The sequence below is a fragment of the Sinohyriopsis cumingii genome, chromosome 7 (genome assembly GCF_028554795.1).
Source record: "Sinohyriopsis cumingii isolate HCF-2022 chromosome 7, ASM2855479v2, whole genome shotgun sequence".
In the NCBI taxonomy this organism is placed as follows: domain Eukaryota; kingdom Metazoa; phylum Mollusca; class Bivalvia; order Unionida; family Unionidae; genus Sinohyriopsis; species Sinohyriopsis cumingii.
In genome coordinates this window covers 65325759-65469937 of record NC_142967.1, presented here as the reverse complement: position 1 = coordinate 65469937, position 144179 = coordinate 65325759, and the positions used below count along the sequence as shown (strand labels likewise).

General features: G+C 35.2%; 2 protein-coding genes across 3 annotated transcripts; one reads left to right on the top strand and one right to left on the bottom strand.

The window, feature by feature from the left end:
• The first annotated feature begins 40465 nt into the window (after window positions 1-40465).
• On the top strand, window positions 40466-127435 carry LOC149795420 (protein SERAC1-like). Of its 2 annotated transcripts, none has more exons than XM_089965213.1 (17): window positions 40466-40591; window positions 46279-46502; window positions 52494-52527; window positions 52943-53082; window positions 55119-55172; window positions 59460-59585; window positions 62164-62282; window positions 72677-72796; window positions 75981-76100; window positions 84893-85055; window positions 95215-95368; window positions 98047-98194; window positions 99047-99147; window positions 100304-100401; window positions 100933-101115; window positions 108380-108523; window positions 116239-127435. In XM_089965213.1, exons 2-17 carry the CDS (start codon window positions 46349-46351, stop codon window positions 116415-116417), a joined length of 2037 nt encoding a protein of 678 aa, XP_089821339.1. In that variant the 5' UTR covers window positions 40466-40591; window positions 46279-46348; the 3' UTR covers window positions 116418-127435. The 2 variants fall into 2 exon arrangements, with proteins under 2 accessions (XP_089821339.1, XP_089821340.1); XM_089965214.1 differs by lacking the exon at window positions 40466-40591 and adding an exon at window positions 40758-40992.
• A 13582-nt stretch (window positions 127436-141017) lies between these two features.
• LOC149795419 (neuropeptides capa receptor-like) lies at window positions 141018-142987 on the bottom strand. The gene has a single exon (XM_089964093.1). The coding sequence runs from the start codon at window positions 142644-142646 to the stop codon at window positions 141522-141524; it is 1125 nt and encodes a 374-aa protein (XP_089820219.1). The 5' UTR covers window positions 142647-142987; the 3' UTR covers window positions 141018-141521.
• Window positions 142988-144179: the final 1192 nt, after the last annotated feature.

Genomic DNA, 144179 nt, shown 5'->3' with positions numbered 1-144179 from the left:
CTTTACAAAATATTCATAGTACTCATTTAGGGTCGGATCATGATGTATAAAGGGTTAAGTCTTGGCAACCGAATAGCCAGACGGTAATAGCTTGGTAGTCATATAGATACACATATATCTGTGAAATGTAGACCCCTAACTGCAGTGTTCAGAGATTATCAGCACGTTGAATTAATAATTTCAATCATAAAATTAATTTGCTTGCAACCGGATTTAAATATGCAGCTGAAATGGTCTGTTACATCTTGCTTAAAATCGGTTGGAGTGTGCAGTTTAAAAGCACTGATACATCTTCCATGTTGGTTCATGTATATCATCAGGTCCCGAGTTCTCAAACCTGTGTGATAAAGAAATTTAAAGCTCGAACTCAAAATTAGAATATGTTTATATTGTGTAAAACACTATACGAATAAAGTTACAATAACTTTTAGATTATCCTTAAGGGTTATCACTTTTAAAATATTGGAGTAGTTGGTGTTTATAATTAATATTTTATATAGCTATGGGTCCAAGCAATCCAGGATCACTTCAGAATGTATATGATGATTTTCATTTCCGTTACAACTAAAGTCTGATAATACAAACCCGTTTGTTTGTACCCCGCTATCGATTACAAAAACGCCAACGTTTAATGTAATAAAAAGTGCACAGACCTAAGTCAATTGAATCATTGATTTAAATTTCTAACCTGACTGCGACCAGAATGGCACTAATGCTGGCATCCCCAGCACCATTTCATGCTTAACGGACTTTCCATCCTAACACGAAGCCATATTGCGCACACTATAGGCTAGTTTATTTCCATCAGACACCATAATGACGTACTCAGCCTGTTCGGCAACTGCTGAATAATTGCGTAAATTACATAACGTTGAGAGTTTGGAATTATATCCCTCTGCATACATGAACATAGAAATTAAACCGCTTGTTAAATCCACATGAAAAGCAAATTTGTAGTTGTCAATTTTTTTCTTTTGCTTGATTCGACATTGTAAATATCGGAAGCAGACGACTTATGTATGTACATCTGTAGTCATTAAACACCCCTTTGCTGAAAATGGACTTGTCCAGAAACTGGAAATGGATCCGAGCATGTCCGTCTATTACACTGAAAACTTCCGTTAAGCATGAAACGCGCGTAAGATGACGGTGTTAGTGCCGCTCTACTCAGAGTCTATAAAACAATGAATAAATTGACTAAGTTCCTTGCATTTTTTATCACATTAAAGGTTTCCATTATTTAAATCGGTAGTGGGGTACAAACAAACGGGTTTGTATTATCAGACTATAACACCTGAATATCAATCCCTGTGTAAAAGGCATCACATAGACAAGTATGGAACAAAGTACCCTGTCACCAATTGTCTAGCAACTAATAGTTGCGCGAGTTTTCTAAACGTCATCAGTTGAAGATCTAAAACCGTTTAATTAAAACAATGCATAAAGACAAGTATACGTTGGTGAGCGAACCTGTATCATAATGACGTAGTTATTGAGGTCACTTTGGTTTTCCGCAACAGAATGTATGGGGTGCCAACTTCACCATGTCGTAATTGTTAAGTATTTCCCAAAATATTGTATATGTTTATTGACTTTTAACTGTTTGTTTCACATGATATATTCTGTGTTTCCTTTAAACGGTTTTAAAGTTGTTTTTCCTTGCCGTTAATTAATAACAGGCAGAATCCACGTAATGTTACGTACGTTCTCGTCTAGAATTCACAGTGGAACGACACACCTATGTTTAAAGTGACATCATATCGATGACATAAATGTTAATGACATAAATATCATCTAATAATTTATCTAATTTCGCGGTAATTTGTTTGAACTTTAGTTTCTTCACAATACGTTACTAGTATAAGGGGTCAGTGCTGCAAAATATCGCTAATATAAGATGTAAATGCTGTTAAACGTCACTAATATAAGGGGTAAATCCTGCAAAACGGCACTAGTATAAAGGGTAAATGCTGTAAAACGTTACTAGTATAAGGGATCAGAACTGCACAACGTCACTAATACAAGAGGTTAATGGTGCAAAACATCACCAGTATAATGGGTCAATACTTCAAAACGTCACTAATGCAAGGGGTCAATGGTGCAAAATGTCACTAGTATAAGGGATCATTGCTGCAAAACGTCACTAATACAAGGGGTCAGTGGTGCAAAACGTCACTAGTACAAGGGGTCAATGGTGCAAAACGTCACTAGAATAAGGGGTCAAAATAAGCTGTGTGATTAACTAGCCAAGCTCATAGATCGTCCTCCCACCATCAAATGCAAGATGCATAATGAAACTAACAGATTTAATTTCATTTACAAGATGAACATGACACATGTAACATCATTTACATGCATGAAGTTAAGGTGTAAAACCTAAAATTGTTGCAAGGGGAATCAAAGTACAAAAAAATATATCAATCTTTCCCTGTGGCTTTAAGCTTTAAATAATCAGTGATTGTAAGATGTGACTTTCTTTTAGATGACGGACGACTTGTTGAAAATGCATCAAGCGACATCGCAGTCAAAGAGGACGCTTATGTCCGTAACCATGGACAGGGCAGTGACTTTGTTGATGGAGCAGAATGGAAAATAAATGATGGCAAGCGACAACAAAATAAACAAGATGCATATTATCTTTTAGTTTTATTTCATCCCACCTTGTAGTTAAGAATATGATATTTATTTTTCTTACCATGTATGTTGGAACTCTTGACACAACATTAAAACCAGCCCATTGTGAATCTGATTGCTAAATGGTTATTATCCTTCTTTATTCATTTTAAACATTCAGTAAACTTGTAGAGAATATTTAATATCACAAATCAAACAATCGAAATGAAATATATTTATAGTAAAGGTTCCCGCATTCTGCAAATAATTGACTATAAATTCCTTGTCATTATCTTTTATTTGTTTCTATCAGTTTAATATCTATCTGTACTTAAAGTTCTTTCCAAAGCCTTGCTTCAATATAATTTTAATTGTAATATAGACTGATTTAATAAAGTACTCGACGAATGAAAATGATGTAGTAGAAAATAGTTACAACTTATTTTATATTACGAACATCACTACTGTCGGTAGCGTTGGTCACCCACTGTGATTTTATTACAGTTAAATCAAAGCATGGTTGGATGTACATGGTTTCACACAATACTGTAGGTCAAATGTAACCAGAATATGATGACGAGGTCAAAGGTTAGGCTAAATCATGTATGATGTACATTAAAATTTGGATCAGCTTTATGTTCTGACATTACATACGAAAACTATAACTGTTCAACTTAATTAATACGTTAATTTGTATGCTGCTGTTACGTGGGCATGTAAATCAGCATAAATATGGCGAGAAGAATACAAACTTTTTAAAATCTATTAATACATAGGTTTATAACACGTGTTCTTCTGCATGATAATATACGTCACCCTCAAACCATAATCATATTTTGTAGTGTAGACAGTAGTATGTAGCCAATTTCTCACATGTCCCATCATAATATAGTGCAACATAAAATCATTAATCTTGCCTTGGCACTTTGATATTTTTCTATGCCCATAACTACGTAGTATTAATTATTTTCGGGCGAATTACATATACTTCCCTTTGTAATTTAGCTAAGATATTCATTTTAATAAACAACTTAAACACACTATTTTCTTCTCCTTCCGTGTAATATATGCTGCATACATCAACATTCATAGAGTTTAAAGTCAGAGTTCAGAATAAACATGAGTATCTGAAGGAAAGAAAGTTACAAACATGCTGTTAACATGCTAGAAATATAAACGAAATATTGAATCCACAGATTTATAATAATATCAGGCTTTAAAATTTATTAAACACTTAGAAAAAATATACTTCTTTCGTCAACTCTATTATCCATATTCGTTATTTACTTTAGACTATTGTTTTGTTATACCTCTGTAATTACTCAGAAGTGAATATTCTGTCCAATGTGCAAGTAACTCTTTATAAAGTAAAGCTAATTTAGCTAACATTATTAACGTGCTTAACACCGATTTTGGAAATCGGAGCTATGATCAATAATAATAATAATAATAATAATAATTTGTTTGATTGTTTGTTTTTAACGGATCCCTCTGCGGGTCCGGGGTTGTAGAATTGGCCCGACGTGCCTCACTAGAAGGCGGTGGCTTAACGGGTCGATCGGGAGGTAATTTTACCGACCCTAGAAGATGATGACTTCACGGGTCAATCAAAGGTAATTTTATCAACTGAGTATGGCATCTGTGTATCCCTGGCACTTGAAAAATGTCCCCTTGTTGGGCTCCATGGTAGGCGGAGTACTGATTTTTAAATAAAGCAACATGGATATTTCCAAAACAATCAAAACAAACGAACGAAAAATCTATCAGACTCGGATGACGAACCATGTAGTGTGGAGTCATTTCCACGCTTCATGGTCATATTCTAAAGATGCCACAAAACCGCTTACAGCACTATCTCCGTTTGCGATCGATAAAACAATCACAGGATCGATTGGTACACCAAAAAGTGTCAACAAATGAAATCGGGTTGCCTTCTTGTTGAGTATGGAGACAAACAAAAGTGGTCAGATGACCCCATCAAATTCTATAACAGGTTTGGAGACATTGAGAACATGGATGTGGAAGACACTGCTCCATGCGCTCAAGGTAGCTCTAGACATACAAACAAACAATTCACCCCCGTACTTCCTCCAGAGAAATAACCACACAAATTGCCTCCGCGAAAGGTCTAACCTAGCTCCAGAATCCTCAACATAAACTTGTAATGAAGAACACCATAATACAATGGAACTGTCGAGAACTTAAAGCCAACTACCATGATATTCTTCTGCTTTTAAACGAACTCATTCGTGCAGTACTATGCAGGGGCCCCGAGTGGCCGAGTGGTCTAAAGCGCTCTCCGTTACGGATCACTGCCATCTCACCTCTGTCTGCGGCGGTTCGAGTCTAGGATTCAGCCAATGTGGGTATGTGAGAAAGCTTGCCAGTAGCTTCTCGTGGGTCGGTGGTTCTTTCCGGGGTTTTCCCGGGTTCTTCCTCCACCATTAATACTGGCCGCCATGTATAGCCTATCGTGTGCTGAAAAATGGCGTTAAGCCCCAAAACAACAACAACAAAAAAAAAGCAGTAGTATGCCTTCAGGAAATTTTCTTGAAAAATACAGATCACATCGCACTTAAAAACTACTCCCTGTTTAACACCTACTCTCAAAATGTTGACAGGGCCTCAGGAAGAATTTATGTTATTGTAAACAATAGAGCCCATCATAGCGTCATCCCTTTAACCACAAATTTGCAAGCCATTGCTGTAAGCGTCACTCTACATCGAGTGATTACATTTTGCTCTATTTATTTACCACCAAACACTAACATAGTACCAAATGAATTAGACAATCTTGTTAAACAACTTCCATCATCATTTGTTTTACTCGGGGATTGTAATGCCCATAACATTTTATGGGGATCAAATCACACAAGTGACAGAGGACACAAAATAGAAGATTCATTTCCAGACACGATGTGTGTCTACATAACACCAAATCACCGACATATTTACACCCAGGAACGGGTACATACACACGTATCGATCTGACAATTTGTTCTCCTTCGCTGCTTTTGGACTATGAAAGGAAGGTCTCTGATGACCTTCACAGCAGTGTTCACTTTCCAGTATACCTTGAAAATATTAACTCTACAATTGATGACGTCATTCCACAATGGAATATAAAGAAGGCCGACTGGGCTAAGTTTGAAACACTCTGTAAAATAAGGCTGAATGAGGATACAGTTTTCAATGTTAATGACTCTATTCAGCATTTAACATCTATTTTAACCGAGATTGCAGAAGAATATATCCCCAAGTCCTCACCAAACTGTAAAAGAACCCCAAAACCTTGGTTCACTAAGGAATATAAGGAAGCCATTAGACAACGCCGAGAAGCAGAGAAAATCTAACAATCGTCCGAGGCCCGAATTAAGTAAGTACCGTATTATCAGGTCAAAGCTCGCTGCACGATCAAAGAAAGCAAATGAGCATCATGGAAGAAATATGTTTCTTCTTTAAACTCCCGTTCCTCCATTAAGAAAGTTTGGGACACTATCCGCAAATTAAATGGAAAGGGAAAGCAATTATTTCTCACATCTGAAATTGAACAATTAAACCTTTAGTTGAAAACGTGACATAACAACTACTGTTGCCGACTGTTTCTCGAAAAGTTCGTTAGAATATAATTATTCAGAAGCCTTCCGAAGATTAAAAAATCGAAAAGAAAAGTCACTTTTAAAATTCACACCCTACACCCAGGAAAGTTATAACCAACTGTTCTCACTATCGGAGCTTATCGAGGCTTTAAACAAGGCACATGCTACATCCACTGGGCCTAACTAAATATATTACCAGTTTCTGAAGCACTTCCCAGAACAATCATTAATATCTCTTTTGAAAATCTTCAATGATTTATCGATTACTGGTAATGTGCCTGAGATTTGGAAAGAAGCAACAGTAATACCAGTTCCCAAACCGGGAAAAGATAGCACTGATCCTACCAACTATCGCCCCATCGGACTGACGAGTTGTGTGTGCATTACAATGGAACAAATGATCAATCTCGGCTTGTATTGTACTTGGAGACTATTAATTTAATATCTCCTTCTTAAAGTGGCTGTCGCTATTACTGCATCACCAATGAATATCTGATTAGACTGGAAACATGTATGCGCGATGCTTTTATAAAAAAAGGAACATTTAGTAGCGGTTTTCATTGATTTAGAAACGGTTTATGACACGACATGGAAGTAGGAGATACTAAATGACCTAAGCGATCAGGGTCTAAAAGTCTGTCTCCCATTTCTTGTATCAAACTTTCTCTCAAACAGGACCCCCCTGCGGGTCCGGGGTTGTAGAATTGGCCCGACGTGCCTAGCTACGTGTCGTAAAAGGCGATTAAGTAGAGGCAACCTGTTTGCCGTGGGTTGCGTCCCGTGTCGGAGGAGGAAAGGATCCTGGTAGTTGAGCAGAGGCTTCCATGCAATACACTACTTTGGCCTCTACTTCTCTTAGACGGGTGGTCGGGATGGGCCCGGTTCCGACAAATCGGCTGGTCACGCCGAGCCCTTGGAAATCTGCAGCCTTCGTCAGTGGAAATCACACGATACAAGTTCGCTTACGAAATCGCACATCACATTTTTCTGCCGAAATCAGAGCAATAGACCATGCTCTGCAATATATCGAAAAGAAACGTATTTTAAACAGCGTCATCTTCTCCGAATCCCTATCAGTACTTCAGTCACAACACAATAGAAAACGGGAGAACACACCGTTGACCAATGTTCTCGCCAAAAATACTAAACTGAGTACCTCCCACAATATTGTAAACTATTGGTTATCCTGTCATGTTGGTATTAAAGGTAATGAAAAAGCAGATCACTCTGTTAAATTGGATGTATCTCAAGAACCATCTGATTTTAAAATACCTTGTACTGATTTTAAACCTAGTATCAAAGAGTCTTTATGTCAAAAGTGGCAGGCATCGTAGAGTGAAGCAGTGAATACACTTCACCCCATCAAGCAAGCCCTAGGAGAATGGACTCCTTCCTACATAATCAACCGTAGGGAGGAGGTAGTCATTACAAGAATTCGAATTGGTCATATGCATATAACCCACTCCCGCATTCTAAAAGGCGAAGACCCAACAGGGTGCGTTTCTTGCGATGAACCAATCACTGTTAAGCACTTTACGATAGAATGTTTTTACGTGCAACATACGCGCGATCAGTATTACGATGTGTGGTCTAAAGCGCTCTCCGTTACGGATCACTGCCATCTCACCGCTGTCTGCGTGGGTTCGAGTCTCGGATTCGGCTAATGTGGGTATGTGAGAAAGCTTGCCAGTAGCTTCTCGTGGGTCGGTGGTTCTTTCCGGGGTTTTCCCGGGTTCTTCCTCCACCATTAATACTGGCCGCCATGTATAGCCTATCGCGTGCTGAAAAATGGCGTTAAACCCTACAACAACAACAAGTATTACGATGTGCATGACATGAAAGAACCTTTTGATACAATAAACATCACCCTGAGCAATCAATCAATCAAGCCAGCCATAGAAAAATGGACTCTTTCCTACAGAACCATCCGTAGGGAGGAGGTGGTCATTGCAAGAATTCGAATTGGTCATACGCATATAACCCACTCCCACATACTAAAAGGCGAAGACCCACCAGAGTGCGTTTCTTACATTGAACCATTGAACCATTCACTGTTAAACACTTTAGTATGGATTGTATCGACCTGTAACCTACGCGCGATCAGTATTACAATGATATGAAGGAACCTTTTGATACAATAAACATCACTTGTATTATAGAATTCGTAAAAGCAGTGAACATTTACTCTAAACTATAACTTGTATGCCATCACCTTGAGCATTTTTTGTGTAATGTTTTTACTATCTCTTATTTTCAACACCTTTTCATCTGTCTTTATTAACAAAAACCACTTACATTCCCCGTTGATCGGGAAGCTTTATATATTGCCCTTAACCATCTTGTCGTTTCACTTTCAACTATTTAGTTTTGATATCGCTGGTCGATATAAAACCTATTATCATTTTTAAATGATCATACATATAACCATTTTTATGGCGCTAAATAGCCTAACAGTGCTGGTGCGCCATGAAAATAACAATCAACCAATCAATCATTTTTTGGTATCGCTGGTCGATATAAAACCTTTTATCATTTTTTGATCACGCATATAACTTTTTGTATGGCGCTAAATAGCCTAACAGTGATGGTGCGCTGTAAAAATAACGTTCAATCAATCAATCAATCAACCGTTATCCATTGTATCATACAGTGAGTGCATAACCTTGTCAAGAGAGTCCGTTATATATTGTATGGTACTATAAGTGCATAATTATATCCAGAAAGTCCGTTATAAGTTAAATAATATAATTAGTACACAATTTAATTCGGAGAACATGTCTATTTAATGTATGATATAATCAGTGATTAAACAGCCATTATTAGATGATATGATAAGTGCCTAGTTACTTCACGAGTCCCTTGTTCCATTTTAATCATATAAGGATGCATACGCATGACCGGTGCGTGCTATAATCAGTGCATAAATATGGAGAAATAATCATGTATCTGGTATGCATACTATAAATAAAGTGTTGAAAATTTCATGTCTTTATATTCAGAGTTTATATCCGTTTGTAATAAATATAATGGTCAGAAGTTTTAGTTTTGTCTACTTTCGCTTGAGAATTAGACTATTGCTACTTTCCAAATTTGCCACTAGATTAATTGGGTCGCATATCCCCAAAAATAAAAAATTCATTAGGTGCGACGAAAAATAAGTTTTAAAAGTCTAAAAACATCAGGTGTATAAAAGACGGAAGAATCGGCTAATTTATGTTACAAACATGTCCATCTGTTACTGTAATTAGATTTGAACAACTTTATTTGCGTAGGTTCATATTACAAAACGCAAATTTCAGTAAAGGCGGTGTAATGTGTTCATATTAAAGAGAGTAAAATTACTTTGCAGAAATATCGATCACACGTGGCATATACAACAATACCAAATACAGAGAAAATTGAGATTTATTTAAGTCTTCACAAACATATCACAATGATCTCATCTAAAAACAGTTAAGGCGCTGCGTACAAAGAACAATGATAGGTAAGAATCATGCAGATCTTTCTTACTTTACGTATTTCTTATTTGCATATTATTGTTAGTTTCAGTTTTAGCTCTACTGGCCACATACCAGGCGAGTTTATGCGAGGGCCTTTTCTTCATCCAGTGTCTGTATGGCTTAAAATACTCATCTTAAACCTTTTTAGGGACCACCATCAACCTTTTCACATATTTATCCCAAGGTCTTGTTGGTTCATACTGGAAGCGGTTCTCCTTTGACATAATATAAGGTAACCGTCTTCAAAGTATTGTTATCGCATCTTTCAAACGGATGGTCGTATCAAAATGTGTTACCATTGAAAGATTAAGTATCTAGCTCGTCTCGCATGAAGTATCTCTCGGAAAGCCAGTATGGCCTCCATGTCGACCATGTTGAAATGAACGTCCAGTGAGAATAACATTAGTTTGGAAGACTACAAGTACACTAAGTATTACTGATTTGCTCTTGTCGCTGTTCACTTTTCATCCTAAAAACTCCTTGATAAAGCAGAATTACAGTATATAATAGTATTATATGCTCATTGTTTCTCCGTTAATTTAAATAAGTTAGAGTTGTGCAGTATTTTTCCATATTGTACAACTTCATATTGCATGACACGAGTGTCAAAAATAGTATCGGGTATTAGGAACTATCTCGACTGTAAATAAAGAATTAGGCTCATGTAAGTAGATGCTTTAGCTTTTGGTTTTTTAGATTTGTTTGTGGATGAATTCAACTAGCAGGTTCTTCCTTTTGAAAGTAGAGATGATAAAGTTAATGATATGGATGAATTAACTGAGTCAAAATAGAAACATTCAACCAAGAAAACAAATGAATCAGGTAATCGGAATGTCCACATCAAACGTGGGAAACGCAATATTGAAAATGCTATTCTGATCATTACAAAATTATTTCGGAGAAATGTTCAAAATTTTTGCTCCTATTGTTTGTGACTGTATGTTGTTCTGATTAAATTTTATTATATAATTGTGTATTGAAATGAGCCTCTTGCAAGTGTAGACTATCCGTGGATCACATTTATGTCGCTTGTATGGACTTCTCAGTGCCAAATAATGTTCTATTCTGTCAACCCGATAAAAAAGCTTCTTGACGATAAAACAATAGACAGAATCTTGGCCTTTGTAAGAGAATGCGGGGCATTTTACATATCGACCCTAGTTTGTAAGAATTTTACCTAGTTTACTTTTATTATTTATTATATACACTTTTTCGATACTTTTAACATTGTTACCTTTTTATCTTTTATTAGGCTTGCTACATTTTATATTTTGTAACATTTAACTTAAAGATTTCAACAGTTTATAATCTTTCCATTTTTGCATCATTATTTGTTTGGCACTATATAGTCACGATTGTGCTAATGTGTCAAGAAATCGCATGCATACCATACTTTAATCTTCAGGTTTAATTAACATGGAACAATTATTGAAAAGAATATTTTGATGATGTCTTATTTGTGCAGGCTACATGCAATATAAATTAATGGTCCAGAATGCTACCCACGATGGTAGTTTAGTCATTTAGATCCTGTATGAATTAAAACATGTATTCAGTTAGTTAGGTTGAAGATTTGTATATCTTACTAAATTGATTTCCAGTTAGAAATTATGTCCTTTCACTCTTGGTCAAATACAGGATGGCAGAAGGACAGAATATTGTTCAAGAATTGAAAAGCATATCATGCATATGGAGTTTTCTTGCATACTATCAATTTTACACAAAACGGAAACAAGGACAAAAAATGCTAGATGATATTGTCATGAAATATGGCTGCTCTGTGACTGTGCATTGATGATAAAGATTTATGTACACTATAAGTAACTGGTATTACTTTCAAACAGGAGACAGACCTTTTTATATATTTTAATTCATATTCTAACTGATATTTACAAATGTGCAAAATAGTCTTTACGGTATGAAGTTCTGTAAATTTATCATAGAATACGGGAGGACACGCAATTGATGTAAAAGAGAATGTAGAACTGCAGTCTGCCTGGATTGAAATAGTTGGTGAACATGATCCTGATGTTGTGTATGTTGTGTGTGCAGTGAAAGATACAACGTCTGTGTTTGACACACTGACAAAAATTATCTCTAATGCTAAGGAATGTTACAACAATCACGAGGAAACAGTTGCTGTGCGTATTATATGGCGTGGGGTGCATAAACGATTTGGATACCTACAGGAATTTAATGGCAAATTTCCCGATGTAGTGATTAAATCTCATAAAACAAAACGTGCTGTTGTGGCGCAAGGTCCAAGACACGAGTCGAAGACTGCAGCTATTCATCTTCTGGAACTCTTCGCACTTGCTCGTGGTGAGATCCCTGTAAAAAGCTTTCTCACCAGTTTATCAATTAGAAATTCGTACATATCCCGAAATGTGTGATTACATTGACAACTCCATTCCAAAGTTTCCAATTATGTGGATTCCAAAAGAAAACAAAACATACTATTCCTTGCTTCGTTCTGAGATTATACCCCTTTAGAAGAGTTGAAGAAGAAGCACAAGGAGAAAATTGTGCTTAATACTGCTGACAAAGGCTTACTCGTGACGACGGAAGATGACATTTTTGAAATAGTGGATGCTGAAATACAGGAATGTGTTAGCACGAAGAGAGGTATTGTTTGCAACTAGATAAAGCCTACGTTAACTTGATATAAACTGATATCACATCTCATGTAAAACAAACTACTAAAATAAAGATGAACAAAAAATCGTCAAATTCACAATAGTCTATTCCTAAAGAGTGTCATAAATTGCCAAGTGACCATTAGTTAGTCCTAAAGTAGATGCTTGCATAAGTCTCATTGTGATGATGCAGACATGGAAAAGGAAAAGTTAATGTATTTTTTTAAAATTTTTGTATTGCAGCATAATATCCTCGATTACATTTATATGTACACAGAGACATGTCGGTAGACTTGAAAGTAGATATAAAGATAGATACATAGATATTCTTTGAAAGTTTACTTGAATGGGGGACGCTAAACTATAACCTTAAACTTTCCAGTCTTTTCATGAAAGATCCCTATAGCTTAATTCGTATAGTCTATGATCATTCCACAATAAAAACAGATAGGTCTAAGGGACATGTTTAAGGGACATGTTTTTGCCATTATACTACTAATACCAGCGACTGTTGTTGCAGCTGAAACACAAATTGTTATAACTGCTGTTGATGTCGTTGTTATTATTGATACCGATATGCCAGTTCCAGCGATAACAGCGGACGCTGAATACACAGTTATGTCAACAACATCAACACGTCTGCGATATTTTTTTACTTTTACTGTACACTCGTCAACGATATTTTTCAGTTTTGTTTGCCACATACATACTTGATTGTATTTGTAATGCTGCTATGCAACATCACGCTCAACGTCGATTGGGGAGCTCATTATTTAGTTGGGTTGGAATTTAGCTACTAATTCAAGACACCAATAATAAATCAAGCCGGGTTTTTTCTTTTCTTCTTCGGGTTCCATTACAAATGTTTCCTCGTTGTTTTGCTCCAACATCAACAATATAGATCCAGGTGACCCACCTGACGTAGTCACGAGTGGATAACGCCGTGAAATTGTAGTAGATACCGTAAATGTTGTAACGCCAAGTACTGAGAGCCTGTATATACTGGTAACCTCAGCGCGATGTTTAATGGATTTATTGAATGGTGACCATAACGCTTGTCCAGACGCTACTGTATATACTACACTGTCGGTGATCTCTTTGATGTCGGAGAGTTTAATGCCAAATAAATGCTGGCTTTCCAAAATAATCATCAATATTTCCATTGATTCACTTGCGATAATTCGATCATGTGTTTACGTGAGTAGTATAGTCAGATCTAAATGTGGTCATTTCATTATTAATTGAAACTAACGAGTTCATCATTGGAAGGTTTCTTATGTCGATGTATTTGCTTGTTACAGCGTCATTATCTGATTCTGTTTCTCCAAGATCAGTAATTTTGTTATTTGACATATTGAGAGAACCAGCAATTAAATCACCAGATTTTTGTACTCGACAACGAATATTATCTGATATCGTTGACATAATAATACCAGCCCTATTTTTTTCCATTACTATCAAACACAGCTATATTATTTTCAGTTACACAATTAATTCTAACAATATTATCTTGCAATGAAAGATTACTTGTTTTTAATTTTCCTTACTTATCTTGAAAAACAACCACTTCGTTTGGATCTACATTTGCAAGATTTAATAATTCAGATATTTCACCATTAATCTGTTTACTCACATTTTCATGGGTTATTCCGTTAGGTTTTTGTTTATTTCCAGAAGATCTTCCATAAATATCTACCATTATACTTTAAGATCTGTTTGAAACGACGATGGACGGTTATACCGTCTACTTGTAAAATCGTGCACGACTTTATGAGGTGGTATTGTTGATGGTGACACAGCGTCCTGTACAGCAATTACTTCACGGCCACATATTGGCGGATCGGTTATTGTCTGTGTTGATAATGTTGAATACCAGACTGTATGAATAGTACGTATTATGCCGTCATATTTTAGATATTCTGTTGGTGGTGCCAACCCATACGAATCGAAATAAATGATTTATTTTTTTAGTGACATTTGCAGGCATAACTTCAGTGCTGGGTAATTTTACTGGCTGCGGTTTTTGTCGCATTAATCATGCTAGTCTGTTATTGATTGCTGAGAATGCTTTACTAGCAACAGCGCCAATACTTTTGTCACAAACAACGTCAATAGCATTCATTTCCAGTTGCTTTGCAATCGGTATTGCTTCTGGGGCTGTCCTTCTGAATAGACCCCTGAACAACATCACCGAGTCTATCTCCATATGTAATTTTATCCGTAGGCACTAGCGAATGTATCACCCTGACCATGATCGGTCCACGTTGAGCATTATGTGTGATCATCTTATTTTATTGTCACTGATCTAATTACATACCCTCAATCACTGTGATAATCATGAGGATTTCGTCGATGAAAGACCGATAAACATTAATGTCCATGATACCGCCTGTAAATAATCGTTGACGAACATCAGCTGCTTCATGAATGATTTCTGGGGAATTATTACCAGCTCGTCTTCCACCGATCAGAATTTCTAGTCGATCAACATCAGCAAGGACATTGCTGGGACATGGAGTAATAAGACCACTTCCTCGAGTAACAAGACCACTTCCAGCTGCTCTTTTTGCTTCCTTTTTACTTGCTGAACGTAGTTCCCTCTTTCGTCTAGTTTTTTCAAATTGCAAATCTTCCTCTTCCTCAATACGAGGTAGTCTGAATGCCGATGTGTTGGTGGATAATATATATCTGGGTAAGGACGTTCTTCTTGCTTCTTCAACTTGTTTCTCACCGTCTGAAAATGTATCCTTATATTCACCATTGATTCTAGATATACCATGATATTTTCGAAATACAAAAGGGATCCATTTTTTCCTGAAATATCGGTGTTGACTGGATCTAATAATTTATCACGTTTTGGATATCCTGTTTCAGCAACCTTTACAGCGTCTTCTTGAAGTTTTCTACGACCTTCTATGGTAAATCGGGTTATGGTTTTGGCGTAACAAGATCTCTTACATCACTGACCTCCTCATGGACTTTGTCAATACTCTCAAGTACTTGTGTTTCTTCTTGTTATTGTGGTTGAACAGCAACTATTTCACCTGGAAGTTCTTGTAGAATCATTTTTGTTGTTTTAGTTCATTCTGTTATTTTTCCAGTTGCTCTAGCGGTTTGCTCCAACGTAGGAAGATGATCTTTGGCAGCCTCTGTAACTCCTTCTGTAGCCTTTGTAACAGGTTTAAATAATTGTTATGCACCTTCTGCAATTTCCACCTGAGATTCTTGACGAGCTTGTAATTACTGTTTGATAGCATCACGAACAGGAATATATTTCTAATATAGCTGTGCGAGATTCCATTATTGATATAATAATGATTTAATTACTCACACACTACAGCAGCAGAGAGGATGCGACCAAACGCGAGTGTCCGACGGGTTTTAAAACAAACGAAAAAAATAAAGTAACAAAATGAGCTATCCCAGTTACAGAAACTCTCGGTTTTTAGTTAGAAGCTTTTTATGGCTTTATTGATCTTGTATTTTCGTTTTCGTTGGAAGCTTTATTTTCAAAAACACTTGCTCCAAAACTGGCCTGTTCACCTTCCCTGCTGCTAGGGTGTTCGTGAAATAAACTTCCCTGGTATTCGTACACCGTCTGGGGTTTTATTAAATCCAAGCCGTCCACAGAAAGATTTCCAATTTTCATTTCTTTTCTCTGACGTTTCTAGCATTTTATATCAATTTGTCTTTATTTTCACACAAGTAATGAACCCATCCATCCCAAAGCTTTGTGGAGTATCGACGGCCCACCGAAAGATATGACTGAGTGGATATGATAGCTAGTTTGTTCTTAGCAATGACTTTATTTTGACAAACTAAATCACGCGCTTTGACGATGATAGAAGCTTCTTTCAAAGGATCGATACATCTGTAATCCATCAATAATTGTCGAAATTTTCCACAGCATCGGCGGAAAATCTGCACATCGGAAAGTCAAACAGGTTTGATTTAATACAAGGTGTAGACTGCCTCTCGTTGTTCTGTAAGCATACCGTCAAGGTAAAAATAAAAGTGTAGGCCAGACTATTGATTATCTTCAGTATAGAAACGTGTGGAAAGAAACGGGTCTCACTAAACACCCCAAGACACCCCAGCACACCCCAAGACTCTCCAAGAACACATCAAGACTTTATAAAATACCTGCTTTAAATTTCAACAACAACACAAACAAACAAAGAAACAGAAAGTATGAATATTTAGCGATTGTTTACGTAACGGGAAAAGTAGCGAGGTCCAAGATTTGCCAAGGGAAATAACTTCCATTTAGACGAAGAATGTTTGGGTGCAGTAACGTGAATATTTATCAACATTTATAAATAAGTAGTAATATCACATGCGAGCAAGACATTTCGACCTCAAGAAAATTGCCACGACATTTGACCCCCAGACACTTCAACTCCAATCAAGGGACAAGTCATCCCCAATTCATGCATATTTAAAACAATAATTAGGACTAATATTAATTTCCGCTAATCACGCCATTATTCATTCACGTCTGCAGTTAAAGAAGATACCAACACATATCTAAGTTACCTAAAAAGATGTCAACAGTTAATCATAATTTAAATCACTTTTATTTTGATTAAGTTATTGAATGCACGCTAATCTGAACGAAAAGAAATCACATTTACCGCACACTAGAAATTTGCTTAAAAATCCGATTTTTTTTTAAAAAACAGTAGTTAGCACACTGCTAATGGTCATTCCCAATAATCACACGGTTATTCACTGATGTCTGCAATTTTTAAAAAAAGATGTAAACAGTTAATTATAATTAAAGTCACTTTTATTTAGTTAATCAATGCATGCTAATTTGAATGAAAAGAAAAAGGGTTGAAAATTAAATTTGTACAAAAGGTCCGAAAATTTTCATTACATGCTAGTTTTTATCCTAAGGTTTAATAAAGGTGTTTGGCATACTTGTGTGTAAATTTAGGATTAATTTATTGTAAATACCGTTTATATTGTAACATTTCGATCGGATATATTTTAGTATAATATGAACTGAACTATGTTAATAGTGCCAATGGTGTTTTATCCTTGTGTAAAATGCAATAGGCACACCAGGCCTCGCCAGCTTGTTTTGTCTTGTAATAGATGCGGGCAATGGCAGCATCGCATTTGCGACACAGGTTAGTGTAATGATTCGTCATCTTTTTTTATTCTGTCAGTCATCGCCTCTTAAATATTTATTTACTTATTTATTTATTTATTTCTGAGCTGAACATACCAAGTATCATAGATGTTGCTTGTATATTCATACATTTTAGATATAAAAATATATATAATGATTTTATTCCTTCAAGCTTACCAACTTCATACAGTTCTAGAATTTCTTTAGAACATAATGTAAATAATTAAATATTGAATCAATTAACGATTAGCAAAATAATCTTGCTAATTTAAATATTTCAGAATGACTCCAATATTGTTTGCAGTAATTGCGAGGTATTAAATGTTTGACTTTAACAACCGATATATTATATTTTGTAGTATCAAAGGTATTTTATTTCTATATTAATTTTTACTGAGCATGAAGTTAGTAGCGAAATCTTGTATTCAATAAATCAATATTACGACTACAGATACATATAAAGTCTTAATAATATTTAACTTTCCAAAACAATATATATTTTATGATTAGTAGTATATAATAGTAATAGCTATATTAATTACGGTGTATTTTCCATTTTGTGATTTCATGTACATGTACTTTGATTTCTGTATACGTTTAATGTCCTTGAGCATGTTTGCGAAAATCTCTGTCTTTTGCTTTTCGGATTTGCACCTCCAGACGCTGTCATGGCAAATGTGTTCTTTTTTCGTTAACTGATAATTCCCGCTATCGTGAAGAGCGCTTCAGTCATCCATGAAATGGAGCTGTGTCATGCTGAAAAGTTTATGTATTAGGTCTTGCGCGTGTTGTGGTTTCCAGTCAACAGAAAGTTTTAGAATGTTACTGATGGACTCTGCATAGTCATTAGTCAAATTCACGCGTTCAGTATTTCTGCAGCTAGGTTTTTGAAAAAATATTTATGTAGTCTTGGTTTCAAGTTACTTATAAAGACCCAAATTCACTAATGAGACACAAATCAATGTCGCTGACAGGTTAACTCATTATATGCGTTTCTTTTCTTAATGCATACCTTTTGCTATATCACTATATGTCTATCATTCCAAAGAAATCACTGTAAACAACAAAATAAAACTTGGATCTGGAAAATATCGCAACCTATATGGTGTATATCAATACCTACGTTACTGTCGCTAGTGTAATTACGAGCCAATTCTGTCAGATAAAGATGCAAAATAAAACTGAAGATAGAATTAAAAAGTCTCTGAATCAATCGTGTATACTCTATGAGAAATCTAGAAGAAAATTTTGAATAATTATACCCTGAACATTCATTCGCCAGACTTCAGAATGTATGTCGCTAAGGTCGTGATACATACGTAACCCTTATTTACGCACGACATTTTTTTGTGTAAAACGAGAGTTTTGTGGAGTATAAAAGGCGCTCAAAATTCACTTGTACGTTTTATTATAAAAAGAACAACCAAATAAATGATTATTGTTGATACATTTAAAAAATACATGCCATATGTTGTGATGTTCATTGGTTATAAAACATAGGATACTTACGTTACCTGGTCCAAATAATATGAAATCAAAATCAAAGGATTGAATAAACCTTTCGAAAATGTAATCATGTTTCATATATGTCTGAAAATAAAATCTTGATAAATCTATCAAGTAATATTTTGACAAATTTTGGCATAAATAATGCTTAATAACACGTACTTTACCGATACATATGTGGCAAAGATATACTAAACTACGGAACACGTAATAATAGCCGGCCAACTTTGCATGCTGAAAGGTGTCATGCCGCTATCTTTCAATTCTCAGTAAAAATAAACACCAAGTACAACGAGGACAGTCCGGTAAAATTTGTTATACTCTATGTACTAAAGCCCACCTATAGGTAAGCGATTCCAATTAAAACTTTTGATTGACACATACTTTTTTATTGGACAGGAATCAGTATGAAAAAAAGAAAGAGAAGATATCATACATTAAAATACAGTGACCACTTTGTTTACAAGCGATGTAATCACTGTGTATAAAGTACTGATACATACATTACAGAACGTAACGTATGTATTAAGACTTAATCCAAAACAAAAATGATTACCAGTGTAAAATATGGGTACAATTTAGATCTTCGGTTTAGCTCTACTACACAGTTATTGCTAAAAACACAGATAATATTGGATACATTTTTAAAACGTTTTAAAAGTGACTATGAATGACATGAGTATATTCGGTAACTAATGGTTGAAGGACTAGCATAAAAAAGAAAAAATCTTTAGTGCGAAGGTAAATTACAAACAAACTAGGAGAAATGTTCTGTGCAAAGGTAAATTAGAAACAAACCATCAGTGTAAATATTTATTTAAAAAATTAATTAATTTCAGCTATACTCAATACTTCACATGAAAAATTCCTAACGTATTATCGATACTTACATTAGTCACCTACCGGTGAAACCATGGAGACTCTAGGTTTGCACTGGCTCGTTCTTGTCTTATGTTACGGGTTTAGGCTCTAATAAACAGTAACTAGAAAAAAGTGAAGACAACAAGCTTTGTAAAATTTAACAAATAATTTATTTCCTTGGAAACGACACAAGGTAAAAAGGAAAAAATAGAACTTAGCGTTTTAAGAATCAAATTAAAAAATAATCCAAGAATAATCCAAGAATTAAAAATTAGAAGTCCTAATAATATTCTGTTCTAAAGACATTTGAGTTCAAGTCCCAACGAAAATCGAAAATGGAAGGTGATGACGTATACTATAGCTAGTATAGTGTGCTGTTATGTCTACAGTTCTTTGTTATTCCACAGACAATAATATTCCGGTGTTTGAATTCCGAATAAAATTCAAAGAAATGCCTTTGTCCAAGAATTCTGTATTAGAACTAAAATATTTCCAGGAGAACGAAGTAATCCTTTAGAATCAAAATAATTTGAATAAAAATTAAAATGTGACTCCAAACTGGTCACAACAAAACGAGCACATTGACATCAAGTGTTTTCAAGCCCAAACTGACTAAATTCTCAATAAACATCGGTGTTAAACATGACTACTGCGCATACCCGGTAATACCAGAATTTCAAAATAGAGGCTGTTTACATCTTAAGTCACGTAGACATTGACAAAAACCAATCATTTTACTCCAAGAATAAGATAAAAATAGAAAGTTGTTTAATTGACTCACTGGTTTCTGAATCAAGGTCGGGAACTAGGTCAGCTTCAGGTTTTTACGACACAGCATTCAGGTCAAACTAATTTCTGGAAAATGCCAAATTCAGTAAACAAAATTATATTGCCTTAATATGTAATAATTTCTTTTAACTTACAGACAATTCAATTAAAGCAAATATAAATTAAATTAAATAGACATAACACTTGTTTATTTTAGAATGGCCAAAACAAGAAAGGAAATAAAAAAGGCCTACAGGGAACATCAGACGCCTAAAGGTCCGGTCTCCCTCCAAAAAGAGGGAGCTAGGCAAAGGCAATATTATGTGTCTTCGTCACAAGTAAGTAAGAAGAAAAGGGAGGAGAGAAACATGAAAAATAAATTAAGAAACAGACTTTCATGGCTGAGAAAAAAAGAAAGAGAAGAAAGCAACGAAAGCATAAGTGAACAGACCATGGATATGACAGTGATATTGTACCAAGAAATGAAGAGCAGAACGATCACCTGATAGTAAGGATACTATTTATTACTAACAGTAATAAAGGAAAAGGTTTGCAGATGATCAGGCGTAGGACTGTTACGAGTTCCCACAAAAAAATAAGCATTTTGAAATCTGGTGTTTTAAACCTGAGACGTAAGATAAAGACAAAAAATAAGAAAATTGAGCGACTAAGTAAAACTCAGACTGTTGACTAAGGAATGAACACAAAGTAAACAAGCCGTTGCAAATGTTGAAAATTTATATCTGACCCCAAGAAGACGGAATCTTGTAAGAAGAAAAATCCTTGTATGCAATGCAGTTTGTCTGAAATAAAAGCGTTAAAATAGTTGTTTGAACTTCCGTGTTTTACACTACGACACATACGTTACCATTCTACGTTACAAAAACATTGTATAAAATACATTAGTTTGTTTTATTTTTAAAATTTCGTGAATTCATTTAATTAGCCATACAAATTTTAATCCTTTTATTTTCCTATAAAATAAGTCGTAATGATTATATCAGATCAACGAGCATGTGAATAATGATGATGTTCAACTGTCACATACAGGAGAAAATAATAAAATGACGAATGCACGTGTTTAATATGGTTAACAAAACATATTTGTAATAATTTCATACCATATTTTCATGACCAAAAGGGAACCAAGAAAACTGAGTGAAACCAATTATAACTTTAATGAACAGTCTCTTGTCGTGTGCATCTGATATATACGTTATATTTTTGGAGTGACTGGAAAGGCATACTCATTTCAAACTTTCGTGATTGTATTTTGAATTGGAAACTGTTATGGTTAGAATGGTACTAATTTGACAACTTAAAATGTTTTTAATGTTTTGAATATTCATTATTATCAATTTAAATGAAATTTAAGATACGAGAAATTTTGGTAAAGATGTATTTTACTTTACGTACATTTATCTGCCTTTTTTCATAACTCATAATAGCAAAACGCAAAAATGTTTTGAATTAAATTTATGTTAAATTATCACAAAATACATAATTATACAATTTTCAACCATTTTCCGATATAATTTTGTTTGTAAATCATAAAAAAATACTTTCAAATACGAGAAGATCTCCTGTAACGTATGTATTTTGTTTGAGAATTAAGGTTTTGAGACCATATTTGTGAGTAAATATAAACAAAATATGGGTCAATTGGTGTTGTTGAAATTTTTACAGTTTAAATTTCAGATATTTCTCTGTAAAATAGGCGAATAGAGTTGTTGTTTCTATATCAGTTTTTTCTTCTATTTTTATGTCTAATTGCGCCTCATTGGTGAATTTTGATTAAAGTATGGCGCAAATGTCAGATGCTGTTCACTGATGATTGTTTCCAGAAGTTCCGATCGGCTTTCAAAATCTATTGTAGTATTTACGTCTATGATGCCACCGGTACCAAATATTTCGGTCATTATTATATCACGTTCACCCTTTTCCACCCATATTTTATTTTGAAGGAAGTGCCTGACATTATCCTTCAGATGTTTAGTGCAAAGATAGCGTGTTGCCGAGGGGAATACAGGCTCTGTTAGCTTGGTTATACTCTTCTCGTCATCACTTCCAAATTCCATCATTTCAGGCACTCTTACTTACACGGACTCAACACCTCTATCTAACTCTGTAGCAATATGTTCCAGAAAGCTCTTGTAAGTTCTGTAAGAATTGTCTGTATACAGAAGGACAGGATCAATACATATCGGACGTTCGTGTGTAATGTTTCCAACAACTCTTTGATACGTTCGTTATACTATCGTTTTACTCGTCAATAACTCTTTATGCAATTTCTTTTGTAAATATATTGCTAGAAAACTCAGTAATTAATAGATATGCATTACTGTTTGATTGTGTTGATAATGGCCTGATTTACAAAAAGTTAATTTTATATTTTCTTTACGGAAATTTGAAAAGTTATTTTAGTAAAACAAAATGTAAATGCGATAGTTCATATCTTTTTTTCTCATTTCATGTAGAAACTTGCTACATTTAATAAATTTAAAACGATGAAAACCTACGTTTCATATTATATTACTATAGATTACGTTATATTAGGTAATCCGTCATCAGGTTACATATCACCCCATCCACCCGACTAAAGGTGTTAAAGCACGAATGACTAATTTCTCATGTAAACAAGATTATAAACCCCACTACTTGACCTAGGACACAATTAGCATTTTCTGGAAATAATACGACTAGATGGAATTTTCCATTCTAGAACATTCTGGTTTTCGTCAAATAAAATCTGTTATAGAATTATAATACAAATTAAAGTGTAAGCAGAACGATCATTTTTTGTCTTTAACACGTGAATGTCAGATTATACAAATGAATATTTATCCAATAATAATGGAATATTAGATTATACAAATGAATATTTATCCAATAATAATGGAATATTAGATTATACAAATGAATATTTATCCAATAATAATGGAATATTAGATTATACAAATGAATATTTATCCAATAATAATGCTTAATTAATGAAAAGAATACGTATTATGTACTTATTATACATTAGTGTCTTTAGCTGATGTGACATCATTAGACAAATTTTCAATGGAATATATGGGATGATTTAAGTGTATTTGAATTAAATGACGTGGTGGTTTATGAGTTATTATTGATAATTAATTGTTTGTGTGACTGTACCAATCATTAAATTACCTATATATTCAGACAGTTTAGATAAATTACATCTGATATATCAAGTATGACACTGATGTAAAATCAGAGGAATTACAGAGCGACCTTCCTTCACGGGTACTTAAAATCAAGGGAAATAACTCCCGTGGAGCTTGTAACACTCTGGTAATGGTCATGTATTCTAAACGTCTCTTTCAAAAAATTTGATGTACGATTTAAAGTCAAAATTTGTGTATAAACAGTTTATAACAAAATAAATGAGAAGCATGGTACATTGCCATTTAATGAGGAAATTGTTTTAAAAATATTATAAAATTAAAGAGATATGATACATAAGAGTTAGTTTCCGTAGGTTATTCGAAATAGGGACATGAACCAATACTATTAATCACTGATAGCAACAATGTCAGTATGTGTGTTTGCTTTTTTTTTTCGCTTTTTAGTACGTTTCTGAGAGCTTTGGTGTAAATATATAATATTGGGGTGTTCTTGGAGAGTCTTGGGGTGTTTAGAGAGACCGGAATAAAACCTGGGCCATTTCTGTCATTTCAAACATTTTAGGCATTCTTCTCAAAGGCGTTACTAAATAATTCATGATATCTTTAAACTGTACTTGTCACACTTTCATTTAGATGCATTTGGCTCCATTCATGGTGACTGTGGGGTATTAAATATATATCTTGTTTTGAATAATATTTGAAAAGAAATTGCCTGTCGTATTCCGAAAAATTGTGAGTCATGATATTGATGATAGTCCTTGCAATGCTGAATGTCATCTTCGCTCAAAGTGTTGTCGGTAACGTCTAAATCCTATTCGGTTATGTCGGTATGAACCCCTATACATATTTTTCATGTCATCCTGGAATTTTACTACAGTTTGTGTAAGTGACAAAATATAGGTTCTTGTTTACACTTCTCACAAGCACAATGAGCAACGCAGAAAGTAAGGATGTGAAGGCCAGTTTAGCGTATATTCAAAGTTTTAAAAAAGGATCAAATCCACTTACTTCTTTTTGCTTTTGTGCTGATCTCCTTTGAAGTATTCATCCAATTCATTATCATATGTTTAAATGTAGCATTGATGTATTGATCCCCATCTTGGTCCTAAAAACGGCATCTTTTCTTTCAGAGAAAAAAACAAAAATGTGTGCCTCTGAGTTATTGGTTAAAGAAAGATGTCACCAAGTGGGTCACAATCTCAATAATTCCCAAGCACTTTTCTGTTGTTAAACTTATTTCATTCTGTGTTCTTTGTAGCAAGATAGACTGACAAAGGATCATTGCAGGTCGAGCAATGAATTCGTTCTTGTCCTTCAGGAATGTATTGTTTGGACACAAAACAGTCACGCCATCTCTCTCGGACATTAATGTTTTGTTGTCGACTGCAAAATCATTGGTCACATTTATCACAATAATAATTGTATTCAAGAAATCCTGTGATACTGGTAATGTCACTGAAATGGATGTTAATCTAAGGCGTAATGATGATTCCCGTTTGACAGCATAACACAGAGGTTCGCATAACTATAGTTTGTTCCCATTATCATCGTGAATTTTATCTTATCTGTAACTCAGCTAGTTTTCGTATCAGCATCAATAAATGTAACCAAAATTACCCTATTCGTTTCACACGAAGTATTTAAAACTAATCATGCACTTTTAGCTACAGTTACTAACGCTAACCTGAAAATGTACAGAGTTACCGATAGTGTAAAAAAAAAATTCGCGATGCTGTGTGGAACGAACTAGACTCACTTTGACATACACTTTAGTAGGAATAATCTTTTCTAAGTATAGCAATATGAATATGATCTAGTATCAAAGTAATCAAGATCATATTCAGTAAATAAAGTCAGTAGTATTTGTAGTAGAGCAGCAGGGAAGTCGTACAGACCAGGTGGCTCAGATAATTTTAACCCTCCTACCAAACATTTCTCCGTAGAAGCCTCAGAAAGCAGAAATAAAGCCTCCTACGCAAAATAATCCGCAAAATTCCCCCCCAAATTGCATTTTCGGGCATAAAAAAAAATGCATCTTTTTTGGGGGGGGTATTGTAAAATTTGTTTGTGATTGCAAATTTGGGTTGCAATTTTATGAGTAAATTTGATCAAGACCAACTCGATACCTACTACGTGGATCATGAAGATTAATCGTGACAAATCCGTGCGGAGTCGCTTGAGCGTGACTAAAGAAATTTTTAAACTTATTTATATCCATATCACCGTTGCACCAAGTTTGATGAATATTCCTTAGCGTGTGAGTATCAACGCCATTGAAAACTGATAAAATATTACAATTATCTCTAATTACCTTTGGAATTTGCGTATATCGCTGCGTCACGTAAATCACATCGGTGTTCTTGTGTCGGCCACGCGAGAATATCCTGGCCGGATTAGTTTGCTTATCCAGCATCACATCGTCGAAAACAACAAGATTATTAGTATCGCCGTCTAAACTTTCTACTGATGGAGCTTCATTGATATCCGTTATAAATTCTATCGTGCCATCCTCAGTATTATCGCTAAATTCTTTTAATACCTGATAACATCGCTGATCATCAACGGATGGCGCAACCAAGTATAATTTATCCCATTTTAGCCATCTCATTATCAAATTTAGCAACAATTGCGTTTTTCCAGATCCCGACGGTCCAATGATTATCATTCTAATCGAATTTGGTAATGCCTCGGTGTGCTTTACTTGCTCGCGTTTTTTTGTGGCTGAAAAATCAATTACATTCATGTTATTAGAATATTATGGATTCATATTGTGTTAAGTGTCGCACTCGAACTGCTACGATAAATCCAATCGAAGTTGTCACACGCAACAACAGGAATGCAATTAAGGGTGAATGTGAAGTTTGTAAGACAATTAAGTTTAGATTTGTAAAAAAAAAAGTAGAACCGGAGGAGACATCGCAACCTCCTTAACAAATCTGCCTGGAGCTCCCTGGGCGAAATATCCCGGAGAGAAACATTTACCAGGATATAATTACTGCGGACCTGGTACAAGGCTAGATATAAGACTTAACGATAATAATCAACCAAATCCTGGCGAGGATCCAGTAAACGCTATCGATAACGCATGCTACTATCACGATCTTGCATATCGCAGCGGAGATTTACAACAAAGACATCTCGCTGATATTAAATTAATTCACGCAATAGATGCTATTCCTGATAAAAATTTCAAAGAGAAATTGGCAACTTGGTTGATAAAAGGAGCAATGAAAGGTAAATTAGTACTAGGTGCTGGTAATTTATAATGGAGCAAATATATTATTCTCCGCGAGGATTTTGGCGAGGAAAATCAGCAATAGCCAAACTTGCTAAGGCAGCAAAAGTAAAGCAATCTGTCGCTGAATCATGGTTATCGAGGCAAGCAGTCTGGCAAATTTATCTTCCTCCGCCTAAGAAAATATCATATGCGAGTTTCTCTGTCAGCGTACCTAATGAAGTCCATCAGGCTGATCTTATGTTTCTTCCTTACGATACCGTTGACGGAGTTACATACAAATATGTTTTGACGGTTGTTGATATTGCAAGTAGGTACAAGGAAGCGGAACCGTTATCGAATAAAACAGCAACAGATATTGCTAAGGCGTTTAGCGAAATTTATTCACGATCTCCATTAACATGGCCGAAGCTTCTCCAGGTTGATCCAGGTCGAGAATTTCTTGGCGCGGTTACTTCACTGATGAAAAAGAATAATGTTAAAATCCGACGTGGCATAGTTGGTGTTCATCGCAATCAGGCTATCGTTGAAAGATTCAACAAAACACTAGCAGAACGATTATTCGGATATCAGTACGCGAGAGAATTTATTCAAGATAAACGATCTCACGATTGGGTAACAAGATTACCTCACGTGATTAACGCACTAAATAACGAAGTAACACGAACAATATCAATGAAACCCGCAACTGCAATTACAAAGACAAAAATACCACTAAGGCGAGATTCTACTATTCCACCTGTGTTAGGTAGCGTCACGGTCAGATATTTATATAAGGAGGGAGAAGCCGAGGGTGGCAGAAAAAGAGCAACTGATCCAACTTGGAGTGTTACGACACATAAAATATCAGCTGTAACAAGATCATCAGGAAGGCCAGCGATTTATTTTCTAGATTCACTAGCGCCACAACGCGGATTTACCAAAGAAGAATTACAAATAATACCAAAGGATACTCAATTACCACCATCGTCGTTAATGTGAAATTTAATTCTACCTAACTGAGATAATTTTCTTACTCGAGACACGGCCAGATAAACTAAATTTGACCAGGAAATTCTATCATCGACGATCCAAACTTGACCATCTACTGTTAATCCTTGTGATGAATGTATCGTTGCTGCGTATCCGAGTTTCCATGGTGATTTTTCGGCATTTATCGCATCATCGACAAGATTAATATCAACGAAAATAATATCATTTAAAACCATTATTTTTTCTTCTCCACATGGCAAAGTAACATTAATATTTTGTTTCCTAGTATCAGCTGGCCTGTAGCACAACGGAACCTGCAATGTTGGAAATTTCTCACAATGAAGTTTGAATAGTATTTCCTGAATAGTATCGCGAATAATTTTTCTGCTAGCAACGATCAAATGATCTGGACGCCACAAAGTTAGAAAATTATCCATCGAAGTTTCGTCGATTATTTTTCTCATCACATCACATTGAAATTTATTAGGTTGCAATCGAATCATTTTTTTAAACTCGGTCAGTAAAATATCATTAGATCTATAATCAGCGTCAATTTCTTCATAATAATCTACAAAATTTCTAAGCCACCTATGAGGAGATTCACCATCAATAGGATCAGGTTGGCCGTGATCTCCGCACATTATTACAGCGGTATTTTTTTCTTCTAGCCAACCCAGGAATAATTTTAACACAACTAAATTTACCGTGCAAATTTCATCAAATATTATAATCTTGTTGATATATTTATTTCCCATTCGAGCTGAATCCCACAATCCACCGCTGTATTTGAAATAACTATGATACGTACAAGAATTAACGCCACGTTGTTTTATTTCTCGCGCTAGTCTGTGAGTTGGAGTTAACACGATTATATCAGAATTTGAAAATAAATTTATTGCTCGTGTTGTTTTACCACTACCGCCAGGACCATTTAGGTAAACGAATTTGTTTCGTGAAATTGGATCGAACACTGATACTGCTGTTGATACTTCATCGCATTTATCTTTATGAAATTTATAGCAATCTTCCACATCCGCGTCCTCACAATAATCTAGAATATCCTCGTTTTTTATTCTCCAAGTTCCCCAGGAACCATTGGTGATTAAATTTTCTAGCCTGCACTGATATTTTTTATCAATATAAAATGAATCCGTTGCAACCCTTACCGCGATATCAGAAAATTTATTTATCATCGACAGCAAATTAATACTCACATAAGCGAGCATTGATGATCTTAAATGAGTATACTGTGCTGATTCTCCATCAAGATAAGTGATCACTGTACCTAACTTCGTTCCATCAATAATAATATTTTCTCTGTTGCAAAATATTCCACGCGATACTGTATCGGCAATAATAAAATCCATCTCAGCATCATTGATAAATAACCTAGCGTGGCGATGTTTATGATCAACTGATCCTCCTTGAGTAAATTTACCAATGATTTTTCTTCCAATATCTTTCGCGTTCTCACAATCCGTTGGCAACCACACCTCGGTCTGCTTTCTATACGATATAATCGCTTCACTTACCGTCAATGATATTAACATCGACGAATCCAACATATATCTCAACAATACCGTAGGGACCCATCTTCGCTGAGATAAATGCCGACCAAACCAAATATAACAAATTTTATGCAAATTTTCAGCAAGTTCGAATGAAGTAACATGAGCGAATCCTGTCATTACAAAATCGGGTAACGGTCCGTTAATTGCCACTCTCGTCATCTCGTTGGTAGGATGGCCAAATTTAGCAAAGTAATCTGCACAATCACCATATCCAAGGAAACTTCCAGGATAACATGCGCTCATATCAACGGAAATCATATCTTCGAAATAGTATTTGGTATTCCATAATCCTCCATGGCCGTATTCGATACAGCTAAGTTGAATATCATTGAGAAATTCATTTCTTGTAGGTTTCCACGAATTTCTTTCTCTAGCAGCGTGAGCAGCAACAGACGGAACAGTAAAGCAATTTGTCAGTAACTGATCTGGATTTGACGAATACTTCTCCGCGATATTTTTCATCGATTCATGTAATATTTCATCTCGGTAAATATCTCCGCGTGGTAAGATAAATTGATCGTATCTTTCTTCGCTAGAAAATAACCAAATCGATATTGGATCGGACTTGGCTAATAGTTTGATATATCTAAACATTGCATCGGAACTATCTTTGGATTCCACGGGATAAAACTTAACAACACGATCTCGCGGGAATATCATTACCGACTGACTCCACGCATGTGAATTATGATCAACAATTTCGATTGGTGTTCCTCGAGAATTATACGGCGATGAATATAATATTTCTCCCGATAGTGTTTTAACCGTAATAGGAAATTTAAGTTTCTTACTTAACGCAGCAACATCATCGATTGATGCGCCATCAGCAACTGTCTTTGCCCATGAATTAATTTTATCCAATCTCAATTGAGTCAGACCAGATCCGCGACGGGCATTCTTCATATGTTCGATAACTCGCTCAGCTACACAATTTATCATCGGAGATTCCCTCATCGCAGGTAGGTTTTTCACATCAGGATTATTATTCAGCCGATAAATTCCATAGACAACAGCACTAGAAGGATACGCCCTAGCATAATAAGGACCATCAATCCCTAGTAGCAATCCTGGTTTCGAATTTTTATCAAGAACAACATTTTTCTTACCGCCACGTACTGGATCTCGTTTGTCGCGAATAATCCAAATATCATCGGGCATTTGTGCAATAAATTTTATTCCGAAAATAAATCTCTCTTCTTTGTGTGAGTTTTTTATATGTTCGATTATCTTCTTCGCTCGCTCCAAATTCATCGTAGCATCAACGAAATTAGTTTTCCATGTCGACCAAACATGAATCGCTCCATCATCAAAGAATTCCTTCTTCGCACTATCAACTTCAGGAATGATATATTCTGCCTCATCAAGATCAAATAAATCCATTATTATATTTTAGACAAATGTTTAAATTATAATGAAGCAATGCGCGTGGATAACAGTTGGATCAACAAAATCATGTAACAAATCCTGCAGAGGTGAATATTGTGGCGCTCATATATACGAAATTCGACGAGGTAACAAAGGACCACAGCGATGTTTAGTTTGCCAAGTTGGCATTCGAGGAAGGACTCGATTATGTTTCTCCTGTGGAGGGAAAAAATATCGTGAGTTACGGAGATATTATGAAAAAAGATCCTCCTCGGTAATAAAATGCGAAGAAGATTATATTAATCGTTTCAAAGCAAATTTCGATTTAAACAAAGAGAATATCATATATGGAAATGAAATCAACGATTCCCATGAGTGAATATAAATCGCATCCCATCATCGAAGGTTACGAAGCATCTGAGGATGGTAATGTCAGAAACATCAAAACAAAGAAACGTGTTGGTAGTATTTGTAATTCGGGATATCTCAAATTTACAGTCCATAAAAGAAATGAAAGAACAGAATGTTATTCGAATCATAGATTTGTGTTCGAATGCTACAAAGGACCAATAGAGATCGGACTTGTTATCGACCACATTGACGGTAATAAACTTAACAATAAACTTTCCAATCTGCGCGCGGTAACCCAGAGTGAAAATTCAAGATTTGGTAATAACCGTGGATTTCCTAATTATTCGAGGACTGTTAAATCAGTGAATCAAGCAACAGGTGAGGAAATCGCGTTTACATCGATGTCTGCAGCAGCAAAATATTTCGTTATTGACTCGCATTCAGTAAAACGAGTGGCAGAAGGAAAATACAACGCAACATTTTCTTATGATGCTGATTCGTGGATCAAATTCTCCTATGTACCAATAATATTTGATTCAGAGAGTGACGAAGAATAATTGAATATCTCCGCAAAACAAAAAAAAAGATTAATTTTGAAAATTTCCCTGGATTTTATTTATTTTTTTCCCACGGAGACAGATTTGGAAAATCTCACTTGCGATTTAAAAATCAAGAATCAGAGATTCTCACGATTTCACCAAAAGATTGATACTTACAGTTTCTCCTCGTATATCAAGTAAATTTCCTTTCTGATCCGTTAGTTTGAAATTTATTCTTGTCAATAATCGATTATGACATCGCAGGTAAAACGGATTCATTGGTTCCTTGATTATCAAATAACCGGGAGATGCGCTAGGTGAAAATGAATACAATATAAAACCCTGATTCGCTTGATTCGACACTGACGAATCAACATTATAGCTACCCTCGACAACATCCGCGTGAAGATAAATCGCGATAACATCCGTTATATTAACGATACCCGGCGAGATATGTCGTCCAAGTTTGGAAGGATCATTGTTGTGTTTAAGAATCAATTCTGAATATATTTTTTTGGTCCATGAAGCATGTAATTTTGGAAATAAATCATCAATGGTATCAGTGACGGATTTTCTCATCGCATCAAAATCAGAATTGGGAAATTTGAAATTTGGCAGTGTTTCCTCGGTTAATTCAAATACTCTCATGAATTTTTGTTTTTCACCCGAGTTCTTGATCAACTCGAATTTGCTAATAGGAAGAACATAGTCGGCAATTGATATATCGTCGACTATCGCCCGAATAAACATATCATGATAATATTCAATATCATTCGCAAGTTGATTTAAAATTTTCACGTGCTTTATAATTTCGCTACATGAACTAGATTTATTTAGGATGCATTCATGAAATGATCCGCGCAATAAATTTAATTGTAATTCGTGTTCTTGAATAAACTCGTCTAGAGTTCTTCTTACCAAGATACCGTCTATGGGGGCTATTATCCTGTTAATGTGGGTAGCGTCGAAGATTTTCACATCTGGGGGGATTTTAGGAAGAGGCAGCCATGAGAGAATTCTTTCGTTAATAAAAGTGAAAGCGAACATTACTAGGTTAAATTTGTGGTTATTCATGAGATTGATGGCGCTGTGGATCAAAGGTTTGTGTTTGATATCTCCATACCATCCTTCGTCGGTTGTAAAATCTTCCTTTTTTGGTTCCGGTATTTCTGGAAGGGTTTCATCATACCAACCTGGAATAATAACATCCGATTTCTTTGGTTCTGCTAGAGGTGCAACCTCGGGCCAACCTAATACGGTTCTAATCGACGATTGGTAAATATCAACAATATACGGCGATTTTACTTCGATGATCGATGACAATGTTGGTTCGTGCGCAGATATCTTTATTCCCGGATTAGCATCGCCGGTTATATTTGATATTCTAGTGGTAAACTCATTATTCAGCTGATCAATTTCATAACTGCCCGTTGGTATACCAACAACGATCCAATCCGGCGTTCCATCGGGTTTATTCTTATTTGCAAAAACTAGTGAATTATTTGACATCAAATTACCGAATGATTTTGATCTAACATTAGGCCAGCTGTTGTAGACGCGCAATTGTGTTAACGCAATTTCATTAACGCTAATTGGTGTTGAGAAATTAATACTAAACTCGGGTTTCGTTGAACTTAGCGATATTAACGTTGTTGTCGGCGGCGTCGTGTTTGTCACGATCTTGGCTAACTCGGACATTATTAATATTCATTTGTTCAATCTCCGAGTAAATACTAATCATTGAAGAAAATTCTAGATCGGATATAATACCATCGTTGAGACTTTCAGAAAGTAACAATGATAACTTCGAGTACGCGTCACTAACTTTAGTTAGTTTACTTTTGTACGATGATAATTTCTCACTTGTGCACGATGATATTTTTTTCGCGATGATATTAAGAACACCCGCGATTGCTGTTGTTGACGAGATTATTATTGTTGCAACGATTGGCGCTATCATTGTTACCGCGGATAGAATTATTCCTGCACCAGCAACTACAGCTGATACCGCGTACACTGCAACATCAATGATAACTAATTTGCGCTGGTATTTATTTATTTTTATCTGATAATCGTCAAGTTGTTTTCGCAACGAATCCTGCCATGATCTCGCCTGATTATAACGGTAATCAGATGCGGTCATTTATTAGTATATTACGATAACAATTATCCAGTCGATTTAATTTGTTATAAATAAATCAGTTTATAAATTATCACCAACATCTATCATTCCTGATAAATATTCGAAAATTACAAAATAATTAGCCAACATAATATTTCTAACTTGCGGTTCTAGCCTAAAAATTTTTGTTCGATTTTCAGATATAATAGTAATAAAAAAACCAGGATTATATTCTTGAAAATCCATATAATCTTCGTCAATTATTACATTAAATTTTTGCGATATGATAATATATCCTCGATATATACCAGCAATTGGTGCGGTGAATTTAAATGTGTTATTCTCAGGTGTCCATCTATTAAATTTTATTTTTACCACAAATGGTATATGACATGTGAGATTTTTTGTTTCTACTTCCGTTGGTATCGAAATTCGCGATAATCTTCCAAGGTTCATTGACGATATTTTTGTTTTTAAATCTTGAATTTTTTCATCGTACATTGATGTATCTAACTTTTGACGCGCTAATTCACGTACCACGTTAATTTCATCGTTGATGGATTTTATTTGTACTTGCATCGCGTTAATCCCCCTGGTAAATTCAGGAACAACAACATTGCCGAGTTTAATAATTTCCTCGTTGATTTTTTTGTTGAGATCGTCGATGGATGATTTCTGACCCATCGAGATATTTACTTCGTTAATTTTGGCAAGAATATTAGTAATTTCCTCGTTGATTTTTTTTATTTTTTTGTTGAGATCGTCGATTGATGTTTTATCGATTTTCTGACTCATCGAGATATTTACTTCGTTAATTTCGGCAAGAATATTAGTAATTTCCTCGTTGATTTTTTTTATTTTCTCGCTAAGATCGTCATCGGCTTTCTTATTTGTTAGTTCGTTTGCGGCGGAGGAAGTATCACTGGATATTTTTATATTCTCGTCAAATTTTTTGCTAAATTTATCTAAAGCATCGTCAAGTTTTTTAAGGTCGTTATTTAGCCTATTAAGTCTTTTTGTCATTCTATCCTGAAGATCGTCGTGTAATGCTTTATCGGCCTTCAGGGGTAACTTTGCTATAATATCGGCGATATCAGCAATAGATTTTAATACCATCTCCGATTGGCGAGTAAATTGACTAATGTGATCGCGGTATTCATCTCGCTTGATTATATCAGTTATTTTAACGTTACTAGTTTGTAATCGCCCTTCTGCATTTTGAAATACAGCAACTTCACCAGGATCAACTTCTGACAGTGATAAAAGATTGTTAATATCGCTCTTGGTTGCAAACTTTGATGTATCGATGTCGACTGCATCTTTTTTTTCTTTCCTAAAGAGAGATCTACCGTAAATGTCAACCATGATATTTATCTACGGTATATTCAAATAAAATTTTGCGAAAAGGACGAGATGATTTTGAAATTGCATCAAGGACATTAATTGTCTCCCGGCCGCATATTGGTGGATCTACTAGTGTTTGTGTTGGAAGTGTTGAATACCAAACTGGAAGTTTTAATTTTGACACATATTTGATAAATTCATTCGGCGGTGCTAATCCGTATGAGTCGAAGTAAATAACTTCGCGAGGATTAATCGCGTAAGCAACCCAGTGAGTGCCAGGACCGGAATTTTTATCGAGATTTATTATTCCTGTCTCGGTGAGATTTGGTTTATCTGGTAGTTGATCTCGCATAAATACGCCTCTGAAAAATTTTATTTTCTTTTTTTTTGCTTCACTTATTAAATCTAAATTTGAGGCTGGTAGGCTCGACTTAGACCGGATCCGTACGGGGGTCGTCTTAGATAAAGGCCTGATCCTTGTTGCGGCTGCAATAATTTTGTGATAAGGGGGAGAAGAGGGAATATCCCTCCCTTTTTTTTGCGATATCTTCCTCCGACGATCTTTTTTCCTAATGCGGTACTTATCCCACCGAGTGCACCTAATCCTATTGTTTTTGCAATCATGGGGGCCGCCGCAGCTATTAATCCTGGAATAGCGGCGAATAAAGGAAAAATACCACCTACTTTGATCATATCTCTGATTGCACCTATCGAGAGATTCAAGCGAATACCAGTATTTGCTGATCTGGCTCTGGTGAAATGTCCGTGTTGATTTTTAGTTAACGATAGTTTGTTAGGTCCACCGTGAAGTTGATTACTTTTTAAGGTTAAACTTAAACCTCGTCGTGCTGTTGTTGCTGCATGAAGTTTTTTCACCTGACCGGGGGTCAGAGTTACGCTGACGTGATCGTATGGCATATTAATAATCACTTAATCTAAATTTGGAATTTATTACATGTTCTCTACGGGAGCGTCGATAACTCTCATTCTACCGCTGATGCCTTCCAGGAACATTGTTCTATCACTGAGAATTACTGCGAATACCTTATATAAATTATTTCCTGTTCGAATTCTAGCTTTGAAATGAATATCGACGACGGATTGCTTTATCAAATCGAGATGTTCCAAGGAAAAGTAATAAATAGGATAAAGTTTATTAAAATCTAGTTGTGATATTTGCAATCCAGTATCGATATTTTGATCGCGACCCATGAAACTTAACAATCGATGATATGCGCGAGCTGTCGAATAATTTTCAAAATTGATGGATATTTCCTCGGATGGCTCCTGTTGGCCATTTACTCTCAGTGACACGTTTGTTGCGCTGATATTATCGAATATCATGTGGCTATATAATTGATGATATCTTCGTGTATGCAAAAAAGCGACAAAGATATGACGTGGCGCAGAGGTACCTTGCTGCGATGCAATGCGCCAAGTAAAATCACCATCAATATCAGTAGTTGTGGAATCTGTTGTTGTTGTTAGCCATGACATGATAGATTTACCACCTTGATTCATAAATGATAATAATTTTTCTTCCACGATTAATGATGGAGTTATCGCTGGCATCCACAAGGTAAATTTTAGTAATCTTACCCTACCTCCATGATTCGTGGTATCATTTGCACCTACCACGTTCGTTTGGTAATTGATATCACCTTCTCGCCAAATAGCATCATTACTATCTGCTTTTCTAATAAATGTTACGGTATGCTTTGCTCCGTAAATAACTTTTCTAAAATGCCTGCAAAATCCAAATATATGAGATAACGGAATAGCACAAGAGAATTTTCTACGTATATCCCACAACATGGATTTTCTCGTGGCAAATCCAAGATTATAATCAGGATTAGTGCCAACAGGAAGATCTTGGACATTTGCATTGGGGGCTGGATTGGGAGCGGCGCGATCGTTGGGTTGTCTAATATCAAGCGGTCTACTATCGGGACGATCAGAATTATCTTTGGCAAACATCATACCCGGACCAGCTGATCTGGTAAAATCATCCGAGTATCTCGCTAGACCTATTATCGTTGTTGCTAAGTCAACATCATTGGTAATTGACTCAATTTCTTTTCCATCAATCATGTAAGTGGCGCTCTTGAATAATGCCATAATACCGTTATTAACAAATCCGACTCTAAAATCTGCTCCATAGAGAGTAACGCCGTCATCTCTAGTAATTTCACCGGTAACTTCGATATATGCCTCAGATGGAAGAAAATATCTTGTTGTATCGTGAACTTGAATTTCCAGGCGATTATCAGTATTTGGTGTAACTGTGTCGTACGAGAAATACTGGAAATCTCGCACTGATGTATCCCTACCTACTGGTTCATCCATGTCAAATACTTCATTTGACACTTGTGAGAACATTTATTATTAATAATATCATCTAAAACGAAGACCATCGCCTGAAACAAAACTTGTATTTGCTAGATTTGTCCTAGCAACATCCTGCGCTAGATTTGTCTTAGCAACTTCCTGCGCTAGATTTGTTATAGCAGCTTCCTGTGCTAGATCATTTATTTTTTTATTTGCCGCATCATTTATGGCCTTACTGACTTCGGGTGGCATTTCGCTGGTAATGGGTAATTTGACGGGTTGCTTTTTACGTACTAAACTTAATATTTTATCTTTGATAGCGTTGAAGCCTTTACTGGCCAAATTACCGATACCAGAAACAGCAGTCTCACCTATCTTTCCTATTGCTTTTAATCCTAGTTGTTTTACCATTGGTCCAATTTTAGGTATTACTCGCGTGACAAGACTTCCAATGATATCGCCAAATCCATTACCGTGAATATATTTGTATACTGGCAATCGAGAGTTTACTATGCGGACCTGATTAGGTCTGCGTTGATGTTTATGAACAATCATATTATTTCAATTGTGTTGATTTAATCGATGAGTTCATCGACAAACTCTTTATAAATGTGAGAATTAATGATACCACCACGGAATAATCGCTGACAAATATCTGATGCTTCGTTGACTATCTCACGAGAATTATTTCCTGCTCGCTTTCCTCCGATTAATACTTCAAGGCGAGATACATCATTGACAACACTGTCGGGACAAACTGAATATCCACTTCCTGTTTTTTTTGTTTCTGGAGATTCCAATGGCGTTACGTAAAATACTTCATTTGACGGCGATGAAGATTTCTTCTCCTCTGCTGATCCTGATGATGTCCCTGACGATGTCAGTGGTGAATATATTTCTGGTGGAGATGGGGGAGTCCCAGCCGGGTGTCTTTCTAGTTTTTTACCCTCAGGATCGTATAATAAATATTTCTCAGTGGGACCCCTGTAGTTTGACGCTGTTGGTTCCACAGGTGGGGATCGCCAAGAGGGGAATGCAGAAGGTTCCCTTGGATATAATGTAGGAGAGAAAAGAGGAGAGTGGTGAGGATCAAAGGAAAATGATTCAGGACTATCACTTTTAGGTGGTGAACCTTTATCTTTAGGTGACGAACTTTTACTTTTGGATGACGAACTTTTACTTTTAGGTGGCGAAATTGTCTTTCTCGCACCCGCAAGTCTGTATTTAATAACATCTGATGAAAATTTTCTAAAATTTTCATCATCATATTTTACTGGTTTTTCTATACTACCAAAATACATCATTGCTAGCCAATCAATTTCCTCAATTTTATCAGCATCAATATCTTTTCGCAAAAGTAATTTTTTATTTTCCGGAGAATTATCCGCAGCCATTTGAACTGTTGAATCATAGTTGCGAGTTAAATGCAACATGTTTTCATCCAAATAATTTTCAGCAGATATTCTAGGACTAAGAACAAACGAACTACTAGCCGGTGATGGTACATATTCGGGAACAATTATTGGTTTATCACTCTGATCTTTTTTCTTTCTTGATTTTCTTTCTTTTTTCTGTGGTGGAATATCTTCCTTTGGTCTAGCTCCTAATTCCTCTGGTTGAAATATTGGCTCCTGTGGTTGAATATCTTCCTGTGATGTTTCTTTTCTCCCTCGTTTTTTAGTTTTTTCCTTCTTCTCCTGTTGTTTTCTTTCTTTTTCCAGTTGTTTTCTTTCTTCTTTTTCCTGTTGTTTTCTTTCTTTTTCCAGTTGTTTTCTTTCTTCCGCCATTTGCTTATTATATCTTTGTGTATCTCTTGCCGTTTCTAAAAATCTTCTGTAACGCGGATCCGCTGTCTTCCTTATTGATGTTGTTTGTGTGTAAATTTTATATACCATATCATACCAACTATCGCGAGTTGCATATCTTTTTTTCCCCACTGCAGTCAAAAATTCAGTTCGACTACTAAAATATTCCTCCGCAAATTGGCCAATCTCATCTATATTATACAATGTCGAGAGGGGCTGCGATATTATTTCCCATCCCTCATCGGTGAAATTTTCTCTTAAATTATCGATATTAAACTTCCCTTTTATCATTGCGATTTTTCTTCCTCCCGGTTTTCCATCTCCAGGTTTTCCTCCATCAGTAATTGCAAGTTGTTGCGCCGCTGCTGCTATTGCTAATCGCTCGGGTAATGTTCGTGATTGATCCTCAATACCTTTCAACATAGGAAAGATTCCACGTTTTCTAGCATCTGGATCTTTTTCGTCGCCATATACAACCTGTTCAATTGTTCCGGTCACTGGCTTCAACCATTTTGCCGAAGTTTCTGAAATTCCATGTTGCATATCTTCGTAACCACGAACATTTCTCTTAAATAATCGTTTTGTCGGAATTAGCTTCTTTAATGCCGCTAATTGATCTCGCGCTAATCTAGCAGATTGAGGCTCTCCAACTGTGCTAACTTTTCGACTCATCTTATTTTCAACTATATTGTTTTATTGTGAAATAAAATTAGTATCCGCAGTCGGAATTTGCAATCACAAACAAATTTTACAATACCCCCCCCAAAAAAGATGCATTTTTTTTTATGCCCGAAAATGCAATTTGGGGGGGAATTTTGCGGATTATTTTGCGTAGGAGGCTTTATTTCTGCTTTCTGAGGCTTCTACGGAGAAATGTTTGGTAGGAGGGTTAAAATTATCTGAGCCACCTGGTCTGTACGACTTCCCTGCTGCTGTAGTAGTAATAGCAGTAGTACGTTCTTGTTCCAAAATGAACGGATTTTGAAACAAGATTGTTGCAGTATCGGATGCGTACTTTCAATTGGTCCCCGTCTAAACCCTCAATCGGAGAGCTTTCTACCACCATCCTCAGTCAGTAATGAACCTGAGATATTTTGAAAAATAACCCACATTTGCAGAATATGGTTGAGTAATAGCATTAGGATTTACACGAAACGGTTGGATAAGATAGTTGATAAGATATAATGGTAAATCAGACATTACAAAAATAATATGTTTTGCTGTAATTACTGGAAATTGCGTCATTCAATCAAAAGCTTATAATGTAACGTAAGTAGCAGACGAAATTTGGACGGTGTGCTCTTCATTTTTTCTTTACAAAAACAAAACAAAAACAAATTCAGACATTACTAACCAGTGTGACTGCATCATCGTACATATAGACATAGAATATAAAACAGCTGGAAACAACTTACTGATTTAGCTTTATATGAGAAGGATATGAATAGACCTACAATATTTGTCTGTAATATACCACTGTGTCTACCAGCCGAGTATTCTGCGCGTCGTGTAATTCTGCTCAACGATAGGTCATTTCTGTAAAAATTGGATCACGTGTTGTTTGGGTCGAAAATCCAATTTGTATCAAGTAAGAACGATCATCCTTTATTTAAGGAAGGTGACATTCATATTGTGTAAAAAAAGTACCCCCTATTTCTGCTCAAAATACGTATGAAAATGTGATTTCTAACTTTCAACATGAAGACAAACTACATGACCTTCTTGAACTTGTAAATCAGAAAAACCTATTTAATATTTATCTGTTAGAATCATACAAATAAATGCATTACTCAAAGATAGAAACATTTTCATTAGAATAATACTGTATCCTCAAATCATGTTTCTAATTTTGCAAGTTGTTCCACACCTGCTTCATCATCTGCTATCAAACTTGTCAACATGCCTCTTGAACGGGTTCTCAAGAAATTCTCTGTCTAAAGTACACTATCTTTGGAAGTTAATAAAACGGAAAACATTTTTGCATGAGTAGACAAAATCAGCTTTTCAGAGTGCAATAAATGAATTAGAAAATATTTATAAAGTAAAAAAGTTATCAGATTATTTATTTACCATTGAAGTCTGTGTGGAGCTGGCAGTTTTTTGATAGGTGTGCATCTAAAGTAAGGCCAAGTTGTTTATTCTATAACCCAACTTACACCCGTCAATCATACACCAAAATAAAGGGAATTAAAACTTTGTTTAGCAATAATAATAATTATATTGGCGATTAATTTGTATAAATTGGCAAAATGTTTAAAAATTTAAACGTTTTAATTAATGGATCATTTAGAAACAAATTGAATGAAAATAGCACTCAGTGCATACATCTGAACTTTAAAATCACAATGGCACTAAGAAATATATTTTCTTTTCTGTCTCTGTCTCTGAAATGACCTGGCGGTGATGAAAATTTTGACCTGAGACTCCAAAGAAACAGAAAGATAGTGTCTGCTCTAAAATTTAAGGACGAGTGGAAAAGTGAACGGACAATTCTGTGATGTACATCCTTGATATCTGAATAATATATAACCTTCATATGGGTATAGTTTTGCATATAAAATGATTTGATCAGTTGATAATAGAATAGGATGAAAAGTTAAAAATATAATAAAGGTGAAAATAATCTGTTTTCTGTTTTATAAACAAAATATGCACACAGTAACATAATAGTTACAAAGAGACACTTTTACAAAAATGAGATTGTATATTTCTTGAAAAATAATGCACAAATATTTCTCATTATTCAACACAAGAAAATAAATCTTAAACATCATTTGTCTACACCAATAATGAGGAATCACAGCTATGGGCTCATGATTGTACAAAAGAATTGATGCTTTAGATTTTTCATTTTGACTTCTGAGATTTTGGGGTCAAGGTTCAATTGACTTCATCTTGGAAATCTGTAGAGAACCCTGTCTTTGTATTCTTTTTTTCCATATACATGTATCTGAGAAAAAATGTAATTTTTTTTTTTAAATTGTCATATTTCTTATCAAAATATTCAACTGTATGCCTACTTTGATGTATATATGTGTGTGTATATATATGTATATATATATATATATATATATATATATATATATATATATATATATATATATATACATGTATTATATACACATTTATACATGTTTATACAAAGTGTGGAAAATAAGATATAGATGCTTGATGTTTGTTGTTTGTTTTTGAAGCTGATTTTGCTGTTGGCATAGTACTATTTCTATTCACTATTGTTTTACTGTAAATGTTTGCTATCTGCATACCAGTGTTTTGAAATATATTGTACTTGTTCAGTGGTATGTCAGTAAAATAGCTCATCCAGGACTGGTTTTTGTTGTTGGGACTACCAGTGTTATAAAATTTCATATTTCTTTATAATGTACCTAATGCTTGTGTCAGTGTTTTGAATGGAATGACAAAGAAACATTTTTCTTTGAAGTCAGTAATTTGATTTCCCAGCAGTTGTCTTTCGCCTATTAAGGTTTGAGTAACATGCAGAGCACTTAATACAAGCATAATATTGGTACTTTAAAAAGTGAAATTGCCTGAAACAGAGTTGCTTTCTTCCCATCCACTAAATCAATCTCGATTAAAAACTGTTTTGTTATTTCATTCTTATAATTGATAAAAGATTTGAAGGTCTGTTCTAAAATTGAATCAGCCGTATTATTTTTTAATGCTGTGTCTCCTCTGCTTTACTGATCCAGTCTGAAAATTTAGCATAGCTACTTTAACAAGAAAAGTAGATCATAAGACATTGCAACAGTAATTAACCTTTTATGGGTGCTTATGTAAATCACAAATGTGAATAGATATATTACCTATCATGATCACAGATGCAAGTGTTTAGAAGACTGGTACATGTAAACAAAATATAAATTCCATGGAACATTGAATTTTCCTTGCCTTTTCCACTGTTTTGGATATTTGGGCTTAGAGGTAAGATTGCTGTTGTTGTTGCGGGTTTAACGCCATTTTTCAGCACACAATAGGCTATGCATGGCGGCCAGTATTAATGGTGAAGGAAGAACCAGGGATAACCCCAGGAAGAACCACCGACCCACAAGAAGCTACTGGCAAGCTTTCTCACATACCCACATTGGCCGAATCCTAGACTTGAACCCATGCAGACAGAGGTGATATGGCAGTGATCCGTAATGGAGAGCGCTTTAGACCACTCGGCCACTTGGGGCCCCAGAGGTATAATTGCATTTCCCTATCAAAAACATGGAATTCACTTAAATCAAGCGGTAGTTGCATAGGGTGTTCACTTTATGGAGTGGGAGTGGTCAGAGGAAACTTGGGCTAGAAAAGTACATATATACCACTTCTAATAACATGACATGATGTGCCTTCCACTTATGGTAATTTCAAATGTGAACACCAATAAATTTCATGGCTGTGTACAGAAATGTGTCTGATTACTATGGGCTACATTTGCTGATAATACTCTCCAACAATATTCCATTTAGTATTAACTCTCTAGGACTGTTCAGTGGTTACTTACAGAGTTTCTCAAATGTGGATAACCACACTGATTTCAGAAGTATCCGCAGACCAGTGACCCACAAGTTTCTGGTGTACTTTGCCAAAGTATGATCAATGAATAAATTTATCTACAGTATGTTTTAAAACTGTTTTGGATGCACATCACCAATGAATTTAGCTGCTCACATAAAAAATAGAATTTTTTTTACAAATTGGTTTTTTAATGGACCCTGCCTATCTTGTCTAGACAAACCTGTAATTGATGATTCTAAGGATTCACTATAGATCATTTTCAGATACTATTTTTAGCCATCCAAACCTATCCCATAGCCGCATCTGGTACAGTCATGCGCATTTGACATAGGGCAACGCGAGTGACCTACACTTCTTACATGAATAGAACATTTGCCTTTATAGATTGCTGCAGATAGTAGTAAACAATAATGAGCCAGTACACAAGTATAAGAGTTGAACTGCACGTTTTCATCTAGTATTTTTATCAATAAATGAGTATCTGTTGCTTTATGGTACTAGATCGTGATTCTCATCTAAACTCTGTCTGCCCCCCTCTTATGCCTACATGGTAATGAATAATCCGAAAATAAACAAGTTAATTTGTCTAGTTAGCAGCAAACAATGAACACCAAAGGCGGCACATCACCTAGTAAGCAGATTCCTCAAAGATTTGCCATTTAGTTAATAAATTAAATGGGAATGACTGAGAATCCCAAAACTGCTAAGAAATTTACTCTTTCTCTCTCTCTCTGTCTCTCTCCTTAGTTTGCTAACTCCATGAAAAAATATGGATAATACTGATGAGTCAACTCATCCGGCGATACATTTGCATTGGCCAGTTGCTACAGTACTATCAGATATGTGTAACTTGTGTGGCTTCTCGGATTGGGCATGGGATCTGATTACACTGTTATTGATAATGCTGTTTTCACCTGTATGCATCCATCCACTATGAAATTATATGCAACAAAGAGATTTGTAAGTCCTCATGTTTTCACGAGTATATAGTCTTGAAGAGTCATCTAAATACACATAGATTTGTACAAATTGTAATTCTGGTCACATACGAAAATTGTCCCTCGACCCCTTTCCTTCTGGAAATGGATCATACAACTTTTTAAGTCCTATCCAGGACCGCGGACAGAGTAGGACAAATTCCTCAGGACCACATCGGTCAGGGGGTCCACCGTTGTTTCAGTTTTTGATTCATTGGGGAATATTGGATAATTTAGAAAAGCTTGCCAGTAGCTTCTTGTGGGTCGGTGGTTCTTCCCGGGGTTTTCCATGGTTCTTCCTCCGTTTATACTGGCCACCATGTATAGCCTATCTTGTGCTGAAAAATGGCGTTAACCCATACTGCAACAACCACAACAATTATTATTATTATCAGGATAGTTGTTGCTTTTGCTATTAATATTATAATTGTTAATATTATTACTGTTCTTGTTCAGTAGAGTTCTACTGTAATATTGTACTGTATGTGAAGTAACATTACAAGCACCTTTACATAGATTTAAGTAGATGTGGAAACTAAGTGGTCCAGAATAAGAATTACACAGCCCATTTATATAAAAACAGCCATTGTACCTTTTCCAAGCCAAGAAACAAGGACATTAAGATCTGAAGATATAAACATTGTTTACTTTCTCAGCTTTTTGAGACAACCATTATAGTAAGTGTCCTTTGCATTGTGCATGAAAACTTACTGATTGTTATCATTTAAAGTCATGGAGAACATTTATGTGTTTTTTTATATTACAAATTCAGGCATGATAGATAGATATGGTAAAAAAAGCTCCAATCCCATAATTCTTTGCAAAGACTAAAGTGACAGACGGAACCTTAAATGTAAACTCCTCAACTGTATTTAAGGTTTGAGGGGCCAAGTAATATATAGCATTGTACAGTTAGTAATAAAATCCACACAGTAAACACATTTTCTTTATATGATTTTTGGTGTAAATGAGGATTGTAATAACTATTTTCAGACATTAAGCTTCCATTTGATTCAGACCTTAACTTTTTCAGAGTGTATATTGTTACTGTTCTTTTTTTCTACCTTACAACTTAGTATAAAATAAAGTGACATTAAATCAAAATTTTACCATGAATCTTGACTCCCAAAAAAATTAGGCTTAAAATTTTCAAGTTGTGACTGGAAAAATACTAAAGATAATTTAAAATTTTAATTTCGTTAAAAATTTTCAGACAACTTTACCATTAAAGTCTTGTATGGAAATACTGACAGATTCAAACTTTAAGTGTTCCATAAATTTGAATTAATGTTAAATTGAACTAAATTTTATATTGCAGCTAGAAAAATAATTTTTTGGGCTAATTATGGTCGTATGTTCCTCTGTCTTTCCAGTTACATGTAGCTTTGGAACTGTTAATGGTTGCAGTGAATTTTAAGCAGGTTGGATGAGAATGCTGGAAGGATGCTGAGGATTATTGGCCTAATTAGCAGACAACGGATTATTCACAATGGCTTCAGTAATAAATATCCACATATTAACTCCTGGAATAGAAGACCATTGAAAATATTGCATGGATATGGGGGGGCACTTTCAGCAAAGCTGCTCCTGAAACTAGGTAAGAATTTGGTTGCTTCAGTTCATAACAGGGCACTAGGCAGGTGTGTTACTTACTTTTGAAGTGGAAGGAGCTTTTTAATAAGTTAAAGAGGTGTTTTGGGTAGAGAGAATCTGATTAAAATCAAGATGTCCAACATAATAAAGATTTGACAGGTACCAAGTAAAATTAGTGTACTAGTGACCCTTTGAAATCCAGGTTGACTTGTTTATTTTTAGTAGCCTATTTAGTAAAGTCATGCATTTCTTGTTAGGCAAAGTAATACTGTGTTCCATTTTTCAGTTTTAGCAGTATAATTTCATGAGAAAAAATGGTAAACGGAAAATGACCTCATATCAGTGTCCATCAGATGTACTTTATATTGATATGGACCTGTCTCAGTTGGGGGACATAGCATCATCTGAATTAACAACTTCTGTTGAAGGAGCTGGGGTAAGATGTTAAATTAGTGGAGGGGAAAATCCCTTCCCCTTGATTTAAAATGACAACTCTGACTAGATATATCAAGAACTTATTTTGTCATTAGATTATTTACATAAATTAGTTATGCTTCTTTTTATGAACAGTTTAAGATTTGCATCTGTATGATAGGGGACTGATATATCTTTTATTAGGCTGTAGATAATTTTCTGTCACTGTTTTTAGAAATATGGAACAGTTTACCCTTTGAGCAGTTTTGTTCAAAGAGTCACTTGTTATGGAATTCTCTTCATCCTCCAAGATTACATGCTGGCTTCCTATTTCTTTTCACGTGTCGCTTCCAGAGTTTCTATAATGTTGAATCTTTGAAATAATCTGTATTGTTCCCCAAAACTAGGTTAATATGATCCAGTTTCTATGGTTTGTTGTGCGAATGTTTATATTGTTTGTATATGTTAAGAAACAATTATAGGTTTTTGGATATGAAAACTATCTGTAACCAGGTCAAAGTTTCTTGGTTATAAAAAACTGCCTGGTAACCAGGTCCTAGTTTCACCAAGCAAATTTATTTCCTCAAATTGAGATTTTTGAATGTGTGTCTTATTATTTGGGTTGTAACCATTATATATCTCACAGAACATTTATCATGCATTAGGGATTCAAATACAGACATAAAAACTTCAAGCATTCTTAAAGGAACCTGGCTTTTTCTCTGAGGAAATTAGCAGGATTTCCTTAAATTTGAGTAGGTCCTCAACTCTTTTTTCAAAATTCAAATGCATAATTTTTAAGGCTAAAATGTGATTTTATATCTTTACACTTTCTTGCTCTTCCTTTGGAAAAAAATATATTGTCAGAAGTATCGTAAGTAATATAATGGAAAATGTCAGTTTGAGGAGCAAGTTTGATAATTGGTGAAACCAGGTGCAGAACTCAGGTGCACATTGTTTAAGGCTAATCAATTCCATCAAACATCTTGTTTGTTGTTTTGTTTTTTTAACTTCTCACACTAAAGGTTCTTTTTCCTGGTTGTTCAGTATTTGTTTTCTGAACAAAATTAAAGATACAAGATAGTACTTGGTCACATGATCATTTGTCTTAAATACGTATGCACAGCCTTATCACATACCATATGTACTCACTTATTAGTTTAACCCAGCTGCAAACAAGATAGGCCTTGATAAGCTGTTGCATAATGAACTGGCAGATCAGGATCTATTTTGTTTGTTCTACTATTTACTTATAAAAATTGCATGGACTTAGATCTGCTGGCATATATACAGTCATATCAGACCTGGTTCTGCAGTTTGCAGTTGGACTCAACTTTTAAGTTAGTATATATGTTACTTGTATGTGCTTTCTAACTGACCAAAACAGATTAACAAATGTACCAGATAATTATTTCAAATACATCATATGCTGGGTTAGCTCATGTAACCAGTCATGAAAAGACCTGTAGTGGGAATAACTCGTTTAAGTTGACTGTCCATTTTTGCTGTAATAATTTTAATAATACAAAAGTATCAGAATGAAGAAACATTTAATTCATCAGAAGTATCAAAACAACCAGACAAGGCAGGGATTTTTTATGGCTCTTAAGATGGAGATAGTGGGCCTCCGCCTCAATCTGATCAAAATCAGATTTCCACTGTCCTACGTGAAGATCTGACAGTGACTACGTAGAGTTATGTTCTGGTGACCTTTGAATTAGCTAATGGAAATGCAGATTTAAAAATCTGAAAGTGAATTAAATCATTGGGCACACATTGATGCTCATTCTCCCAGACACGTAGATGTAAGACTTCATCTGGTTGGATGATAAAATTAGCAATTATGTTAATAACATTAATCACCATGACCCCTAAGTAGTCGCTGTCAGATCTTCACATAGGACAATGGAGATCTAATTTTAATCAGATTGCTTCTGCCCCAAAAGAGAAACATTTTAAAATTATGAAAAGTTCCCAGTTGTAGCCAATTACATGTGAAAATTAGGTTCCTGCTGTATCTAATATCATGCCAAATTGATGGGCCCAGTCGCCGACCCTAATTATGCATGAAAAATATGAAAGATAGTAATGCTTATATCATCGATATATTAGTTTATGCAGTAATCATAAAATGTCATCATAGCAAAATGCTCACACTTTAGTATAAAGAGCCATAGTCCAAGTTCACAAGTAAAGTCATTAGAAAGGATAAGACCCATCTTGTTCCACATGATTACAGTATTTAATTTTTTTCAAAATATATATTTCTAGCAGTTTTCAACCAGGTGCGATTAATTTTACATGAATTATAAAATACTTGCAGTACATACATCATAGAATAATTTAAAATGTTTGTCTTTACTCTGCAAACACCACTCCAGTGGCCTAAGTGGTTAGAGTGTCTGCCTCAGATGTGGGAGGTTACGGGTTCAAACCCTGGCTGAGACATGCCAATGACTTACAAAAATGGTACTAGCAGCTCAACATTAAGAGGATAGTTTTAGGACTAGTCAGCCTGGTGTTAGAATAATGTGACTGGGTGGGACATGATGCTACATGTCTGTGGCATGATGGCCCAGTGCTAGACATCACTATAAACTGCCACAATGCAGACATCATAGTGATATGAATGATTTTTTTTTAAAGCTGCATTAAAAATCCAAACCACCCACACACTCAAACTGCAAAAAACATTTTCTAGCACTCCTTTAGTCACACAAAATTTCTTATTATTTCTTGCTTCATCTTATAAATGTATTGACCATTTATTCTGATCATAAAATATAAAACTGATTTATGAATTTCAGCTACATTTTATTTATGCACATGTTTTCAAGAGCAGGTCAGCACAATCACATATATATGTATGATTAAACGTAGAGTCTAAAAAAATAGTAAAGGTAAATATTGTAAAAATCTTAAGAAAGATAATCCCTTCTAAATAAAAGTAAAAATGTAGTCTCAAATTTGAAGATAATAAATAGTCAAGATGTTAAAATTCTGTAAAAGAAAAGATATATAATGTAAAAGATATAGGTACATGCACAGTGCAACTTTGATGTGCTAGCCCGTTGAAGGATAGAACAACTTTAGCTCTTTTACTACTCTGTGTTGAAGAGAAGTAAAACATAACAAATATAGCAGAAAGGAGAATCAGCAGCTAGGTGTATGATAAAATGTGATTAATTAATTGGCACTAAAATTTTGCTAGTAGTTGCCAGATTTTTCCCTGAGCATTACTCATTTATTATATACTCATTTTTTTCTCCATTAACTTTACATTGTATTAGGAACTACTTTAATTGTAATCAGTGCATGCTTATGTAATGTACACTATAGCTTTAGGTCTAGGTTTATTAGATTTATTTGGGATGAACTAAACCAGCTGTTTGGTTTCTTTGAAAGTAGAATTGATAAAGTTAACAATATGGATGAGTTCACTGAGTCACAAAAGAAACTTCCAACCAAGCAATCAAATGAATGTGTAATTCGTGATGCCCACAACTGACTTGAGACATGCAGGATTACAAATACCATTCTGATTATGTAAACAGTTATTTCAGAGAAATGTTCGTAACTTTTTGCAAGTCAAATGATTCAGACTATGACCCCTATGCTAGCAAGGCTGTATAAAAATAGCATAGAAGGCATATTAAAGCCAACAGTTATCCTGTCTCCCTCAGATACGTCCCATTTTATAACTCAGTTCAAACACTGAATTTTTACAAAAATGCAACTGGAGAAGGTTTTGGTAGAAAACCAAGAGCTTCATAGCCAATAAGCCAAGAAAACGAAGAAGTCTAATTTGCACTAGCCATGTGTGCTGTCACACGGCAATTACTTTTCAATTTTTGCCCATTTAGCCTTTTAGATACAATTTATGAGCTTATGGTAGCAATAGAACCCATACAGGTCATGTAAATAGCTGGGGTCCCTCCAACAAAGAGCATACAAGGGACATGGCATAAATATATGTCAATTGCTGGTAAAAAGAATGGCAATATATGTACCTACATTTGCATCTTGAATTTCATCAAAATGTACTCTGAGTCTTAGTTCTGCAAATCCGAATTACATAGGTTCCAAAATTTGATACAGACTGTGAAATTGTACTGTAATTTTGACTACATTTCCAACAGAAATCACATTCTCCTTACTGCACTTGAAACAAAAGGAATGTGATATTCCAAAACGTCTTTTTGATATTTTCAGCTAAAAGGATTCATATTTTTTCCAACATAATGATTCCAAACAATCAGTGACAGAACATAAACACGGGTGAAGTTGAAAAAAGGTCAGTCCTTTCTGTCTGTTCAACTCAAATGTACATTGTATGAAATTGACCCAGCTAATAAATCCAGTCCATCACAAACATAAAAGCAGGATTTAGTTTAATCGACAGAAAAACAAAAGCCATCCATTCCAGACCAGCTGGAAAAATTGATACAATGCACATTTATTCATAAAACGACTCTAAAATTCAATTGTAAGTGCAACAAATTAAACATAATTCTTTTTTAAACTAATGCCGGAGTGTTGCACCAGGTTCAGAGGTCACTGGGTGTTACTTGGTGCTCATTAATATTGTGAATGTATACTGATGAACCTATTTACTTTGGAATCTAGCATAAATTTAGTGTGTTCTTTTTATTATTCACCCTTAGGTAGAAAAGCAAAATGAATATATAATAAAATGCTTACTACATTTGTAGGGGAAAGTATGAACTTGTTTTTTCTGAGCAGTACTTCACTCTTAACACCATGCAGTATTAGTATTATTCAGATAAAACTTGTACATATTTTCCCATAAATATGCAGTAACCTATAAATATTTGATTATTGGTAGCAGAGGATGACTGTAGCCTGGAATATTTTGTTCCAGATCTGACTGAAATTGAGTCTTAATCATCAGCTATTATAAGTAGTATTTTCTTTCTTAATTCCCCATTTTCATTGAAATTGTTCTTTCAGACTAATTGAAGTTTTAATTTATTTCTAAATTATGTGTGCATGTTCCATTTTTAAGCAGTTTAGTCCCTTATGCCATTTTCATGACAACCTTTAAAACACATTACACTAGTGGACATCAGTGACTCAAAGATAAACATCTCCACACACAACTAGTCAGGCTCCAAAATATTGTCTCATCAAATATAAAGTTTTTATTGAATAGTGTTGAATACAAATCTGAAAATGTAGATCATTCTCAACATATTTGGGGATTGTAAGTGCTGACTTAGATTGATTACATAAGGAAGTGACCATCGTGAGGTTTGGACAATGTTTTCTTTAAGAATTATACATAGACATTTATGTACTATATATGTCTCTGTGTTGTGTCTTTAGCACTTCTTGCTACTCTCTTCTTGTGCATAGGAAAACAATCAGCAGTTATGACATTTGACCCTTGCCATTCCTGATAAATGTTATCTTTTTTATGTCCATGACTACATTGATTAAGTACATATAGTGTTCAAGCATCCATCCATCCATCCCACTGTGGTTATGTTTTACATTTATGCACTTACAGGGCATCAGTGTTCTGTGAACATATTCCATTATCTTCTGTTTTTTAATACAGGAGCAGGTGCCGTGTTGACAGTGATAGGATTGAGGTAAGTTGCAAAGAAACAAGGAATTGCCAGAGATGATATATCTGTGCTTATTTGTTAAGTTTGTACTTTAAAAAAATATTAACAGGTAATTTCATAGAATTTTGGGTTAATAAGGTTGGTTTTATGAAACTTTGAAGAATGTAATTTTTGTTATATGAATTTTTTTTTTTACAGCTTTTGTAATTTGTGAAAACTATCTCTGTATGTAACCGTTAGTGAGATGTTTTGTGATAAAGAAGTGATTCAAAACTTGTGATTTTTTTTGTTGTAATTAATTTTATTTGCTTATTGTGGTACCTATGTGGGAGAAGGTCTAAAGTAATTGAATTTACCCTGTTTACCTCAGTTATAGACTGTGCATATACTGGATGTTTTATAATGTTTAGTAAAATCATTTCTATTTTTCTATTTTCAGTGGACTTTTTCTTTGGGTTGAGATAAACGAAATCGACAGAAGGTTTCGGAATATGACCACAAATGTTTTTGAGCTCGAAAAAGATTCACCATACATCTACGTTTCAGGTGACAAAAAGAAAAAACCTAAAGATAAGAAAGGTATGGTGAATGGTACATTATAGTTTTTTTTATCTGATCTCATTTTTTAAATCTGTAGATAGCTGACTGTCAGTTAACATTCAAAACTTCAAGAACTCAGTTAATATATAAAACTTCATAAGTGAATAAATGTTTCATGCCAGGGAGGTTCAAATAAGATGAAATATACTGATGCAGAAGTGTTCAATTTTGATAGATTATTAAGTTCAGCCTTTTAAAAGCTGATGTGTTTATTACAAATCAAAATGGTAAATGATGTGCTTCTTTCATTGCAAAGTACACTTTACAGCTTTTTTTCTTCAACTAAAGTAAATAGTTCAAATGTTTATATGGTGTATACATTGTATTATGTATTAAAAACAATGAAATATTTTTCATCTTTCATAGGTCTCATGACCAAAATCAGTTGGTTATTAGTGTTGTATGTTTGTACAAATATATAGCAATGCATGCAAGATGGTTGATGTTGGATAGCAAAGTTGCCTACTCGATATTGGCATAAGCATCACAATTTTCAGGGGTAACTTGCCCCATTATGATTTTCCTTCTTTCAATAAAAATCGTAAATTCCATTCCAGAATTAGTTGTTTTCATTTGGATACTGTATTACTATCGGAACATCAACCTGCCACTTCTACGATGTCCGGAAATATCCTTAGAAGACATTGTAGGAATACACATTAATCTGGTGTGTTTGGGGATTTGCCTCTGGTGGAGTGCATCACATGTTACAACGGCAAAGACATAGATTGTTCTAATTATGATCATATCCTTCTGTCACCATTTTATACCACGATATGAATGAAAGTAACTCAGAATAGTATATTCAATAAAGATGAATTACATCTAAAGTTTCATTTTCAACTTGACAATAAAAACATTTGTTTCTTGGCTTGATAGAAAAGGGTGAGGATGCTCCGACTGCCAGTATTAGTTTAACAAAATATGGAAACAAAAAAAGTACACGATCATGCAACTGAATCTGATGATGAGTAGATAAAAACAGTGGGCACAGAAGCTCAAACCAGAACACACACAACTTTTTCCTGTTATCCAGAGATCAGCAAAAGATGAAACCAATGCCTTTTATAAAACATGTAGTCAGCATTTCAGTGGAGCACACAGGGGGGAAGACAATTGTAAAAAAATGTTTCCACACAGAAACACTAGTATTTAGTTGCCTTGCAAAGTTCATCAAAGAAAATTTAATCATTTCTTGAACCCAAAAAGGAATTCTCTGATGTGGATGTTGCCATTATGAATACAGAAATACTTTTTAGTGAACTTATTGTGGAGCATAATCTACAAATAAGTGTGGTAGATCATTCCAGCAAGTTGTTTGTCAAAATGTTCCCAGACTCTTATATAGCAGCTAGATGCAGCTGTGCAAGGAGTAGAACTTCAGCAATTGTAAATGAACTTTAATAAAGAAGGAAAATATTGTTAACAGTATAAACTGCAGATGGAAGTAGTGTCAAGCAGTGTCCAGTTGTGGTAAGATATTTTGATAGTAAGGAAGGGCAAGTTATTTCTAGGATACTGTCTGTGCCTGTTTGTGATGTTATTGTATAGCCAGAAGAATTCAGCTTTGATGAAAGAGGGGAATTTGATATATATATTGTTTGATGGCAAGGAGCAGTTAGGTGTTTACAATTGAACTCACAGTTACTGTGTAGCCAGATCAATGCTTCTTTATAGAAAGAGTGGACATCTTAACCTTTAATACATTGGGTTTGTATGTAATTCTTTAGTTTATTTAAATCACCTTGTTATTTAAATCAGTTATGACCTTGCTATTTAAAACAGCTAGCTTACTATATTTCTTGCCCAACCTTACCATTTTTCGTTGGAAGGGGTAGGCAACTCTGGGATAGTATCATATTAGTTTTTTTTCTTCCAGGATCATAGCCTGTATTATAAAGTTTTTATTATATCATGAGTATGATACTGTGACTACATCAGTTGCCATTATTACTACCAATAATTATTATTATTATTATTATTATTATTATTCACTAATCTTCTTTTTGTTTAAGCTTCTAGTTTCCCAATGCTTAAAAGACTTAAAAGAAGAGTGAAGAAGGTAGTAGGTAAGCTAACAGAGAATGTTGTGTGTGTATGTGAGAGAGAGAGAGAGAGAAATAAATTTGTAAAGATAAATACTGATGGAGAGATTGATAGAAGGGTATATACTTTAATAATTATATGGGTAACAAAACAGATATGGACATTTAATGTCATGCACAGAGTACACCTGTTGTTGTAAGAGGGCTTATTCTTACCCTACCCTATGAGCAAGCTATTTCCTGTATTGGGTTTTTGAATGTGTGTGTGTGTGTGTGATTTGGTTTTTTTACATACCTTTAACACTTTTTCAGTCATATCACTACAATGTCTGCAGTGTGGCAGTTTATAGTGATGTTTAGCACTGGGGCATCATGCCGCAGACATGTAGCATGCTGTCCCACCCAGTCACATTATCCTGACACCAGGCCAACCAGGGCCCGAATGGCCAAGTGGTCTAAAGCGCTCACCGTTACAGATCACTGCCATCTCACCTCTGTCTGCGTGAGTTTGAGTCTCAGGCTCGGCTAACGAAGGGGAAGTGAGAAAGCCTGCCAGTAGCTTCTCGTGGATCGGTGGTTCTTCCCGGGGTTTCCCAGGGTTCTTCCTCCACCAATTATACTGGCCGCCATGCATAGCCTATCTTGTGCTGAAAAATGGCGTTAAACCCTACTACAACAACAACAACAACAACCAGGCCAACCAGTCCTAACACTATCTTAATGCTGAGCGCCTAGTGAGGCAGCTGTTACTACCATTTTTATAGTCTTCGGTATGACTCAGCCAGGGTTCAAACCAGTGACCTTGTATTGGCTTTTTGAAGGGATAGAATTGTAAAACATGTTCTTGTTTCTAAAATTAAAAGTGGTATGTATGGCCTGTTCCTGTGTTGGATTTCACTAGACTGCATTTCCTCTGAAGTCTTGAAACTTTTTTTTTATTGTTTGGCTGATTCTCAGCAAAATTTTAAGACCATGAGTAGTGCACTTTAAGTATGTGGTTTTGGGCATTTTGGATGGCAGGAGCCTTCAAAGTGTTATTTACATTTAAGAAACAAAGCACTATTAATTCCATGGTCCATAGAAAACAATACCTAATATTATTTGGAATATAATGATCTGTGTAATTTTTCTGTTTATCTGAACAAGACACCAAGTAGTGTCATGAAGTTTATAAACCTGTGGCAGAAATAGTGTTAGGTTTGCACAACAGCTATCATCATAGACACAGGATGTGTCAATCAATTCCCCATTTGTGCAGGTGTTTCGTTGGATGCATCAAAGTGTTGTGATGTATGGACCATTTGTTACTTACGCATTCAGTGAACAGTGTAGAGAGCAGATGTGGTATGCATCTTGGCTGCTTGCTTCATTGAAATATTAATGCTATTTCTTATATATATATATATATATATATATATATATATATATATATATATATATATATATATTTATATTTATGGTAAAGAACTTATAGTCATGTCTGTTTACTTTTGCAGTCTTGAAAAATAAGTGCATAAAATTGTTTTAAAAAATCAGACATAAAGGTTAACTCATTAACCCCAGGAGACTTTTGTCATTTTCACCTGAAATGAGAGTAGGAAAAGTGTTTTAGGGACTACTTCTGAATAGATCCAAATACATCTGCTTCCAAGAGATTTTCTATTAGCTTGGTGCCTAATTGTGTTAGAAACATCGTTTTTCATTGGCTATTTGGCTCGTGCATGTACAGAAGGGTAAAAGTTGAATTTTTGAAATATTTTTTTGTGTGCTTATTGGACCCATTTTTTTTGTGTCCTGGCCACTTTTTTCTCTCCACATCCCCAACTTTTTCTATGTTTGGTGAAGGTCCACCTGCCTGTGTGCAGTTCATACCAGTATGCCTTAGATCTCAGGCCAAAATGTAAAATCTTCTGCACACAAAATCTGATTCCGACAATGGACGAATTTTTGGTATAAAAAAATTGGGTCTAAAAAATTTCCCTCTGCATTTTGTAATACAAGTAGAAAGTCCAGATTATCTGATATCATTGTAGGGCTGTGTCTGTCTACTTTTCTGTAACACCACTCTGGTGTATCTTAAATTACCTTGATGCTACAGAGGTAAGAACTACAGTACTACTTCCTGACACATTAGTGTGGTTAATGAGTTGCTTTTTGGAATATTGTTGGTTATTTAGTTAGAGGCAGCAGTGTGCATTTTATTTTTGATCATAATGAATAATTTTTCTTGTAGTTAGAAACTGTCATTTAAATTTATTTTGATTTTATCCACAGTAATGTATGAAAACCTCAACTTTATTAGTATGTATTCATTTTCTTAAGAAGCTCAGAAAATCTATATAATAAGTGATATAGTGCTTTGTATGGCAAGTTTATCCAAAAATATATGCAACAGTTTGTCAGGATAATTGATGTCAATAAAGTAACAGGAGCTTTAGGAATAAGTAATTTATAGATCTCTTCATTCAACCTAATAATTTGCACACAATGGCATCCATAAACATAGACTGTGCATAAGCAGGGGTGTCAATTACTGAGAGACATTTTAAAAATTAAGAAAGGAATGGACACCAACACTTGGGGTGGTAAATGCTTCAATATTTGATTAATAATCATCTTGGTAATAATTGTCAATAAATAGCTTATTTGTCATGAAATTCTTCACTTTTCTGTATAATATATGAAAGGTTGTTCAAAACATTACTCCAAATGGCTTTAACACAGCATTATTTCACCGTGTTTTGCATGCAATGCTGCAACATTCTAGTATTATTGTGGAATCAAAATCAACACTTCCACAAGTTGGAGATCAAAACACAGTGGTTACTCAATTAGGTTGTCATGGAAATGCTCACAGGTATCGCTGTGTCATTTGATTGCCACATATTATATTTGAATACAATTTGAATACACATTTATGAAGATTATGCTAAAACTTTAATTATTAAACTGAAACATGAATTTGTTTGACAAGACTTATTTAATTGGTTATTTTTTAATATTGCCTCCAGTATTAATTTATCAATATGTTTATTGTATATTGTTATTTACAGTGTATTGAGAAAATATTTTTTCTGAGGAAATCTAACAAAATATGTTAAAACTTGTGAATTTCACAATCTTGATTCAAATTTTCGAGGCACTAACCACCATTTTCAACAATGAATGGAGCGATAGATCAAGGTTTTATTTTTTATTAGGATTTTCTTCATGTTCAACAAATAGGGCCACTTCTTGTGGTATTTTCTAAAATGAAAATGGGATCCATTCCTGTCCAGTGTTATGAGTGTGTCCACAAATTATCCAAGCACAAGCTATAGACAGATGTGTGCTATGAATTTATTTATGTTTTCATTGCTTTGAATGTTTGTGGTTGTGGGGAAAATGACATTTTCATTGGTGCTTGCATTCAATAATTTGAGAAGAAATTGTGTTAGTTGAGTCTTTAAAATTTATTGTATATTGTAGAAACAAAATCCATGAAAATTGGTGGTTAGAGCATCCGCCTTGGATGCAGAAGGTTGTGGGTTCGATCCCCGGCTGAGTCATACCAAAGACTTATGAAAATGGTACTAACAGCTGCTTCACTTGGTGCTCAGCATTAAGAGGTTGGTGTTAGGAAAGGTCGACCTGGTGTCAGGATAATGTGACTGGGTGGGACATCATGCTACATGTCGGCGGCATGATGTCTCATTGCCAGGCATCACTCTAAACTGCCACACCGCAGACATTATAGCGATATGACTGAAAAATTGTTAAAGCTATGTTAAAAATCCAAATCACACACACACACATGAAAAATGTTACTCCTTGATATAAAGGTATATGATAGTTAATGATTCATTTTGATTTATGTACATAATTGGTTGAATTTTTAATATTATGCACAGATGAGGTGAACTGCAGTCATGTGATTGTAGATGTAGTTGATCTTTTAATTATGCAATGTAGGTGAACTGCAGTCCTATAACTAGATTTTGGTAGATTTTGACATCATGTAGAACAGGTGAACTGCATTGCTGTTGTAGGGTCTAGCATATCTTTACATTATGCTTAACAGGTAACAGTGGCACATATCCTTGTGTTTATATCCTATTACTAGGTGAATTGATAGCTGGAGAAAGCATTGAGATAATGCTGCTTTGCTTATTTGCATTAAAAATGCAGTTATGTTACTTACAGTAAACTTAATTTGGTTGTTAATTCACCAACATTTTTTTGGCACCATTGTACTAAATGAACTAAAGAATTGAAAATTGAATGAAATGAAGAAAGATATGATTTACATTATTTTGTAATGTTTCATCTCAGGAGAATGGACACCCTGGTTACAGACCCAAAGTAATGATCCCTGGACACTACTAAATGAAGCCCAGTCAGAGGACTGGTCAACACACATGATGGCACTTAAAGCTCTTGTAGATCATCAGTGGGATGGTAATGTGTAGGAGCCACATTTTCTAATTTATAAATAATACCTAACTGCAGAAAGCCTAGACCAAGATCTACCATCACACAGTGTGCTCAGATCTTGTTCTTTGCTGATGGTATTGTGCATCCCTCCACAAAACAGCATAGAATCAGACTTACCAGGGCATTTGATAGCCACAAATCAGGGGTTTTGTTTTCATTTTGTGTACCAAACTGTTGTGGAATCAGATCTGGCTTAACATTAGGTGGTGTCAAATCTGGCTCTTTGTTGTTCTTATCATGCATACAAGCACAAACATCATAGACAGAAATCTGTCAGGGCTTTAGATGGTGGCAAATCTGGATCTTTGTTGTTGATAATTTGCACCAAACAGCATAGACTTAGATCTTCAGGGGCATTAAGGTGACAGTGGACATTGGTTCTGTGTTTTTTTATATTATATACCCAATAGGTAACACCATGGATTTAGGTTGTACTGGATACGAGATGGTGGCAGGGCTGTGCATATGTTGTTGGCATTGTATATCCTACAGCAAACATCATAGACATCAGTCTGACTGGGTATTAGATGGTGGCATTAAGCAATTGAAAAGTTTCAATAACTGTTCATATACAGCAGGGGTCTCAAATTCAAATCACAACGAGGGTCACATAAGGGGTAGTACATTTGACACAAGGGCCATATCACTGAAACCTGCTTATGCAGTGAAATTGGCTTATATATAACTTTGCCAGTTGAAATGTTGGAAACAAGAAGTAAACAATGTAACAATAAAATTTTTCTCAAAACTGGCTGGCTATGAAGAAAAAATATGCATTATTATTCTACAAATTCCAGGTGTCAATGTGGGTCACAGGAAACCATTCCACAGACCACATGTTTGAGACCTCAGCTATACAGTATATAGGTAGAGTACATGCAGATGTTAAGAGGTTACTGGATAAAGCAGCGTCTTTTAGTCAGTAAATATAGAAAAAATATGTTTTTTTGAAACAGAACTTTTTTTAACCATGTCTCTTTATTAAAAAAATAGAAAAATTCAGGATTCATATATTTACTCTGTAGTATTATAGACATGGCTTCTTAGAACCACGTAATAAAGAGTTCCAAGAGTTTGTATACAGCCAGTAGATGTTTCTCAAACAGGAAAAAGCATTCATGAAAAACCATGGTAACCTATTTAGGTCACTTGAAGTTATTATTAGTAATAATGCTTCTACCTTATAATATATTGTTTGTGCTGCTGGAGGCTAAACAAAGACAACTAGTGGAGTCAGCTCATTTGATTGTCTTTGACTAGAAGCAACACTGCTTGTAATACTTAATCGCCATGCCTAAAATCATGTTTACATCAAGGTAATCTTGTGAAAATCCCCGTTTTATCATTGACACTTTGTAAGATATAAACTTGATTCATGCTTTTGTCCTCAATAGTGAAAGCACAATTTCTGAAGCAGAAAAAGAGAAAAATAGTGAGTTTTCTGAGTGAATTTTGAAAGAAAAGGGCTTTCTTTTACCCAGTGTTTTCTCCAGGACATGATATTACATGAATCTTACTAAACTTAAGGAATGAGCTGGTGTGTGAAAAATCACACAAGGAAGAATTCAAATGAGAATAACACATCTGTAACCTTCATTATTTTTAAATAGAATCTAATCGTGTAAATGCATGATTTCTATATCAAACACCAAAATCAAGCACTTGCTAAGTGATATTTTGAATTAGTGCAAGGGGATATTTTCACTGATTGTCTAGTTAATAAATGTGTTTCACCAACTGCACATGGTCAGGTTGTGTGACGTGTTTTTTGGGGGGGTTTGGTAGTAAATTTATCAGTTGTTGCAAGTATTTCTTATTCATACAACACAACGTCATCGTCATAACACATGCTTGCTGCCCCTGTGCTGATAATGTAGATAAACAACTGTAAACTTTATCATGATTCATTAGAAGTTGCATATCATAAATGTGTTTGTTGAAACATACTACAAGGAGTATATTCATGGGTACTGTTCTTATATAACAACTGCCCTCCCCCTTCTTTAAAACTTGGAAATTACTTCCGCCTTATGAAAATGCCAGAGTGTGAATTTCTCTTTTGTATGAAATTCCTGCAGAAATCACAGACTTACCAAAGTCTTAAAACAGGAATGAACATCCACAGAGGTGTTAATGAAAGAGGAGCAAGAGATTTTAATTATAACCCTACTGAACATGACGATTTTCGATTAAAGAAAACAAAACATTTCACTCTATCTTTATTTTTTCATGCTTGTAATTATTTGATCACTATTGATGCACAGTTATCTTTGATGTTTTCTTTTTCAGTGTGCCATTCCTTCAACTTTTCCATGTATACAGTGACATGTACAGCAGAGTTTTTTATCTTTCATGTTGACATTATTTACCAAACTACCATATAATGTCGAAAACTTAAGCTTGGCTATCAACTTAGGTTTGTGTGCAAGTGCATCACAGATATCCATTATAATAATGACACTTCATACATTACCCAGTTTATTTATAGCAGATTGAAATGATTTTTCCTTTTCTCATTTTTTAAAAATATTTTTTTCTTCAGATTACCAGTGTAGATACATTGCACAGTCGTCTGACCAGAGAACATATCTTGGACTTGCCAGAATGCATGGTACAGATTTCAGATTGTTTAGGAAGTTACCTAGGTTACCATTGGCAAAAGTAAGCACCAAGAAATCATAGACAACACCTGTCATTCTGTCTCTGTTTTCATCCAGTTAGTTTTGACCCAGATGTGCAATCACATCACTGTTGGGTCTTTTTCTTATTTTGACCCAGATGTGCAATCACATCACTGTTGGGTCTTTTTCTTATTTTGACCCATATGTGCAATCACATCACTGTTGGGTCTTTTTCTTATTTTGACCCAGATGTGCAATCACATCACTGTTGGGTCTTTTTCTTATTTTGACCCAAATGTGCAATCACATCACTGTTGGGTCTTTTTCTTATTTTGACCCAGATGTGCAATCACATCACAGTTGGATCTTTTTCTTATATAATGGTCAGATGTGTTGCTCCAGATTGAGGTTTTCTCAGAAACCAGTATGATTGACAAAAGTATTTTTCTTCTGCAAACACATTACCCAATCATAGTACCTGATATTACTACTAATACTACCTCGTAAATCCAACCCTCCCAGGCTAAAATATTTTAGTTTGTGCCGACCTAGGTAACAGTTAGATACAATGATCTCCCCTTGGCACCAAATCCTGTAAATTCTTCATTTACTAGTTCATGTCAAATAGCACACTCTTAACAGAGAGGTCTTACACTTTCTAGCTTAAAGCAAGTTTGAGAAGTTTCTACTCCGTAGGGAGGTATAATCATCTTCTGTTTTTTTCTTTCATCAATGACAAAGTTTCTGACATTTCACTCTTATAACTTTGCCAATTTCACACACTTAGGTACCCTTGGTAAATAACTGCATGGGTTGCAATGGCATCCCATCACATTGCTATAGCCATATTTAATAGGTACAGATCTCAGATCTGCCAATCCTACTGAAAAAATCAGGAGAATCCCAATGTTTTTGGACCTATCTCCCGATTCCCTGATATTTAAGAAAAAATCCTGATTTTTCAGCTCCTTGAGAAATAAAAATAAATCCATATCACTTTTTACAAAAATATTTTCTGTTTTCCTGTTTCTATATCTCGTTTTTTTGTGTCTGGTATTTTTTCTTAGTACTTTACCATATCTGGCTTGATTTCCAGTTTTCATCTACCAATACAAACAGATTGTCTCACAGTGTAGTTCTCTTTATCTAACCCCATCAGCAAATCTCAGCAACATAATGGATAAGTTTCTCAGCAAGAAACAAAAAATGAAGAAAATGAAGTAGGTGATGAATTTTCACCAGCCAAGAAGAAGAAATGGGATCATAAATATAGGAGTGATTGGGGGAAGCAGTTTGCTTTCATTTATCCATCGACTCGTGGGGCCTATTGCGCATTCTGCCAATGTTGCTCGCAGCATTCTCAATATGATGTGGTGGTCAAGATGATATTAATAAACACGGTACAACAGCCAAGCACAAACGGTGCAAAAAAATATTCGCAGCATGAGGCCACTGCAATTTTCCATGGTAAAAGAGAAAGATGACTTGTCGGTGATCAAAGCAGAGACTGTTTTTACAAGAGTAAGCATTTGAAGTAAATAAAAATAGTTACGACCAGCTTACATATCAAGCAACTTTTAATTTTTCCCAGATATGTCCTGTTCTTGAAACCTTGAATATGGGTGTAAGTATTTGGTGTACAGCAAATAAAACATTTTTTCATAGTTTGATTTTGTCAGAATTAGCATTAATGTAAATTATTGTGCTGTTGTAACTTGTTTATTTGGAGTGAATTTAGCTAATGTTTTTTTTTATTTAAGTGGAATGCTGCAAGCAGTAATGTCTCCTCAAATAATTACCTCCTCTAATATTTCAGAACACTATGTAATGCTTACCAAGAATCATTTAATTTTAAATTATATTGTTATCAATATGCTTATAATCATAACTTGTAAATTGTTTCTTAAAACTGCTTTATTTCCATGACCTGTAAAATTAACACTTGCAATCTAAATATTACACAGTTTTAGCATAGTACTACTTCTGAATCTGCAAATCCAGTTTCAGGTTTATTTCATGATAGCAGGAATGGTGCTTTTAATATTTTTTTTAGCAGCTTGTGAATTATAACATTCCATTAGCAGCCACTGATGGGTTTGGTGATGTTTTGAGGAGCATTGTTCCAGACAGTACAATTGCTCAGAAGTATAGATGTGCAAGAGCAAAGTCAACACACATTGCATTGACATTGGCTGCAGACACCGCAGAGATGCTTGCAAAAGCAATGCGTGATTTTCCTTTCAGGTTTGACGAGTATAAAAATATGTGAAATTTTAAAATACTGTGATGTACTTTATTTAAATACCTTTATACTCATACTATTAAATATATATTATATTAACTCTGCTGTTGAATGCAACAAATCACATGAACCATTTACATTTGTGTAATTACTGGTCTTTGTTTATTTCAGCCTGGCAACTGATGGAAGCAATGACAACACAGAGAAGTTGTTCCCAGTGGTCATGACATATTTCGATGAAAGGGCAGAAGAAGTGAGAATGAGTGTCCTTTCAGTACCTGAGCTGACTGAGGCATCCACCGAGAGCAATATTGCTGGGCTGATAATGGAACAGTTGAAGAAATGCAGCATTCTAGTTCACAGTATGCTTTCCTTTGTCTCTGATAACCCAGCATATATGGTTGGCTGTTACAATGGTGTCACTTCCAAGCTAAGGGAAGCACATCCTTGTTTACTTACACTGGGTTAGGCCAGCCACCTCATCAATGTTGCTGTGATTGTTGACAACTGTTTTATTCAGAATGAAACAAATTCATCACCTGCAAAGAGTCTCAGCAATGCCAGGCTGGAAAGAATAAGACATAACCTAAACTCAAGATGTACCCTTGCATAATGACGGTTTTTAAGCTGAATTCAGAACTGTTTTGACAGACCCGTGAAAGCTCTACAGCATGACAAGCCTCTAATTCACAAGACCAGAGACATTCTACTATCCATGTACAGAGAATTCCTTTCTATTGTTATTAACTCATTTTATCCTGTTTACCAATTTTCACCTGCAGTGCCTGATTTCTGAGAAGCATTTATAAATACATGTTTTGTGGTAAAATGGAGCATCATACAGCAGCAGCAGCAGAAATAGTGATTACCTTTACCAGGTTTACTAAAAATGTTGTAACCTTGTTATTTCTTTTTTAAATTATATAAAACTGTGTATCTCTGAAAAGGTAATAAAATTTGCAACACAGTGATATATGGGTTGTTATCATTTACCAATATACGTACTCACAATTGTATTTTGAAATATGACTTGAAAGAAGAAAAAAAAACAAATTAGAAAACTTACCATGATGTTCAGTGAATCTTTTGTTCATGAAGATGAATGAAATACCCCTAATGTATGTGAATAAAATAAAGATAATTATATTTCTAGTATTTTGGTCCAAATTTGAAGTTTCTAGCACTGTTAGTTCAAAAGTTATAATAATTTTACTAAAATTGGACAACAAAGCAAAATATCGCTGCAACCAAGGTGAAAAATCATCCTGGACCCATTCCTCTTGAAAGCCTTCAAAGTCGGCTTCCTTCTCCGAATCAATGTTGAAAAGTCCTTGAAGCTATGCATCATCTCTTTCATCAACTTGATTCAATTCTAACCCATCATTTAAGTCAATATTATCATCAGAATCATCCAAATCGTCAACTTCAATGTCACTACCCTTGCTATCAACGTCCATGTTTATTTCTGAGTTGTTGTCCATCATTTTATCAATCAATTTTCAAGCCATCAATTTCTTTTCCAACCACATTTTTAAAACATTTCACTGTGCATGCGTGCTTTAACCATTTCCTGTGTTGGTGAAGAAGTACGCAAATATATATGATGTATAATATATGTTTCTAGAGACATTCAATACATATGTAGTAGAGTATGACTGTAGTCATATTCAGGATAAAATGGGATACTATGACCACAGGCGTGTTCAGGATAGAATGAGGTATTACAACCATAGTCAGGATAAAATGGGTTAAACCAAGGTTGACAAGACAGACATCACAGCAATTCATGTAAAAGATGAAAGTTTGTACATTCGTTCACAGGACTTGTACTTGGTGAGGCAACTAACAAACTTCTAGAGAAGATGAATACTGAAACACAGTTACAGACAAGAATGCACTGTAGGGTATTTCAGATCAAATCACTGTCATACATGAAGGAAAAATTTCCACTAAAGGATGACTTACTCATTCAAGCAAGCATTGCAGATGTGTATAAACAATCAGTTGTATCATTTAAGGACCTGTCCTTTTTCTCCAGCCGAATGGAAGGAATCAACACTTTCATCTTTACCAAAGCTACAATTTATACGCAGAATTGAATGTGGAAAAAGCAGATCATCAGTGGGTTGCTCTCAGGAAAAAAAAGGATGGATCTGGCCAACTGTTGTTTCCAACCCATGGGATAGTAATGCTATCAATACTTTCAATACCGCACAGTAACAGCAATGCTGAGAGAGCATTCTCAATGGTCAGAATTAGCCAGAGAGCCAGCCTGTCAGTATCAGCCCTGGAAGCTGTTCTTGTTAGCAAATTTGGCACTTAAGGACAAATAAATGAAGAACTTTTGCAGAAATGCAATTCTGCAACATACAATGGACTGAAATACAAAAGTAGACATCTTTATCATGATACATACACCTTACTCTTGTACCTCCTGATTTTTTACCCTGCCTCCTGATTTTTAATGGTAATTTGGGGGGCATATTCCTGATTTTGATATTTTCAGTGTTGGCATGCCTGAAGTCTGTTGTTTGATATAGAAAACTCGTATAATGTTGCTGTATAATTTCAACAATTGTTAGATACATACAGGTAAGTTTTTTATATTATCTAGGCTTAGCATTCACTTCATAATTATATACCGGTGATGCTCGATTTACGCCATAGATTCATTCCTGAGGTTATGACAAATCAAAATCTGTGTCAACTAGAAGTAATTTTTCATAGTATGCGTGTACATTGAGAAAGTTCTTGGATCAAATTTTACTTTTGAGTTTTCAAGTAATGATTATTTATGCATAATTTTCAAACAAATCAAAACATAATGTATGTGAGCTGTGCATGAGTCACAGCACATGGCACCAGCAGTGGACTGTAAATGAGAAGACTGGTGCAAATTGAATGTTATTTCGTGATTTATAAAAGGCATGAAAATCAAAGCACAGAAACTGAATTGATGTATGCAGGCACTGGTTTTACCTATATAGAACATTATTTGGCCTTTCCTACAGGTATCATGATTGTCGTATAATGGATATTGTAGCATCCACTTATTAGATATCAGCAATGATGCCTTGGTCCTTTTTTATGTGCGTGTATGGTGTCTACTATAGAAAACTCATTTATACTTACTGTATAGTTTTCACGGTGGTTGGATACATTAGATAAGTCTTCTGTGCATTGTTTAGTCATAGCATGCACTTCACAGTTACTGTCACTGATTTTACCTGTGTAGGCATTCATTTGGCCTTTCCTACAGGTAACCTTTTATTATAATTGATATTTTAGCATCAACTTCATAAGTACTAATAACTGTGATCTAATACTCTACCTGTACAGGCCACATGCACCCCTTTTACAGGTAATTGTCATGGTGTGTTGCTCTGCATGGACACTCGAAAAGTTGTAAAGCAGGACACATGCAGTATATATTGTCTGCTCAATTATTATCTTACAGATTCAGAAATTGTGCAAGACCAGAGAGCCACTCTACAATTGTAGCTTACGCCATTTGTCAATCTTTGAATACATGTCAGACTTGCATTTTATGGACAGAACTCAGTGAGCAAGCATTACATGGGGTAATAAAGGGGAAGGTGCACACTTTGTTGGATAAAGAGGTCATTAGCTTGCACACAAATGTTTGAAACTATATAACATGCTTAGGAGTGAGATAGAGCCACAACAACTTAAGCTACCATCAAGCACATCAAAATTATGGAAAACTACATGGATCAATATCCCATACCCCATCCCATCCTCAAGAACTGGATGTCTTGCCAGCCAAGAAGGCCCTTTTCCTTCATGACTGGACTCAGCCATTTACCTCTGATTGCAATGTGCCATGACCACAATCGAGCATACACTATTAGCCACCAGCAGAATGAACTTTGTCCAGTTCCATAACTCAAAGAGTACCTCTAAGCACTTCTTGTGCATCATTTCCAGTTTATACAGGCACTCTCATTGATCAATGTAACATGCATAGTGCTGCTAGGTACTTCCTAGATGCGATGTTCAGCTTGTTACCTCAGTATCCTAGAGCTGTCAATTCAGTCCTTAGCCTTTGCCACCCAAATGGTGCCTATACTTGGCAATAGCTTGGAATTAACGGGATGTAACTCCTAATGTGCTACAAGGGTGGTGAGCCACTGTCCTCGACATTCTTCTCCAGCAAGGTTGCACAAGATTCATTAACATCAACACCTTTATCCAGAGGTGATGAAAACTTGCTCTTATGTTCCCTCATTGTTATTAGATCTTACAACTACCTTCTGTCCCTCTCTCAGCCTCAGCTTCAGAGGATGGATTTGCAAGACAATCAACAAATCATCACTGGGATGTTCCTAGAGCACAGGCCACTGGGAAGCAGTCCTTCCAGATTTACAACCATCAAAAACCGCAGTTCTCCCGAACTAAAGTGGACAAGAGGCAGAGAGAGGGCAATCATTTTCACCAGAGTTTCTCTCAGATGAAATCATCTTCACACCATCCTTATCACAGATCCCATTAAGGTAAAGGCTCCAATCTTTTGCTGCTGAATGGGGAAGATTTGTCTTGACAAAGTATTTCATACATGCCAACCATTACACTTTTGGTGTAATCATTATGCTTTTCTTACAATTAGTCTTATGCTCGCCTTTATATGGATTATGCTTTTCGGGTGCATTAAGAAAATAAAGCAGTAAAAAGTTGTGTTTGTCAATTATATTTTCATCTGTTTAATCCCACATAAAAATTATTCTAAAAAGATAGACCGCTGCATGAGAATATCATAAGAGCTAATTTGTCTATCATAGATTTACATGTGTTTTCTTAATTTGCTATTTTGCAACTGTATATAACCCATTTCCAAGGAAACAGATGGGTTTCTTTAACTTGAAAAAGTTAGATAGTGGACCAGTAGGTACTTTTATAGAAGATTGCTCAAGAGATTAAGCGAAATGGGCTTTTGTGGTTTGACTTTTGGATGATAATTTTTTGAGCAGATGGGTCATTTTAAACTTTAAGACATGTCCAATCAGAAGAAGGACAAATCAACACCAAAATTACAATTCAGTAAAGAAGAATATGACAGTGATGCAATACAGCTCTCAGATTGAGCACATTACATACATTGCAAAATTTGTGCACTTCTTGATCATTTTGTAAAAGTTAGGCATGTAGACCAGATAAAAGCGAGTCTTGAATATAAATAATTATTCAGTATATTCTTTTGTTTGTATTATGGTTCTAATCCACATGGATTTTGCCCATATTTGCCAAGTATTTTGACTTACAGATCCATGTTAGTAATAAAATAAATGTACATTTTTCATGCAGTGTTGTGTAATTATGGCATAATTATGTGTAATAATTATGGCATGTAATATACTAGCTATGATGTCATAGCCTGAATGAAGTAGGGGTACTAATATTTGTACTAGTACTATATCAACTAAACTTCATATGCTCAGATTATGCTTTTTTGCCACCTATATCAGCAAAATTATGCTGATATCTTTCTTTGGGTTGGCATGTATTCATATTAACCCATCACATAGTTTCTAAGGGACCCTGTATCGCTTTCTGTCTGACAACTTCACTGTGGTGACTTATCGCATATGGCAAGGCGTAACCAAGTCCCTAGACCTTTGTATTCTTGTTTGGAATTTTCTAAAGTAGTGTCTTCAACAACAAACCCACATCCAAGTTCAACTTATCCTAGGCCAGCTAAATGTATTAGTGGACTTGTGGTCATTCAAGAACCAACTAATATAAAGATCTTTTCATCCCTCAGTTTTCACTCAAAAGGTGCCTGATGGAATCAACTAATCATGGACTTATTTGTGACTAGGTGGAACACCAAACTTCCAGTCTTTGTCTTACCAGTCCCAGATCCAGAGACCTAGACAGTTGCTCTTTCTTTAGATTGGAATGGCCAAAATGTATACACCTACCCTCCAAAACCTATGGTTTTGAAGGTGATACAAGAAGCAAGAGAATTAGAGTTTTGCTTCACTCTCATTGCTCCACACAAATGGGAAATCTTCTATCAATGACCTCCTCACATTTCTTATCAGAACCTCCAGGAAATTTAAATATTCCCTCACCTGCTCATGCAACCACAGCAGGTGTTTCCTCTTTGCCCAGAGATTGCTGAACCTGTCCATCTGGATCTTACTAAAGTACACCCTCAGGAACAAACAGTTCTCACAACCAGTGGTGGAGAAATAGGTCAAGTGAGATGGCTTTCCACCTTAATGGTGTACAACAGCAGTAGAATATATATACACACAGTGGTGTGCACAAGAACACTTTCTATCACTGCAGGCATCCATATCTCACTAGCTAACTTCCTTGGCTCTTTGATGAGAAACTCTTACCACCAGTCACAATTAAAAACTACCATTCCATGATCACCGGTATACTGCACTGTCATGGAAGAAAGGATATCAGACAATGCAAAGACCTATATAATCTTATGTCCATTTGTGATAACACATGTCCAGTGACGTTGGATCCTTGCCCAAGTGAAATCTATCATGGTTACTAACATGACTGAACAAAACACTATTTGAACTGCTCTCAGAGCTTCAGTGGCTTACCTCTCATATCTTACCTTCCCCCTCGCTGCATTGGCAAATGTCAGGCAGAATCAGTGAATACATGCCCTTTTAATGGGCCCATCTTTATGCAGTTCCAACAAGATGGGTGAGTATCACTTATGATGGCCTCGGCTTTCATGTCCAAGTACAGGCTACCATTCATGGGTAATCAGACTTTGTAATAAATTCCTGTCTAATCTGGACATTTCATCTTAGGGTCATCTACATGACCCAGTGTGAGCTCCAAAGTAGTACTTAAGGAAGACTGATCTGTTGCGTCAAGGGAGATCATGCAACTTCTTACCCCTCATGGAGGGAAAGGACAATATATCAATACACAAAAGTTGAAACAGTCTTCACAAACATTACATAGGAGCAAAACTGCTCTCTGTTATATATTCATGCTGTGGGATGGAGACCTGAGTACACTTCTCAAGCTTTTATCTCAGAGATTTCATCCTACAAGGATCAACTGGATCTGGGGAGGGACCTATAACCATTGCTCAGAAGGTTAGCTTTTTAGGTTGTTTGATGGCTTCATGACTTTGCTGGATCTGTGGGAGAGAAACATTTTCCTTTCGAATCTGCTCACTAACATATGGAATCTATTTTCCAGTCTGGTTATCTTTAAGCTGTCTGACATACTTTAGGGGACCAGAGATGGTCTCTGCGGTATAAGGGGATGTATCTCCCTCCATCTCTTATGTATTCTCCTATTGTATTATGATTGTATAACATATTTGAAGAAGTCAGTTTTTTCAAGCAACATTTTTCTCTGATGTTTACCTGAGCTTAATAGACATTATTTCCTCCGAGCCTTCCTGCAGTTATATCAATATTAGATAGCATGCCTTCTGCTCCAGTAGTAACTGAAGAATTCATGAGCCAAATGCCAATCCTGGTATCAAGGGGAAATCACTTAATCAAACTGCCACCTAGGTAGGCAGATAACGTTTAGCTTTTTAGCTAAAAGTTTAATCTGAGAGGGTGCATCTGCGAGGAAGTAGTAGTTCTAAAGTATTTTGAACGGGTAATTTTTTTGAAGCAACTTATTGTACTGAAAAAAAATTGGTTTCTTTCACTGATATATCTCAGTAACCCATTTCAGATGTAAAGAAATAATATATAAATTTGTTGGTGATATAACCATTTCTGTCTGTTTTTGAATGTGTTAGAAGGTAACAAGCTTGTGGTATCATTATTATAACTAATTCTTTTACAGCTAGATAACCTGTCTTCTGTTTGGGAATAAAGAAACAAACACTTTGAAATGCACCCATTGGTTTATAAATGGGTTTTATGCATTAACTTTAATCTGTGTATTATAGTAATAACAAAATATTTACATTAATTATGTTAATAGTATATGAACTCCTATTTGTGTAGATCAGAGGGTCCCCATATTTAACAAGCTGGAAAATACTTGTTTTACAAGACTGAAGAAAATGTCTCTAACTCAAAGGAGTGGAACCATGTGTAGTTTGTATGTCAATCTAATTCAGAGATTATTAATATATTTTTAATATATTAACTTCTACGGAAAATTAATTAATGGTCCTATTCTTTGAAACACTTATGTTTACCCATGTATGTTGTCCATTTCAGAAGTGTATTGAAGATCAGTTTAGAATTCTTCTGTCTTCCCTACCAAAAAGTGGTGTAGACAAGTGTGTTAAACATTTCACATCCAGAGCCCTTAATGAAGGCAATATAGATGAAGAACGGGTAGGTTCCTGCAGTAATATTGATTGAAATGGCTTGTGAAATTAAAATAGTTTAAAAATGTATCTCTTCCTATTGTGGATCAATGGTTCTTCCCCGGGTTTTCACCTGGGTTCTTCCTCCACCACTTATACTGGCCGCCATATATGGCCAGTCTTGTGCTGAAAAATTGCATCAAACCCCACAACAAGAACAACAATTCTTTCTTGGACATAATGGCATGCCAACTTCAAAAATGCTGGGTGAAAAAATATAGGTGTGACAAAAACATGGTCTTGTGTGAACCATGTAGTAAGTATTTGAATTCTGGAATATGGATGAGTATTAAGTGATGTCACCTGTTAGTGGGAAAAACAAATCTGTGACTTCACCCTAGGTTTAGGAGCAATTGGGAGATAGTAATTGTTAATGACATTTTTCAAACCAGAAAATTTAATTGATGCTGCAACATAACTGATAATGATAATGTGATGGAATTAAGTGCTCTTCCACCCCAAGTCTAAGATGATGTTTTCAAAATAAATTAATTAAAAACCAGATGTGAGTTGGATATTGCAAAACTGTTAATAACCATAGTTTATTCAGGTCAAATGAACAAGTCTCAAAACTCTTTACAAGAATTTATCCAGATAGCCATGTAGCTTCACCCTTTTTTTTAAAGAAAAACTGCCAACCTGGTCATACTTAGTACAGCAGAATATCTCAAGGAGCCATTGATACATGACATGCCCAGCATCTTGATGATTCTCTTGTTGAATTCCTCAACAAAAAGGCTTATTCAGTGAGAGCGGATTGACTCAAACCTTCATTTTGGGGACAATACAAATGTTGTTACTCATTACTTTGGTTCTAAATTCCTTAGTCAACTTCTGAAGAAAAGATTAATCATTTTGGGAGTAGTGTGTTTGAAAGTGGACATAGCAGAATTGTTATGATATCCAAGAAGACTAAGGAAATTTGAATGATTTGAACACTTCAGTACTAAGCATAGGTTCCTGTAGACTGCGCATAATCCATAACAGTGTTAGGAGTCTCATCCAATAAAGGAAGACTTCTTGAAAACTTCAGACAGGCAAGGTCCCGATGAAGCTTATCAGCCAATACTGTCTAGAAAAGAAACCAGTATGTAACATGTGACTGGAAATATGGCAAAACCATGTAAAAATACCTGCGATCTGTTCACTCTGAGAAGATCCCCAATCCAGAAAATATGTCCTGTAAATGCTACTGGCTGTAAGAAACAAACTGATCATTGAAAAGATCCATTTCTTCAAACGAATTGCCGTTCAGTTACTACCTTTCAAGTGTTCTTGTTGGATATTGGAAATAACGACAATTACTTGAATGAAAACTTTAGAAAAATGATAAATGAGACGTTGGACAGTTTAAAGAATTATTAAGAAATTGAAAAAATTGAAGCTGAACTGTAAACTACATGTATTTTGTTGAAGTGTGAACACATGACCACGTAGATGGTATCAGAAGTTCTGGAAATAGTAAAATTGGCTTTTGAGCCAGTGTTTTGTGAATTTTGTTGAAGTGTGAACATAGACTCATGCAGTTATTATTAGAACATTTTTGCCAGTATTATTGTTGGCTTTTGAGCTATTGTACTGTGAATTTTGTGTCCAGAGCAAACTTGGTAAGTGACTAAATCATTGTAGTCAAGCCCCTGGAAAGTTAGAATAAAACCCTGTAAAAAGTGCTTAAAACATCAATATATTTTAACACCTTAATTTTTTATCGACCCTGGTACCACACCTTTATCACCACAGAAGGCCATCATGACCTGTATTTCATTTTTGCTGGTTCAGTTTTTACACTTAACTCTTGACCTGATAGGTTTTCTGCACTCTGTATGCATGTTGTGAGCTTAATGCCATTTTTTTAGCATATGATAGGCTATACATGGCAGCCAGTATAACTGATGGAGGGAGAACTAATGACCAATGGAAAGCTACTGTTAAGATTTCTCACATACCTACATTGACCTAACCCGAGACTTGAACCCACGCAGACAGTGATGAGATGGTAGTAATCGGTAAAGGCAATCACTTTAGATCATTTGGCCACCTGGGGCTCCATGCATTCACACTGTTATACCTGGAATCTTGAGGCTTGATGAGGGAATGATAATTGATGTGTACTACTCCCTCATCAGAGTTTATCACTGTGACATTTTATACTTACATGCTTTGGTTACATTTTCTGTCATGAAACTCGATAAGAGAATGTGCATTCCTGAGTCAGTTTGATTAAAATCAAGATCTACTTTAAATAGGTGGATCTGATAGGCATTAATAAATATTCTTGTTATGGTGACATTTGGAATTTCCTTAATTTTAGTAACATATCAGATATAGTATTGCATTTCATGTTCGTGAGAGTTGTCCATGGCATGGCTACATTTTTTCCATAATCACATTATAATGAAGGGCAGTATAATGAAGGAGAGCTATGAGCTCATTGTTTATCATGGGATGATAATTTTTTTGAGTCTTTTTTTTTCGAGTGCTATAATCGATGAATTTAAGACCAATTGATCAATAATCCTATTATAGATTCAATAAGAAGACAACCTCAAATCCACAAATTTAGGTATTGAGAAAATGTCATTGTATGTGTGTGTGTGTATATGTGTGTGTGTGTGTATACATACATACATACATACATACATACATACATACATACATATTTATTGCAATGCTGTTGCCCAAACCGCTCCAGTAGCCTAGTGGTAAGAGCTTCTGCCTCGAATGGGGCAGGTCATGGGTTCGATACCCAGCCGAGTCATACCAAATACTTACAAAAATAGAAAATAGTACTAACAACTACCTCGCTTGGCGCTCAGCGTTAAGAGAATAGTGTTAGGACTGGTCGGTCTGGTTTCAGGATGATGTGACTGGGTGGGACATCATGCTACATGTCTGCGCCTTGATGCCCCAGTGCTAGACATCACTATAAAATGCCACACTGCAGACATTGTAGCGATATGACTGAAAAATTGTCAAAGCTATGTTAAAAAGTCCAAATCACATGCGCTGTTATCCAAAGCTACTCTCATGTTATGATTCCATTCTAGCCTGCATTTGAAGTTCAACATTTTCATGAAAATATTTATGGTGTGACAGAGTATTCTGTGAAACCCTTGTGTTACCTTGTAACTTGATTTCTTGTTCATTTACAGGGAGGTTTGTGGTGTTTTGGAGGTACAGGCCTGGAGTTCACAAAGTCACTAAGTCCTGTCCCAGACGAAACAGTAGAACTATTTTGTCTAGAGGCCCTGGTTCAACACTCAACTGTACATGTAAGTTTTAAGGATTAGTATTTATTTTGTACATATTACATTTCTAATTAAATTGTGTAACTGTGTATGCTTAAAAGAAACTGAGTCACTGGTCTGATTTTGCATACTATTTAAAGTGATACCACTGAGTATTGTATTTTTTACAGGCTTCTTAATATAAGGTTAATTTGTAATAGTTATTTGTTTCATCCGTTTTAGTGATGTTAAATGTTCTGTTACAAGACCTGTCATTCTGATTAATTTGTTCATACTGAATAATAAAAGTTGAAATTCCTTGTCTGCTCTTTTCTCCAGAATTGTTGCAATCAGAAAACCCTCCACTTGAAAGTCTATCAGCACTCAAATGTAAACATTTAAATAGTTTTATTCGCTTTCCCATCCAGGATTCTGCAGCCAGCACCCATATATACTCGTGTATAAGCCCATCCACGTATAAACCGACCCACAAACTGAATAGGTAAAAACACTAAAAAGTGAACTTGACCCTCATGTAAGCTGATGCACAACTCTGAGTCATCAAATGATGCACACAGCAAGTTCAAAATGCATTTATTGAGGCAAACTATTATTAACAAAAAAGGGGCCCTGAGTGGCCGAGTGGTCTAAAGCGCTCTCCGTTACGGATCACTGCCATCTCACCTCTGTCTGTGTAGGTTCCAGTCTTGGATTCGGCCAATCTGGGTATGTGAGAAAGCTTGCCAGTAGCTTCTTGAGGGTTGGTGGTTCTTTCCGTGGTTTTCCTGGGTTCTTCCTCCACCGTTAATACTGGCCGCCATGTATAGCCTATCGTGTGCTTAGAAATGGCGTTAAACCCTACAACAACAACAACAACAATATTAACAAAAAAGTACACATATACTTATGTTGGGGTTTGCATGTATGATTATTAAAAAGAAATGGTATAAACTTGTTTGAAAAGTAATTTCTTTAATTTTCTGGGTTTTTATATTGTGTCTGCCTAATTTAGATTTTTTGTATAATTTGATAAAACAATGACAAGAATTAGGCATTTGCTAGTTGCTATAAAACTACCTCTCCCTTTTGACTCAATTATTGTTTGTTTATGCATTATTGCATTGAGCATTTTATATCAGTGCATTAGTAACTACATTTTTATTTTGCCTTGAAATTGTAATTACCTAACTCATTAAAATGTGAACCCAGTATGACAACACAACCAACAACAATAGTTTGATTCAACACCCATAATTAGGCTACTGAACTTATTTACATAATTGTGCCACCGCATGTATGTTGTAGGTTTGAACATACGCTGAATGAAGTACATTCCGCTGAATGGAGTACATCCCTTGGACACCACTGCACTAAACTTTAATGATATCTCCAAAATACAATAATGAAGTTTCAGGAACATTGCTTCGAAAATTTATGCTACTACCATAAAAACTGAGTTGTAGTGTGCTTTGATGTAAGTGACCTTACAGCAAACCTATCAACTTTCATGGCTGGAGGAGAAAAAAAACCTTGCCTACCTCCTGATTTCATAATATCTCCTGATTATTGCAGAGAACTCTCATTTATTTCATTTTTCCGTAATAGTCCTACATAATTAGATATATCATATGCAATCCATGGAAGCCATGTTCTTTTGTATCACCAGTGAATATTGTTGTGACGAAATAATTACTTTACCAGTAAGAATTCGCTTCTTCACTAAATAGAATGTTTAAACATTTTTCACGTAAATTTATTTTTGTTACCTCGAAAACAATACAAAAGTCAGAAAATAAACCAGAACAAAAAATAAACCACAACAATAAAATTGGGGACAATCAATTTCAATCCCAAGAATGATAGTCATGAATGCTGCAACTCCATATGCTATAGCACCACTCCCATCAAAGAAACTTACCCAAGTGAACACCTGGTATATTTTTACCATATTATATGAACGTTAATTACCAGCAAGAAAATGAAAAGAAGGTATGAAAATACATACCATGTATCATACGTGTCCTCAAAACTAATTCAGAATACATATGTTTTATTGCAAACAATACTAAATACCTTATGAGTTGACAATAAGGAAATAAAGTCAGATATGCAACCCGGGGACACTAGTTGCCACATGTACGGTACCATGAGGCTGCCTATTTAGGTACCTTCAGTTCAACAAATTTGGGAATCCTTTATTTGCCAGTCAATTGCTGGTGCTTGTATAACCAACAGTAGTGTAAAACATGGTTTCTTTGAATTATGATGGAGAGCCAGTTGTCTTCACAAAATAGTTGCATCGATAAGGATTAACTTTTGATTAGTCACACTTGCTTTCTTGCTAGTTTATTTAAGACTATCCTTTAGCTATTGTGCAGTTTGGCCACAGCTGACCAGAATATGAAAATAGGGTACATCCTGCGGAAAAATAATATGCATCACAAGGAGAAACTGTACATTCTTTATGAATTTCATGCATATTGGACCCGGAAGATTGGTCAATATTTAGTGAAAACAAGGTTTCAAAAATGCCACGAAAAACCTATCGATTTTAAGTCCCAATACCCCTATCTTTTTATTCAGTCTACCTACTTAGCTTTTGATAAGTTGACAGGTATGTCTTACACCCCATTTTACAAAACGATGGTAATCATGCTAATAATATGGAATGAAATGCAATTGCACATCAATGTACTGGACCAGGTATAGTTGCCGGTCAAAATTCCCTCTTAACACAAGCCAGTTTCAGGGTTTTAATGATTAACAGGCCTGTATTGCTGTCACAAAATAAAAGACAAATTCACCGACTATCAACATAGGAGATGCTGAAACGTCAAGCTTTCCATTGTGTGCAAAGTTATGATGTTGTTCAGCCAAAACACAAAACTAAATAGTCTGATGATGATCTTAGTTGATCTATAATGAGCTTTTTAGCTTTTATTAATACCGCTCTTAGTGAACATGTTAGTTATGCATGTTATGTGTCTTGTGTGTGTGTGTGTGTGTGTGTGATTTGGATTTTTAATGTAGCTTTAACAGTTTTTAAGTCATATCACAATGATGTCTGCAGTTTGAAAGATTATAGTGATGTCTAGCACTGGGGCATCATGCCACAGACATGTAGCATGATGTCCCACCCAATCACATGATCCTGACACTAGACCAACCAGTCCTAATACTAACCTCTTAATGCTGAGTGCCAAACGAGGTAGCTGTTAGTACTATTTTTGTAAGTCTTTGGTATGACTCATCCATGGATCGAACCCACAACCTCCTACAATCGAGGCGGACGCTCTAACCACTAGGCCACCAGAGTGGTGTTTTGTGTCTTGTACAATTAAACGTGTGTACCTTTTCATAAATATGACCTCAGCTTGTAGCATTAATAATATCATTGAAAATAACTCGTGAGCGCGTGATTCATTGTAAATGAAACTGCTATTAAGAACTAGCTGACATTATCTGGAGGAATGCAATTTGGTCGAAACAATGAATAAAGCAAAATCTGCGTCTAATATGTTTGGGAATAAATAAGGATTTTAGTGATGCTATGCACACTTTGTACTGTGTAAGTACTGTACATTATAGTTCAGCCTGGTCTCCTGGTTAAATTCAAGCGGCTCATGAATTATGAAGTCTGTATTTATCTTTATTTAATTTCATGTTGGAGAAATCAGAAATTGTGCACAAGCAAATAAATTTCAAAATTAATCATAGTACTTTATAACAGTTCAATAAATGTTGGTCTGCCATAAATGATTTTTTTACATGCGTATGTCTTAGGACATGGAAAAAATTGTTTTTTTCGTGTCCCAAGATTTACAGCCAAAAGACTTAAAAACTTTAAAGTTTAGACATTGGACTGCAAATAAGCTGACACCCCTTCTTCCAGGCCTACAATTCTTGGCTTATACATGAGTATATATGGTAGATAATTCTTTGTTTATTGATAGTGAACATAATATATATTAGGTCTGTTCCAATTAAATCAACATGGAGAGGGAGAAATATAATTTTTTTTATAGGGCACCACCGCTAGAAAAGAACTAAAATTATACTATGACAAAAATAATGAATACCCCGAATGATGCATTATACAACTACCCCATTTTTAATAGTCCTCTATGTCAATAACTGAACATTTTTGCACAGAAGTCTGCCGTCCACATTGCTCAAACTTCATCATACACTAGCTTTATGGACGATCCCATTTGGGTCACCATTACTCTTTAGAAGAAAAATTTAAGAAGTTCAGAGGCAGCTCTGGAACTGCCCCACCAACTAGCCACTCAACACACACAGGTGTTTCAAAAAACAATCTGCCCCTGCTACAGCAAAGGAATGACAAATGGACTAGAAACAAAGGATCTTTCAGTTAAATGTGCAATATAGATCCCAGCCCAATGCCAGGAAATAACAGTCTAACCAAGCTATGAGACAACCAAACAGATGCATCAAGAAACCAAGTTTCTCCGCCTTCATGCCTCCAAGCTCTAGACATTGACCTACCTTTCTTGCTGCTTGCAGTGAGTATACAGTGGGTGGCTGCCTCCTTCAGACTCACTGGATAACCTTATTCCCTTTGAACGATTGGGTGATCCAGATCATTTCAGAGGAGCTTCAGACTTCATTTATCTATCCCCTCCCCTTTCCTTCACTCCCCTCTTCATGGACCTACTGTCAGATTAGGCGAAGGTGCCTTACTGCAGCAGGAGATATAGTCACTCATCAAATATCAGGCAGTGGAGTTTTATTCCAGACAGTTTCTAATTCAGAAGGCAATGGCAAGTTGAGGTTGATCATTGACCTGAGACACCCCAACCAATACATTTTGCCACCGAATTTCGAGTTGGACATGGCAAGATCAATCAATTTCTCTATCCAACAGAATGAGTAATATGCTGTTAGTCTCAATGACTGGCATATATTTTCATGTCCCCATCCGCCCCATGTCTCGGAAATTTCTCCATCTTGCTTACGGCAACACGGTTAATTGGTTCAGATTCCTACCCTTTGACCTCAGCATCATCCCTTGGGTTTTACCAAAGTTATGAAATGCGTTGTCACCCTGTTCTGATCAGCTTCATCTGCAACAATAGATTTTTTCTCATCTGGTTATAGAGGTTATCACCAGCCTGAATCTGATATGGCTTCCTCGTGTTTGCATAATCAGGATCATCAAACTCATTGAGTCTATTTCCGACAGGACTTGGAATTCAAAGAGAGTTATTGCTACTTCTCATACTATTCTTTCCAGCAGCAGACTTGATCCTGCTTGGCCATCTTTTTATGTGCCCCTTACAAATGATATTGCTAGCACAATGGTGCCAACTTTTCAAGTTCCCTCAATCAAACATTTGTGATCATGCCCGAGATGCAGTCATTCCTGCATCTTCTTGCAACCTCAGTTGGCTGACCATAAAGATCCCACTGGAGAAGCCCCAAGCAGAAATAACAGTATGTATTGATGCCAGTACATATGGTTGGGGTGCCAGCTGTTGCCAGACTTCACAACTATCAATGCTACTTCTCATACTATTCTTTCCAGCAGCAGACTTGATCCTGCTTGGCCATCTTTTTATGTGCCCCTTACAAATGATATTGCTAGCACAATGGTGCCAACTTTTCAAGTTCCCTCAATCAAACATTTGTGATCATGCCCGAGATGCAGTCATTCCTGCATCTTCTTGCAACCTCAGTTGGCTGACCATAAAGATCCCACTGGAGAAGCCCCAAGCAGAAATAACAGTATGTATTGATGCCAGTACATATGGTTGGGGTGCCAGCTGTTGCCAGACTTCACAACTATCAATGGCACGTGGGAACCAGGGGAATGGCCTCTCCACATAAACATTTTAGAAATGAAGGCTGTCATATACACCTTTCACTTCTGGAAGGATCGACTTTCAGGCAAAATGGTTCTCATTATGTCTGACAGCTCTGCAGTGGCAACCTACCTCCTCAACCAGAGGAGTACCAAATCATCTGACCTCTGTGTTCTGATTTGGCTGTTTCTGTGCTGGTGCTACAACCTCCATATCAATCCCTAAGTCAGGCAATTCCAAGTGGACTTAACATCTTGGCCAACTTCTATCCAGGAAAGGTCAGGTCATTTGCACAGAATGATCTATCAATCAGTCTTTATTCAGATCTGCACACTTTCGGGCATCCATTGATTGATCTTTTTGTGACAAGGTGGAATCACAAGGTGCCCACCATCTCCAGTTTCAGACCCAGAAGCATGGTCTGTAGACCTCTGTCAATCAGTTGGGAGGGGTTGTAAACATTTGCCTACCCTCCCATGGTTTTTGTACCCAACATAATCCAGAAGTTACAGGGTCAGAATGTAAGATGATTGTGATTGACATGTCCTGGGTTACCTGTATACTTGATCTAGCCATAGATCTGCCCAGGAAGGTTCCAGCCAACCCAAATCTTCTCAACGGTTACTGGTGTTTGATCCCTGCCCTGATCATCTTCTTCACGCTTGGCTCTTGTCCTTGTCCAGACAGCCTTGAGAGACAAGTTAAATCTTTGATTGTGGTGAGAATCATGAGAGCAAGAAGGCCTTCCACTCTGAAGGCTTACAAGGAAAAGTGGCGTGTTTTCAGGGACTTGTGCCATATCAGTAACATCATCCCTCTCAGTGCCTCAATCCCTCAATTGGTTGAATTTTTTTTCTTCTTGCTATTTGAGGAGAAACATTTGTCCCCAGTTTCTATCAAAGTCTACTGTTGCATATCAGACACATTCCAGCACCATGGTAGATGTGATATCAGGGCACGATAAAGATCTATTTTGATCTCAACCAAAATCGTTCACTCTGTTTACAAAATAGAATATGTCCTGGGTTTTAACATGGCTCTTTTCAAATCAATTTGAGCCTTTAGCCCACACTTTGCTAAAGTTACTATCATACAAAATATGTTTCCTGATAGCTTCAGCTTCAGCATGCAGGATGAGCGAGCTAGCATGCCCTTTCCATTGACCCGAACTATCTTCAGTTCAGATTGTATAGTTCTGTGAGCCTCTTGACACAACCAGGCTTGGTAGCCAGAAATTGGTTACCATCTATCGGCAATCAAAAGAGTCAACATTCGCTTGCTTTCTTCCATAGACAGGTCAAGAGCAGTGGCCATGCAAGATCCTGTTCATACACTCAAGCACTGCTTGAAATGCAGAAACAAGTCATGAGAGGTGCAAACGCCTCCTTCCAGTAAAAGCGAGGAAACAGGATATCACTCGTCAAGCCCTTGCTTCATGGCTGAAATGGGTTATATGCTAGGCATACCCAGAGGAATCACAAGATCATAGTAGGCTGATGAAGATTACTGCTCATGAGATTAGAGTGATCTTTGTGAGCCTCATGTTCAAATGTAATGTTTTGATCTGAGATAAAGTAGAAGCTGTTGGCTGGCATGCAGAGTGAACCTTCTCAAGTTTCTGTCTCAGGGATTTACCTTTGCAGAGGCAAACCATGAATCTGGTAGGTCCAGTGGTGGCAGCCTAGATAACCACAAGACCCAATTAAAACAATCAACACAGCCTATCAGCTTTGCTGGATTTACCAGTGAAATTTTGTAGGCAAAAAGATTTCAGTAATTATCTTCTTAACCATACTTAGGCATCAAAGATCAAGTGAACCTAAGCTGTGTTGCATAAAATTATGTAATTGGGAGAATGGGTTATCATTAGTATGGGGAATCCAGCCATCATTCCCTTGAAGGATACCTGAGGTACAGGTTGGATGATCAGCATTCCCACCTCCTATTCCTCCTATTACCTATTCTCTTAATTGTAATGTGATGGGGAGCGTATTTGAAGGAAAAAACAAATTTTTTAATAAATTGACTTTCTCAAAGAATACATTTTTTAAAAACCTTCCCAACCATCTCGCCATGGTAGCATCCTAGTTAGTATATCACTCAGCTTAAACACTAGCAACAAGGGGAGGGGAAAAGGGCAAGAGTAATTGCCCTATGCATGCTATAGGCTGGTAAAGACAATTTTCATCTTTTAGTAGAGCTGGATTTGCAGTATAGCAGGTTTATATCCCTCGCATTAATGTGATTAGGTATGTTTTCTCTGAGAAACACATATTACTTAAAAATTTGCTTTCTTGTGTCAGTCAGTGACATTGATCATGACCTTTTGATCTCAGAATCAGTGGTCTTCTTCCTTACCCTAAGTGCAAGCCATCCATGTTTGGTTTTGATAAGCAACATATTGTCAGTGATATTGTGCAGAAACCATTTTTCTTCTTTCAGACAGTGACCTTGACCATAGACCTGTAAGCCTAAAATGTGTAGGGTTCCTCCTTACCCAGATTGCAAGCTATCTACAAAGTTGGTAAATCTAGATTGAAGAGAACTCATATTATTGAGTTATTATGTGACAACAGTTGTATTCTTCTTTCAGTCACAGTGACCTTTACCTTTAGATTGGGTTGTTGTTTGTGGCAAGTGCAAAACATCCACAAAATGGATGATAGAGAGCTCAAAATGGAAATCATTTTCCTTCTTTCAGTTATTTCGATCATGACGTTTAGAGCTTAAAATCAATAGGGTTCTTCCATAACCCCAGTGTCATCTGTACACAGTGTGTGGTAACTGTAGATGAAGGGCAGTTAAAGCTATTTTTCAGCAAACAAAATTGGTAAAATTTTAACGGACAGGTAACATCATAACATAATACACTCCACTTGATGGTGAGCATGTATATAAGAAGGGTTGTACCCCACCCTGTACAGAAAATAAAGTGATTTCCTCTCTCACAGGAATAGCTCTTATGAGCATTGCCACTAAGCATGATGTACTAAATGTTTTAATAATTTTCAGCGTCCAGATAATTGTAAGGAGATTGTTGACTTGAATGGAATACAGTTATTACAGAGGGTATACCATGTGCATGGCAAAAGTATTGTCTTCAGGAGACTTCTGGCTTGGATAATTGGAAATCTAGCAATTCACAAAGAACTTCATAAAGACATAATACAAGGAGGTAGGTTCACTTTACTTTCTAAATCTGGCAGAAAACAAATTTTCATGAATAGTTTTATCTCCATAATAAAATACTACATTACCAGGAAGAGTGTAAATGGGTGACACTGAAATCATACACTGGTGCTGGCATCATTACTCCATGGGACAGAAATGTAGAGGAGATGCTGAAAAATGCATTTTAAGCATAATTATGTTTATTTTGGACGATGTTTAACATAAAAAGGGTGCATTGCCCACCATGACATTTTGTTAGATGGTAGTTGAGACAATCCCTGATTGTGAGTGAAGCCAATACTTATGAATTCCACAAGTTTGGTACTGTGATGAACTGTTGACAAATGAAATAAGTCAATGGAATTCATGATCAGTCTTACAGATAATTGAAACTAGATGGTATTAATAAAAAGATATGCACAGGGAATTGTGATCTTACATGAGCTAATTTATGTAAACTGCTGTTGATATAGATGGGGAGGGGTGGAAACTAATTAGGAGATCAGGCTTCCTTGAAATAAGGCACGTAGTACATGCACATAGTTTGTGAGTTTCTTCAAAATTGTTAATGTTAGACCAACTGTCAGGGTTGGTATGACAAACTGTAGACAGTTAGCTACAGTTATGGATTGGACTTGGTGGAACTACTAATTGATATCGGGGCACTGAGTGGCTGAGTGGTCTAAAGCGCTCTCCGTTACGGATCACTGCCATCTCACCTCTGTCTGCATAGGTTTGAGTCTCGGATTCGGCCGATGTGGATATGTGAGAAAGCTTGCCAGTAGCTTCACAGGGTCGGTGGTTCTTTCCGGGGTTTTATCGAGTTCTTCCTCCACCATTAATACTGGCTGCCATGTATAGCCTATTGTGTGCTGAAAAATGGCGTTAAACCCTACAACAACAACAACTAATTGATATCTGTTGTTGTAATCAGGTCTGCTTTGCAAACATCTTCTCACTGGTTAGCCCATATCAGCTTTGTTTTCAGCATATGGAGACCTTGAATGTTTGGTATATAAGGACAAATAGATGATCACACAGAGCATTGCATGCCTTCCATAGACATGAGGGTGTATAACTAGCAGTTTAGGCACCTCACCCAATATATGTTCCCTATTGCACCAATTTTATAATTATGGTCAGTAGGTAGGATTTTAAAAAAATATTATTTATGATAATGATTAGTATATATTACGTACTAAGTACTAAAAGTACTGGATTAAACTGGCTCATTTAGATGCACAAATCAATTTGGGAATTTTTTAAAACATTTTTTTGTTTTAAATTTTATATATATATACATACATACATGATTAGTATATATAATTTACTAACCACTTCAACTGCTGGGTTACACCAGCTCAATTAGATGCGCAAATCAAATTTGGGATTTTTTTTTTCCCCTGTGAGAAATAGTTGTACAGACAGTCAGCCAGTTGGAAACACACATATTTGAGGTGGGGTGGGGGCCTTATAGAAAATGACAAAATTCCTCAATCTCCTCAACTTGAAAACAAATAGTTGAAACTGTAAAACATTTTCAAATTTATGACAAATATGTGAATATCTTTTCATATCTCTGCAAATATCTTTGAACTTATGTAAGCATGCATGTGTGTCACTGTGGTTTTTTTTTTCATTTGGGGCAAAGATAGACTGGCTTTTTTAAGAGTTGGAAGAGCAATCAAAGGTTATTAATGGTATCACTGTTTGTCTGTCTCTTTGATGACATGCTGGAGCTTACACTTTCTATACCTGAGTTTTGTTGCCTAGATTATCCCTTGATCCATTGGCTGACATACTGAAGTTGTATTAGCTGGAAGGAACTGTATCTGTACATTCTGCATCTTGATCACACTATTTGTTGGGGCAATGTCCAAGAATAGGATAACCTTCCTATTCTGCTGATTCATCCTGCGATCAAACTACTTAAGCCACTCCTCAAACAGAATGCCTATCATCAATGCTTTCTTGATGTTTATTTGCATTACAGGAAGTATCTCTGGCATGAACTTGATAAAACTTCTTGATTTCTTTGATTTGCCATTGGCAAGTGGTGTTATCTTCTGTCCCATTGATAAGTCAGATATTATGGTAAACTATGTTTGTCACAAAATATTGTTGCCTGATCACATTAGGAATATTAGCCTGCCTGAATAAAAGGCTGGATTTGTGAGGTAGCAGGCTAACATTTCACACATTAATGTGATCAGGTAAGTATTTTCTGTCTATATCATGTAGACAAAGGGCAGTAACTTTTGCCCATTGCCTCTCCTTGCCATCACTAGTTGTGTTGCCAGATTTAAGGTGAGCAAACTACCAACAAGAGTGCTTCCATAGCAGTGTGGTTGGAGGGTTTTCAAGTAACTTAATTGGATAAATATTATCGAAAAAGTTTGATATAAAATTTGCTTTCTCCTGGAATACATTCCCCAATTACATTAAAATTAGGCAAATAGGTAATGGGTGGAGGGAATGCTGAGCATCTGATTATACCTCAGGTATCCATCTAGGGAAGAAAGATTGGATTCCAAATGTGAATGATAATCTGTTCTCCTGCTTAAAGCAACACAGCCTATGGTTGCATGATCTGTGACTGCTCTATCAGATTATGAAAATGATTATTGAAGTATTCTTAACATCAAAATTCACTGTTGTATCCAGTGAACTAAGAGGCTGTGTTTAACTTAATTTAATAAGTTGTGGTAGTCATATGAGCCACATGACCCACCAGATTCTGATTCTTTTCAGTCTGCAAAGCTAAATCTTAAGGTAAAAACTTAAGCAGGTTGACTCTGCATGTCAGTCAAAAGCTTCTGTTATGTCTTGGATAAAAACATGTTTGAACATGAGGCTCGCAGAGATTGCTCTAATGTTGTGATCTGAAATTCTCATGAGGTAACTTTAATCTTTTGAGACATCAGAGCATATAGAGCACAAAACCACTTAAACCACAAGGATGGCACTTGGGAGGTGATATCCTGCTTTCCTGTCTTCATATGGAGAAAGTCTTTTGTGGTTGTCGCAACTTTTCTCTGTGCACTTCAAGTAGTGTTTGAGTGTGCAGACAGGATCTTAAATGGCCTCTGCTCTTATAGAGTTGAGCCTTGTTAGGGAAACAGGGTGAGGGAATTTGGTCTATTCAAATCAAATTTGACTAATATGTCTGATAGATCTTTGTCATAACAAATATTTACTATGCCTTGATGCCTGAATTTCCTGCTGTAGAATATGGTACTTCTTCTGATCTGATGGTACATCCATTAGAAGGGGAGAGGAAGAAAGAGGTGGGGATTGGATAAACAAAATCTGAAACCCCTCAGAAATGACTTGGGTCACCCATATCTTAATTTTGCAGAAATATGTTTATCCAATGTGATTGGAACTACATGAGTCTGGCACCCACCAGTAGGCTGTCTTTGGGTAGTGGGTGTGTTAAGTCAACATCAAGAAGTGGGAGGCTTGGGGGTAGAGAAAGTTAGTTTCTTTACCCCAACTTAAAATTGCCTCCTAGACTGATTCATCCATTGTCGGCTGACATAAACTTGAGATTTGAATGACCATTGTGAATGAAAGATCTCTTTTGCCTGGCTCATTTGTCATCCCTCTATTATAGCAGGTGCATAAACTTGGATATACGTGGAGCAGCCATTTGGAGGTGTAGTTCCTGAGCTGCCTGCCTCATAACTTCATTTTCTCCCCAAAACAGCAGTGGTGATCCAAATGGAGTCATCAGTAAGGTATGATGAAGTGTTAGCAGTGGCTCATAACATGCATCAGAATATATCAAGTCAAGATTAACAGAGGCAGTCAATGCATTAGCCATTGTATAGTGAGCTGTTCTGTTAATGACCTGAGCTTTTTGAACCATCATGTTGGTTGGACGATTTTTCTGCCAGTCAGAAAATTTGCCAGATCAGGCATCAAAGACATGACAAAAATGTATTGAACTAGCTTCAGTGTGGTGAGAAACATTTTCTTGTCCATCTTATAAAATGATGGAGAAGTCATGTTAACCATCATTACGTTCTTTCCAATGGCTACAGTTCAGTATGGTAAGGCAGTGGAATGTTTTCTGTACCAGAGCAACAGGAACATGGATGGTACCTAGTTTTCATGCAAAAAAGATTTAGCATATCCCAGGTCACTTCAGTTCATACAGCTGATCATTTATGTCTTTGAGTTTTGATGATTGATGAAGCAGTCAGACAGAAGGAAACCCTTTCATCATCATCATTGTCAACCAGTGCTTTAATTTTATAGTTATACATGGTGGTGGGGGGAAGGACATTCTTAAGCTGGCAACTCCTGATATATCTCCTCCATGGCATCCTTAAAACTAAGCACCATGGATTATAGAAGGGCTTTTGCTCAGAAGTATCTTCACATACACTGTGTGAATAGTCGTGGTCATTGACTGTTTCCATTTTAGGATAGATTATGCCCAGATGTATCGATGACACACTGTCATTGTCCCTAAATAAACCACTACTAATACCCTGCAGGTTGGCACTAATAATTTCAAAAAACCAGCTCCTCTTGGAGAACAGTTGGCTCAGGTGTTGAACATGCAGAAGCCAGACTGGTCGACTTCGGTACTGGTCACACCAGAAGCATGGCTGAACAGATATACATTTGTGATAAGATCTATTATTAAGGTCCCCATAATCCATGTCCAGGATGGGACAGCTCCAGATGGTAGGATGGTACTACATGCTGGATCCACTAGATCAACAAAAAAAAAAATACAAATGCACTTGGAGTTACAGGCCTGAAGGACAAACTTGGAGTTGTGATGGTACATATGCTCACTGAGCTGTCTAAAAATGGGGGAACAATCCCACAAGTTAATATATCCAAATTGACAAATGCAAATTATCTGCAGGAGAGATAAATCAAAAGAGACTTAACATTTGGCCTGAAGTCAGGAATTATCTCCTATACCAATGATGTGTATGATGGTGAAGGCTGGCATATTTAGCTGTAACTGCAACATATCTGCATTCAAAACTCCCAAATCCGCAGTTGGAAGGCATCATCCTTCTGAGTTTGGGCATTATCTGGAAGCATCACCCACAAGGCTCACAAGTGATTCTGTATTTGAATGTATATTTAGTACATCCATACTAGTGTTGCATGCTCTGCCATCTTTTTCTTTGCCTTTTGTTTAATTTTGCAGAATGGCCAGTCATGTGTCCTCAGACCACAGATTACATATGATGCAAGAGGAAGCATATGTACATTTGGTACATGCCAGGCAGAACTTTGTTGGGTCTTCCCTTGCTTTGTATTTCTTGCATTTAGAAAACATTTTTCTGAAATAAAAAATAATAGAAACAATAGATAAATTAAAATTAATATGTTAATAATTTGCTAAATAACACCCATTATAAACAGAGTGTGTGAGTTAAAGAACACTTGTAGGTAACATGCATTAATAATAGTGTGTTGTACCATATGGCCTAAACTGACCAAGTCCAAGAAAGAGATAAATTTAACAAAATATCTGCCAAATTAATGTTATAATATATGTCTTCTGTTTATGAATCAATATTAGTCAAAATATCGCCAAAATTATGAATGGATGGCTTGAATTTCAACACAATGACTTGGATTTAATATGAAGCTTTTTATGTATAGCTGTGTTCAATAAGAGTTGTTATCTCCCCTGATTTATTACCTCCCCTTGCATGCTCTTCATAAATAAAGATAAAATTGACCTGTTCACAAATTTTGGGGAGCAAAAATGGCAGATGCAAAACCTGATGTATCTGAGAGAAAAATTGCTACAATGAGTTTATTCAGTAAACTTTGTAGCTTCGATATTTTGAATGACAGTTATGCACCAGGCTGTTCTATGAACTTATCACATAAGTCATTGTTTATAATACAGTGAGTATTAAAAAGTGTAAATACATGTTGATAATATATTTCAGGTTAATAAATATATTCTTGGTCAGAATATGTTGTTTCCTTTCTTTCTGTTTCGTTCATTTACTTAACTGTTTGTGTGGATGGACAAGTTGGGGTTTTGGCCTATTGCTAGTATGTCAGAAACTGACAACCAGTTATGTCTAAAGATTGCTGTAAATGAAACAGATGGTTGTACAACTTGCGTTTTAAGGCCAATGGACAGTATTTCAGCCATTTATAGCCGGTTAGCTTAACCAATTCACAAAAAAAAAAAACGTTTTATCATTACAGGCTTCTATGGGTGATATTTCCCGTGATTTATAGGGGCATTTTATTTCCAGTAAGCCATTTTTATCTGAACATTTGTCACAGCAGTCTATAACTCCATCTGGACTTTTTCCAAGGTATGGATAGTGTGGCGAAACAATTAAACCACTTCCATACAGCTTCAAGTTTTTGTGGAAAAAACACTGTCTATATATACGGCATAATCATGAAATTTTTGTGGAATTCAATAGCGTACTTAAATTTAAATTCTTTTCCAGCAGATAAAACTTTTTTATTAAGAGGCAGAATAGGATCTTAGTATCAACTGGGCTAGATATGGTCAAGTGTTTGTGGGGGGGTTTCCAAAATTTCAAAAGAACCCTGACTTTCCTCAAAAGGACACCAAAGCAAAATTCTATGTGCCTATTTACTAAAAGTGTGCATCATACCCAATAAATGTGAGCAAAAATAAAACAATGGTCAAATTTCTGGAAACACCGTCATCTATTTGTATTTCATGTAGCGTACACGTGCCTAAATTGACAAGTCCTTGAGCACGCTTGATCAGTTTGGATTTATTCCCTGACACGTGTGCACCTCTATCTCTTAAATAAACCTTCATTTCACGAACTGATAGCTTGTCAAAAGAGCACTGGTCAGCGATTCCTTTGTTGGATGTCATTTCATATGATTTTTTGCTCACCAGAAGTAGATTTAACAAATAATGATAACTCGCGCAAGGGAGATGACAACCCTTCTTAAACAGGACTGTAGAAGCAAAGATTACAACTGGCAACATCTAGCATTGGCAAGGGGAGGTAATGGTTAAGTGTTTCTGACCTATGTCTATATGATACAAATTTTCATCTTTTAGTAGTCTAAGAGCTGAATTCATGAGTTATTAGGCTGCCTTATACTCCTAATGTTAATATGATCAGGGGATTGATTGAGAGGAGAAATAAAGGCATGACTGTACATTTATCAGAACCTAACTACTTGTAATTTAATGTCTTGTAAAACCAGTCTGACAGTCTATATACACCAGTCAAATAATGATAAAAAACAATACAATAGTGTACATACACTCATATGTCAACTCTCTCTCTCTTTCTCATGCAAACACTTTAATCTCATTATCAGTGGAAACAGTACTTAAATAAATTTACTAATAGAAAGTTTACCTATGATTGTGAAACACAGTACTCACTTTGTTTTAGGCCAGCTTTTTTAATTATGCATAGAAACAGGTGTTCACACTTGTAACAATTGATGGATTAGGCAGTAACTAAAACTCACTGAGATAAAAAAGATAATTGTTAGCCTTTGTGAGAACTTTGATGAATGCGGAATGAAAAGAGGTTTCCTGTGGTTATTTTTAGTAATGCAAACCGCAAGGGATGGAACTTGTACAGCGCATGTCAGCTTAGAGGATTTTTTTCCATCTGAGATAGATTTAAATCAAAATCTGAAAATGACTTTAACAGATTCATCATGTTAAAAGTGAAAAGCGAAGAAAATGAATTTATAATAATGTTACATAAAATTGAGCATGAAAAAATTAAAGATGAATAGACTGAAATATACCTATGATGCCGGCACAAAAGTTGATGGTTATTCTTTCCTTAGAAATTTTTCCTTAGAGCAGTCTTCACGCATGTGGACTCTTTTGTGTCACAGGGGAAAAGTTCTGTTTTGTCAATATTGAAAATGTTCATGGTTTCATAGTTTTCACACAAGCCAGACCGTATAGCTTCTCAGTTTTCACTTCATGTATCCACATCCCCTTTCTCTCCATTTGTGCATTTGAACATGTGTCTCATCAGGAATGACTACAAGCAACCATTGAAAGCTTTGAAAAATTGTTTTTATCCCTAATTCACATGAATTTCAGTGATTTGGCCTTAATACATGATTCTGCAGAATGTAGTATTCAGGAACCATTTCCTCAATAGTTTGTTAATCTGGTCATTTTAAATAATTACATGTACGTGTGATCTTGTACACTCCAGGCAAATCTTGTTCTCAAAATAGGCCATAATGCCTCACTTATGCTCTATAATTCCTTGGATGTGAGTTCACCTGACTTCCACTTCTGCTGTGACTACACCACTTTTCCACTATCCTCCAAACCCATGTTTTTACTATGGGAGGCCAGCTCTTCTTCCTATCCAACTATTGGTATTTCACTATCAACTTACTGCAGAGTAACTATGGAAGGTGTACATACCTGACATCAATTTCAAGAACAACACAAGCCCAAAACACCTAGTTCACAAATATATCCATATCTTTAAATAGTAAACAATAATAGCTGAAAAAGTCTCACAATAGCCTTTAATAAGTTAAGAAATTTGCCAGGGGCCAATTTATGAAACTCGACCCTGCAACCTTGAGAATTTGGCTGATATTGGTTTATGTCAAAAGTTGTGTAGATATCACCTATGTAGACATTTTCTATAAAAAGAAAGTATAAAGGAAAACATTTTGTGTGCAAAACTAAAAATGGAATTACGCTTTTAGAAAAGTGACTACTTTGCAGCAAAAAACACTGTATTATTTACATTGTGAGTTATCACAGACTGCATTTCTTAAAAGATTTCAAATTGTTTGCAACTTACAATGCTTTTGGTCTTTGTTTGCCACCATAGCATCAGGACAGAATCAAAATTCCTTTACAGTGTTTCATGAATGTCAAGAAGAGATCTGGAAGTTATAAATTTTAAGATGAATGACAGAAATGAATTGTTAGTTGTCAGTGATAGAAGTGAAAAATGTCTATAAATTCTTCTAGAAAACTTAAAGAAATCACACATGTAAGTAAATAATGTGCTTTAGAAGTACTTTTAAACTATACGCAACAAGCAGTTCCTAACTTTTTAGTATCATTCTGACTTTGCTAATAGCAGCATTCATGTTGTGTGGGTGTGTATTGGGGGGGGGGGGGGCTAATCACAAAAACAGTCTAACTAATCTGGAGAGATTAAAGTTTAATCAGTTAACATTAGACCATGCTGGAATATTGATATACTGATGTGTGGGACCTTGTTAAACTTACAAAGTGACATATCAAATAAATTCATTGATACATAGCCACTGAAACTGACCACACATATACAATTATGCAATAAAATTTAACAGAGAAATTTCTTCTCAGACACCAATTCACTTACAACTGACTTTAATGATTTCTGGACTTTATAAAATCATAGTAAATAATAAGATACTGTATAAAACAGATATTTACAGTGGAAAATTCAGTTCAAGGTAAAATGCATTTTACCTGCTGGCTTTAATAAGCATGTACCATAAAACAACTCCTGCGGAAACTAAATCTGTCCGTCAAAGTCACTCTCTTGTGTGCTTAGATCAAAATGATTATCCGGATGAGATTCAAACTATTGATTCTTTCAGCATGACTAACTGATCAGTCCTAATATTTTACCATGCAAACTGAGACCTGCAAAAAGAAAAGAAATATGTATATTGACGTACTTTTAACATTCAGTGAAAACATAAGAATTTCAGGGGATAAACTGTATGTGTATTGTCAAATGCATGAAACTGCCACTTAAGTCAACTTCACCGTGGGGTCATGAAGGTAGAAATTATGTCGGTGTGCTTAAACTTTCATTCTTCTCACCTAAATATAGCAAGCGATATGCCATATGCATCACTATTTCTAAGACCGTTTCACTGGTGACATTCAACATTCACAACAGTATGTTTATGTATGATTCCTCTGAAGTCTCTCTGCTCCTGTGGAGTTAAATTACTTTTAAGAATGCATGTTGACATGTTATGCAATTGTTTCTGTGTGTCTGTATTGAAATGTAAATAACAGACTAGTATGCTCCTTTCATGATGTGATTGGAACGTGAGTAAAATTGCAGCAAATATTAGTCACCATGATAAACTCACTTTAATTTTATATGTGTCATTTACCATAACTCAAAATGTACATGCCTTTGACTAATTCCTCCCAGGTTGGGTGACCATTCTCAGAAGCTGGCTTTTCACCAAAGACGTTGCACTGTATATGCACACCACAAGAGCTCTAGCCAATCTGGACCAGGAAAATGATCACTATGGTGTCTATGAAGATGGCATTTATCTTGTTCATCCACCATACAGAAAAATGTAAGTTATATGGCATGTTTGATTAGATGAGTTTAATTGGGCAAGGAGTAATCAGAATGTATTTAGCATTGTTGTATTGTGAGTTGTGATTGAAATGCTGCCAGCACATTATACTTGATTCAAGTATATTTTCATTTTAGAGCAAGATCTGTATACTGATGTCATGCATTCAGTGTTCTTTGCAGTTGATCAACAACTTGATGTGGTGTGGTCTTGCTTTAATTCACTGGGTCCCAATCGATGTGAATTTCATAGTTGCTGCAAGCCACAAAATTAAAAGGCCTAGTAAGCGAATTTCTTTCTGTGAAGACAATATCATGAATCCTATTGCCAGTATATATATATATATATATATATATATATATATATATATATATATATATATATATAAAACTATATACTTACTTATAAGCTAAATCCAACTGCAAACAACATAGAGTTTGATCTGCCATCACATGATGTGCCAGCAGATCAGGGTCAGTATTGTTTGTCCTACTGATGACTCAAAACAAACAGCATAGACCCAGATCTGCCAGTGCATAACATAGTAGCATATCTGGAACTTAACAGTTTTTAGTTGCACTCGAGTTATAAATGAGCATAATACATTATCAGGGCTTGAATTTAACACAAATTTCTTTGTAGCCAGAAGGACTAGTGTACTGAGAAATTTAACTTCAGTGATCTTCTATTTGAATTTTAACTGCTTTTGTTTGTATTCCTTTTTATGCCGATCATTTTGTTAGAAATCTTTTGCTCCTCTTTATTCATCATCTTACATGACCCATTTACCATTCTAGGCCATTTCTTTGTTTCATTTGTTTCTCGCTCACTTTCACAAATACTTCTTGGAGAGTACAGTAGAGTAATACGGCGCCATAACAAAAGCATGCAGGACAAAAGTGCGCTGACATAAGCACACTGACAAAAGCTCGCTGACAACTGCACACAATGATAAACAACCCGACAAATACATGCAAGACAAAAGCGCACACGTATACAGAGATAAGGCTGAGAAGACCATACAAAAGGTTAACTGAGAAGACAATACAAAAATGTTATCTGAAAAGACAATACGCAAAGTAAATTGTATGGTCTTTACAATTTAACCGTGTGGATCAAATAACTTTTTCTCATAGTACATTAATTCTAAACAATGCCAACTTCTCAGCCTTCTCAACCATTTAAATTAATTGATCCACACAGTTAATTTGTAAAGAAGACCGTAAGATTGAGCTTTAAGGTGTCTGCTCAACCTTTTCCACTCATTCTTGTTTCGGTCAAATATAAATAAATTTAACCCTCTGTCAATCGGCAATAATTGACCATTGACTTATGATTTATACATAAATCAGGCTAGTTTTGCACAATATTCTCCTGGTTTTTTTTATATATTTTAATAATTTTTTGAGCCGGCACCATAACAAAAGCGCGAGGACAACTGCATGCAATGATAAACAACCTGCCGTGTATATAGTAATCATCATTCTAAGTAACTAAATCAACATTTTTTTAAGCAAATTTATGTTTTATTTATTTAATGCATTATATTGTAAGAACATTGGTTCACACATTCTGAGGCGCACTTATGTCTGCGTGTTTATGTCCTGCACTCATTTGTCACTGCATGCTTTTGACAGCGCACATTTGTCTTGCAAGCATTTGTCGGGTCACCAAGTAATACATACAAGTTCATACATCATTTACCTTTTTTTGTCTTGGCCATGAATTGAGAGGCATAGGTATCATATTTGCAACAGCAGTTACACTGGTGGCATCGATTTCAACAAAATGAATGCTTCATCTGATTAAAATCAGATCTCTGCTGTCCTAGGTGAAGATCTGACAGTGATTGTTTAGGGGTGATGTTCTGGTGACCTTATAATTAGCCAATGGAAATGCAGCTTTCAGAAATCTAATAGTGAATAAAATCTTTCAGCACATATTGCTCACTCTCCCAAATGTGAAGATAGAAGACTTCATCTGAATGGCTAACAAAACTAGCAATTATGATAATTACATAGGTCACCAGAACATTATCCCTAAATGGTTGCTATCAGATCTTTACATAGGACAGTGGAGATCTGCTTTGAGTTGCTGTTTTACCACTGTAAGTAGGATCGTGTTTCTCACAAGCCAGATTGCATTTAAGTACATGTAGTAGGTTGGTAATGTTAAAACAAAATATATAAAAAAAAACATAGGGAAAAAGATCATTTCTAGAATAATCAAAGTTGTCAACATGATAAGATCTGTTATTACATTATAATGAAGATCATGGTAAACATCAGATAAGCAGGTTATTCTATAGGAGAATTCCAATGTCTTGGACCCAGATCAAAATAAATATATTTACTTCCATTGATAATGATCTAATATTTAATCCAGACTTATTGAAAAAAGTTAACTATAATTTGTTTACCAAATAAAAGTTACTGGTCAGGTAATCAGTGAACTTGAATTTTGACAAGGTCAAGTCCTAAATACAAGTATACATAACATATAATCATGGAGAGAAAATTAACAAATACAAATTAAATATACATTAGAAAAACAATGTATATCTTGATCTGCTGGCTTTTGTGATGGCAATCAGAATCTGTGTTTTGTGCCATTGGACTTGAACTAAAAGCAAGTATATATGTACTTACTTACACTTGTGAAATGTGTTTCTTCAGGGAGCCCATGTTTGCAGATGTGATTTTTATCCATGGACTTATGGGTGGGCCATTCAAAACTTGGAGACAGCAGGATTTACGGACTGGTGATAAGCCTATTGTTATTGATGAAAAGATCAGAGAAACGTACACATTCTGTTGGCCAAAGGTACATAGTATGTGAATAGGATTTCACAATCTCCTGTTTAGCTTATGCCTGGAATACAGTATACATATATTTCTAAATTTATATGTGAAAATGTGACTTGGTTTTTTTTATGAGTGATACTGCAAAATGTAAGTAGTGCAGTAAAAGTAATTTAAATGAGGTTTATATTTACCCATTTGAATGTAGTTATATATATATATATATATATATATATATATATATATATATATATATATGTATGTATATATATATGTATATATATATATATATATATATATATATATATATATATATATATATACACACACACACACACACATTTTATCTAAGATTGATTCTAATATGAACCCATTTCATCTGTCTGTGCATTGCATGGGAGAAAGAGGTATTTATCATCCACGACATTTGCCTTTTCTCAAGACCTGTTTGTGTCACTTTATTAAATCATAAATGATTTAAAATGGCAAAATCAAAAAGAAATATTTACTGATTGATATAGATACCTAATTTCAAGTATTTATTTATTTAATAATGAATGAAAACTCTGGAAGTAAACTAGTTTCCTATTTTAATATAAAATCAGTTATGACAGCACAGCATATGATATTGCTAACATTTATTTTCTTCTTGCAGATGCTGGAATCTCTCTATCACTTACAAAGATTAATATTTAGGTTTTCAGATATATGTATCAAGGCCAGCTAATGATACCATTTGGTTTTTTTTCATTTGCTTAACTGAATTTATTATGCTGACAGTGGAAATAGGATAACATATTGTTTCATGGATCACATATTAACCTGAAAGCCTTCTGGGCCTGCTTAAGTAAGTTGGGTTTTTCTTGTTCAACAGGATTGGCTTGCTAAAGACTGCGCCAACACACGTATTCTAAGTATTTCCTATGATACAGATCTCAGCCAGTGGAATTCCAAGTGTCCATTTGACATAGAGAAGTATGCTGCATTTAGGGTTGAAATAAGAATTTTTCATTCACATAAATGCACAAAGACAGACCAACATTCAGACTGACTTATTTAGTGCAGACAGGCAATAATCAGTGTTGCCTTCAAAGTATTCATATACTTAAATTATAGAGTCAAGACGCAGTCTAACATACTTCTATTACCCAAGCTTGAGTTTGATGTTATTATTTGCTGCTTTCTCTCATCTTTATCATGTTTCTTTAAATGGAATCTGTAAAATAGATGCCACTTTAAGAAAGTTAGTGATTAAGTACTTTAGATGATGTATTTATTGTTTTAAAAATAATGGAAAATCAGAGGTGTTTTAATTAAAAAATGAAGATCTTAATAAGTCAGGTTCATTATTTTATGGCATTGTCCATCCATCTATCATTTCTTCCATCCAGCCACTGATTGTCATTTGCCTGTCCAGTCAATTGGAAGGATTTTGATGAAACATTGCCCAAATATATATCATGACTGCCATAGCCACACTTCTATAGTTATGACAAGGGAGAATGTAATTCTGTAAGTTTGTACACGTTTCTGGAGTATAACTTTTAAACCACTGAAGATATTTTCATGAAAGTTTAACCATTCATATCTCATGACTAGAACTGTGCTTCATGTCCCTTGCTTCAAGGTCATGGCAAGAGATTTAAATCGGTGAGTTGTTTATCTTAATGTATGGTTAAAACCAATGAAAATATTTAATATAACTTTAACCTTTTATATATTTTGGCCTTTCAGTATTTCATTTATTCTAAGTTATACCCCTGCTTACAGGTCAAGGTCGCAATGTGGGCTAATGTAAGTTAGTGGTCAGTTTCCTTATCCAGTGTTACCTTTTAAAATATACAGAGCTTCTGATAAAACTTGACTTGTGTCCACTCTTTGTCCTATATTAATCAAGTCCCAAGCTCAGTGGTGTATCGTGTGTCATTTGCAGTAGTTTTTTTCATACATCAGAACAAGTCAAGTTTCTTCACTAGCCATATTGTCAGATGTTGTCATATTAATAAGTTCATGTAGAAATTTTTTTTATGATGGTAATACTAGAATGACTGATTTCTTCAAATATAAAGAATTCTTTATATTTAGTGTTTTTAAACCATATGTTTATCAGAATCTTCTCTTTTGTTGTTAGACGTTCACGAATGAAAAGGAGTCTCATTCTCTTGGAGAAACTTAAGAAAGCAGGTGTTGGATCAAGACCAACAATATGGATTGGTCATTCTATGGGAGGTAATTGATAGCAGTCTTGTCAGTAGTCAATTGGCCCCAAACCAGGGTGTCTTATCTGTTTGGTTGTCTTTCATTTAATATTTATTCTGACAGCCATTGGTATTTGATTTCAAACTTGACATGTTTTTATCGCAATTTGTAAGATTTCAAGCATTTTGATTTTAGTTATTATCTGTCCTGGAATCATTCTTGTACATGAAATTGCAAACAAGAAAGAAACAAAGCTATCTCTGTTATATTAACTTTTTATTGTACCTAACATTCCTGGGCAATGCTTAGCATGTTGACCAGTAGTCCATAAGAAACATCGGAAAATTTTACCTTTATACCTTCAGAGTCAGGCCATGTAGGCACCAGTTATGCAAAAACTCGTCTCTGCTTGGTAATTTTGATCCATAAGTGACATTTCTCTGTTCAGCACCAGTACAATCTATTGCTCTAACATCCTCATGCAGGTAATATAACTGTGAAATTGAGTACAGTTCACTGTAAATGTCAAACTGAGAGTACAGTTCACTGTATCTCTTGCAGGTTTGCTGATAAAAGAAATCCTGCGTCATGCCGAGTCATATTCTGAGTACTCTAACATGTTGCAAAATACTGTGGGAATCCTGTTTTATAGCACTCCACACAAGGGATCCTCCTTAGCCAAGTACAGCAGTCAGGCCAAATATCTGCTCTACCCCTCCATAGAAGTGCAGGAACTTAATGAAGGTACAGTACACAACAAAGTGTATTTGACTGTGTTACTTGGCAGCTGGTGCAGAGTAATTTTGTGACATATATTGCTTTAGTTCCAGCAGTGCCTGAACAACAGTCCATGAATATAGGCAAACTCCCATATGGATTCAATACACACCTCCAGGACCAACATTGAATTTACATGTATCTGACCAGTTTGTGGATTAAGGTATGTGTTTGACCCCTTTTTATAATGAACTTGCAGCATGTGCAAGTTCCTCTACTGGTTTTATCATTCAGTGACTAACACCATGCATTGAAAAAAATGCAATGTAATTAACTAAAAACCATGTTTGGAAAAGCAATATTTCCTATACAAAGACCTCATTCAAAATATGTTTTATATAAAAAGCTTCTGATTCTTAGAACCAGGGTTCCCACGCTATCGGGAAAAAGTCAGAAGAAATGATAATTTTTTTCCCGACCGTGAAAAGTCCTGGAATTTTGCAAATATTGACGAAAGTTGGGAAAAAACCCAGGAATTTTCCTCCACCACTTGACGCCCAAAACAATCACGTAATTGAGTTATAACTAAACTGATCATGAGTTAAATTTATTGAGTTCTAACCAGAATTTTCGATGGGTGCAGTATGGATTATTTTGTTCCTTGCAATGAACATATATGCTGAGTCAATCCAAACTACCAGTGGATTAGATTCATCTAGTAAACTTTTATTTTCAAAGTCAGCTAGGTATCCTTATCTTTCCTTACATTGAAGGTATGAAAACCAATCTAGCATCACAAGAGGCCAACATGGTGGTGGCAAAGCGTAGCTGCTTAACGGATGGCCCAGCAAACTCTATACGTTTCTAGATCGAGTGATACATGCATGAAATCAATATGAAAATTACTTATTTTGTCAGAAATTGTGAGTATTGAAATCATTATGTCTTTAATCTGCTGAAAGACAAGATAAAACCACGTCGTTGATGAAATGTGACCTGGTGCTCACGATTTGCATTGCTAGTCACATGAGTGCCGTATACAAATCTAACAACCCACCTTTTCAAATGTTGTAGAGAATTATTTTTAAAAATGAAAGTCGTATGCTGGTTGTAATAAGAATAAAAACGAAAGAACAAAAAATTCTTCATATTTATTTATTCCGAGAACAACTTTTGGAGTATTATTGTATCACATGACTACCACGTTGACATGTGATCTCTGCTTGATAAATCAGACTGGCCGGATTGCTGGGTTTTACAAAAGGTATCTGACTTTCATTTAATATAATTGAATTTCTGTACAACAATATTATAAAAGAGTTTGTTGATATAACGTGACTATTGGACTTCCGATGTCCTCATTTGAGATTTGTGAAGTCATATGACTAGTAATGCAAATGGCGAGTACTGGGTCAGGTTTCATCTATGCCGTAGTTTTGTCGTGTTTGACTGCAGATTAACAAGATAACGATTATAATACTTGCCATTTCTGAGAATTTCAAAATAAATAATTTTCCTATCGATTTCATGCAGGCATGAGTCGATATAACAAAAGTTAAAATTTTCTAGGCCCGTAGGTAAGTGACAACTATATGTTGCTACCTCACTGTGGCGGCAAATTCCAAATTTTCTATATGCAGTTGCAATGACCCCACACCCCAACCTTGATATCCAAATATGAAAAATGGGCTGGGAATATTCCGAGGAACCTTGGATTAAAAAATGGACTGCTAATCGTTTTAAGCAAAGCTTGTAGTCCAAATTGTTGAATATCAGAGCTGAAATGAGAAATTGTCATTCCTTGTATTACCAACATGTAGGCCAATTCTGCGCATCGGGTATTTCTGCGCAATGATATGCCATTTCTGTAAACATTGGATCACGTGTTATTTGTTGCCAAAAATTCATTTTGTATCAAGAAAGAAAGATCGTACTTTAATTAAGAAGTGTGATACTCATAAAGTGTACAGATATATCCCACATTTCGATTCGAAATGCATATGAAAATGTGATTTCTAAAGTCAATATGAAGACCCACTCCATGACCTTCTTGAACCTGTAACCCAGAAAATCCTATTTACTATGTATCTGTTAGAATCATACAAATAAATACATTTTATAAAAGATGGAAATGTATAACGTAAAAAAATTATGCATCTTAATCAAAGTTTCCAATTTTGCAAGAAGTTGTCCCACATGTACAAAATCATCTGCTACCTGACATGTCAGCTTGATGCTATAATGGGATTCTCACAAAATTTCCTGGCCCATAGTCTGTTTCTAAATTCTTTAGTAATTTTACCCCATAAATAAGACATTGTAAATACATTACACCCTATTCATTGTTGTTTCATTTCCACATAATAACTCAATTTTTTTAAATATAAAATATTGAATTTTACTAATTTTTTTACAAGATCGGTTTACTTGGCTTGATATCGCTTGCCATTTATTGGCATTGTTACGTTGAATTTTGTAAATTAGCTATAAACCTAGTCAAATTACTTGACAGAACTGTTGACAGAAACAGTCCAAAGTAGTGTATTTCATTTCTATAGCCCCATGGATAGACATTACATCTTTTTCAAAGCTGTGCGCAGAATTGGGCAACATATCGCAGTCATGAAAACATGGTGGTGGTATCCCGTGTGTCCAAAATTAATATTATTTTGAAAAGAATATTGTGGTGACAATTGCCTCTTTTCAAATGGTAAGCATTGCAGTATTTTATTTTCATCAATCGGTCGAATTTAGTATGCGTTTTGCTTCATGATTGGAGAGGGAAACCTTATGTGTGCAGAAATGCCCGACATCATTGTATATATTAAAAAACGCTACGAGCTCCTGTATCAATACATGTTTGGGGACTGGTTTAAGGAATTACAAGAGAACAAGTTGATTTTACAGAAAATTCAGTCCTTGTTCATACAACAGTATATAATTTTTAAGGTCTTTTGTGAAAATGTAAATCAACCCTTTTGAAAATGTTTTTTAAAATAATGGATTTTTAACCAGAGCGTCTTAAGGAGATTAGGTTGTTTGAAAAATCTTGTTTGGGATTTTATTGGCACAGGTAAATTCAGGGTTAAACTCTTTTCGTTACAAGGCAAGATTCTAATTATTTGCGTTTATTTTTTTTTCATACTGTAATAAGAAATGATACTTTCTATGAGATGCATGTATATATTGCTATAGAATTCTTTAGAATTAAAGGTTTGAAAGGAAACAAGCATAATTTATGCTCATTATGTTGTTCTCACCTAGCAACATAATGCAGCAAAATAAAGTTAGAATTTGTATTCTGTTCATTGAAATGACTTTACATGCCAATTTTTAGGAATATAATCAAACTTGTTTCGTGTGATACATTTTGTGATTTTGTACATGATCATCTTTTCTGACTTTGATGTTTTTGGAGAGTCTTGAAAGAGAAACATCTTTAGATTGTAGAAAATGCATGTTTTATAGTCTAAAATGTTAATTAATTCCATTCAGTAATGGCCATATGTGAACCTTAAAAAAAGTAATTTCATCCTGGAAAAACTCTGGAAATGACCTGGAAATTTATCTTTAGAAAAGCGTGGGAACCATGTAGAACGGTTTTGTTTTTGACGTGTGTTTTGTTTTCGACATTGGTATCAATCTTGACTAGTATTGTTATGTAATGTTGTGCATACATAGATTCCTGTTATTAAGAGGTTTTTCTTTCCTCTTACTTTAAGTACTATAACAAGGTCATTTTACATCGGCCTTTGGCATCTCGTCCAATATGAGTTTTCAACACAGCATCATTACCAATTACAGTGTAAAATGTGTTCAGTGTAAAATGACCTTTTTTATACAGCTTACGTTTTTTTATAGAAAATCTGTAAGTTTGACTTTCAAGTTAATCAATTTCCATAACTTAAAAAAGTAAATACAAAAAAATATAAAAAAGAAGGGAAGATTTGGGCTGAAAGCTAAAACAAAGCTGATCTTCTTATCAGTGGAAAAAGAGGTAGGACTTGTAATTCTATATAGCTTTTCTTTATGTCCATTTAAAGTGCATTTTGAGCATTTCCTTTGGTTACTGGTGGATGTGTGGGCCCTTGCAAGCTCCCAGCTATGTTAGCTGATAACCTTTGAGGTGTCCCCCATAAGTTTATAAAGGATTTTATATGTTTATGTAGCCCATAGGTATGTAGTGTTGTTTTTCTGTATAAACAAAATCAAAAAGAATTTATATTAAAACCTTCATTTTGATATCTTTTGGAATTTGGGGTTGATCTTTTCCCTAACATTATGTTGGTACTTGTTGGGGTACCCAATCTTTTTCCTCAATGTTCCTGAGGCAATAAAGGTTGAGATTATGCGAGTTGTTCTTCCTTCCATAGGCACATATCCAGGGCAGGTCTCCTTTCCACTACTTCTTGTTTGTTTGGTTTACTTATCTACTGTTTTATTAAGTTAAAGAAATGGTGAAATTTTTCTTTTTCTCCCTCTTTTGTTTTATTTTCCTTCCATTTCTTTTTTATTTCCTTGTGGTTTTTTGTTTCCTTTTCCTTTTCTTTTTCTTTTTATTTCTTTTCTCAGGTTATGAGAGACTTGTGTTTCTTCTGCAAAAACAAAACTGATTCAAGAATAAAGCATATAATTGTGTTAGTACGTGTATGATGTGTATGTATTGTCTCTCATCACCACTGTATCATGCAGTCTTGAAAGAGGAAACCAGGCCAAGCTCTATATAAGGAGCTTCATTTCCTTTTTTGTATAGTTGCCATGATGTGTTATATCAGTGGGCACAGTCTTGTATGTCGCCTCAAGCAACACATGAAGTAATCTGAATTATTAGGGCCTTTAGATGTGGAAATTTTTTATGTGGCACTACTGTTCCCAGAGTTTTAAGAGATATCTATTGTTGAGAGAGGGTTATTGGTGCATTTTGGAAAGACTATGCATGATATGGTTTGACTTTGCATGCTATAAGGATTTCTATCCAGCTGTATTTTGATTGGTTATTGGTGTGTGTCAGAAACAAACGAACAATACCTTTTTGCCCAAGAAATGTATGCTGAGTATATATTCGTTGATGCAGATTAGAAAGGGAGCTCTGCCAGACATGACTGATACAGAGTTTTATTACTGTTTTGATTGACAGAGCAACTATGGTTTTTAAATTTTTGTTAGAACAGTGTAGAAGATAAAGTTAAAAAAATTTATATTTATAAAACAACAACAAAATATAGGCATATATTTTTTTATATTATTTTGACTGACAGTACAATTATATAACACTTAATATCAGTTATAAACTATCATCTTTCTATACAAATTTGGAGGACACAGCAAATTAGATTTACCAAAACTACTGCTTTAATGCAGGGGAGATAATTATGAAAATTCTTCTTCATTTTCTATTTTGAAACAGTGATTCCATGCATGACCCTGTCTGAACTATTTCCATATAAAATGATGAATCAAATGGAAATGTTTGGCTGCCATCTTTAATTTGATTGAGTCCAATACAGGTTTTGGGGCACATGCTCTTCAAAGCACTGTTTTCTCTTGTACGGTCACATAGTCAGTGAGAATTTCACTGGATTAAAATTTTGGATGTATAATAACAACGTATATTTACCAAAACTGATACTTGTGTTTATATTTAAACAACTTTCTACTATTCATTACAAGACTTTTTACATCAGATGTGAACAAATTTCAGTTGCATCATTATGAATAATTTTTTGGGATGAAAAGTATTCAATATATTCCAAAGAAATATTTTAGTAATGCAGTGTAATAAGTTTTCTGAAGTACCTTTATTAGATAAATTCAAGATCTAGCAGTTGTTATTGTAAAACTATGGTCCAGCTGAAATCTGTCTCACCTTGTCAGAGTTGTTGGTTTAAAGAAAAGACTTGTACACTTTGCTACCACTGCCATTATCCCATCATTTGCATCTCAGTGTCTTGTGTTTCTTCTAATAGAAAAATACGTACATTACACACATTTGTTCACATTTATTTAAAGGCTGAGGCCACTATTAAAAGATGCAAGTTACTCCTTTTCTCTAATCAGAAAATATTCTTCATATCAAACATTCTGCTGCTTTATCTTCATTTATTGAATTTGATTTTGGATGTTGCTATATGTTGAAAATATGGGAGAATATTATGCATATTCATTTGCGTGTGTGATTGTGTTTTGAATCATTTTGACATTACAATTTTATTAAACATTTACTAAATGTGATTCTACTTCCTTTAATAATTTAAGTAACAAATATATAATTTGTTTATAATATGTATTATTTTCAGCACACATAGAGTAAATTAAAGTAGGCCCACAGTTTGTGTATTATTATAAAATTTAAATTTCTTATTTTTTGGTGTAATTTTTTTAAACAGATTAATAGCAAAGTAATTAGTAGATTGATGCTGTGTGACCATACAATAGAAATCATGATTTTGGAGAGTGTTCTGAAATCTATATTAGACTCCAGCAAACTTAAGATGGCAGCCAAAAATGAACTCTCACATAAATTATCTTTATATAAAACCCATTCTGTATTGGACCAATGATGTGTTTTCATGTATGGTTGAAGATAATAAATTGGGAAACCTTGTAACAACTGTTTTCATAATTTGTGCCCTTGAGAGCATTTGAAGAGTTTTTACAGAACACATCCTACTGTCTCATCTCTTGAACAACTGCTCTTGTACTTGGCTATTATGCAGATGTCAGGCAGATGAGTAAAATCTCAGACCTACTTGGACCTCTTGTTTATTATATGATTTCTTATGAAAATTCATAGCGAAGCTTTTTTTGATGAAGTTTAGGATGACATTAATTACAAGCATCCAACATCATTGTTTTTAGAATTATTGCATATCATTGGGTTTTTTTTACAGTTGTTTTTATACTCACTCTTTCATTCATGCATAGTAAACCATATTTTTATGGAATACATGTTTACATTTAGAAGATCAAAGATAGTTATTATGAGCATTTTACGTCCTTTAGTGTTATTGCCTCAAATTGTCCAACACACCTGCATCTCCCTGTGATGAATGAAACCACACAAATCATTAGCTTTCACTTTTCTTCCAGGGAAATATAAATATTGTTGAAAACCTTGGTTCATTTTTAAGTTTCCTTGTTTAATTTCAAAATTTAGAAATGGGGAGGGGCAGGCTTTAGAAAGAAGACTGATTTGTTCTGTTTCTCTTTAGTTGTAATTGTATACATTGATGATGATGATATATAATAATGATTAATTTTATTATTTCTCCTTTTCTTCTATCCTTATTAGAATCAGAACAACTGAAGGATCTACATAAATGGTTTCAGCAGTATGTTATTGACTTTAATATCCCCTGCCTGAGCTTTGGAGAGACTGAGAAGACTCCTCTTGGGTTGAATATGAGTATTGTAATAGTACCTCCAGAGTCCAGCGGTAAGATAAAAACATTCAGCTCAAAATCCTTTGACAAACTTGCTTGAGTATCACGTACCCAACCACAAACAGGTGACCCTGACCCAATGATCTTAAAACTCAGTTTGAGATTGAGTTTCCAGTTTAGCCAGCAAAAAATGACCTTTTGAAAGTAATGTCATTTTTTATTGGTTGAATAAAATCTCAAGCTCAAACTCAGGCTCAATACAGGGTTCCCATGCTATGGGGGAAATACAGAAAAATTGGGAGAAATGATATTTTTTTCCCAATCGTGAAAAGTCCTTGAATTTTGCAAATATTGACGAAAGACAGGAAGAACCAGGGAATTTTCCTCCACAAATTGCAGCCTGAAACAATTACATAATTGAGTCATAACTGAACTGATTGTGTTTTAAATTTATCAAGTTCTAACCAGAATATTAGGAAGTTGGCAGTATGGCTGCTTGCAATAAATATGTGTTGAGACAATCCAAATGCTCAGTGGATTAGATTCATCTAGTAGACTTTTTGTTTCACAGACAGCTCGATATCCATTATTATTTTTTTTATGGAAGGTATGAAAACCAGTCTAGCATCACAAGAGGCCGACATGGTGGCGTTAAAGCATAGCCGCTTAGCGGATAGGCTAGCAAACTTAAACGTTGTTAAATCGAGTTATACCTGCATGAAATCGATATGAAAATGATTTATTTTCTCAGAAATTGTGAGTATTAAAATTGTTATGTCTTTAATCTGCTGAAAGTAGATAAAACTAACGCGCTGATGAAATTAGTGGCACGAGCACACAAAATCTCACTACCGTTATTTTCAAACACTGTAGAAAAGATATTAAATGAAAGTTTTATACTGGTTGTAATAAAAATACAAAATCGAAAGAGCACAAAATTTTCTACATTTATTCCTAGACCAACTTCCAGAGTTTTGTTGTATCACGTGACAACCACGTTGATATCTACTTTCTCACACAGGGAACATATGATGCAGAGAACCAGACTATCAGACTGGCCAAGTTTCTTGTAGTTGTTCTCGAAATAAATATGTTGAGAATTTACAAAAGGAACCAGACTTTCATTTAATATAATTGAAACTTTGTACAACAACATTAAAAAGGAGTTTGTTGTTGATATCATGTGACTATTGGACTTCCAATGTCATTGTTCGAGATTTATGAAGTCATGTGACTATAAACACAAATGGCAAGTACCGGGTCAGGTTTCAGCTATGCTGAGTTTCATCTAGTGTATCAGTGGATTAAAGACATAACGATTATAATACTTGCCATTTTTCAGAAAACAAATAATTTTGCTATCGATTTCATGCAGGTATAAGTTGATCTAACATAATTTAAATTTGCTAGGCCCGCTGATCAGCTATCTTATGGTGGTGGCAGATTTAAAAATTTTTATATGTAATTGTTCTGAGCCCACACTCCAACCCAAATGTCCAAATGTGAAAAATGGAGTTGGAGTATTCACACAAAACCCGGATTCAACAAATTTTGAATCTCTAAGCTGAACTTTGGTGCAAAACTATTACACAGTGACATGTAGCTTGAAGCATTGGTTTCACATCTTAAATGGAACACAGGAGAAAAGGAAAATTGTCGTCCCTTTTACTATATATTAAGAAACGATGAGAGAACGTGTATCAATAGGGGTTTGGGGACTGGTTTATTGAACTACAAGAAAACATGTTGATTTTACAGAAAATTCAGACCTTGTTTATTCAACAACAAATAATTTTGAAGGTCTTTTGTCAAAATTTAAATCAACCCTTTTGTAAATGTCTTTAAATGATGGATTTTTTTAACCAAATCGACTTTAGGAATTTAGGTTGGTTGAAAAATCTTGTTTGTGATTTTATTGAACACATAAATTCAGGTTAAACGTTTTTCGTTACAAAATAAGATTCTAATACTTATCATTTATTGGAGTTTTTTCATACTGTGATAGGAAATGTTTACTTTGTATAACATGCACATATATTGCTCTAAAATTCTTTAGAATTAAAGGTTTGAAAGGAAACAAATTAATTTATGCTTATTATGTTGTTTCCATGTAGTACCATAATGTAGGTCAGCAAAGTAAAGTTAGAATTTTTATTCTGTACATTGAAATGGCTTTAAATGCCAATTTATAGGAGTATAGTCAGATTTGTTTCATGTGACTCATTTTGTGGCTTTATACATGATCATCTTTTCCAACATGTTTTGGAGAGTCTTGAAGGAGAAACTTCTTCAAATTTGGAAAACGCATGTTTTATAATCCAAAATGTTCTTTAATTCCATTCAATAATGGTCATATGTTAACCTTGAAAATATTAATTTCATCCAGGAAAAAATCTGGAAAAGCATGGAAACCATGTCAGTAGTTTTATGATCTGCGGGCTTTGCCCTTTAGTTACAAAACTGCCTGAGCACACAGCAGGCCCCTCACAAAGCTGCCTAAGCAACACCAGGCTCCTTTGTCACCAAACTCTCTCAGCTTAACACCAAGCCTCTTAGTCATAAAACTCTATCAGCATACACCAGGCTTCCTAGTCACAAAACTCTCTTAGCACGCACCAGGCCACATAGTCATAAAACTCTCTGAGTACAAATATTAACTCAGACTGAAATTCCAGAAGTTACAAAAGATGCAGTCAAATAAATCTTATTGAAAGTATGCATATCTATGTATGTAGAGATACAAAAATAATTAGATAATACTGATGTTTTTGATAATTGTATGCTTTTTGGAACAAAGTTGTCAACGAAAATATTTAAGTTAAAGCTTCAGTTCACATTTTGTGCTCAGTTTCAAAACTGCAGGTCAGCTCAGCTTGTTTTAACATGTGGCTGGTATTTTATTCAGGCTTATACCATATATCATATACAACTTGAAGGGTTTAAAAAAAGAAATGAAGTTGGAAAAGTAGGGAGAAAAACCTCTCTCTGATGATATGTGGCCATTGCCCTGGGTTGGAGTTGCAACCCAGTACCCCCATCCCCAAAATCGGTATGATTTATTTGCATCAACTCAAATTAGACTGTCTTTCCTTCATGTGGAAATGGTGAAATTTGAGTAATGTGAGTGTAATTTCATAGTATTGTTCAATTTTGGCTGTATACATGTTGTATTTTTTGTCATGTAGAGAATTTCAAATAAAATATATGACAAGATTTGCAAAAGATAGAATATATTCCACAAATTTTATAAACTTCATGTCATTATACTATGACGGATGATGTTCTTTGCAGTTGATTTCATGATTTTAAGGAAACAATGTAGACCATAATGTTTGACAATGGATCTGTGTCTACACTGTTTACATTTGGATGTGCAGTATATATTCCATGCTAAATACAATCCTATCATGATTTACACTTTTCACATCAGGGTGTGTATTATATGTGCAATGCTAATTTCGTCTCTGTCATGATCTACTGTTCACATCTGGGTTTCCAGTATAAATGCCATAATAAAAATTGTCTCTATTTTTTTATCACATACAAATTTATGTTTACAAAAAACTTATCTAAAATTTAATGTGAATAAAAATCATTAAATTGTCTCCCCAGTATGCCTGCCATAAGGGCTGAACATATTACATTATCCATCTGTTATTAATTTTGTTTTCACAAAGTAACTCAAGTTGTTCACTGTACCAAACTTTGCAGATGGTTTGCATTTGGGGTAAGCAAGAAGCATATTTGATTTTGGTGTGAAAGGTTTTCATTCTGACCCAAAAAAAGAAAATCTGTTTCCACACAATAGATTTAGTTGTACAGTACATGCCAGGACCAAATTTTGTAGATGGCTTGTACTTTGGGTAATGAAGAAGTCTGTTAATTTTGGGTATCAGAAGGTCAGAGTTTAAAGTTACTGTGAAAGAAGATAAATAGGTTCAGCACATATATTCCACTCTTGACCAAGTACATTTGCCAGAGTTTGTGGGTTTGGGATGGATGACATGTAGGGTTTGGGATGGAACTGTTGATTTAGGTGTTAAAAAGTCAGAGGTTAAGGTCATCGTAATTGAAAGAAGATGAAGAGTTCTATATAATTCTTATGTTTTTGGACTGTATTCCTTGACTAGAGTTTGTGGAGATCTTACACTTATTTATGGGAGAGGTCTGTTGAGTTTGGGGTCGAAAAGTCAAAGATTAAGATCAGTATGTCTCAAAGAAAAATTTGTTTTGCAGAAAAAATATTTGTTTTGAGGAAGTTCCTTGACTAAGCTTACTAAAAAACATGGTCAGGATTATTGAGACTCAATCGTTAGTTCCTCCAGAGCAAACCATACTCTACCAGTGCAATCAAAGAGGGCCAGTATTCATTCCAGAAATGGAAAAAGTGGGACCTTGTGACCCCTAAGAGGTCAAAAAGTGGGTTTCATTTAGAAGAACAAACAGGTCATAAATATAATAATGCCCATTTTATTGTTTATTCAGAAACTTCAGATACATCATTATCACATATACTCATCATTGATTTATTAATTTCTGAATTTTTTTTCGCTTTTTGAGCATATAGGTGTTGATTCTGTTGTTATTGAGTCAGACTACAGCAGTTATCTGCCATGTCCTTGCTTTCCAAAACAACTGTGTCCACTGTTCAGGACACATATTGTGGCGTTCTAGGAAATGGTAGCAAACCTTGCAATAGTCTGACTCAACAGAGACTGATTCAAAGTATATAATGCTGGAATTATAGGTTACTGCATTTGTATGGGAAAATATGAAAAAGTTTTTCAGATTGAAATACTGCACGACCTTGTGAGTGCAGTATATCTATCCGACGAAACGAGTTCATATTTTCACATACAAATGGCGTAACCTTTTTATTGTATGCTCATTTTCTTATTCTACCTAAGGCTTAATTATGTAAACAAAAATACACTACACAAAACAAAGTAACTGAATGTATGCCGTATTCCAAACTAAATACACAAATGCAGATTCATCATTACACAAGAACAACATTACTAATGCGCACTTAACTCCACCCAGATAAATTTGAACTTAGACGCGTGCTAGGCATACCTATTGAAAGAAAATGGCATTTTGGTCTACTTAAGATTGAAATATGGAGTCATTTTGAATGAATGTGCAATTCAACAACTTTTCCATTTGATCTGGAATTAATAGATTTTGGTATTTTTTGTCGTTTCTATGAAATTTCATGATTTTGGACATGTGCAAATTCTGCATGAAGTACATTGGATTTCAGAAACGATGGAGCAGTGTGTTGAAATCTGCAAGTGTTTCTGTTCTGCCATTGAATGTTTGAAATCGTGATGTGGAAAAAATATGAAGTCATTCAGTTTCAATTATCAAAAAGATGCTATGGAATATAATGTTTATTTCATTTTGAGTGCAGTAAGGAGGATGTAATTGCACTTGGAATTTAGTAGAAATTACAGTACAATTTCGAAATGCATAATCAAGCTTGAGAACCCATGACATGGCTTATGTAATTAGGATTTGCAGAAATAAAAATTTAAGTACATTCTTATTACCAGCTAAAGAAGACAGTTTATGCCTTGTCACTTGCATGTTATTTGTAAGGACCCTTTCTGGCATCTACTGTATAGCTAGCCTATATCCGAAACATTGTATCAAAAAAGTTAACTTGGAATGTGCCAAAGCAGCTGATATGTGGCAGTTCATGAAACATCTGCTTTACTTCATTCAGAAACAAATTTAATCAACCAGAATGTAAAGCGCCTACTACATGGGTGTACATGATTTGATTACAAATCAAAGGTTCTAGTGTCTGCGTCCATTGTTTGTTTACATTAGAAAGTAGTTCCTTTATGAGTGCAGTATGAAGTTCAGTATCGTAAAATATTGAACGATTCTGACAGTGAAAAGTTAATGGAGAAAAAGTGAGCATATAATAAAACTGAATATTTTTTGCAGTGGTGAATAAATCTAATGTACTAAGTGCCTATGATCTTTATCAGCCTCCTCTATCATGAACCTAGGGGCCCCAAGTGGCCGAGTGGTCTAAAGCACTCTCTGTTACAGATCACTGCCATCTCACCTGACTGCGTGAGTTTGAGTCTTGGATTCGGCTAATGTGGGTATGTGAGAAAGCTTGCCAGTAGCTTCTTGTGGGTCGGTGGTTCTTTCCGGGGTTTTCCCAGGTTCTTCATCCACCATTAATACTGGCCGCCATGTATAGCCTATCGTGTGCTAAAAAATGGTATTAAACCTACAACAACAACAACAACAACTATCATGAACCTTTTTACTGGGATTTAAATTCTTCATGCTCTAGTAACCATTTCTCTCCATAATTTATTTTGGCCATTTGAGTCTCCCTTTTTTCCTCTATGTATTCTATTTTGGAAATAAATGCAGCATTTTATGTGGTAATGATCTCATCTTCATTTTATGTTTTTTTATCAATGACATGATCAATGTGCTCTTGTTTGGTGTCCAAGAATGAAACTCAGCAAGAAATAACACGATTCTACCAGCGGTAAGACAAAAATACCATTTTAAGGTCCTCTATCACATACATTTCTAGAATTGAAATCTAGCAGTTTTAAAAAAAATGAAGATTTGTATTTTTTTACATGTTTTATGCCCACATTACAAAAACCGGCAAGAACAAGTTTTCTACTGGAAACTGGAAAAGTTACACCAGTGCAGTGATGTGTGGCTGAGTAAACAGCTTAAGAAGGCAAACGTGTTTGCTACAAGCTGTTAATTGATTACATTATTGTGGGAGAGTTTAAGGCAAAATGCGGAATGTTTTATGAGGTGCTATAAGTAATAAATCTGTCCAAGTTGGTCCATTGAATTATAAAAACTACCAGTAAGAAAATACGAGACTCAGGAATACATGTGAAGTCCATCTTGGGAACTTCCTTCCCAGGGTGAACTTAGCACATTCTCCACTGTTCTCATAATACAAAATGACTGAAGGAGAATTGGATCCAGAAAACTGTTGACAGTCTGTAAAGTGTGAAGCTTGATAATCACAGTGAATGTCATTAGTGGTCACCAATCAGTGATCTTGTGAAAGAACTAAAAATACTTGTGGATTTTATATGAAATAAAATCTTTGCAGTGAACTGCAACATGTACAACTCTTCCTTTTTTATGTAATTGACAAGACACTGACTACTATTACTATCAGTGTGTTCAAAACTTGCTGTTTTATTATAGAATGAAGAGAATACATGTTAAAATTATTCCCTTTTATTCTTTTCAATCCCCTTAAGACATACATTTATGCACACACACAAAAAATCCACTGATTTAGAAGCCAGTCTACCAATTAATATTTGCTTATCTGCTGTTTTGATCTCCTGGTCCTGTCACAGATATGGACATTTCTTTCAGACAGTGAAATTGATCATCTTATTTTTCTTTGGCAGTGAGCACTCTCTTTTCAAAAGCTTTTGAATGCATTGATTCAGACAGTCTTAAATTACCCATAATTACTTCTGTCTTTATTTTCATGGGTCTATTTTATACACCCTACAAGTGCCATGGAGAGAACTCTTTTGCACCAAAGATGAAAAATATGGGTCGTTAGCACAAAATGAATCCTAGAGAACAATTAAATGCCAGGTGATTGTATAATCTGCTGCTCATTGGCACAGACAAAAATGAATGATAGAGGACTATTAAATACTAGGTTGTTGTATATTGTGCTGTTCACAGTAGTCTTGTTTGTTGAATAATTTATTCATTAGTTTCATAATTTGTACATTTTTAGACCCTGGAGTTGGGGAATACCATGCAATCAAGGCAAATCATCTAAACATCTGTAAACCTTGGGACAAGGAATCTGAAATTTACAATATGACAGTGAAATTTATCCGCAAATGTCTGCTGAAGCACATGGTGGATGATATTCAGTCCCTGATCTTAGGTGGAACCAAAAAGGCATCCTAACTATATGAGGCAGTAATGTATTGAGTGTTGAACCAAATGATTATCAATGTTTGCTAGTATATCTATTTCAAAAATAAATTTTATCACTGGCATGCAGAAAAATATTTGTTATCACATTTTTGTCATGTGTACATTAAATGATTTTACTAATAAGTTGTTTGATCCATTTTATGCATATATTAATATATAGTCTTGATAGAAAGTAGAGATAAAACCCCACCAGGAAAGTAAAGCAAGGCATTTGTTACACTATTCTGATGGCATTTTTGACATAGGAATGTCATAGACAGGAAGAGCTTATGGTATGTCCTGTTGTTTGTTGCCCTTAATCTGTCAGTCCATTGGTACAAATCTGTTAATGTACTCTAAAACTACTTGCAGGTTTGCCATGGAACTTTTCATACAGCTCCATTCCAAGGTCTAGTTGGTCATAAATGAAAATAGTTGTACACTGACAACCAATATACATGTAGCCACCACATCAGCCATCACCTTTGCTTTTCACCAAAAGACTTCATGTGATGTCTGATTGATTCTAAAATCACAATTGTTCAGATCTCATCTTTAGTATGGCTGCCATGGCAGCCATCTTGAAAATCGTGTTGCTCCTCTTGAACAGAAAAAAAAAAATGGTGCTGATCTGTCATCTAGTATGACCACCATGGCAGCCATCTTGAAAATCTTTTTATTGCTATTCTTCTAAAATGGAAAGTCACATCAGCATGGTGTTTTCATAAGAAGACTAATTATGATACATGTATATAGCTGGTTCTGACTTTAAAATATTGTGCCATTTTGACTGCAAATTTGGCTTCCAAAATGAAAATACCAGAAATCTTACTCCTAAATGAAGATGGTGCCAATTCTTGTATATAACATGGATGCCATAATAGCTAATTTCTGTAAATCATAGTGCTCACAAATATCAGAGATGTGTTCAACACTCAGCAGTTGAAAAAATGAAATTATCTTTTCTTCAATTCTTAAAATATTTTTCCTAAAGTAAAGTGTCAGTCCTAACAAACGACTTTTGTTAACTTTTGAATTTAGCTGAATTTCTCTTAAACTGTTGCATGTACACCAATGAAATTTGATTAATGGATTTTTCTTGAAAGATGCTTCTACAGCCAGCAAATGTAGGGTATGGTTTGTTTGTGGAGTTAGGTTTAGGGCTAGATATAACGGATCAAGCTGTGGCAGAGGAAGTGAAATATACCATTCTGTAGAACTCTTGTAGTTTTGAGGTTTGTTCATGCATGGTATGTGGGAGTGTTATTGATTGCTATGTTCTGTATCTTGACTTAAATATTGTTGCATATAATGCTAAATTTTGCAAAGGGTTGTAAAACATGTCATGTACATATTGTAGTTTTCTTAAGATTAATTTGCATAATTTCTTTAATGTATAATTTGCCATCTGTGTAAATATTTGTGCTTTGTTTTAGTATGGAGCACAAAAATGAATTAATAATTTGGTTCTGATATAAATAGTTCTTGTCTACATGCTTGCATTCTTAGAATCAAGACATTACTTTCTGCTAGCTGCATATATGAATAGGATGACATATAAAGTTCATCAGTATTAATCATTACATGTTGCATTTTTATACTGATATGTAAAAGACATGTTTGTTCTTTATTATTAGAGACACAATACGAGATGAATTCAGCTAGAAAAGTAAATCACATTATTTTAATCAACATCAGCAGTTATTATTGCCCTACTACCTTAGATTATGAACAAGGGTGATAAATAGGCAGGTATTTTTACAGTGTCATATTGCATTTTAAATACTCACTTAATAACCTAGTATGGTATGATATGGGTCACTGGGATCATATTGGGCAAGGGACATGTCCTTCATCCAGATATAATCATATTCAGCCTTATCATCCCATACCAGGTCACTAAATGACTGTACAACTTGTTATTCCACTAAGGACCTGATTTGTAAAGAACCTGAATATAGTACCGTATTTGCTGGCCTATAAGTTGATACCTTTTGCCAGAAAATCTTGGCTTTGACCTATACTCTGAATCAACTTATATATGGAGTATGCCATTCAAATCACTTTATTGTTTGTAATGTAATTTTATATGTTTAAAAACAATTCTCCAAATGTATGTGAAAAAATAATCATTTTGGGGAAGAGGTTGTGTAGGAAAAAAATATAGGACCTGATATTGAGTAGGTATTAAAATATTTACATGATCATCAGTATTATATTTACTTACTTAAGATGTTATTGTACTAAAGCAGCAAGCACTAGTAATATAGTTTGTTTAAATTTGATTACGTTAGGTATATATTAGGATAGACAAGTTAGAAAATGGATAACCTTGACAAAGATATTCCATCACATTATTGTTCTTGCATGCTGTGATCAAATAAAATATGGCCAGATATTAGAGGGAGAGAGAGAGAGGTTTCAGGACAATTTTAATCTGTCTTATAATGTGTTTAATTGTTTAGTTACCTGACAATTGTGATTTTGTTCATGTACAAGGGCAATACTATATTCTTTTATCCATTAATACCACATAGTAAACAGTTCCTACTTGTTTTAGTTACTGTATCCATTTATCGAAGCACTTGACTTTGCAGTGTTATTTACATGCAAATTTAATATGCTACAGCTGTGGTCAGGTCATTTCCAGATAACACCTGTTTGAGAGCATGATTTGGCAGACCAGATCAAATTAGCCAGACTTTCAATAGGGAAATGTGGCTACCCATAGGGTATCGTGAATACAGTACCGTGTGATGCCAGAAAATGTCAGGTGCTTACTCAGCTAGAGACACCTTTTGTACTTGCCAACAGAACAGTAAGAACAATTTAAGCCAACAACAAGCAGGAGTAAAGATCAAAGCAAAATGCTGCCTCAGTACAGGAAGTGTATATGCACTGAGTCTCACTGAAAGGATAATCTTGTTTGTTAGGAATGGAGAGGCCATTGTACTTGCAAAGAAAATTACACTGCATGCTAAGTGGTCATTCTTGTGATTAAACCTAAATGGAGTCTGTATGGATGTAACTGTTGTGAATATTAACCTCTGAAACTGAAGGAGTATATTATATATTTTAATAGTTTCCATTTACTTTTTAATTTAATGTACTGTTTTCTCTCATTGGGAAAATCTTCATCTATATGAGGGCAGTAAGGTAAGGTACAAAACAGCTTGAAGAAGGGCTGCTCTCTCTCTCTCTCTCTCTCTCTGATCAGGGCATATTTTATTTTGCTCATGAGGTGCAAGAAGAATAATGCAATGGAATACATATGTCTCCCTCTCTCTCTCTCCACAGAACTGGAATAATCATTTTAGCATCAGTGAAATAGCACACATTAATAACCTTAATATTCAAGAAACCAAATTTCCTGTTTCATTCAACACAGTATAGCAAATTTTATCCTATCTGTAACTTCGTAAATTTTCAGGAGAGTGTCATTAAATGTAGGTAAAAGTACCTAATTCGTTTAAAATACTTCGTGTGAAACAAATTAGGTATTTTTAGTTACATTAGATGATGCTGACCTGAAAATTTACTGTGTTTCAGATAGGATAAAATTTGCGATGTTGTGTGGGATGTGCTTTAGTGAAAAGACGAAGCAGAGGTATTGATCTAGCCTCGTTTTATGCTCATCATCAACTTAAATAGGGATGAAGGAGGGAAAATTCACAAAATTTGCAAATTCATGTTATACTCCGCATCAACTTACAGGCCAGCAAATTTTGGTATACAGTTTGCATTTTTTTTGATAATATATTAGTTCCAGTAGCACATAACTGAATTTGTGTTGTAATGCTGTACTAAATCTGTAGTCTTCATTTGTTTGGAATTATAGAACATGTTGGCATTTTATCACCAACTCGTGTAACAGTACCAAATAACATTACTTTCAATAAAATAATCCCTTCGCCATTGCCACAAACGGTAGTTGTCAAAGTGAATTTTGCTAACCTTTTTCTTACTTCATCGACCAGGAGAAAATGAGAGTCTGGGGATCATGACCCACAATGAATTTGTGATTATTCTGTCTGTGATTTTAATTAGTTCATAAGTACTTTTGGTTGCTTATTTTAGACAGGTTTTGGAGTCCATACATGCTTCAAACATACCGTGTTTTCATTGGCATGTCTACAAAAATATAATCTTGCACTTGTTTAATCAGCCACAATGGGTGTAAGTCATGAAATGTGCAGAGTAATAGAGCTTGTTTGTCAGTTTTGTTTATAGTTGGATTGTGATCAGTGTTGCCCTTGTCCAAGTACTTGAGTTCTGTAATAGGAACCTTAAAGAATTTATTTGTATCAGTAAAGGTTGGATCTCTTAAAATTTCAGTTTCTTTTTGTTGATGGGTGTTTTGCAAAGGTAGCTATTAGGTGAATGTCTAATATTCTGTATAGTTGTATCTTTGCAGTAGTTTGTCATGCATTTTGCACAGATCCAAATAAAAATGATGCACTGTTAAACTTGCTGGAGATATCAAATGACTCAAAATTATTTTCTTGATTTTTGTTATGTTGGATACTCCTTAGCAAATTTGCAGCCTATATGTTAGTTCTGATAGTCTCTTCAGATTTCTTTGAGTAGGTGTGGTTAATCAAAACTACCTTACCCTGGTAAGGGTGTTTACTAACCAGGTATGATCCCATATTAGGTCACTGTAATTAGTTTTATTGCTTGCATATCTCAGATTTTAAGTTTAACTTTAACTTGGCATTTAGTTTTATTACCAAGTGTTGTAATTTCACAGTTCTAATTGTGATTTATGTATTGACTGTTAAACAGACATGTGCCTTTGTATTGCCAAAGCCTCATTTCTGCAAAATGTCCAGTGTCTCATTTTGTATTTGAGTAAAGAGATATCACATATACTAAGATCACAAGTAAAGTGGTTTCATGTAAGTTTTAATATTATTAATCCATACCTAAGTTAAAGTGCAGAGGATATGGGAGAAAAGACTGAGGCTGTATATGAGAGGGGATAAAAGTCTTAAGGTGATACATTTGTCTTCTAATTGTACATTTTTCTTCACTTTTTTCACTCTTTTACTTTTTCAGTTTGTTCACTGTCAGAATTAAATGATAGTACAACATTCATTTTTTTAAGGATCCCTGCACAGTGAAGTCAGAGGAGCCCTTCAGTAATCTGATTCATTCAGCCATCTGTCCATCAATAATTTTGTTTATAGTTTGATATTGTTGAGACCTCAGATAAGTTTGATGTTCAGTCTTATATGTTGTCATTTATAGGAGTTAAGGCCCCTGGTTTCCCCATCCAACTAACTTTTAGTTCTACAGCTTTGGCAAGTATTGCTGGATTCAGTCAAATTTGGTATGCAGCTTTTCATGGATGAAACCTTCAAAAAAAATATTTTCATGATTCTACTACATTGCTTTCTGTCCCCAGATTGCCTAGTGTCTTAACTTTGGTTTCTGTTAAATAATTTTAACAAGGTTTTATTGAATTTCAACCAGAATTGGTTTGCAACTTTATATTGACATGTTTTTGATAGAGTTTTGTTCACAGAATTACTGTACTTCATTTACAAGAGTTATACGCCTTAATTACCTGTGATTACCTATTCTCCTGACTTTGATCTCCAAGGATAACTTTTGCAAGGATTGTTAGAGTTCAACCCAATTTTGACATAAAGGTATTCCTTGATGAAATCTTGAATAAGTTCAGTTTGTAGTGTCCCAAATTGGTATTTTCAGGAGTTACATTCCCTGATTTCTGATCCAGCTAAATTTGGTTTCTGTGGCATAACTTTACTCAGGATTGTTGAATTTCATAAAATAGCATGCACTTCATATTGATCTGGCCCAGTATGAATTTGATTTCTAATATTCGATGCAGTACTTAGGCCCATAATTGCTAGTCCTCCTGCTTTTGGTTTCCATGGCATAATGTTAAACAAATTATTGGATTTCATTAATATTTGGCATGCAGCTTATATTGATAAAAACTTTGATGCCTCTGTCATGAATAGCTGTAGTTCAGTTGAGTCCACATTGGACAAAGCAGTCACTTTTCTGGTGACAGCATTATCATCTGCAATAGTTTTTTAAGATTCTGATACAAATTTTTCATTTGCTTATTTTTACTCACTTCTGATTTTCTTCATACTTACTACTTAGGATGAATCACATGAAGCTAAGATAATTCATTTTGACATGTTTGTTCAGTTGTGTGACTCTAGTGTCAGTGTTACACATTTTACACCAGTGTTTTGATCTTGGGCTCGGCACATAGGCCCGGCCTTTATATTAGAGTTGGTCATATCGTCCATTATAGTAGCATTGTAAAACATGATTTTTTTAATTGACTGTGGATTGTGGGAGATATATGCTACTTTTTTTTATAGTATTGGCATTATTATTAACAGTAAATTTTGTTTTCAGAACCTGCATTAAAGTTTTAAAAAGCCCTGTATCATTTACATACATTGCTGTATTGAACTGAAACTTGGGGACAATGTTACTATAAATCTAAGTTTGCAGTTACTGGTGCCTCACTTTTGACGTTATGCAGTTCACAGGCAAGACATGTTCAACTGAACACTACTTTTTGAATGTCCTTAAAACAAATATCATTTTTTTAATTTCATTTTCTCTGTAAATGGGCAAATTTTCCTAGCTGTTGTAAAAATTTAATTTTATATCCACAGTATGAAGAAAATAGTACAACTCTTATTGATAATTAGAGTAAATATTTTGGGAAGATGCTGCAAGTCTTTTACCTAAAACTACATGTATCAATAAATAATTGAAGCTATCTTGATTTACAATACAAACACTTGTCTCACCTGTTTGTATATTTTCATATCCATGCTGCAGCATCACTATACTGCCCTTTTTTCTGTCCTGATTTAAGCGAACACAGATTGCTTCAGTTTCAATGCATTTACTTTGAAATGCATTATTGTACATTATCAGATTATTTTAACTTTCTTTTTGTATTTGATTTTGATTGAAAACATCATTTTGAGATCTGAATTCATGTTGTTGGTTTATTATGGAAGTCCACACATCAGTTTCATCAAGTTCAATTTGTTTAATACATGTAACAATAAATGTTATCTGTCTTCATATTGATCCAAGGTAGATTTGCATTTACATTGTAATGTTGGGACAGAGTATTCTAGAATGTGTATTCTCAATCTTTCACCTTTTTTAGGATGTCTTATGAATTATGTTGGTGTGAAGAAAGTTTTTTAATGTCCAGAGAGGACCCAATCTTTTTTATATCCAGAGATGACCCAAGGTCAGTTCTTTTAGTACTCCTGCATAAGGGCATGTGAGCTTATGGTTCTGTGTTGCATCCATCATGCATCATCTAATGTGCACTATCCATCTGCCATCAATTGTTATTTTCAGTTTTTTCAGAAACAGCACGAAACCAACTTAACCAGACAGCATCCAGTCATCATGAAGGCCTAAACGTTTATACATTCAGTATCAAATATGGCTACCCATCTCTAAAATAGAATAGATTTAAGTAACTTTCAGAAAACTGCTCAACATAGTTTGACTAAACTTTACAGAGAACATCCTGGCATGAAGGGCTTTCATATTTTTATAAGTGATAATGGTCGACAGTCAAATATGGCCACTGTTACTAAAATAAAAAATAAAAATCTTAAATCTTGAACAGAATTGCACCAACATTGAGAGAAGGGATCCTGACATGAGGGCTTTCAAGTTTTTAGAGATGATGCCAGTTTGTCATGAGACATGTCTGTCATTGCAGTTTCAGTAAAACAATGGTTCAATAATCAACATATTTCAGGTTGTTGAAATACAATGGCAGCCATGGAATGCAGAAATTGGTTAAAGGAGAGTTTGGTTTCTTTAATAAAACAAAACTGTCTAATCACATTTGTCAACATTTTCATATTTTTGTTTGTTTCATTAAAGGAACATATCCCAACTTCAACCGACTTTGGCATTCCTTGGCTACCATCACATTTGAACCAACTAAATGTTTGTCAACTGAACTTCAAAAAAATTCCTGCAGGTTGGTGTTATAATTTGATTAATTCATGAAAAAAATGTTAGACAAAGTATAGCCCAGCTAAATTATTTAAACTTTAATTTGTGGAAAAGTGTCAATATGAGCTGCCAAGTGTGTGAGATATTCCTGAAAATTTGGCCTCTAGTTCCCCTTTCAGTCGACTGGAGAACACTGTTTATTTTGGAAGCAAGACATCAAACCAAATCAAAATAAATATCAGGGTAGACCACTTATGTTGTAGGACTGGTGTCAGTATAATACTTGTTGAAGGGCTTGATTGTTTTTAGACAGCTATATTTCATTTGATTAACTGCAAGTAAGAGAACTCTACATTATTGTTAGTCATTTGTAGACATCATGTTCAAAATGAAAATGGCTGATTGCATACTTAAATTTTATATATATATATATATATATATATATATATATATATATATATATATATATATATATATATATATACAGTGAAACCCCTTGAGACCCCCCAAACATGTTGGTTTGAGAAGTGTTTGTTTTACTGTGGCTTTTGCAGATGAGAAAAAAAGTCTTTTTCTAAGCACTCTCGGAGAAATGCATGCACATGTAGCTGTTATGATAGATTGATACATTTTTGCATTTAAATACACATTGCATTCATGATGATTACACTTAAGAGGAACTAAAAGAACTAAACCATGTATTTAACTTGATAAAAATTATTTAATTGGCATTTAAATATTAATGTACTGCATACATTAGGCATAAGTGACATTTTCATTGATCAAAATTTCCTTGAATATCTTTAATTACGGTGTACTAAGAATGTCATTTGGAAAGAAAATGTAACAAATTATATGACTTCTTATTAAAATAATTTTATAATGTTGACTAAAATTTCCAGGTCCTATTTACCATTTCTGACCATAAAATGAGCAATATACAAACATGATTTTTCTCTGTTTTGGCAATGGAAAGAAGAAGCATGCTTGCAAAACATGGCATCCTGAGTTGTTGAGAAAGACCATGACAACAAAAAGTTAAGATAATGGTTTAAAAAACGTATGGAAATGGGAATGGCTGGAGCGAAAGGTTGAAGGAAATTGCTGCAAAATGAGCTTGTCTGGCATATCAACAGGTTTTGTCCATTGGAGAAAAAGACAAGTGAATAAATGTGATTATTCGTATATATAGTTGATATACTAGGGTGTTTATTTTACAGATTTGTTAACAAAAGAGAGAAGTATAATATATTTGCTGCCAAATTTGGCAAATTATTGTGATTTAATTACTATGTGAACACTGACATGCACATGAAATAACTTCGGCATCAATAGTATTGGACAACAAATTCATGTGACAATAAATATTGAGAAAGTATTGAAGTCAAGTTGAATATTTTTGGTAAGTTTATTAGTTTTTCAAATGATTATTTTGGTTTATTTTATGATCATAAATTGCACCAGGAACAGGTTTTTATAGTGCAAAATGCAATTTTGGTCAGGGGGATTTCAGCCCCCTGGACCCCCCGATCAGGGGCACTGCCCCTTGAGACCCTATTGGGGGAGCACCCCCAAACCCCCCTTAAAAAAATTCATCATTTTTTTTATGGAAGACCTAAATCATGTCTGGATATGTCTGTGTTTCATTTACCAATTTTGATCCTGATTTTCTTCAAGTTCAACAATCAGTGATCAATTATTTGTTATTTTCTGGTTTTAAAAAATGGGATCCACATCTGACCCTGCCTTATAAGTGGGTTCATGAGTTATCAGGGAGTGGTGTACTAACAGACGAATGACTACAGTTGCTCCATATAGAAATACAGTCCTTGTCACAAGAAACATCAGAGAAATGAGACACTTTAAGTCCTTTGGAATTATGAATGATACTCCACAATGTTTCAATACTTGGTATAAATCAATGTTCACAGTTTATTCAACAGAGTATTTTGTTTACAAAGTTAACTAACACTGTCTGCAGACTATGCAGCAGATGTTTCTGATAACCAGTCTCGAAATGCGCAAAGTGCCATGGTCAAGATGTTGCTGTGATATAGTGTTAGCTGGTAGGAATTTCAAAGTCTTATGACTCAGGCCTAACTTAAATACATGTATATAATTTTTCTCCATTTAAAATCAGTTGAGTAAATCCATCTTTTAGAACACTATTTTGTTGGTCTCCATTGGCTAAGCATCAGAAGCGAGGCCACATACCTGGTTAATAAAGCCCTGATATATAATTTAAAAGCAAGCATACAGTGTTTTATTGATCATGGATACAGATGAATAGCATCAATCATGTTTTGATAATCGGCAGATACGTTGTCTTAAATGGCTTACCCACAAGCATTAAGTTATTAATACATGTAATTAGACATAAAAGCTGGCTCTTTGTATGGTGCAAAGACCAGATTAGCGTATTATCAGCTCTAATCTGTCTAGTTGCATGTGTCAAATATTGTTGTAACCTCACATGCCCTTGGGACATTCTCCAGATGTGTGACTCACAGATCAGTCCACTGCAGCACTTGCCATCCATAAAAATCTGTTCCAGAGTTTGTCAGAAGTTTGCAGCTGAAACATATATTTCTAAGTTTGAATTGAGTTTCAGTTTATGGTATTTGTCTAAGCATAAAATTTGAAATTGGGATTTAAATTTGAGTATTCAGAGATGAAGGGTTTTGGTTTACTGGGAGAAAATACGAGAATATAAAGGAAGGAAAAATTTGAGACTAAAAGAACTTCTCATGGAGGTGATTTCAGCATACTGATGTTTCGGTTTTGGGGAGTTTCACTGTGTGTGTATGTGTGTGTGTGTGTTTCTGTTTTGAACAAATAGATATATAGAAATTTATCAGGTTTTTTTTCAGATGACCTACATCAGTATTCATGCTGTCAGTATTACAAACATTCTTTATTTGTGTATGTTATATGGAAAAATCAATTCTTGTTGGATGCACAAAAGTTTGTACTGTATGTGACTTTGTTGATAATTTAAAATCTTCAATATGCTTAAATGTATGAATCTTGTTTTATCCAGACGTATATATATATATATATATATATATATATATATATATATATATATATATATATATATATATATATTATTTCACCAATGACTGATATATATATATATATATATATATATATATATATATATATATATATACATATATATATATATATATATATATATATATATATATATATATATATATATATATATATATATATATATATTATTTCACCAATGACTTTTGTGGCGTCTCTTCACCCTCCAGTGCTGTCTTAGTCTCTTTCTCACACCCGAATATTCAAGACTAAACATCGATGTATATGAGGTTGTCTGTTTTTAAATGAACCATTAGTTTGTTGCTTTACTAGAAGAATCATATTCTCTACATATGATAATTTGTTATTACATAATTATATTTTTTTGATAAAATGTTTAAGTCTGTACACTGTTGATAGTTGTCTGCAGATGTGTAAAAATATTTCTTCTTGATTAGAGGTATCAGAATATCACAGGTGTGATATATTTTGTTTACTCCAAAATACTTGAATTAGTCATGGCAGGTGCCATAAAATCGCTTTGATGTAGTACAACAAGTATTTCCTTTATAAGGACATTTCCATAAGGAATTTAATGCTGCATCAAGCGGTATGACTGCAACACTGCAACATCAGACCCACAGACTGAGCAGGTGTTCGGACAACCAACAAGGCTTGTTTTGACAGGAAAGACAGATGGATGGGCGCCCGAAAATAAGATTCGATGGATCGCTCTATTACTGGCTGGAAGGACCTGGCAGAGAAACTTGTGGACCATTTTAACATATCCCCTTTGAGACACCGCACATAATGGTACAATTGGTCAGTGTGTGGCATGATCCGCTGATGCGATTGACTCTGGTAACTGGTCGAAAAAAAGGACTGCTGGACTGTCTGGTCTCTGGTCGGCACTCTGAGCAGTGGCGTACAACAGCAATTGGTATAAAATATGTCAGCGAGGTTGGTGTTATACCACAGGTGCCTGGATTTACAGGCATTAAAGCCATATTCAGACCTGCGGGATACTTGAGGTTCATGGGCTGCCAGAAATGGGAAAATAAATCTCCCATTAAATTCAAGCCTGTATTGGAGAGACGCGGTGAACGGAGAAGTGGAAATTCCTATGAAACCAGCTACTGCGATATCGTTGCATGCATTAATCTCCTCTTTGAGACTCTAGCAGTGGCCTGAGTAGGGGGTGCAGGATGGGTATTTCCGATGCAGCATGGGCATTTCTGGTTCCCACATATCATGCTGGCCAGACGTAACTGTTGCTATATGCAAGTTCGCATGATCTTATATGCGAACTGTCACTCTCTGTCGAATTTAATTTCACCCGTCTATCTTTTTTAAACTTTTGCACAGTTGCATATACCATGCTTCCTTTTACCATTTAAGGCAAAATAAAATGTCCAATGAAGCTCAGGAGCACTTAGCTCAAACTAAGCACATCTTGACCCTTAGCTGCGTAATGATGTCCTTTCACACCAACCCCTAATGACGCCTTTTGACACCTATCAAGACAAATATGATTAAAATATCCAATACTAACAAAATAAATTTTTGTATGCATTACTGTCATTTAAAAGTATGAGAAAATGAATCTAGAAAATAAGTATGAAGCAAATCATTAGTTTATTTGCAAAATTATAGTATGTGCTTCCAAACAAACTAAAGACTCAGATTTCCTATGATAGTTTTCGCTAGAATAATTCACAGTTCAGTCTCGTTGCCAAAAAAGTACTGCATTTTTACAGAGTTAGCTTATACCTATACCTTTTCTTCGCATTTAATTGGCGTTATATATTAAATTTGTTAATATATGCTCTTAATTGCTCTGTCATTCACTAGTATTTATGATAGAATTTTAGAACCTGAGTTGTACTGCCTGCTGACATCTTGAGTACACATGCATTTACATGTTTTATGTATATACAAAAATTACATTAGACTACAGCAAGCATGTCAAATACTGTATACAGAAAGATCATTACATGGAATGGCATACTTAAAGTTGGGTCAAGTAGCAAATTTCTTTTGCAAAATTTATGGCTTGACGTACACAATGCCATCATCTTTTCAGAATAAACAAAAGATTTACAAGATGGGCACACTTGGATTTTGAGGATTGTTCAATAAATTTAAATTAGATTTGTGTATGTACACTTAAAGCTTTCACTATAAAATATGCGTTCTTCCCTGATGCAAAACAATAAATCTATGATTGGATACGGCAGTTCTGACTTAATTGAAGCTTGCAACATTTGGAAAATCATGTAACACATTTAAAGTTGATCTTCTTGCTTGTTCTTGTTAAATTTTGATCTTAAGCTCTAAGAACACCATTCATCATCAGCGGTCATTGTGATATATTCCTTACGTCTATCAAAATAAAAGACTACTTAAGTACAATCATAAGTATAGATGTGAAGAAATATGCATAAAACTGATCATACTACTTTTATTTAAATGCTTTTTTATAAATTATTTGTCATACTTAGCTTTCTTTCAACTTCTTAAGCCCTTGAGCACAGACATCAGTATTATAGCGATATGGTATAAACTCCTCTTCAATATCTTACAATTATCGCAGCAAGTTTTAATTGCTACCATGGTAACCAAGCTGTTTGTTATACAGTTCAGCAAATTCAGTGTTCGATCAAAATGCGTTTTATGTCTGAAATGTTTAAAACATTGTGAGTACATTCAAGGAAAATGTAAGCGGGGAATATACAACCAGAACTTTATTAACATTAAGTTTTAAATCTTCACACATCACTGAAAATAAACAGCTGTTGTGCCTGTATTTGGCGGAACTTGGACAACCCATGGCCAAAAATTAGATCATCTCACTGTTCGCAATCACAAATTGAAAACAATCAAAGCATGACTGATATGGAAAGAAAGTAATGAGCTTATAATAGATTAATGGTGAAAAATGGGTAATTTTATCATGATTTTCACACACTGTAGACTGGATTTGTTTTTTTATATACATATTTTATTGTCACAATAGGATACAATGGGATTGGGTACAATTTCAAACAACTTAAACTAGCCATCTTCCTACATGATACAAGTATTACAACATATTCAACATGACAACATAATAATTAAAAAATAATTGGTTGCACAGAGAGGAAGAGAGTCTATATTTTTCATTTGCATTGCCCTTTCCCCAAAGCAGTAAATCTAAGCTAATAGTTGCATATGACATTGAAAGTAAATTTCTCATTAACTCGGTTCATTGTCTACAGTTTTGGAACAGAACATAAAAAAGAGCATGGTGGTTTCGATCCCACCGCATGAACAAAAAGGATGTCAGCAACTTGAACATGTTAAAGATGATCTTTTAACGAACATACAAAATGTCCTAATCTAACAATGATAATATCCAATATTCGATTAATAAAACTTGGCATTTTACTAGATGTTATTTTTAGACATAAACATTTTTTTTTTCTCCAAGCACTGTAAAACATACTACACTGAGTATCATGTTCAGAATTGTTCCATAAAGATACTTTTGAGGGTATAAAAGATGATTTGATAGAATTTAGCCTGAAATTGCAAATGGACATTTTGTTTGAACGTCGAAGGTTGTAATTTGTTTAGACACAGTGGGAGGGAGTAATGCAAAGATATGTTCTGGAGTTTGGCTCGTTATGATCTTGTAGAGTGTTAGTAATGTTTGTCTTTCTCTTCTAGACTGCAGGCTTTCCCACCCTGTTTCAAAATAGAGAGATTGCTTACTAGTGTATTTGGGAAGTCCTGTAACTATTATTGCAACTTCGAGCTGTGGTTTTACCAATTTTTCTGAATCGATCAACGGGCATTCATCCCAGACTACACTGGCATATTACAAGATAGGCCTGATATAAGTTATATACTGTTTTTATAACATTTGTTTACTTAATTTGTGTTTTAATTTTCGGAAATTAGCAATTCGAGATGGTACTGATTTTAAAATACTATCAATGTGACAAGTCCACTTGGTATTTGATGCCAGTATTAATCTTAGATGGCGATGATAATCCACATATTTCAGCTCGATATTATGAAAAACCTATTCAGGATTATTTATTACGTTTTTGTTCATGAAAAACATAGCCACTGTTTTTTCTAGATTAAACTTTAAGAACCATTTCTTGACTTAGTTATGCAGTTCTGTTTGATCATTATTCATGACAAGCTCTATTTCAGCACAATAATGGGATTAATATTGCAGAGATGAGTCATCTGCAGAAAGACGAGTGAGAAAGCTCACACCATCGGCAATATCATTTACATAGATTAAAAACAAGAGTGGCCCAAGCACGGATCCTTGCGGCACACCATAATTTATTATAATTTCCCGTGAGTAAGTATCGTGCAAATAGCTGCTTATTTCATATTGCTTAAATAACTTTCAAACCATTATTTCAGATTACCTGAAACACCGTATTACTTCAATTTAAATAATAAGCCTTTGTGCCAGACGCGTTTGAAAGATTTTGATAAATCACAAAGTACAATACAAGAATTTAGAGATTGTTCTAATGAGCTACAAACAGTATGATATATTTCAATAGGTTGGAAAACAGTGGAGTGACCAGGAAGAAATCCTGATTGATGCTTACAAAAAAGATTTGTGTGAAAGTAATTACAGACATGTTTTATAAAAGCAGCTTTCAAAGATTTTTGAGACACATCTAAGTAGAGAGATTGGTCTCTTAGCGGCAGTCTCATGTGGATTACCTTTTTAGGAATGGGAAGAATGTGCGCAAGTTTCCACTGGATTTGGTTGACATGGCAACCAACCATTTCATCTCCTGCATGCTGAAATAAAGTATACCCAATACCAATCCAGTGTCCACAACAAATTTCCCGCTATAACGAATAGAGTACAAGAAGAAATAAAAAGGCATAGCAAATGATTGGATTAATGGATAAATCCCTGTGCAAATCAGGCAGTCCACCTCCAGACTGACCACCCGGTGGCCTAGTGATTTGGGCGTCCGCCTTGGATGCGGGAGGTCGCGGGTTCGAATCCCGGCCGAGTCATACCTGGTAAAAGCGGTACTAGCGGCTGTCCGCTTGGCGCTCAGCATTAAGAGGTTAGTGATAGGATTGGTAAGTCTGGTGACAGGATAATGTGACTGGGTGAGAAATGATGTAACATGTTTACGGCATGATAAAACTGACACACTGCAGATATCGTAGTGATATGACTGAAAAATTGTTAAAGCTAAGTTAAAAATCCAAATCATTCACATACTCAAACATTCAACTTCCGCACAAAGGGTCAACCGTGCAAACTTTAAACTTCTTGTACTTGAGCATTTGGTCGTCATTGTGTAACTGAACCGATAACAGTAGCGCACTAAAGGACGGGGCGGTTGCCCCGAACGCCAGAGGTCTTGGGGCGCCAAAACCACGGACGCCTGAGGTGCTGGGGCGCCAAAACCCCTTTGGACCTTCATCACCGCCCAGTGTACCATTTACCCTTAGTACGTCACTGACCGATAAGAACGACAAAAACAATAATAGGAAATAACAACGGAAAGTGGTGCAGTGTACAGTGACACTTTCGTTTGCTAATAAGGCGACCAATAGTGCATACCAACTATACCGTATTGGACTACAGACTTAGAAAATCCAAAACAGAGACATTTTTACACACTTTTTGGCTCGCACATAAAAATAAGTTTGGAAATGTGTAGAAAATACCGTAATAATCAATGCCATACGGACTTTCTTCATAAACGGGCAGAATTTGAGATGATATCTAACGGAAAATGAGAGGGAGATACGGTGCAATGCTTGTCATGCGCAATTAAAATTTAAACTGGGTAATATCCAGTACATTGGTAGCCACGAATCCTCTTAGGGACAATTGCATTGCTTCACTGCGCAATCGTTTTGAATTCCACGGTCCGATGGAGCGATAAAGCGATGCGATGACACGATGAAGCGATGGTAATTTCATCGCTCCATCGCATCGCTTCATCTTGTCATCGCAATGCTTCATCACACCATCGCCCTATCAAATACTACACGATGGTATTTGAGCAATGTGATGGTGTGATGAATCGATGATAATTTCATCGTTCCATATCATCTATGCATAATATACATGGGATTAGAATAAAACACTGGTTATACAAATGGGAAAGAAGGAAAAAACTATCACGTGACTTTTATTGCTTTGCAAAGTGGCTACCCTCGATGAATGGACAAAAAGCTGCTTCAACAACAACTATTTCTACATGGAAATAAGTCGTCTTTTAAAGCTGGAAAGAAATGTCGGTAGGAGGTAAATGTACTTTTTCATTCATTTTATAGAACTAGTACGCGTCCGAATGCTGTTTAAAGGTTTGCATGTAAGTTGAAGAACTTCCATATGATTTGTTATGGAGAATGTAAGTTTGGGGAGGGGGAAGAACAGCTGGGGATGGGTATTACATAATAAGTACACTTAATCTTCAGTACAGTTACCCTTCGTAATCATTTATTACGCCCGGTTCTCGTGTCTCGTTGAAATATATGCACACAAAAACCGTTTATGTTAATGTACTTAGTAAAACATTGCTTATATTTATGTAGATACTTAATGCACGTTAAGGGGAAAATGTAATTACACATATGCATACTTGTAATGAATAGTTACACCTTCTCGCCGGCGTTAATTCTTTATCATGTAGGAATATAATGTATTTTCGGGATATCGCTATATTAAAGTCCGATGCTACTAATATATTTAGAAGTTAGGTTAAATGATGGTTGAGTAAATTCTTAAGCAAATTACGAAATGAATACTCTTTTTCTTGCAAATGTGAAATTCAGTTATTCCAGGTGGAAATGGAGGGTTGCGAAAGAGTTCTTGGATGTCGAACATTGTCACATCGGCTGTTTTCTCGACATGGAATATCCATAGAAAGGTAACTAATTGCAAGCATGTATCTTGTATTTACTGGTAAATACATTTATATACAAATGTATTGCATAGATTGGATGTATTTAGCAGTGCATCATATTATAGATTGCTGTTTTCTTTTACATGTCATCTTAGCCTGCCAAGATTCTGATATGTTAACCCTATCTACACTTTGGCGGATCGAGCAGATAATTTAGTATTTTGTCCTTAGTATGCATTGCCAACAAACCAACAGCGGTGCACTGTAAATCGGCCGAAAATGGTGAAGGCAATTGATTCAAAATGACACTTAGTAAGATTAACATTGAAAGGATGACTACATACCAGAGATAAGCCATTACAGGTGTATTTGAGTGGAAATTTATGAGTCCATTCAAGTTTTGTGTTCCCCTTGTCTCTATCATGCAGGAACAGTTTTCAAATCTGAACAACTTAAATTTGATTTGATGCAGTGGCTTGCCGCCGCATCCAATAAAATTCACAGACCCCACGTACATAAATATCTGCTCTATCTGCCAAGGTGAAGATAGGGTTAACATATCGGAACTTTGTCTACAAAGATGTTTACATGTATGTGATAATCCTTTGAAAAGCTGTATATGAAGGTGTCTTTTCATTCTCCGTTATAAGCTTTGGAGAACATCATTCAGTCAAATTCAAATATGAACGTATGCGATCATGCCACTTAAGACGTGTCCCATTGTTTAACAACGTATTGTGTTTGTTGTTGCAGGGACGCTGTTCTCCGATTTCTATATCTCTTCAATCCTGAAGATGTAGATATGAGACCAAGAAATTGTCTTAAAAGAAGAGTATATTTCAATAAGTGACCAATTTACTGAGTGGCATGTTGATGGCTACGTCGAGATCAAACGATATGGATTTAGCATTCGTGGTACTGTTTGTGGGTTAGATGGTTTTAAGGACAAGATCAAACGCTATGGATTTATCATTCATGGTACTCTTTGTGGGTTAGATGGTTTTAAGGACAAGATCAAACGCCATGGATTTATCATTCTCGGTACTCTTTGTGGGTTAGATGGTTTTACGGACAAGATCAAACGCTATAGATTTATCATTCATGGTATTCTTTCTGGGTTAGATGGTTTTAAGGACGAGATCAAACGATATGGATTTAGTATTCATGGTATTCTTTGTGAGTTAGATGGTTTTAAGGACGAGATCAAACGATATGGATTTAGTGTTCATGGTACTCTTTTTGGGTTAGATGTGTTTTAAGGACGAGATCAAACGCTATAGATTTATCAGTCATGATATTCTTTGTGGGTTAGATGGTTTTAAGGACAAGATCAAACAATGGTTATTTAGTGTTCATGGTATTTTTTGTGGGTTAGATGGTTTTAAGGACGAGATCAAACGATATGGATTTAGTGTTCATGGTACTCTTTGTGGGTTAGATGGTTTTAAGGACAAGATCAAACGCTATGGATTTATCATTCATAGTATTCTTTGTGGGTTAGATGGTTTTAAGGACAAGATCAAATGATATGGATTTAGTATTCATGGTATTCTTTGTGGGTTAGATGGTTTTAAGGACGAGATCAAGCGATATGGATTTAGTGTTCCTGGTATTCTTTGTGGATTAGATGGTTTTAAGGACGAGATCAAACGATATGGATTTAGTGTTCATGGTACTCTTTGTGGGTTAGATGGCTTTAAGGACAAGATCATACGTTATGGATTTATCATTCATGGTACTCTTTGTGGGTTAGATGGTTTTAAGAACAAGATCAGACGCTATGGATTTATTATTCATGGTATTCTTTGTGGGTTAGATGGTTCTAAGGACGAGATCAAATTCTATGGATTTAGTATTCATGGTATTCTTTGTGGGTTAGATGGTTTTAAGGACAAGATCAAACGATATGGATTTATCATTCATGGTATTCTTTGTGGGTTAGATGGTTCTAAGGACGAGATCAAACGATATGGATTTAGTGTTCATGGTATTCTTTGTGGGTTAGATGGTTTTAAGGACAAGATCAAACACTATGGATTTATCATTCATGGTATTCTTTGTGGGTTAGATGGTTTTAAGGACGAGATCAAATGCTATGGATTTAGTATTCATGGTATTCTTTGTTGGTTAGATAGTTTTAAGAAGTAAAAGAACATTTGTACTAGTATATACTAAATATAATCAGCTGTACTTTCCTTTGCTAAAATTTTGCTTTTTTGCACTTTGCTGAAGAGCAAGCGAGGCTTGTTTTTAAACATCTGAGGACAACTCTTGAAGCTGAATCTAATCTGGACATTAGTGGAAGGACCTGGAAAGTAATTACGACTTGTTGCAAAAAAGTATTGTTTTGAAAATCAGTGTAAATAGAACGACTGAATTTTTTTTTTAAAAAAACTTTACTTTTTTTCTTTACGATAGATCACGAGTGTCAGACGTTTACAATTAACTTTTTTGCGGCTCATAGAATCTGCGCCACCAACCAGATTCATCAGAAACATGAAACTTCAACAACATAATTTAATTCTTCAGTGACCTTGATAACATCAAGACGTTATGTTTATGTTCCTCTTTTAAAGTGATAGTTCATTTGACTATCCTGCCTGCTATTGCATAATTCACTTATTTGATCGATCATAATGATTATTACGGGTATGTGTGTAATGGTCCGTTCATCATTTCATTCGTCATGCTACTTTTATGTACTTTTATGCTTGTTACTTTTATTTATTTGTCAGCATCTTATTCTGAAATATTATGTCTTCGTCAGTTACGTTGTGACATCGATGTTTCAACTCACCTGTATAAATATTACGAAATTTTCCAGAAGAGTTCTATGGTTAAAAGTCAGACGAAAAACAACGACCAGCTTGTCATTGCTTTGTAATACTCGCGCGGATATTTATGATAAACTTTGTAATCTATTGAAGTATCGAAATACATAAGGAAGGAAAATGTTAAATTATTTTGGGATATATATATATATATATATATATATATATATATATATATATATATATATATATATATATATATATATATATATATAGTGTCACGTTTGCTGAACACCAGTTCGTAAGTCGTGTATAAATTAAGGTATTATTATTACAAGCCATGTTTGATGTCTGAACGTGCCGCAGGCTAGAGTTAATCTCTTACGCAAGATTACCGTGACTGGAGAGAAGACCCATGATCTTGAATCGGCATAGGCGTTAGATCGAGTGATCCCACCTACGTGCTACAGCTTTGTCCAAAGATCAGAGGAACGCGCGAGAAACGGGGCGTGTTCTAAATCCGTCACCACGTGGACAGACCGCGAGAAGAACATTGTCCGCTAAGTTTGATTTGATCGAATCAAAGCGACATCCAGTCGGAATTGAGACGGAGTGTGTGATAACAGTTTCGATCCGAATTATACCTGCCAACTAGCAAGCGAAAATTTAGTTCTCTTGGGAAGATTGCCGAGCAAATAGAATTACTCCGAGAAAGCCACTCGTAATTTGGCGGGAAAACTTAGAAGCTTCTGAGAAAAGACAAAGCTTCGTAATGGTCAGTAAATTATTTGCTCGATTTTGCAGAATATTACGGCATTGTAATTTTAATTATGTGTGTGATGTATACTCAATTAGCAGGATCGTTTATTATGAATAATTACCGTTGTAGTGTTTAATTTACACGCGTATTTGAGAAATGAGCTTGAGTTTTTTGTAGAGAATTATGTAGATTGTTAGCGTGTGCTCAAAATTAATTTTGCAATTCGCTATTAGATTACTTCGTAGTAAACTAGTGCATTTATTCATGTGATATTTTAGATTTTACACATGCTTGATAATTGTGAATTTGGAAAATGGTTGAAGTGTGTAAGATTAGTTAATATGGATTCATGGGTATTTGAATATTTGTGTACTTTGTATGAGTTGTAATGTAAAGGAATGCGTCTGATTGCTGTGGTATTGTTTTATATGATTAAGAATATGTACTGATGCGGCGCAATTTATTGAGGTATGTATGAGAAGTAATTGTTACCGTACTTTTATTACTACGTTGCTTTACCATACAAGAACATATGAGTATTTCGATATGAATAAATGCGTGACCGAAGAAATTTTATAGCCGCTATCTGATGATAGGCTGGGTGTAGTGTGAGATGAGAGGGCTTAGGAAAATATCGTATCGTCCTTGTGTTTTCACATGAAGCTGGGGGGGGGGGGGGAACAGAACTTTCGGTTTAGTGAGTCCCGAGTCTCTAAGAGGGGAGACGGAAGTAAGACTAGTAGAGTAGTCGGAGTCGACAAGTCTAGTCGGTATGTAGTCGAGGAGGAGAAAAAGAAGTCGAGGAGGAGAAAGTGGAAAAGGAGGAGAAGTATAGAGATATCGAGGAGGCTAAGGAATTTGAGGAAAGTCGAGAGGAAGAGGAGAAGAAATTGTAAGGATAGGAGAGAAGAATACACAGAAGAGTAGAATACAAAGACAGGTGAAAAGCTATCTCACAATGCTAATCAAATCATGCAATAGGCTATCACCAGGTCTAGCGGAAGGAGAGTACTTGCGAAATTTTAATCATTTGATTATTGAATTGTCATTAAATTGTTATTAGTTGAATTTCCTTTTTTTGTATATTAAATCATGTAACTGTCGGCATTGCTGACTTTGGGCTCGGAACTTTACATCCATCTTTCACTAATGTAACATCCAACCAAAATCGAGCCTGGGTGGGACTTCTATAATAATTTAAATAAATATTGGAAGCACCCCACCCCACACCTACCACAGTGACGGCATAAAACCCCGACACGCCATATATATATATATATATATATATATATATATATATATATATATATATATATATATATATATATATATATATGAGCTCCTCTATGTATTTTGATTGGATGCCGGCACTGAAAATGGATATAATATCAATACGCTAAAGGCCATGCGATGGCATCATGAAGATATTGATTGTATATCCATTTTCACCACACCTTCCATCGGTGGTATTTTTCAGAATCTGAAATTAAAACTGAAAATGGAAATTACATCCATACAGGACCACGAGGAACATGAATATTCTTAACATTCTAATTTACGACGAAAGAAACGTCGTCATTGTAAAAGTACAACACCTTTATGATGCTGAGATGTGAGATAGAAGATTCAACCTATCTGGTTTTGTTGCTTTACGTCATACATTCGTAAGAAATAGACCATGGTTGCATTATAACACTTCTTCGTAAGGTTGAGCATATGTACACTTAGCTTTTAGCAGTTTTTATTAGGATGTCATTGGCAGTTGCTAACTAAGGGAAAATGACGCTCGGTGCCACTGTGAAGGCCCAAAGGGGTTTTGGCGCACCAGAACATCTGGCGCCCGTGGTAACCATGTAAATAAAGATACTGGTATGGCACATGTATCGTGATGCTCTCATGACCCCATTGGAGGGTCATATATTGTGCTTGAGAAAGAAGAAATTAATTTATTGCGGAATAAGGTTTATGTATATATAAAAAAACAAGTTAGATGGGTTTATGTGGATGCCGTAATACCATATTTTGCAATGAAGTCCGCTGTTTCCTATTATAGCAGTTGTAATAAGAGGTTGCAATACTGTACATGCAATCACAACGCGTTTTGTAACAAGTGTAATACGTATAAGTTTGTGATAACAATATTTGCATTTGCATGCAGTTCCAGCCCCTTTTGAAATATAAACTTTCTTTTTTCTTCAATTTTATTAAATCAGCTATTTTGAGTTTTTCAAGCCTAATGCGAGAGAACGCAGTAATATAAAAGTCCACGTAATTCACACATAGGAAAATTTGTTTGGATTTATGATTCACTTGTGATTTGCCTGAAAGTTTAGTTTGAGAAATCACAGCAAAGTTCAGGAGTTTTTGGGGGATTTGAAAACAAATTTGTATCTGTTTAATTTAGCTTCTAGTCTTGTTTTAGTCTTAGTTGTTATTAAGCTTTGGTCTATCTAGTCTCCTGGATTTCGGTGGCATTGTTAACTGCATGATAGGCTTTTTAATTTTCAAAACTTTCCTTATCCAAATTAGCATGCTTTGAATTCATGTTTTGTGAAGAACAAACAATGTATGTATGTATGTATGTATGTATGTATGTATGTATGTATGTATGTATGTATTTTATGTATGCATACATGCATGTATTTATGTATGCATGTAAATGGATGGATGTACATGTTTTCCTTGTGTTCCTACGAGTATGTTATTATCCATGGTTTGTATGTACATATGTATTCTATGTGTGCATTATCATTACACAAGTTTTAAAATAACGTTCTAATGAATGTTGGTATCTTAAGTGTGTATGTTACATATCACTGTATCTCTATGATTTATGTGTGACGTGTATCACTGTATGGCAAAGTCTATATGCTTTATATGTGATGTGTATCACAGTAAGGTAATATCTCTGTTTTATGTGTGTGATGTGTGTCACTATATGGTAAAGTCTCTATGCTTCTTGTGTGATGTGTATCATTGTATGGCAAAGTATGTGTTCTTTATGTGTAATGGATGTAACACGTTGCTGACATTACTGACAGATATAACAAAATGATGACATTATTGGCAGATATAACACGATGCTGACATTATTGGCAGATATAACACGATGCTGAAATAATGTGCAATACGTTTATTTCCATTCATTACACCAGGCACATGTTCACAGTGAAAAAAATAATATTTGATTCTCCAAGTTGTTTGTTAAGTAGCTTCCAGTTCTTTATTGGATTTGAATCAACACAGACGTTATAACTAACACCAAGGAAACAGTGGTTTCACTCTGAATAAGGCATAAGGTTTAGAATTTGCACTAAAGTGCTTTGTATACACAGCATTAACGTACACAGGGAAAAGGCGAATGTAGTGTTTAGATCGAATACAATGCATTAAAACCTAAGTGCATAGTTCCGTGCTTGCGCGTGTGTTCCGTAAATCATCAAACGCCTTTGCAATCTCAAATCACATTTACTTTTTCTGTTCTCCTAAGCAGAATTAGGTCTGCCAAAAATCTTTCATTACTGTTTACCAAAGACTCAAGGCCATGATGCATGGTATGTTTTTACACAATCTGGAAGAAAATCGGTTGGTTTCCAAGCATGTTTCTAATTCCTGGAGAACACTACAATGAAACAATTTGCGGAGGAGAGCTGAAAAACAATTCTGAAATTCGCTTTGATGTACTATCATCGTCTTTCCTACCGAAGCTGAACATTTTTCTACAGCTGTCTCTGAAGTCCTGATCCATTTTAATATAAAGAAGCGGGTTAATTACACTTTGCACAAAGTATAACCGAAAAAATAGTGAGAAAAACGCAAATGTTATTGGTTTCATATTGATAGTGTTAACAAACGACAAGCCTATGTAAAATGCATATGTTATAATATATATTAATGAAACCATACAAAGAAGTGTGATGTTTGTTGATGCAAATCTAGTCTTTGATTCGGAACTAAAAGAATTAATTCTGTCGCTTTCGTCCAGCGGAACGTTGCCTCCACGGGAAATTCTCCGTAAGTGATATTTTATTTTCACCCCTATCCTAATGTATATAGCAATCATGATGATACTGACAACTGCTTGTAATACGCATAGTCCAATACGATAAACCCTTCTGTAGATACTGTACTTGTATTCCGACGCAGCCCCACACAGATACACTTCGGTTGGCTCCCCTGTTGACGTTTCCATGATAGACTCATCAGTCCCGCACATGATGGCTGATGGGACGGCAATGAGTACACCAAGTAAAAGCGAGCACACACAAATACACCAGGGTAGTTTGTAGGAACTCTTTAGATCCTTGTACTTCGATAAAGGATAGTATACTTTACAATAACGATCAAATCCAATGGCCAGAAGGCAGAAGCTAGCGGAAGCAGCAGCGAACACGTTGAAGAAACATTTTGCTTTGCAAAGACCATCTTGCTCAAAAGAGAAATAGTTCCTATGTTTTATAACTTCTGCTGGTATAAGGGACATGCAAGTCACAATGTCAATTAGCGCCAAGCATAAAATATATCGACGGTAATTTTTATTCTTCAGTTGTTTCCCTCTTCCATATACACACAGAACGAGACTATTCCCGACAAGTCCTATAAGTCCAAGAAAACAGAAGAATGAAGTAAGAGGAAGAAGAACCTCGGCGTATTCGGCGTTAATAGAATTTCTTTTTTCCTCGTCTGTGGTTCTAGTGACATTCGTGTCAGAGACAGTTGACAGAAGTGACATAACATCATTCTTCATGTTCGTGTTTGAATGTAATGATCTATATAATATATATAGTCTTTTTTTCTCTCAATATTTTAGAGAATCAATGAAGTTGACGAATTCTTTCCCTCGGTCTTCTTGTAATATTATATTACATTCCAATTACAAAATAGAACTCCAATGCATCTGTGACTCCGGTCTGGTCCTTCCAGTGGATAAGCTTCATAAACAAATATGCGACAGCTCGATTCAGACTCAACATTTACTCAACTGGTTACGAGACTGGCGCAACCGTTTAAATAGCACTTATGCGTAGTACCGTAGTACTGTATACAACTGCATCTCAGTCCGCCAGGTTTTTGGGGCAAAATTAGGTCCTCAAAAAAGGTTAACTATAGGTGACAAAACCATTTTCTTTTCAGGTGTATTAGCTGAAGCAATAACGATTAATCAAATTTAAGTTAACATTTTCTGTATTTATTTACCAATTAATGTAAACTAAACTGATACAGAACACACTGGAGTACAATTTGATGCATACGGTAAAAGCGTTTCCAGGAGATCATGAACTATTCAGTGGAAATATGTTTGGATTCTTCCCTGTGGCTTGACAAATGATATTTTTTTTTATTAGTCTACGATTAAGAACGAAATTAGAGGGCGATTTTCTCCTTGTAACTTCCTTTCGTTTCGAAATATATTGAAACCTGTCTGCGACACACAATAATAAAGATAGATATGGGCCATTTTGAACGATTGCGTTATTTAAACAAGAGACAATACAGTCATTTCTTATACAATCTGGGAGAGAGAGAGAGAGAGGTCAAACTACTGAGCTGAAAAACAACACTTTGACTGACTTATGAACGCCGGATCCTAGATTTACCAGTATATTCTTAAAAGAAATTCGTTCTCTTTTTTCGTTTGTTTTTAATTGGACTGGAGAGCAGAAGATGTCGGGCTGCATTTTATCATCTCTACTGAGAAAACAATTATTACCGAGTCACTATGGAGTCCCGCAGAAAGCAAAACTCAACCCAAGAATGAGATCTTGAAGGACCATAACCATGCAATTAAGAGGAACTTTGAAGCGATAATTAAAATGTTTCTGAATTTGTGAAAGAACATGACATCAATTATTACAATATGTGATGTTTTATTAGAAATATGGCATACATAAATCGAAAATTTTAAGTTTCAGAGTCGTAATTATATTAGAAGGGGAGAAAATCAGAGTCTGTGCTAGTCATATCTTTAGTGCATACCAAACGACAGAGAAGCGTACGAGAATGGCCACTGGTCAATAATTAACAACAGAAATTGCGGTTTGAAAATTGTACGACCAAAATGTTCAAATTCCACAACTCCTTGATAAGATAAATCACAAATATGACACTTAAAAGTCACACAGTTTATATATTACAGTTTACATACCAAAGGAAAATACCAATAAATGTTCAACGTTTACTAGTTTTACCAGTGTCAAGCCACCACCGTTGAGAATATATAAGCAACAAAGTGTCTGAGAAAGGAGCATGACGTTTTCTTACAGAAATTTCATCTGACCTT

Coding starts and splice junctions, on each gene's coding strand:
- LOC149795420 (XM_089965213.1), top strand. CDS start 46,349: ATGCTGAGGATTATTGGCCTAATTAGCAGACAACGGATTATTCACAAT. Junction 72,797..75,980: donor GCAATATAGATGAAGAACGG/GTAGGTTCCTGC, acceptor GTTCATTTACAG/GGAGGTTTGTGGTGTTTTGG. Junction 100,402..100,932: donor GATTGGTCATTCTATGGGAG/GTAATTGATAGC, acceptor TATCTCTTGCAG/GTTTGCTGATAAAAGAAATC.
- LOC149795419 (XM_089964093.1), bottom strand. CDS start 142,646: ATGAAGAATGATGTTATGTCACTTCTGTCAACTGTCTCTGACACGAAT.